The sequence below is a fragment of the Pituophis catenifer genome, unplaced genomic scaffold (assembly GCF_029215685.1).
Source record: "Pituophis catenifer annectens isolate HBS135680 unplaced genomic scaffold, rPitCat1.0.hap2 SCAF_1, whole genome shotgun sequence".
NCBI lineage: Eukaryota > Metazoa > Chordata > Lepidosauria > Squamata > Colubridae > Pituophis > Pituophis catenifer.
This window is the reverse complement of record NW_027256881.1, coordinates 199,357,342-199,501,520: the sequence shown is the minus strand read 5'-3', so window position 1 is coordinate 199,501,520 and position 144,179 is coordinate 199,357,342. Positions and strand designations below refer to the sequence as shown.

Genomic DNA, 144,179 nt, shown 5'->3' with positions numbered 1-144,179 from the left:
ATGATAACCATACATTAATCTTTGCAAAGCAATTGAGAAGGACAAAGCCAGGAAATCTTGGTTCTCCCAATCTGTGTAATATGGCTCTGCCCACTTTTTAAATAATTCTGCCCACTGCAGTCTCTGAAATGTTAACACACCAGATGAGAATTGCAGCCCTTGCTCACAAAAGGTTCTTCATTCTTGCCCTAAGGACAGATCTCTTCTATACTGTATTTGTGTAGTAGTTTATTCTAGTGGTGAAATCCAATTTTTTTTACTACCGGTTCTGTGGGCGTGGCTTGGTGGGTGTGGCATGGCTTGGTGGGCATGGCTTGGTGGGTGTGGCAGGGAGAGGATACTGCAAAATCTCCATTCCCTCTCCACTCCAGGGGAAGGATACTGCAAAATCCCCATTCCCTCCCCACTCCTGGGGGAAGGATATTGCAAACTCTCCATTCCCACCCCACCCTGGGGCCAGCCAGAGGTGGCATTTGCCAGTTCTCCAAACTATTCAAAATTTCCACTACCGGTTCTCCAGAACCTGTCAGAACCTGCTGGATTTCACCCCTGGTTTATTCCTATGTAGGAATTAAAGACTTTTATTACATTGTAACTGAATTAAAAGGAAGAATATAATGGCAGCAAAATATACAATTTGCAATCACCCAATCTTATGTCTAATACTACAGCACTCTGAGAGCAGTGGCTGGATATTGATGTATTTATCTTTACAAGATTCATGTTGGGATTTCAGGGTGGAATAAATAATGCTCCTTCCCCTTCTTTTCCCACAACACCCAACTGTGAGTTGGGTTGGGCATAGAAAGAGTGGCCTAAACTTCCACAATGAGCTTCCATAGCTGAAAATGAACTAGAACTCATAGTCTCCCAGCTTCTAGGTCAGTGCCTTAATCTCACAGCTACATAAGCAAACCTTATGTGGCCTCTGTTGATTTGGACATTTTGGGGGCAGGTGGGGCAACAATCTCTGTTGATGCAGGAAACCAAGTTTTTGAAAACACCGACTGTTTTTCCCTGGATTGCATTAATGGAAACATTCCATTTTTGGCAGAAAGCAGAATTGGCAGAAGCCCAAGCTGTGTTAATTTTACTTTCCGCACAAACTATTTTGTACTTTAATTTTCATGTTCTCTTGTGGCACCTTTTGAAGAATTCTGGCAATAAGCTTGATTGCATTATGGAGATTCACCGGTTCAAAGTTGTTTTCTATTTTTAATCTGCCCTGGGAGTTTTATTCCCGTTCGTCACTCCTTATGAGCGGTACAATGACAATTACTTGAAATGTCCTTGATGGATGTTTTTACACGTTGCTTAGAGAGGACCAGCAGAATGTGCAACACATATGATGCAAAGCGCTGTCAAAACTTACAAACATGTAGAGTTATTTTCAATAATTTAGCTCAACCGCAGGTCAGAGTCATGTGGTACGAGATTCATAGGATTTATTTCTAAATAAAACCTGTTTACGATGGAGGAGACAGAGAATTTAGTTACAGCGGGATATCATGGTGCGTAAGATCTTGACTACTGAACACGGTGGCAATAATTATAATATCAAGTTGCCAGAGTTATTTATTGCCAGAGGTTTGGATTTGAATGTAGCAAGAACCACTGGGACCATCAGGTTGAGACGTTTTGGAAAATTAGCAGGTTAAGATGATCTTATGGGACTTCAGAATTCAAACTGACAGGCACCTTGTTCATAGTATACCTGATATAAGAGTTATTGAAAAGAAGAAAGTTTGGTTCATTGATATTAGCATACAGCAGAGGTGGGTTTCACATAATTTTACCACCAGTTTGCCGTGCAACAAAAATCTGCATGTGCTTTGCTCGGGCGTGGGGCTTGCACACAGGTGCGCAGCTTAGAAAACATGCCTAAATAGGACAGCATAGTGCCAGGGCGGGTGGGCACCTACCTGCAGGTTGCTACTACCGGTTCCCCCGAACCAGCCTGATCCGGCTGATTACCACCACTGACATACTGGGTGATGCTAGGATTGAGGAAAACCAATCAGTAAAAAAAATATGAAATACAGGGACTTGCAGATTGAAGTTGAATGCTTATGGAAAAAGAAATCCACTATTCTACCACTCATGATTGGAGTCCTTGGGGCAAAATCTAAAGGGTTTCTTGATATTTAGAAATGTTGAATTTAGTGGACCTGAAAATCATAATATATACTGTATATGTATATAATATATATATGTATATAGATAGATAGATGATAGATAGATAGATAGATAGATAGATAGATAGATAGATAGATAGATAATAGATAGATGTAAGTAGGTAGATAGGTAGGTAGGTAGAGAGAGAGATAGGTAGGTAGAGATAGATAGATAGATAGATAGATAGATATAGATAGATAGATAGATAGATAGATAGATAGATAGATGATAAAGATAGATAGATAGATAGATAGATAGAAATAGAGATAGAGATAGAGATATAGAGATATAGAGATATAGAGATATAGAGATATAGAGATATATACAGTAGCAGGGGTGAAATGCTCCCGGTTTGGACCAGATGGCCTGATCCGGTAGCGATGGCGGCAGGTGGTTCGGAGAACTGGTAGCAAAAATCCCTGCACCCCTCTCCCACCATGCCCAGCTGGGCTGCACGATCATCAGAGGCTTTTTTTTTCTTTACTTTTAAAAGCATTTTTTCTACAACCTCTTCCGACAAAAAAATGCTTTTAAAAGTTAAAAAAAAAAAGCCTCTGATGATCACGCGGCTCAGCTGGGATTGTCAGAGGCTTTTCAAAGCATTTTTTTCTGCAACCTCTTGGCTGAAGAGGTGGTTAAAAAAAATGCTTTGAAAAGTCTCTGACGATCCCAGCTGAGTTGCCTGATCGGCAGAGGCTATTCAAAGCATTAGAAAAAATGCTTCGAAAAGTTTTTTTTAAAAAAAGTTGGCCACGCCCACCCAGTCACATTACCCCCCCCACCAAGCCACGCCCACAGAACCGGTAGTAACAAATTTTATATTTCACCCCTGATATATAGACATACACATCAGTGGTGGGTTCCTCCCGGTTCAGTCCGGTTCGGCCGAGCCAGTAGCGGTGATGATATGACGTCACCGAACCGGTTCTCCCCCCAACCCTCCCACGTTATTCTTACCTTTTATTTGGGCCCACCCCCAATCTATTGCTGCCTCCTGAGTCCCAGCTGATGACTAGAGGGAAAAAAACTGTTTAAACTCTTGCCGCGGGGCTTCAAAGGGCCGTCCTACAGCTGATCAGTGTTAAAAGCAAACAAATGAGTCGGGTCGTAAGTGCGAGAACTGGTCATAAGTGCGAGGACCTTCCAGAAATGACTCTGACCAGTTAGCCACGCCCACCTAGTCACATGACCTCCAAGCCACACCCACAAAATAAGCCACGCCCACAGAACCCACCCCTGATACACATACACACACACACACACACACACACACTACAGTATTGACCTAGGACAGCCATGGAAAGATACCTGCTCAGCATTACAAGCCGAGCTAGAAAGACCTGCACATGGATTAGAGAACAAACATCTCTCTTGATATCATCAAGAGAGTAAAAGAATTGAAATGGAAATGGGCTGGTCCCATAGCAAAAAAAAACTGATGGCAGGTGGACTAAGGCAGTCATAGAATGAATCCCACTTGCCAGTTTATTTCTGGGTGCAATTCAAGATGTTGGTAATCACCTATAAAATCCCTCATGGTCCAGATTACTTTAGGAACTGTCTCACCTGGGTGGGACTGACCTGCCCCATCCATGCTGGCAGAGAGGGCATTCTGTGGATCCTGGCAGTCAAGGAATTTCAACTGGCAGGATTTTAATATCTTTAATGCTTATTATGTTGCAAGCCACCCAGAGTCATTTGAAATGAAAGGAATGGCAAATAAATCTAATAAATTAATATATAAATAAAATATAGATTTCTCTGAATTTGGGGAAAGTAACTTTTTTTTTTTAGATTAAAATCCAGGAAACTCCTTCCTAATATTTTTCTTCTAGTGAACATGTTCATCAAAGATAATTTATTCATCTATTGTTATTGCTAGAGAGTGGAGGGTTATTGTTTTTTTAATTGTTTTTATATTGAGTTTTTATCTTTGTAAGAGTCCCTGAGAGGGAGTTGGGCAGCCATATAAATGTTCTTTCAATAAAATAAATAATAAACAAATAAATTCAGGATGGGAAAAAACAACCTAAAACCCCTTTGCATTACTGTATGAGTTACACTGTCATGAAAATATCAGTGTCTTTCATTTTTACCTGCAAATAGTGAGAGACTGACAGAGACTTGTGACAAATACAAGGGCTTTTTCACCTTGAGATGAATTATACATTAATTCAAGTTGAGTGACATATTCAAAGAAGAACGGTGGATTTTAATTCTTGTCACTGGACCTTTTGCCTCTACAATGCTGCATTAGTTGCTTATAGGGCAGAACACTTTAAGTGAGGTAGTTAAGGAGACAGGTGGATTTGAATCCCCGTCCCATCACTTTCTCAAAAATGCTCCCCCTTCTCTCTTTCATGACATATTGTGCAGAGAGAAGAAGATTTAATATCTACTAGGTGTTTTTTTTTTCTTCCTCATTGGCACTTTACCCACATAAGTGAGAGAAGAACAGATGGATGAGAAGAATGGAGTTTAATGATTTTCCCTGGGTTCTCCACCCTATTTGAATTGCAGTCTCCAATCACAAATTTTAAAGAGCACAATTGTGCTGTGGAGGAAGGGATGAAACCGTCCATGTGTGTTCATCTCCATTCCAGTCTCCCCCCCCCCCACCCCCTGGCTAGTATACATGTTGAAAACTCTGATTTAGGTGAGGAGAAAAGCATGCCGAGAAACTTTATTTGGGGGTAGGGCGTTCAAGTCAGCACTGACTTCTGGCAACTACCTTTGCAGCTTTCTTTTGGAAATAGTGTGCCATTGCCTGCTTCCTAGCACTGAGAAAGAAGGGCTGATCCAAGGTCATCCGGTTGTTTGTGCCTCACACCAAGATTAGCTTGCCAATGTCCCCTACAATTGGACTTTTTTTCCAGCCTATGTATAATATATATATGATATGCTGGTGAGGGGAATTCTCAGGGGTGAAATGCTCCCAGTTGGGAGCGATGGAGGTGGGTGGTTTGGAGAACCGGTAGCAAAAATCCCTGCCCCCCCCATGCCCAGCTGAGCCACGCGATCATCAGAGGCTTCTTTTTTTATTTTTAAAAGCATTTTTTCTACAACCTCTTTGGCCGAAAAAATGCTTTTAAAAGTACAAAAAAAAAAAAGAGCCTCTGATGATCATGCGGCTCAACTGGGATCATCAGAGGCTTTTAAAAGCATTTTTTAACAACCTCTTCAGCCAAAGAGGTTGTAGAAAAAATGTTTTTAAAAGAAAAAAAGCCTCTGACAATCAGGCAACTCAGCTGGGATCGTCAGAGGCTTTTAAAAACATTTTTTTACAACCTCTTCAGCCGAAGAGGTTGTAGAAAAAATGGTTTTAAAAGTAAAAAAAAAAAAAGTTGGCCACACCCACCCAGTCACATTACCCCCCCAAGCCACGCCCACAGAACCGGTAGTAACAAATTTTAGATTTCACCACTGGGAATTCTCATGCAACTTCATTGTTCTCCTGTAGCCAGCTAATCAGCTAAATGATAGAATTGCACAGGTAAATTAGAAACTTGGATACCTGTAGCAGGTTGTAGTAAGGGCTTCAAGGAAGTGCATGTGACCTGGGGCCGAGAGACCATAGATCAAATGCTCTGAAAAGAGTCAATAAGTAGACTATTTCTCATCCATACAATTTGTGATGAGATTATGGTAAGTACTGTATATCTTTGCTTTTCTCTCTGTCTTGTGACCCTAAATGAAACAATTAAAATGATACCTGGAAATTTTAATAATCAGTACTGTGTCAGCACTTCAACCTGCATTTACTCTAGTGCTGACATAAGAAGGAGAAGAGGGGGCAGCTGGCAAGAGGACGCTTGACATTTCACCTACTTATTTTCCTTGAAGATAATATCCCCTAGGAGATGAGATGGGAGGGGGGACATTCCTGGGAGCTTAAGTAGTAGATATGGGGAGAGTGATTTGGAAGAAGGCCAATGAGGCACAGAGAATTGGGGAACGGAAAGGGAAGGTTTGGGGTCAAGAAGTCAGAGTTGGCTACGCCACAATCGGGGCCAGATTGTCATGCTTAATAAAATGAAAGATTTCTTCAAAGACTATCTGTTTGGAAATGCAATTTATTTTATTTGAGATGACATCGAAACCTGACATACTGTTCAATCATGAACAATATCCTTACAGCGTGCCCTTCTCGTTCAACTGGTTTAATCTCAGATGATGAACCAGACAGCCTGGTCAATATATTTAGTCTATTTAAGAGCCGTGGTGCAGGGATGGTATTCACTTACCTTCACTACCAGTTCACAAATGTGAGCGTGCGCTCTGCTTGCATGTGCCACCTCCGTGCATGTGCAGGGCCTTCCACACATGCACAGAGCATCAAAACATCAATAAATAGGATGTGATGATGTTGGGGTGGGTGGGCAGAGCCTCCCGCAGCCGCCGCTACCGGTTCTCTCAAACCGGATAGAACCGGCTGAATACCACCACTGCCATGGTGACACAGTGGTTAGAATGGGAATGGGACAATTTGCCACGGCCAACTTGCTGCGGACAACTCACTATAGTCACTCACCACAGCCAGCTCACTGCAGCCAACTCACTGCAGACCAGCTCTCCACGACCAACTCAATGCGGGACAACCCAATTGTCGTGGGACAATTTAACAATTCTATTTAATTATTTAAAATAAATAAAAAGTATTTTAATTTTTGCCATTCACATTTCATTCTGTCCCTCCCTTTGCATCCTTTCTTTAATGATTCTATCCTCCCATTTCTTTGAAATTAGCGTGACTCTTGTCCCACAGTGAGTTGTCCTTTGGTGAGATGGCCGTGGCAACTTATCCTGCAGCGAGTTGGCTGTGGCAAGTTGGCTGTGGCAACTTAGCCACAGTGAGTTGGCCATGACAAGTTGGCCATGGCGAATTGGTCATAGCGAATTGTCATAGGCCCGGTTAGAATGCAGGCTGACTCTGCTCACTGCTAGGAGTTCGATCCTGACCAGCTCAAGGTTGACTCAGCCTTCCATCCTTCTGAGACTGGTAAAATGAGGACCCAGTTTGTTGGGAAAATATGCTGACTTGCTTAGAGAGTGTTGTGAAGCACTAGGAAAGAGTATATCAGTCAAAGTGTTATTATTATTGTGACTGTTCTATGCATTAACTTGAAATCGTCTTCAATATTAAGAAAATGTTGTAATTCAGGGACCTAGTTTCAAAGTGAGCCAAGCAGAATTTCAAAATTGGACAGGGGTTTAAAAGAAACAAAGACATTTCATCCAAAGAAAACACATGTGGCCCCTTGTTTCCTTCACCCTCCTTTCTTCCATATGCATTAAACTATATTTCTAGGTGCACATACTGTGCAGGATGAATAACCCATGAAATTGAATATTTCTGCATATGCAATTTGAGTGCCACTGCTTCTTTTAAACCAGTTGTTCTTTTGTCAGATTCTGTTACTTCTCCAGGTTTAAATTATGAAGGAGGGAGGGGGAGGGAGGGAGGGAGAAGGAGAGAGGGAGAGAGGGAGAGAGGGAGAGAGAGAGAGAGAGAGAGAGAGAGAGAGAGAAAGAGAGAGAGAGAGAAGTAATGTGATTACAGGGTTTAAAATAGGAGATTATTAAGGCAGGAGAGACTTCTATTGCCTTGGCGAACCTTTGTTATGGGTTGGGACATCATCTCTTTTTGGAATTTAGAGCTGCGTAATTCCAATATCTTTAATATAGGACTGAGAGACGGCATAGGTTTACTAGGGGGAAAGAAAACAGGATAATTTCATATTTTGGGTTTATCTATTACATCCAGTTTTCACGGGCTGCATTTATAATAACAATCACCCCTCATTAAGCTGAGGATGGTTATTGTTCTTATGAAGCATAGAAATCAAATGCTTGAAAAACATAAGCACAATTTACATATTAAAAATGAATTGCTGCATATTTATTAGTAGGATACTGTGGGTTTTTAGTTATTTAAATATTTTCCCAAGGTTATTCCACTGCTTCCGTTCAATGTGCTGTTTTCAGCAACACACGAAATCATACCTTTATTTAAAATAAAAATTCTATGCAATTGTTTAGAATATGCTATACACTCGGATAAATACGTACGTCACAGCATTTGCATTTGCATCCAAATATTTTTCAAATTCAGCAGCCCATTGAATGAAGCTCAATATCCTTTCCAGAGCAGGTCACCTAGAGGGATGCAGATGTACAGCTGGGTTGTTACATAATATTAAATACATGCACAGATGGTCTAAACGCCCAGCGAGACCCAAGATACTTTTCAGAAAGAGCATCTAGGATTATGACAAGAGTTCAGGTACGTCTCCCCAATCCCCTACTCCAAACCAGGCAGAATGATGTCGCAACAGTAGAGTTCAAAGGCAGTTCACTTATTAAAGAGGGTATAGATTCAATGGTAATATAAAAGCAGGTGAGTGATGTTGCTTCCAGCATATAAAATCTGGAGCTGAAATAAGCACTGGGGATTTAGCAAAACTGCCCATGGCCAAGTCTAGAACTTAGCAATTATTCATGAGGAATATTGTTTCTTAAATAGACCTCTGAGATTCTGTACCTCTGAGATTGTAAATGCAGATTAGTGGATATTTCCATTGGGAATTCAGCTTTCTGGACCCTCTATTTCACAGGGAAATGATTGCATTATATCTAGTATTTAAACTCCCAGCTTTAGTGTCTGGAAAAGGCTGGAGATTAGGCTGAAGTTCAACTTCCTTCTCCAAAGATACACAACCATATAATATGCAGAAATTATTAAAAAATGGAAATGTGGATTGAACAGAGAGAGTGGATTATATTCCACTTCATGTCAGACCTGGAAGCCATCTTTTACCTTAGATCTGCCTGCCACATATTCTTCTGTGGGAAAATGAGAGGGGGGATTGCATATAGTATGGGTGATATGTAGTATGTAGTCAAAATAACATTCCTTTCTCAGAGAGAAAGCCCTGGCACCTGGAGTCGGATGACTGGGAGGTGTCTCAAGTTTGGACAATGAATGATTGGGCCATGTGATGGACATGAGGGTGCTGGGCAGGGACTTGAACTTTCACTTGGGTGGGGAACAGCTGGAAACTTTCAGATTCGGGTTTTCCCAGATGTGCCAAAATGACATCTTCAATAAAAAGGAACTTTGAGGAACCTAAAGCCTTGGAGTTTTCTTTTTGTTAGGAGGTGTTACTTGGAACCCTGACACTTCAGTGTGCCATTTTCTGTGTGTGCCTCCAATCTGCTGTACAGATTTGTGGATCCTCTAGAACAGATTGGAGTGGAATTCAGTATGGAAAGTGGAATCCCGATTTGGCTAAGCATATATCAAATCCTTTTCACACACACACACACACACACACACACACACACACACACACACACACACATTCTGGCATGGCAGGTATATATATATTTGTTTTCATAGATTTTCACGGGTAGAGGTATGCAAGTTTTGGTATATTCAGATCTTTTCCCATGTAAGATTGAGAGTATCTTGGCGACGTTTCGACAAGGTCCCACTCGTCATCTTCAGGCTGGTGTTTTTGGCTTCGTGCTTGTGCGAGGAAAGCTTTCTTGTGCCGAAGACACCAGCCTGAAGATGATGAGTGGGACCTCGTCGAAACGTCGCCAAGATACTCTCAATCTTATACGGGAAAAGACCCGAATACACCAAAACTTGTGTGTGTGTGTGTGTGTGTACACACACACACACACACACACACACACATTTTTGTATTACTTTTTTCATAGTACATACATTTTTTTCTTGAGAACAACAGCATAATAATTTGGGAGGTATGACATCTTCTCCCTCTATATTCTCAACTTCAAGCTAATTTAAAGAAGGCAGAATCTTCTTGAACACATTGGTAGAGCTTGTGCTCAATGTTTGATGTCCATTGTTGTTGACATACTGTATTTATCAGCCTGAATGTGTGGAAGTATAGAAGCCAGCCCTCGCTTCTTACCTCAGTTGTGTACCTCAGTTTTGCCTGTTCAGCTCCCCACTGAAGGGACCACTAAGCATATTTAGTTGTAGTAAGCAATGCCCATGCAACATGGGAAACCCCCCCCCCACACACACACTTCATTTATGCTACCTAATGTTGTGAGATTGTACCTCTGAAATTTAGAGAGAAGATGCCCAAATTCTGAAACCCTGTGCTTTCATTGCCACCTGTGATCCTCTCCAAGAAGCCAACATATGGACTAAAAAAACACAATTTGGGAGAGATGCGGGATGGTACACCTAGCTTTTGTTATATGTGTATGACTGCATTTGGTTTTACTGGTTTCCTATTTTTTCTCATTTGATTTTGATTGCTTTTTTAATTTTTCATGAGCTAAATGTACTAAAGTCAAGTGTGGATGGAATGGGGTTTTATATGTAAAGATGTTGGACAAGCCCTCTCCTGTCACCTGGACACACATTTGCATTCTCTCACATATTCAGGACAGTGGAGGTCTGGATAGGTCTAATGTTCCACTGAAATCTCTCTGTGACCATCTCTTAGCTGAAAGCCCTCTTGGAATAGTGCTCCAAAGCTTTGTGTGTCCTAAAAGAATTGATCAACAACAGAATGTTGACTATGCAAACCCTGTGAAGGGAATGAAAGGTCAATTTGGTTAAAAGAACAACAACAACAATACATAGAAAATGAAGAAGTTAAATTGCTCTGGGACTTCCAAATTCAGACAGACAGGCACCCCGGACTTAACAGCTCTCGATAAGAAAGACAAAAAAGTCTGGATAGTGAATGTGGCAGTACCTGGAGGCAGCAGAATAGAAGAGAAAGAACTGAAGATAACAAAATACAAAGACCTACAAATAGAAATAGACAACTATGGCAAAGGCAAGCAAGTCTAATACCAATAGTAATAGGCGCCTTGGGTGCAATCCCAAAACAACTGGAGCACCATTTGAACACCATTGGCATTGACAAATTTTCCATCAGTCAATTGCAGAAGGCAGTTTTACTTGGAACTGCTTCCATCCTGCAACAATATCTATAATACCACCAAACGTCTAGATTTGCCTATCCCAGGTCCTTGGTGAGGACTCGATAGGTAGACAAAAATGCCAAACCCAGTCTGAACATCTGGCTGATTGTGTGAAGATGATGATTAACAACAACAACAACAAGTCAGGACCTAGGCTGAGTGGCAAAACAAGGCAAATTAGCTAGATTATAACTTGCCTAATTATTATTTTATGTTTCACCTCCAGAAAGTCCACAAGAAAATTGTAAGATTTGAGGCCTAACACATGCAGTATAAAAGATATGATTAGAAATCTATTTCATTTAAATAGAAACCAGGTGCAAAAAGGAGAAATAGTTCCCATCCATGCTGCGTATTTTAAGTGTGGCAAGAAGTTGTATAAAATTTCTCCACCTAGAAATCTCTGTACAAATGCATATTGTTTTTTACATAAAAACACACACACCATCCCCATCCCACCCCAGTTGTGCTTGTGAGACTTTTTTTTAACTGAGATTGAGAAACAAAAGTTTAAACCAAAACCACTCTTCCTACATTTTGTTCTGCCACTAACTCTTTTCCACTTCCTGATATTAATGCAAGGAGATAAACCTTTTCTGACTGGCGATACAAAATAATTAAAATATAAAACATACAGCAATTAAACATGCAAGATCAACAAAGAGAACAACATTCTCACTCAAAATCTTATGCAATCGTGAGGTTCTAACCTAAAATTTTACAGGATTTGGTTCAAATATGAGTTTTCTGACATTTAATTTTTGAAATTAATTTTTACCCAATTATGGCATTCTGCAGACACTATCAGGAGATGTTGCAGGTGCCATTTACATTAATATTTTAAAATGATGAGATTGATGATGGCATTATTATTATTTATAGTTATACCCTCAATCACAGCTATTTTTTAAAATGTAGATTGTTGTGATGTTATAGTAAGGGGGAAAATAATAGAAGGATATTTTTAGTCCAAATACTGAAAATATCACAAACTATAATGAATCAAGTTCACCAAATTCTTTCCTGACTCTTGAAGCTTAATAAAAACAAGGAATGGAGTGATAAAGATAGAGGACATAAGATATTGGATACTAGTGAAGATGAATTCCTTGAAGTATGGTATAGATTTAAGTAAGTTTAATTGTGCTAGATGACACAGAAACATGATGATTAGGTTTGCTTTGAAATTATGTAAATCAGAAAGTATTTGGAACTGCCTCCAAATAAATGCCATAGCTCTAGATGTATGTAATTATATTTTTTTAAACATTAGAAGAAAAGCAATGCAATTTTCTTTGGCTATTCCCTCTTTCTCATCCCTCTTTTTGCATAAAGTTTTAATTCCCTTTTCCATGCTCCTTTCCATCTTCTGTAAGAAGATTGATGCTGAAGATTTAGAATGTAAATTTTCTGAGTTAATTGAATCTTTTTTTGTGCAATAATACAGTAAGCAGAAAATCTTAAGTATTAGCTTGAGGAATACACATACGCAATTTCTCACTGCTACCAGTTTATACTAATAGATAATTCTAATATCAGTAATGGGCAGACATCAGATAGGAGTGAGAGTAGGGAAAAGGAATCACAAAAGACCTGTGTTTGTTGTTTATTTTCAGCATAGCTGCCTCTTCTTTCTGTCTCTGGAATTCTTCACTGGATTAAGCAGCTTTTGTCAGTAGAGGTTGACAAAACCCAGTTGAGGTTTATAGGATTCAATCAACATCTGCATTCCTTGAACAGTGTATTCAGCTGGAAAATTTAAAGTTGTTTTTGTCCTCAGAAGGATATACAGATATTACTTTGCTATATCCTTTGGGGGAAGTAGCTAGGTTCTGTTGCTGAATAAGGAATATTCCAGTAAATACAGATTGCAGGTTGAACTATTTCCCACTTCTGGAGGAAACATTCTTCTTACAGGAACTGAATATTAACTGAATAAAAGTTTCCATGTACTGTCAAAACTTTTTATCTATGCTTTCCAAGAGGTGATTGCAGTGGTGGGGTTCAAATTTTTTTACTACCGGTTCTGTGGGCGTGGCTTGGTGGACATGGTTTGGTGGGCGTGGCAGGGGAAGGATACTGTAAAATGTCCATTTCCTCCCCATTCCAGGGGAAGGTTACTGCAAAATCCCCATTTCCTCTCAATCAGCTGGGACTTGGGAGGGAGAGAATAGATGGGGGCAGTCAGAGGTGGTATTTACCAGTTCTCCGAACTACTCAAAATTTCCGCTACTAGTTGTCCAGAACTGGTCAGTACCTGCTGAATACCACCTCTGGGTGATTGGTGAATTTTCATGAGAGTGAACTTCAGGAGGTTGATAATCTTTGTTGGTTATCAACAAAGAGATTATAAATATACTAAGGGGTGTTCACAATTTATTTTCCTTATTTCCATCATAACCAAGAGTCCAGATCTTTATGATAACACTTTTAAGATATCTTATGAATTAAAGATGTTTCCTTGGGTATATCGGGGAGATAGGGAAAATGGAAAGAAGAGATTGCTCAGTGCTGTATGTGAATACCTCTAAGTCTAAGATGCTAGAGTTACATAGATTGATTTTGTGCATGTTCTTTGCATGTCTAACTCACAGAATATTATCTGCAGAGAGTCTGCCTCAGTATTCTCAGTCATTTGGTCAGATGCAAGAAACAGTGTGTTGGCTTGTAAAATAGTCTCCAGATTAGAGATAATAGTTTCTAGGATGGAGTTCATAGCTAGAATAGAATAGTATTAGCAAGTTTGTGGTAAAAGTGAGGTTTGCTTACATCTGTGGTATACAACCATATGGCACAAATATGACTTTGTAACCTAGTCTACCTTTTTTATATTAGAGAAAAAATCTCATGTGAAGGCCTTGTTGCCTATGCTATGATGGCAATAGCTTAGTGATAGTTATATTTAGTGATAGCAATAGCTCCCGGGCATGGTGATAATAGAAGAACCAATATGTCTTTGGGGAAAATTGACTAATATTCTGAATGATTGTTTTTTTCATGTGATGAAAAGTAGGAACAGGATGAAATAGAACTGAAAATGTCATTGGACTGTTCAGTCCCAAGAATGAATGAGAACAGTGTCTGTTGATTACATATGACTAGAGAAAGATTTGGTTCAGATGCATACTTTAAGCATAAGCCTGTTCTTAAGTTTTCATGGAAAAGGAATGTATAAAGAAGTATGGTTGTTTATGAAAGAATAAATGTGAAAAATACAAGGCTGATCTTGAGGTGTGTTGGATAGTTAGCTTTGGTAAAGTCAAGAGTGGATCCTCAGAAAACAGGACCTGAAAGAAAACAAAGAAACAAAAGTGAAAGTAGAATTATAAGAACAGAAAACAAAGGTCTATACTTCATGAAGTGTTAGGTGATAAATTAATCTCTCAATTAACAAATAATAGAGTTGGGACCTTGGAGGTCATCTAATCCAACACCCAAAGCAGGAGACCTTATATTATTCCAGACAAGTGGCTATCCGGTCTCTTCTTAAAAACTTCCAGTGATGGAACATCCAAAACTTCTGAAGGCAAGCCATTCCACGGTTTAGACAATTTGTTCCGCTTGCCTAAAGAAGGGTATAGAAAATTGTCTTCCAAGATTGAATTATACAGTTTGCTAGAAGGTTCAAGTAAAAGTGGCTTTGAATAAGAAAGTGTAAATTTATAAGAATTATTGCTGCAAAAATCACAATATACAAGAAAAATATATTGTATAATGTGTCTAAAGAGGAAAAGATAGTTTGCAAGAAATATAGTCAAAGTGAACAAACACCAGATAAGATAAAAGAAAAAGATCAAATTTAGAGCAATTATCATCCCACAGACAAGACTGTACCACTTTCTCAAGCTCACAAGAAATTCAAGAATTTCCAACGAATAATAGTAAAGTTACTTACTGGGCCCCACTTTTGAGTAGGCTGGACGGTTTCCATCTGTCCTTTATTTTGCAACTGTCAGATTTGCTATCATGTTTCTTACCAAATGTGTGAGAACTAATTTTCAACAATTGTGATGGAAATAAAACTTGTTTTGGAAGTGGATAAAAGGCAGTAAACAAGCCTTTAACAGAGCGAATGGAAATAAAAATTTAAAAAATGATTAAGGAATTGGGATGAAAGTGAAGTAAGGGAATACTTGGAAGCAGTATTTTAGGGATGTATAAGAGTAAAATAAGAAAAAGTAAGTGCAAAACTACCAGGAAATAAGTTTCTAAATGTGTTTGGAAAGATATTTGGCAAATTTCTGATTGAAATTGTATTAGAGAGGACAGTAAACAAAATTTGAGAAGTATATTATAGCTTGTATGCTAGGCGGGGGTTAGAGTTAAGAAATATATAAATATGAAAATGTTTGTAAAGGTAAAGGTTTTCCCATGTCCAGTTGATTCCAACTCTAGGGGGCAGTACTCATGTTCGTTTCTTAGGTGAGGGAGCCAGTGTTGTCTGAAGGCATTTCCATGGCCATGTGGCCAACATGATTATATGCCGAAGTGCACAGAATGCTGTTATCTTTCAACTGAAGTAGTACCAATATATCTATTTGCATTTGCATGCTTTCGAATTGAGAGGTAGGCAGGAGCTGGGGCAAGTAACTCGGGCTCATTCGGGTCTCGAACTCAGACTGTCAGCTTTCCAGCTGACAAACACAGAATCTTTAACTGCTGAGCCATTGTGCTTCCTTTGAGAAAGTTTGTAGTTTGTACATTTGTTGATTTAGAGGAAAGATGAGATAAAATGCGTAGGTGTAAATTAAGGAATGCTTTGCATGATTATTGAATTGATTACTGTTTGCTGAATGTGATAAGACTGGGGTGGTATGGAAGTAAAGCATAGGTGAGAATAAATAGAATATAATTGCAAATGGTTGAACATTGAACAGAGAGTAAGACAAGCATGTTGATGTCCTTGATTCCTTAATGGATGAATGCATAAGGAGTGTTCATTTGAGATGTGTATTAGGCAGTTGTGCTAGTCAGGGACATGAATATATCCAATGTCATGTTGTTAGTTGACAACCAGAATGATATGCTGGAAATAGTATGACAGAATGAAGAGTATTATCTGACAATAACATATAAAAATCAAAGTAGCTGCGTTTGTCAGAGAAAACAGAGTGAATGATTGCAATTTACTCATAATTTGTCAAAAAATAGAGCAAACAGTTCAATTTTTGTTTCTTGCTGGAATGATTACCAGATATAATGACATGGAGTGTTTAAGATACAAATAGTAGTAGAATGATAGTATGTAGTTTGGAGCAAAAATGTATGTACGCATGTTAAAGGAATGAAAATGGTTATACTTAAGAACATGCATCTAATTCATTTCTAATGTGAATTGTTGTGTCAATACAAATACTGCATAAAATATGTTGAATACAACAGGAATGGAGTCCTTAAGAACTGTGTGAAGTGTAACAAGAAGATTTGATTTAGGGTCATGATGAGTGGGTGCTTAATTAAATTGAATGGAATATACAGAAAAAGAACCATCACAAACAAGTACATTGAGATAGTTTAATCATATAGTATATGTGAGATGTAAATGCCTTATTCCCTAATGTGTAAATAATGTATATATGGGACATCGGGGGTTAACTTATTCTTTGGTTCCTAATGTATTCATAATTCACCACTCCCATTCTTGGCTCCACCCCTTGTATATATAAGGAGCCACCTTCACCATTTTCCTTGCTTCTATCTGTGAATATTCAGTGAATATAGAATGCCTGTTATAATTAAAGAGAAATATATTTAAACCTCTAACTCTTATTATCATTATTGAGTCTGATCCTGAAAATATCGCAACAAGCTGGTAGCAGAGGATGGTTAATTGACTCAATAAATACTTAAAGATGTCTAAGAAAGATAGGCCCAACACCAGGGCCTACAGCAAAGAAATAGAAACTGAACAAGAAATAATCAACGAATCCACAAACGCGATTTCGAGAGAATCCGAAGAATACACCACTGAAGAAGAAGAACTAATAAATGAAAATAATGACCAGGAGGAAATCGAAATAGAAAATAACGAACTCAGGTCAGAGATATTAAAACTATTAAAAAGCCAGAAGAATGATGAAAGCCTCATCGCGAATCTCCAAGAAATGCTGAAAAACAGCGGAGCAGCGAGAGAGAAAAACATTGCTAAAGAGAAACCCAAAGACCAAAAAACTGTGAGTGATATGACTACAGAGAAAGTCGTTATGAAAAAGAAAAGATGTGATCCCGCGCGAAATTTTGAATGGCAGCCATCTTGGTTCCAACAAGCCTCCAAAGTGAGCGAAGCAGAGCCAATCAAAATGCTCAGTTCAAAATTTCTGGCGCGAAAAACGTTATCAGACAACGAAAGCGAAAAGGAAGATTCAAACTCTTCAGAAGAACCAGAATCAGAAAGCGAAGACGACTTAACGAAATCCCAAGTAAAGTCAGCAATGAAGACGCTTTTTGCTGCATTTGGGCCAAAATTAAAAATTTCCAAAGCGACAACGAAGAAGCTAGAGAACAAGCCGATACCTCAAGACCTGCACGCTCCCATCCTGACTTCGAGAGCGACGACGCCCGAGCCCAGAGAGCCATGTCGATTCCGCCCTACACCGCAGACCGGATCAAGTACCAACGCACACAAAAGAAAGAAAAGAGCAGTCGCCGCCATCAAAACTCCTAAAACCGAGCCAGAAACCGACTCGTCTGAAGAGGAGCGGAGCAAGCGAGCTGCAATGGAGAGAACCTTCCACGACGACGCCAAAGAAGAAATGAGCAACGCGCATGTGCGAAACTACGTAGACGGTCCGGAAAGACTTGAACTGGCCAGAGAACCGCGCAGACTCGTTGCGAGCATCCCCATGCCGTTTTGCAATTTCCTGCACTTGCAAGACCACGGACTACCTCAGGTTGTAAGTAATGGACAAAATAATGTGGGAAACTTACCCAGTGACTTCCCAAAACTTAGAGTTGATGGCATTAATTTGCAAGAATGGTATCAACAGCTTCAGGTTGTCTTTATGAAAGAAAATTTACTATTCTTTATCACTAGTCCTCCAAGAAGACCTTGGACTTTAAAAATAGATTGTTTACATCATAGAGCATTTTTCTTAATAATATCTAGCGTGTCTCCTGCAATGTATCATAGCATCAAACCAAACCTAACTGTTGCAGAAATAATTCAATGCATGTTTAATCTGTTTCACAGCGATAGTGTAGCTACCACTACAAGAATGTCTAAAGATTTCTTTTCTTCCAGAGTAAAACCAGGGGTTTCCATAAGTGAGCATTTGATATCTCTAAACAAAATAAGAGCTGAGCTGCATTTGAGGGGGGAAGTGATTTCAGATCAAACAATGAAAAGTGTTATTATCAATTCACTTGATTCATCATGGGATAGTTTTATGTCACACTTAGACACCATCAATCTAGGATATTTATCCATAGAAAGTCTATCTAACAAATTGATAGCAGAAGACAATTCAAGAAAAAATCGTTCCAGCAATCACACAGAACACAAATCTTTTAGGAAGGTAGCTTTCCAGGAAAAATACAATGAAGCTTTTAAATGCCATAATTGTGGGTCCAGGGAACACAATAGAAGAGACTGTCCCAAAATCTCAAAGGAGAGACATAGGTCAGAGTATAGGAGCAAATACAATTATAGACAGTCTTCCACAGATAGACATAAATATAGAAGCCCACCAAATTACAGAGATAGTAGAGGGGGTAGAGAAAATTCAAAAGAGAGAAAATCTGGTTCACTGAATGGACTAAATAAACAAGACAGCACTAAAACACAACAAAATGAGAACAATAATTGGCTTATTGATTCTGGGGCAACCAACCACACCACTAATAACAAAAATATATTGTCTTCATTTACAGAAGATAAATTTGTAATAAAGGTAGCTAATCAAGAAAAGGTTCAAGTATTAGGCAGAGGAAATGTGACCTTGCCTGGCCTAGGAAAAATAGAGGGGGTATTGTTAATTCCAGAAATACCTCATAACATACTAAGTGCCATAAAACTAAGCAGAGATTCTGACATCAATATAGTTTTCTCAAAGGGGAAAGCAACTTTAGAGAAGGACAAAACAAATGTAGGCACTGTGATGATTAAAGGAGGCCTACCCTATCTAATAACAAAAGAAAGATGGTTACATAACATTGATTCAAATATGGAAGATTGTATTGAGGCAGATGATGAAAATGTTAGTAACAGTGACAATGATGAATGTAAAATATCTCATGATCACGCAAATACACACAATGAGAAGAAACCAAGAATAGGTAAACCAATTCATGATGAGTGTGCTCACATCTTGCATAGGAAGTTAGGACATGCAAGTTTTCCTGTAGTACAAAAAATGACTGAACACGCAGAAGGTGTCAAAATAAAAAATTGTGAAAATTATTTGGAATGCTCAGTATGTAAATCCACTAAACTAAAAACTAGTCCCAGACCAAAAAAATCCAACAGATCAACTAACAAAATTTTTGACTTAGTACATATGGACCTAGTTGGTCCATTAACTCCATCAATCACTTATAGAAAACGTTACTTCCTAACAATAGTAGACGATTACAGTCGCTATGGTTTTGTTTACACATTAAAACACAAGGATGAAACCTTTCAGAAATTTAAGGAATTCTACAAACGCATAGAAACACAACATAATATCAGAATAAAACAAATTATGACAGATAGGGGATGTGAATTCATGTCTAAAGAATTCTCCCAATGGTTAAAGGATAGAGGAATGCTACATTTCACGTCTAGTCCATTTTCTGCGTTCCAAAATGGGATTGCAGAGAGAAAGAATTCCACACTACAAACCATGATTAGGTGCACATTAGAGGATGCTGGTTTAGGCAAACAATTTTGGTCAGAGGCCTTACATTATTCAAATTACACTCAAAATAGAACCTGGTCCAGTATTGTGAATAAAACACCATATGAGGTGATGTATAATAGGAAACCCAAATTAGCACACATGCACATATTTGGAGTCACTGCAGACGTACACATACCTAAGCAGTTGAGAAGAAAGGGAGAAAACGTATCCAGAAGATTAAGATTTATGGGATATGAAACTGGCACCAAAGGGTACAGATTCATTGATAATAATAACAAATTTATAGTCTCCAGAACAGCTGTGTTCCATGAACAGGCCAATTGGTCTAAATTACATCTTAATGAAATATTTCCAAATAAATGCAAAGATACAAAATCTTGTGAGGAAGGGACAATAGAAAATCAAAATATCAACAAAAATAAAAACAAAACCAAAACTTGGACAAATAGTCAGCACAAAATAAAGACAGACACATTAACAAAAAAGGAAGCAAGATATTTGCATGATAACCATAGCAAACCCGAAAGAGCTATTAGAAACAATAGAAATCAAGTACCAAATAAATACAGAGATTACATAATGCATATGGATGGTGAACAAATGACACCTAATACATATGAGGAAGTATTAAAACTCCCTCGTGAAGAAAAGGAAAAATGGGAACTAGCTATGAAAAAAGAGATGGAAAGTTTGCAAGGATTAAATGTGTTTACACCTGCGATTGCACCTAAAGATAAAACGATTATAGGTACCAGGTGGATTTATAAAATTAAGAATCTAGAAGGAGGCAATACTCTATACAAAGCTAGATTGGTTGCACAAGGTTATGCACAAAAATATCCGGAGGACTACACTGACACATACTCCCCCACAGTGAGAACAGAGAGTGTTAAAACAGCTCTAGTAGTGGCATCTGCACTCAATCTTGATGTATTTCAATATGACATACAGACTGCGTATTTACACGCAAAACTAGATAAGGAAATATATGTAAGAGCACCACACAGTCAATACACTAATAAGAATGAAATTTGGCTATTGAACAAGAGTCTATACGGATTAAAGCAATCTGGCAAAAGATGGTACGATTGCTTGGTAAAAGTACTTAAGACCATGGATTTCAACGCTACCACTGCTGATAACTGTTTCTTTGTAAAAAAGAGTGATGATCATATTGAATTTGTATTAATTTATGTAGATGATATTTTATATATAGGAAAACACAAGGAGAGAAGAGAAACCTTTGTAAATAAGCTAAACGAACATTTCTCGTTGAAATCTCTAGGTAAGGTAAACAAATACCTTGGTGTACAAATTAACAAAACTAGAAGGGGATTCAAACTTACTCAGAAAGATAAAATCATTGAACTTCTGAACAAATGCAATTTAAACAATGCCAAACCCTGTGACACTCCTATGCAAACTGATTTCCTTAGAAACACTGATGAATCTTCCCCTGAATTCAAGGATAATACATTTTATAGATCAGTCATAGGTTCACTTCTTTATATATCTAATTGGACCAGGCCAGATATTGCATTACCACTCAACTTATTGTCAAGATATGTTAGCAAACCAACAATGTATCATTGGGAAGCAGTCAAAAGAATTCTAAGATATCTGAAAAGTACATTAGACTTTTGCTTAGTATTAGAACCTAGTAATGGTAAAGAACCAAAACTTACATGTTACGCAGATGCGGATTGGGCTGGAGATATATCATGCAGAAAGAGCACTTCTGGTTATATTTTTCTATTAAATGACTGTCCAGTTTACTGGTACACTGGTAAACAAGAACTGGTAGCCACTTCGACCACAGAAGCGGAATATGTTTGTTTGTCCAAAGCTGCAAATAACCTTGTATGGTTTAATGATTTGATTTCAGATGTTTGGAAAAAACCTGCTTTGCCTTTTGTTATGCATGAAGATAATAAAGCAGCCATTGAAATATCCAGATCCGATGCCATTGGACAAAGGTCTAGGCATATAGATATAAAATTTAAGCATGTGAGACAATTGTCTCAAGATGGATTTATCAAAGCAGTGCATTGTGATACCTCTGAACAATTAGCTGACATATTGACGAAGCCTTTACCTTCTAAACAGCACAAATATTTAACATCAAAATTATATGTCTTATATTGTCCTGAATCTGAATGTAATTGGTGTTGTATAGCGAACCGGCATTTAGAGGGGGATTTGTGAGATGTAAATGCCTTATTCCCTAATGTGTAAATAATGTATATATGGGACATCGGGGGTTAACTTATTCTTTGGTTCCTAATGTATTCATAATTCACCACTCCCATTCTTGGCTCCACCCCTTGTATATATAAGGAGCCACCTTCACCATTTTCCTTGCTTCTATCTGTGAATATTCAGTGAATATAGAATGCCTGTTATAATTAAAGAGAAATATATTTAAACCTCTAACTCTTATTATCATTATTGAGTCTGATCCTGAAAATATCGCAACAGTATATAGCAGGGGTTTCAAACTCAAGGCCCACAGGCCGGATCTGGCCCACAGGGTGCTTAGATCTGGCCCACAGGGCCCGTCTGGAAACAGCATAGGACCGGCCTGCAGGGCCTCTGCCAGCATAAATGGAGCACTCTGTTTTCGCTGGCAGAAGGCTGCAGGAGGCCATCTAGGCCAAAAACGGGGCGGGCTGCGCATGCCCCCCTTGAGCTCTGTTTTCACTGGTAGGGGACTGTCAAAAAAGACTAAAACCAAAACAAAAGGAGAAATATTTCCCCTTTTGCTTTGAGGATGCAAGAAGGGGAGGAAAGGAGAAAGGAAAAGACAAAGAAAAAGAAGGGAAGGGAGAGCAAGGGAGGAAAAATAAGGAAAGAGGGGAAGGAAGAAGAAAGAAGGAAGAGGGAAGGAAAAAGAGGAAAGAAGGAAGGGAGGGAGGAAATTATAATGAGAGTGAAAGAGAGTCTCAGGGAAGTCCTGCCTTAGCATTTGGCCACCACAGGTGTCCCCGACATGAGTCCCATGTCACGCCCAACATGGCCATGCTCCCTGCCCATGGCCACGCCCCCAACCACGCCCTCTGAGGTCAAACACAACCCTGATGCGGCCCTCAATGAAATCGAGTCTGACACCCTTGGTCTATAGTCTATAATCATAGAGAATGAATGAGCATCGAATTTCAAAACTAATACAGGTAGTCCTCAACTTACAACCACATCTGAGCCCAAAATTTATGTTTCTAAATGAATCATTTGTTAAGTGAGTTTTGGCCTAATTTTACGACTTGTCTTGCCACGACTTGTCAGAAGGTCGCAAGAGGTGATCACATGACCCTGGGACACTGCAAGCCTCATAAATATGAACCAGTTGCCAAGCATCCGAAATTTTGATCATGTGACCGTGGAGATTCTGCAATAGCCGTTAGTGTGAAAAATTGTCATAAGTCACTTTGTTCAGTGCTATTGTAACATTGAACAGTCATTAAAGGAACTGTTGTAAGTCGAGGACTACCTGTATATGAAGGAAAGAAGAAAAAGTCAAGAGGAAGGGGAAACCAAAAAGACATGGTTAGAAGTTGATGAGATGGTCAAAAAGAGAGAAGTGAGAAATTTAAAGAAGAAATGGCAAAGTACGAATCCATTTCTGAGTGTAGATGCAAGATGCCATGCAAAGTTAGAAGGCTAAGGGAAAGTATTGTGAATGGTTTGATGTAAGTCAGCCTGGCTTAGCCAGGTTTAGCTAGATTTTCTTGGTTTTTTTTTCCTCATTCACGTCTTTAAATCCTCTGGCTTATTGTTTCTTATTCCTTTCCTTGCTCTGCATAATGTTGATTACCTTGGGAAAAAAATGATTAGGGTGTGTGTGTGTGTTTGAATGTATTTATATATACTGTACATATACGTCAAAAGATAAAATTGAGCAGAGTTCTACTTTATTTATTCTGCATCCCACAAAACTATCTGAATATGTATTTTTACCGAAACACTAAAGAGGAATAGGAGAACGATCACAAAGTGAGACCTGATCAAAAAAATATACATTCCATCCTCTAGTTTTCTTCAATTTTGACTAAATCTTGTTTTTTTCCCTCCTTGATCTTTTAAATATATAGAGTTTAAGAAGAACGTCACAAAAGATAAAAAGCACAGGACAATAATTTGTGCACAGGTATTTAGCACACTGGAAGTTCTCTGGTTGGAAAGCATTATCTTTTCAAATAATGTTTAAATTATCTTTAGATGTAATATGAAAGAAATGATAGAAGTATGCAGACAGATCACTCATTCTCATCATAATTATAACATTGCCAAATGGAAATAGCTGTATGTGTATTATTTTACGGGCTATTAGAACAGCTTATTTTCCAGATAGCTATTGGAGACACTCCACCTAGTGGTGTGTTCAGACTATGGCTACTCTTTTTTTTTTTTTTTTTAAGCTATTTTGATATAGTGCAACTCTCAAGATCTTTGCTTATTCAGGAGTCTTTTGAGCTACCGATAGCAAATGTTAACACTCTCTGTTCTTTCAAAAGGACCTGATACAACTCTTTCTCCAATCATAGATCAAATTGGATTGGAAGAGAGGAATTAAGTTTAAAATACAAAGCGAAAGAATGAATAGATACATATCTGAAACGAACAAAATCCTTCTTTAGCTTTTTTTCAAGTTTTATCGGAATGGCAAATACCAACAAAACTGGTATTAAAGCAGCATCTATGCTGTGTTACACTGGTAATGGTGGTAAAATTTCAGAGATGGATTTGTTATGATATTCAGTTTTTCACAGAAGCATCTTGCAGAAACTTTTGTGAAGAGGGGGTTATTAATTTGAACTGGGATTTAAATCCATATGAGGTAACTAAGGAGTAAGATCTTATGTTGGAAGTTAAAGAAATGAAATAGAGAGAAAGTCCTCTTCAATTATTTTTAAAAACACGCAGGCAATATAGATAAGGAGTATATATGAAAATGGACATGCATGGAAGGACACTAATATAATTTCTATAGCATAGGTAAGCAATATTTAGGGACCATTGGACACATTTTGATTTTTTTTTTCAAAAAGAGCCAGGTGGACACCCCAACAAGTGTCTACAGAAAAAATACTCTTGGATATGACCTATCCACATTCTAATTGAACCATGAATATGGATTTCTATCAATCGTGACTTCTACTATTAGTGAAACTACCTGTAGTGTGTATGTGTATGATGCTCACATGTCACCTCTTGGCATCAAGCACAATTAGAGCATGGAAGGTTTAATGAATAAATTTTTGAGTGGAGACTTCTCCAAGTACTTAACTCTGCATAATTAGGGCTCCAGGATTTGGAGAAGCCTCTATTTATTGAAGTCAAGGCTTCCTTTCTAACATAATAGCAGAGGTTAGAGGAACTGTGTGGCACTGGGGTGGATTCTAGAGATATGACCTACAACTGTTGCCTCTTACAATAAGTACCCATAGGAACCTTAAGAAGCTGATGTCACAAAGCAATAGGTATGGTCATGAGACTAAATTAGAGTTTTGATTTGAATTACCCTGCTAACTCTTGAGCTTCTGACTCCACAAGAAATTTTTTCAGGAGTTTAAAATACGTGCACATGAAATTATTGAACTGAAGAATTGACAGAGACTGTTTCATCAAGCCTAAGCTCCATACATTTCCAACTGAAGGATGACCAGTCTCTGCTCAAACCTATCCAGCAGAGTCTCAACCCTGAAGCCATTTTGGAGCATCTTCAGGGCTGCCACAGCAATGCTGTGGAAATGGGAGGGGGGAGTAGAGATAGCTGGGGACTTGTAGCCAAAATAAAATTCTTTCTCCTGGGAACCAAGGACGTTCTCACCGAGTGTGGGGAGGTGTGGACTGAAACCAACTGGAATTGGGACTGTGACCTGATTGGACCATGTGATGGATATGTGGACTGGGGGAAAGAACTTTAATATTTAATTTGGGTGGAAAAAAGCTCGGGACCTTCAGAGGAGACCATTTCTTTTGGCCGTTGGTTCCACTGTCGAAGTCTTTGTTACCGCTAGAAAATTTTTCCTGATGTTCAGTCAGGCCCAATTTGGAAGGTGCTGAGGAGCTATACAATATATAATTATATAAAAAGAATCTTGTAACAAATATTATAGTAGGTACTATGCAGTGACCATTCAGATTTGGAAGTGTATGTATGTAAGTATGTATGAGCTGGAGTAAGAACTGTTTTCATGTATTACTTGTTAGAATATTTTTTATTCATCAGTGTAATATAGAATTGCTAGATATTTTCATATAGAGAGAAACGATGAGACAAATCTACAGTTCACCTTCCCACGGATGAATACATCAAAAGAATGTTTAAGGAAATACACTGTGTGCATTTTGTTTATGTTCTGTTCACATAAAATGATCCCAAGAGACAGCTTATACAAATTGTTCTGTTCCACTTATTGAATTGTTCCTAGATTTACTGTACAAAATCTATACTGGCTGTGGTTGATGAACCACAGGGGTGGAATCCATACAACCTCTTTCTCTAAGAAAAAGAATGCCCTGATCAAAAAATAAATGACACCCATCATGCCACATTTAAAAATCAAGTTCCCTTACTGTGTATGAGATATATAGCCTTCTGTCTTTTGGATATGACATTTCCTGTATTCTCTGTTGAAGTGAGGTTGATGGAGCTTACACGCTATGTGACTGCTTACCCAAGTAAAATTAGCACATTATTCTTTGTTTCCTGAGAAATCTCGGAGACCTGTCCATAAGCTCAGTGTTTCCTCTCTTATTTTAACATCTACATTCATTTGTGTACCATGCTCACTTGTCAAAAAATATATTTCAGCCACTGGTCAAATTAAGCTCACAGCCTTAACAAAAGCTCCTCTTTCAGGTACAGTAGTGGCCAAAATTGTGGAAACCTTTTAGGAAAAATGTATTTTTGAGGTTTGATGGCTAATAACAACACTTTTTTTTTGGAGTTTCAAGATAATCATATTCCAGTGTTGGAATGGCCTGGGAATAGCCCAGACCTTAACCTAATTGAAAATCTATGGAGCCGACTGAAGAAACTTGTTAGTCAGAAGCGACCCAGCAATAAAACGCAGTTAATAGAAGCAACCATTCAATCTTGGTTTCACATTATAACAGCTGCAGAACTAAAAGACTTGGTTCACTTCATGGGAAGATGTTATAAGGCTGTAATTCATGCTAAAGGTTACCCAATTAAGTATTAACTGACATGGTGATAATTTTTGTATATCTCATTTTTTCTACGTGTTTCACTTTTCTTCTTTATACTGTAACTGCTATTCTAATAGCAAATCCTTCATAAAAGTAGCTTCTTTACATTCTTGATTAAATTATCTTTCCATTGATATATAATTTTATGGTACTACTACAAAAAAAAGTAGTGTTATTAGCTAGTGTTAGAAAATACATTTTTCCCAAAAGGTTTCCACAGTTTTGGCCACTACTATATGTATGTAAAAAAGCACTCACATTCTAATTATTTATAGAAATAGTTTATATCAAGCCAATTTTTGATTTAGTAGCAGATAAACTGTATCTTGATGCTGATCTATGTAAAAAGGGGACTAGAAAAAAAAAAGAAAAGAATCCAGCCACTATATGAATTAGCATGAAATGAAAAAAAAATATTACAAAGTAATATTTGATACATTTATGCTAAATTTTCATAGTGGGTAGTTAGTAGCAGTGATGTTATGAAATTGTGATCAGATTTATTACTGGATATGTGGTACTATCAGCAAGAGCAGACTACATAGGTAATGGTAACCAAAGTGTTTCTTCAAATGTGGTCCTGGACCCTGCCCCTCCCCCACCAAGACCTTCTCCAGGGTCCTTGAATTCAAAACTATTGGTCATATATTGAAGATATTTGCAAAAATTTAAAACAATGACACCCTTCTCGTTATTTTTTGCTTGTTAAAAATATAGGGTTTTTTTCATGAAAAATGTTTTATTTATGTTGTTCTCTACTTGGTTTAATATTGTTATTTTTACATGATTCCATAAATAAATATTCTACGGATGCCTCCATTTTAATTTTTAATGCAGTCAGTATTGATCAATATTACCCTTAGACACAAAAGCTCTTTTGGGGGGTCCTCCATAACTTTTAAAGGTGGGAAGGGATCCCGAGAGCAAAATGTTTAAGAAACATTGACTTAGAGGATTCATTGGCAGACTGCAGGATACATAATGCTCTTCCCCTCTAACACTTTCCTGTCGTTCCTGCCCCAAATCATTTTTCCATCTGAGACAGCTTCCTTGGTCTAATACGGGTCAACCCAACCAGTTGATAATCAAACAAGCTGTGAAGAAAGCAGAAGCCACGCGGAGAGTGGAGAATGATATACACTGCTATATCAGGGTCCCTCAGGTTTTTCCAGCTTTTCAATCTATGTTTAATATGACCCAAATCAGACCTTTCCATGCTCATTAGTTTCAGTCATACTACATTGTGAAATTCCATGTTTGGTATGCCAAACTGACAGCTGCAAAGACCTTGTCAGAAGGCAGCCTTCTGTCAGAGAATTCGGGGGTGCTGGGTTCACCTCACATCTGGTGGGTGCCAGGTTCAAGAAATCTACTCATAACAGCAGCCTCAGCATTTGATTCTGAAAATGGTGGTTATCTTGAACTGGAAGATTTCTCTAGATATTGCAAGTTTGTGTTTTACGGAGAAGGTTTTGGTTCATAACTCCTGAAAGTCAGAGTTAAGTGAAATTGAAAATTACTCAGGCCTCTAGTAATCTCATGAATGTTATAAGCCATGGAGAACTAAAAATAATTTCTAAGCAGCCCATTCCCAGCTGTGATAAAAGCAGTTTGAGGATGGAAGGAACAACATTCAAGACAAAAGAACTTAGAGCAAATGAGCGTTGGGCACAAATCATCATGGCGTTTCAATATAGTAAGCCTTAAAGAAATGAATGGGTACTGTATGAAAAGAGGATTTATTTTTCGTAGCACAATTGGAATTCCAAACTAAGCCTGATTCTAAACTTGGGTTTTTTTTACTTTGTGATTCTTGTGACATATATTTTAATCCGAAGAAAAGACCATGTTAATGAACATAGAAAAACATCAGTCATATAAATTATCTAATGTACAGATGTTGATTGTTCAGATCACTTTTGCGGGAAAGGTTATATCTTAGCACAGCTGAGAAGTTAATAAAAGATTTAAGAAGTTCATTAAACTGTCAATAAAAAAATATCATGACAGAAAAATGACAGAAGTTGTTTTATTAATTGCTAGGCTAAAGAAAATGGCCAACTTGGTTGTAAAGTTAACAGAGAAAATAATGTACATTTTACATTTTTAAAAGCCATTTTTTTATGGTGTTAAATAACAAGCTCTGGCCTCTGGAGGATTCAGTTCTTGCAGGATGACTTCATCTTTCAATTTTTCAAATTAGGTCAAAATAACCAATTATTGTAAAGCTTCCATTATGGTGGGGCAAAGACAAATGTTGGTGGTAAGCAAATGAAATCTGAAAAGTTCCCAGCATACCTCAAAACAGTTTGGTGTGGCTGAATGGGAGATAGATGTACGACAATGTTTCCATTTTCTTCTTAATAAGTATTTACCATAGAGTGCCAATTTGAGATGACTCTCAATCTACCCTTTTTTTCGAGTAGTAGAAATTTAACTGTGTCATGTATCATGTAGCCATTCCTTTGGCACCGTGGTGCCAATAGAAAAAAGAAGAAAAAAGTGTTCAACTTATTTTTGCGCACTGTAAAAATTCAAGAAGAGCAACCTTATATGATAACTCTTTTCTCCAACAAGACCTGAGAATAAGAAGCTATGGAGAAAGATGTGAGGCAAAAACCTTTTAAAAATTATGGGATAGTTTTAAATTATTTAGAAATAAATGCCCAGTAACAACCCTGTTTCCCCAAAAATAAGACATCCCCTGATAATAAGCCCAATCGGGCTTTTGAGTGCATGCGCTAAAATAAGCCTCCCCCTGAAAATATTTAAACACAGAACTAGTAATCAGGTAAGACAGCAAGAGGAGCCCCATCTTACTTCACGTGCCCCAAAATAATAAGATCTCCCCAAAAATAAGGCCAAGCGCTTATTTAGGGGTTAAAAAAATAAGACAGGGTCTTATTTTCGGGGAAACATGGTATAACAAGCTGCTGGAAAAAGAGAAACACAACCTGACAACTGGCTACTTGTTGGCTGACTTGAATATTGATGGATTCTGAATGTAACCCTCTGTTCTAGGTGGTGATTTTGTGGTGCATGTGTGCACATATAAAAATATAATCAGTCACTTGCGATGGTCCATGGTACTATTTTTGTGTTTCTTTTTAAATTTTCCACTCAAAGGACTTGTACATGCATTTAATAGCAATCATACTTCATTACGCAATGTTGCTTGAATGGCCTCTAGAAAAAAAATAGAAAATATTTGATGTCTATCTGTAAAATAAGCAATTGTCATACGTGTTCATCCTAGAAAATTTTGACTGTGTTCTATTGTTGTTTTAAGGTGCTACGGGCGGTAAAAAGTCTGCTGGAGGGCTTTCAGGAGGCATTAAAGAAAGTGACCACGGGCCTCTGGAGATCCAGGAGGCCATCTCCTTAAAAGAAAGAATGGCTTTGTACCAGGCCGCTGCATCTAAAGTAGAGATCAGCAACTCCTCTGCTAATGTAAGAAACACATTTTTTTGCCTAACAGATTCACATCATCCATTCAGACAGAATGGATTCTATTCTTTTATAGAATAAGGTCAATTGTATTTCAGTTTGTCTTTCATTTCTGAGTCCTGCATCAAGAGAGGTGGCTTAGTTTTGGTTTGCACTAATGGTTAATTACCGAGTTCTTTTGTGTACATTCTTTCTGGCAAACTCCTCTTTTTAATAGTTCACACTGAAATTTTTGATTACAATCCTAAAAGCAAGGGCAAAATAATACTCAAGGTGAAAAAGAGAGATAGAAAGAAGAAAAGGTGCGAAAAAAAGGGAAAGGGAAAAATAAGGAAAAAAATATTTTTAAAAGTGACTTCTGATCTTCGTCACAAGCGTAAGCAAACGTATTTTCACCTTCATCTTTTTCTGGCACATTCTTAAACAGCACCTAAAGAAAACTTGCTCTGTTCGATTAGCAATTTGGACGATTGGCTGAGGACAAAATTGACAGATTGCCCACTCTTCTGTTTAGTGTTAAAGCGAAACCTGTTTACACATAGTTTGTGAGAGGTTTTAATATAACTTAATGTAAACAGTTTTTCAAAAAAGAATACCCAAATATCATAATCTACCATCTGTCATACCCCAAGTCTGTCATTCCCAAAAATTGTATCCTTATTTTTTACCCTGTTGTGGTATCTTTGAATAAAGGTCAATTTTAAATAATAGTAGATACATTTTCAAGATGGCCATTAATTAAATTCAGAATTTTGTTCTGACACTTTAGCCAAAGCAAAGTTTCCTAAATAGCATACCCAGAATGAAAGGCAAATTCTTAGGAGTAAATGGACACGGTGGAGCTATTTGTAGCAGTAAGAATTGATTGCCCAGCTGGGTGGCAGTGCCTAGCTGACCTTGGTTAATCTCAAAATGTTAAGGAGGGTCAGATAATTCAATTATTTACTGTTGCCAAGAAAATTGTATGAACATATGCATTAAATCACCGTGAATCAAAATTGAACCAAAGGAGACTTTACTCTTAAGAACTGAAGGTGTACCAAGAATTGATAAGAAATATTAATGTGAGATGTAAATGCCTTATTCCCTAATGTGTAAATAATGTATATATGGGACATCGGGGGTTAACTTATTCTTTGGTTCCTAATGTATTCATAATTCACCACTCCCATTCTTGGCTCCACCCCTTGTATATATAAGGAGCCACCTTCACCATTTTCCTTGCTTCTATCTGTGAATATTCAGTGAATATAGAATGCCTGTTATAATTAAAGAGAAATATATTTAAACCTCTAACTCTTATTATCATTATTGAGTCTGATCCTGAAAATATTGCAACAAGCTGGTAGCAGAGGATGGTTAATTGACTCAATAAATACTTAAAGATGTCTAAGAAAGATAGGCCCAACACCAGGGCCTACAGCAAAGAAATAGAAACTGAACAAGAAATAATCAACGAATCCACAAACGCGATTTCGAGAGAATCCGAAGAATACACCACTGAAGAAGAAGAACCAATAAATGAAAATAATGACCAGGAGGAAATCGAAATAGAAAATAACGAACTCAGGTCAGAGATATTAAAACTATTAAAAAGCCAGAAGAATGATGAAAGCCTCATCGCGAATCTCCGAGAAATGCTGAAAAACAGCGGAGCAGCGAGAGAGAAAAACATTGCTAAAGAGAAACCCAAAGACCAAAAAACTGTGAGTGATATGACTACAGAGAAAGTCGTTATGAAAAAGAAAAGATGTGATCCCGCGCGAAATTTTGAATGGCAGCCATCTTGGTTCCAACAAGCCTCCAAAGTGAGCGAAGCAGAGCCAATCAAAATGCTCAGTTCAAAATTTCTGGCGCGAAAAACGTTATCAGACAACGAAAGCGAAAAGGAAGATTCAAACTCTTCAGAAGAACCAGAATCAGAAAGCGAAGACGACTTAACGAAATCCCAAGTAAAGTCAGCAATGAAGACGCTTTTTGCTGCATTTGGGCCAAAATTAAAAATTTCCAAAGCGACAACGAAGAAGCTAGAGAACAAGCCGATACCTCAAGACCTGCACGCTCCCATCCTGACTTCGAGAGCGACGACGCCCGAGCCCAGAGAGCCATGTCGATTCCGCCCTACACCGCAGACCGGATCAAGTACCAACGCACACAAAAGAAAGAAAAGAGCAGTCGCCGCCATCAAAACTCCTAAAACCGAGCCAGAAACCGACTCGTCTGAAGAGGAGCGGAGCGAGCGAGCTGCAATGGAGAGAACCTTCCACGACGACGCCAAAGAAGAAATGAGCAACGCGCATGTGCGAAACTACGTAGGCGGTCCGGAAAGACTTGAACTGGCCAGAGAACCGCGCAGACTCGTTGCGAGCATCCCCATGCCGTTTTGCAATTTCCTGCACTTGCGAGACCACGGACTACCTCAGGTTGTAAGTAATGAACAAAATAATGTGGGAAACTTACCCAGTGACTTCCCAAAACTTAGAGTTGATGGCATTAATTTGCAAGAATGGTATCAACAGCTCCAGGTTGTCTTTATGAAAGAAAATTTGCTATTCTTTATCACTAGTCCTCCAAGAAGACCTTGGACTTTAAAAATAGATTGTTTACATCATAGAGCATTTTTCTTAATAATATCTAGCGTGTCTCCTACAATGTATCATAGCATCAAACCAAACCTAACTGTTTCAGAAATAATTCAATGCATGTTTAATCTGTTTCACAGCGATAGTGTAGCTACCACTACAAGAATGTCTAAGGATTTCTTTTCTTCCAGAGTAAAACCAGGGGTTTCCATAAGTGAGCATTTGATATCTCTAAACAAAATAAGAGCTGAGCTGCATTTGAGGGGGGAAGTGATTTCAGATCAAACAATGAAAAGTGTTATTATCAATTCACTTGATTCATCATGGGATAGTTTTATGTCACACTTAGACACCATCAATCTAGGATATTTGTCCATAGAAAGTCTATCTAACAAATTGATAGCAGAAGACAATTCAAGAAAAAATCGTTCCAGCAATCACACAGAACACAAATCTTTTAGGAAGGTAGCTTTCCAGGAAAAATACAATGAAGCTTTTAAATGCCATAATTGTGGGTCCAGGGAACACAATAGAAGAGACTGTCCCAAAATCTCAAAGGAGAGACATAGGTCAGAGTATAGGAGCAAATACAATTATAGACAGTCTTCCACAGATAGACATAAATATAGAAGCCCACCAAATTACAGAGATAGTAGAGGGGGTAGAGAAAATTCAAAAGAGAGAAAATCTGGTTCACTGAATGGACTAAATAAACAAGACAGCACTAAAACACAACAAAATGAGAACAATAATTGGCTTATTGATTCTGGGGCAACCAACCACACCACTAATAACAAAAATATATTGTCTTCATTTACAGAAGATAAATTTGTAATAAAGGTAGCTAATCAAGAAAAGGTTCAAGTATTAGGCAGAGGAAATGTGACCTTGCCTGGCCTAGGAAAAATAGAGGGGGTATTGTTAATTCCAGAAATACCTCATAACATACTAAGTGCCATAAAACTAAGCAGAGATTCTGACATCAATATAGTTTTCTCAAAGGGGAAAGCAACTTTAGAGAAGGACAAAACAAATGTAGGCACTGTGATGATTAAAGGAGGCCTACCCTATCTAATAACAAAAGAAAGATGGTTACATAACATTGATTCAAATATGGAAGATTGTATTGAGGCAGATGATGAAAATGTTAGTAACAGTGACAATGATGAATGTAAAATATCTCATGATCACGCAAATACACACAATGAGAAGAAACCAAGAATAGGTAAACCAATTCATGATGAGTGTGCTCACATCTTGCATAGGAAGTTAGGACATGCAAGTTTTCCTGTAGTACAAAAAATGACTGAACACGCAGAAGGTGTCAAAATAAAAAATTGTGAAAATTATTTGGAATGCTCAGTATGTAAATCCACTAAACTAAAAACTAGTCCCAGACCAAAAAAATCCAACAGATCAACTAACAAAATTTTTGACTTAGTACATATGGACCTAGTTGGTCCATTAACTCCATCAATCACTTATAGAAAACGTTACTTCCTAACAATAGTAGACGATTACAGTCGCTATGGTTTTGTTTACACATTAAAACACAAGGATGAAACCTTTCAGAAATTTAAGGAATTCTACAAACGCATAGAAACACAACATAATATCAGAATAAAACAAATTATGACAGATAGGGGATGTGAATTCATGTCTAAAGAATTCTCCCAATGGTTAAAGGATAGAGGAATGCTACATTTCACGTCTAGTCCATTTTCTGCGTTCCAAAACGGGATTGCAGAGAGAAAGAATTCCACACTACAAACCATGATTAGGTGCACATTAGAGGATGCTGGTTTAGGCAAACAATTTTGGTCAGAGGCCTTACATTATTCAAATTACACTCAAAATAGAACCTGGTCCAGTATTGTGAATAAAACACCATATGAGGTGATGTATAATAGGAAACCCAAATTAGCACACATGCACATATTTGGAGTCACTGCAGACGTACACATACCTAAGCAGTTGAGAAGAAAGGGAGAAAACGTATCCAGAAGATTAAGATTTATGGGATATGAAACTGGCACCAAAGGGTACAGATTCATTGATAATAATAACAAATTTATAGTCTCCAGAACAGCTGTGTTCCATGAACAGGCCAATTGGTCTAAATTACATCTTAATGAAATATTTCCAAATAAATGCAAAGATACAAAATCTTGTGAGGAAGGGACAATAGAAAATCAAAATATCAACAAAAATAAAAACAAAACCAAAACTTGGACAAATAGTCAGTACAAAATAAAGACAGACACATTAACAAAAAAGGAAGCAAGATATTTGCATGATAACCATAGCAAACCCGAAAGAGCTATTAGAAACAATAGAAATCAAGTACCAAATAAATACAGAGATTACATAATGCATATGGATGGTGAACAAATGACACCTAATACATATGAGGAAGTATTAAAACTCCCTCGTGAAGAAAAGGAAAAATGGGAACTAGCTATGAAAAAAGAGATGGAAAGTTTGCAAGGATTAAATGTGTTTACACCTGCGATTGCACCTAAAGATAAAACGATTATAGGTACCAGGTGGATTTATAAAATTAAGAATCTAGAAGGAGGCAATACTCTATACAAAGCTAGATTGGTTGCACAAGGTTATGCACAAAAATATCCGGAGGACTACACTGACACATACTCCCCCACAGTGAGAACAGAGAGTGTTAAAACAGCTCTAGTAGTGGCATCTGCACTCAATCTTGATGTATTTCAATATGACATACAGACTGCGTATTTACACGCAAAACTAGATAAGGAAATATATGTAAGAGCACCACACAGTCAATACACTAATAAGAATGAAATTTGGCTATTGAACAAGAGTCTATACGGATTAAAGCAATCTGGCAAAAGATGGTACGATTGCTTGGTAAAAGTACTTAAGACCATGGATTTCAACGCTACCACTGCTGATAACTGTTTCTTTGTAAAAAAGAATGATGATCGTATTGAATTTGTATTAATTTATGTAGATGATATTTTATATATAGGAAAACACAAGGAGAGAAGAGAAACCTTTGTAAATAAGCTAAACGAACATTTCTCGTTGAAATCTCTAGGTAAAGTAAACAAATACCTTGGTGTACAAATTAACAAAACTAGAAGGGGATTCAAACTTACTCAGAAAGATAAAATCATTGAACTTCTGAACAAATGCAATTTAAACAATGCCAAACCCTGTGACACTCCTATGCAAACTGATTTCCTTAGAAACACTGATGAATCTTCCCCTGAATTCAAGGATAATACATTTTATAGATCAGTCATAGGTTCACTTCTTTATATATCTAATTGGACCAGGCCAGATATTGCATTACCACTCAACTTATTGTCAAGATATGTTAGCAAACCAACAATGTATCATTGGGAAGCAGTCAAAAGAATTCTAAGATATTTGAAAAGTACATTAGACTTTTGCTTAGTATTAGAACCTAGTAATGATAAAGAACCAAAACTTACATGTTACGCAGATGCGGATTGGGCTGGAGATATATCATGCAGAAAGAGCACTTCTGGTTATATTTTTCTATTAAATGACTGTCCAGTTTACTGGTACACTGGTAAACAAGAACTGGTAGCTACTTCGACCACAGAAGCGGAATATGTTTGTTTGTCCAAAGCTGCAAATAACCTTGTATGGTTTAATGATTTGATTTCAGATGTTTGGAAAAAACCTGCTTTGCCTTTTGTTATGCATGAAGATAATAAAGCAGCCATTGAAATATCCAGATCCGATGCCATTGGACAAAGGTCCAGGCATATAGATATAAAATTTAAGCATGTGAGACAATTGTCTCAAGATGGATTTATCAAAGCAGTGCATTGTGATACCTCTGAACAATTAGCTGACATATTGACGAAGCCTTTACCTTCTAAACAGCACAAATATTTAACATCAAAATTATATGTCTTATATTGTCCTGAATCTGAATGTAATTGGTGTTGTATAGCGAACCGGCATTTAGAGGGGGATTTGTGAGATGTAAATGCCTTATTCCCTAATGTGTAAATAATGTATATATGGGACATCGGGGGTTAACTTATTCTTTGGTTCCTAATGTATTCATAATTCACCACTCCCATTCTTGGCTCCACCCCTTGTATATATAAGGAGCCACCTTCACCATTTTCCTTGCTTCTATCTGTGAATATTCAGTGAATATAGAATGCCTGTTATAATTAAAGAGAAATATATTTAAACCTCTAACTCTTATTATCATTATTGAGTCTGATCCTGAAAATATTGCAACAATTAAGAAAAACTTACGGTAGTCCATTTGCTGCTAAGGGATAACAAACATGATTAGGTGGTAGACTCTTGGGGCTTGCTCTGAAGGTATAAGTAATTCCAGGAGAGTTCAGGAAAATAAATTGCTCTCCGCAAAGATAATAATGTGGGTCAGAGGTTCACTGTTGTGCACCCATTCGGTGTTTATTTTCTGCTCAAAAATGCTGATGTCCATTCCATCAGAGAAAATGTTCTCTCAGATTAAACTTTAGTTGCATATGCGCCTCCATGTCGAAGACACATAAAACAATGTTTGGAATCATTTTACTTTGAAACATATTGGGAAAGACAAAGAAAACAAAGCATGCAAACATTGTCACTCCAGAAATGTTTAAGCAATTCATTTCGTAACTCAAAAAGAGTCTTCAGCAAGTCAAATCAAGGATAGATAAAATATGTTTTATCCATACAATGCATTTGTTATCTCTGTATGACAAATAAAACCTATCCATCAAGCTTAATATTACATAACTTAGCCCTGTTCTAATGGGAACATGGAAATGTTCCCACCTAGGCTATTTTTCAATCTGAAAGGTACTCTCCATACAATCACAGTGACCCTTTCCCTAATTATAGAATGAAAACCAGGTTGGATGATGTTTTAAGTCAAAGTAATAACTTTGCATACATATTGGGGATTTCAAAAAAATCCTCAGTATTTACACTTGAATACCTATAAATGAAACTATTATAAGAACATAAACTAAGAAGATGTAATCTAATTGATGGTAACACCTAAAAATTTTAACAGGAGACTATTAACTGCTACCAAAATAATAGCTGCTTCCAAGCAATATAGAAATCAAATCAATCAATCAATCAATCATTTTACAAATTCCATAGCATATGGAAGCATAGCATAGCACAGGCTATGACTGATAATAAGATGTATCATAAATCATACTGCCAGCCTTTGGAAGGGATTATTTCAGTTCAATATATCCAATTACTTTTCTTCCTGATGCTATAGGCACAAAATCTATGAGAAGTAACTTAGTCAACAAAGAAATCAGAACTGTTTATGATGTTGCTGTTGGAGACAGATTTTAAATAATTAGTAATCAGAACATTAATGCTAGTGATGATAAAATTGTTATTTATGGAATTGTTTAAGGAATTTGAAATATCAGTTACAACTGTATTTTCTAAAAGAACAATAGAAATTTTGACGCCTGAATCAAATTATGATCACTGGTATAATTAGCCATTTATTTATTTATACATCTTTTTAAATGCCTGATTACCAGTGAGTTAGACACTTTTTCCTTAAAAAAGCTAAAATAATAAAATGAATGAACAAGAGCTAAGCATCCGGAAAAAGAAAAACTATACAAAACAAAACCAATGTTATAGAGGCTTAGCATCTTTCTATTCCAAAGTCTGGGAAAATAATCGGGTTTTCAATGCCTTCCAGAACTTCATCAGTGGTTCATTTCACAGTCAGCCAGATGTTCAGACTGGATTTGTCATTTTATCTATCAATCGAGTCCTTCCCAAGGACCTGATATAGGCATATGTTGATGTTTCATAGTATTAAAGGTATCATCCCAGAATGTAAGCGGTTCCAAGTAAAGCTGCCCTTTACAATTGACTCATGATGAATTTATCAATGCCGATGGTGTTTAATTGGTGTTTCAGTTGTTTTGGGATTGCACCCGAGCTATTACTATTAATACCAACTTTGCTTTCTTTTGTCACAGTCATTCTATTTGTATTTGTATTTTGTTATCTTCTCCAGTTCTTTCTCTTCTTTTCAGATGTCTCCAAGTCATGGCTGTTATCCATATTTATTTATTTTTGTCTTTCTTATCGATAATTGTTAGGTTTTGGGTGTTATGTGGCAGATGCCTATTGGTTTGAATTCTAAAGTCCCAGAGCACTTTAATTTCCTCATTTTCTATGACTTGTTCTATGTTATGGTCCCACCAGTTCTTGCTTGCAGGCAAATGGTATTTCTTGCAGATCTTCAAATGCACCATTGTTGCTACTTTGTCATGTCGTCGTTTGTAGTCAGTCTATGCGATCTTCTTATAGCAGCTAACCAGGTGATACACTGTTTCTTCAGCTTCTTTGCAGAGGCGGCACTTGCTTTCAGTTGCTGTCTTCTCATTTCTGGCTTTGTACGCATTTTCCTGTAGGCCAGTTTGGTCTCTCCAATAGTCAGTAAGCCTTCCTGATATACTAGCTTTCATGAATCTTCTTTATTGTTCTTCAGATATTCTTCCAATGCCTTTTTTTCCCAACTGTCTGATGTACTTGCAATATTCCACACCCACCTATTTTCCTTGGTAAATAAAATCTGTCAATATCACTGCAAAGATGAAAGGCATGATTTATTGCCATTATTTTTCTGGTCTTCCTATTTAGAGCCCTTAGTTTTGCTTGAGTCCAGTCCACTATTACAGCTGTGTATCTCATGACTGAAATTACCCAGATATTAATTGCCTTGATGGTATTTCCTCTACTGGGTTTGGACTTTTAAGATCTTCTTCACTCTTTTGTCCAACAGTGGTATCATCATCATCATCATCATTATCATCATTCACTCAATTTCTATGGTTGTCCATTCATCTGTGACTCTGGGTAGTTTACAGAGGATTAAATAACCAAAAGAGATCAGCAATAATATAGATATGATGAAGAGAGAAAGAAAACAATGTCAAATGTTTATTATTAACATTTAAATATCAAATATAGCCCTTCCCATTGTAACAATAATACATGCCTACAGGGGTGGGTTCTACTTACCTTTGCTACCGGTTCACAACGGGGCCGCGTGCACACTGTTCTGTGCATGCGCAGAAGCGTTCTGATGAGGTCGTGGTCAGTGGGCGGAGCCTCCCGCCGGTTTTACTAACAGTTCTATAGAACCGTTGTGAACTGGGGGCAACCCACCACTGCATGGCTACTATATTTCATGCCCACAGCTTGTGGTAAGAGCCAGGGCTTGTGTGTTTTTCCTGAAAGACAGCATGGTTTTAGATGCATGGACCTCTGGATCCACACGGCAGTTGTGACAATAGAGATATGCAATTCAGGAAAATACAGAAGAAGCAAGTTCCTTAATGCATTTTGCAGTGTCTATTTATACAGACAGTCTCATGGAGATCCATTTATAATATCGTCCACATAATGGTGGCCATTTTTTATTCCCATAAAACTGATGCGATTCTGAAGACATATGATTATTCAGAAAAGGCAATTCTGCTGACAGGATTTAGGACAAGCTACATATAATTCAGGTTGTAGATTAACATTTTAGGAGGTTTTTTAAATTTTCTATCTCATACAATCACAATTTGTAAAGGGGTGGCAAAGAGTTTATTTAATTCTTCTGTCTTTTGCCATTCTGCCATTATCCAACTCAAATCCTATAGAAAGCTTCAGGCTCTTTTATTTTTTTTTTAACCAAACAAAGAAAAACAAATATAAAAATGTTCATGGTGGGAAAAAGTTCCAAATGAAATTTAAAAAGCTGGTTTGAAGCTATGAAGCTCTTTTTGGTTTGGCTTTGGTTTACGTTGTTCCTCTTGAATTGGAATATCCACACTGATCTTGCTGGAAGATCAGTGCAGCTGTTTTTCAGGAAGAGTGTGTGTGTGTGTGTGTGAATTTGAAGACATTGTTCTTCCCCAATGGGGCTAGCCTTCCAGAGTGGCCTGTCATAGGAGGTTTCATTGGCTCCAGGGTTACAGTATTTGCCTTCCAGAAACAACTAACACAGCTATTGTTTTGAGCTCTGTAGACACTATATTTTTTTTTTAATTTTTCATGATTATGTTATTGTCTTGTTTATGAGCCACTGAGAATCCATTTACAATTACAGCGGGAGATCAGTTTGATTAATAAATAAATAGTGAGTAAGATTTTAAAGATTTAAGCATTTTGTCTTCACCCGGCAGTCTTCTTGTGATTCCAGCACCCAGCAGTAGTTTTATTTACAAAGAAAAAACAACAACCCCAAAAAAGAACAACCCAAAATTCATTCCATTTCAAGATAAGCAGCCTGATTTTGGCCTAGTGACAATAACGGTGTATTATTACTGGATAACAACCGGTGTGCAAGAACTGAGTCCAGAAGAATAGAAAGCACTCACAAAATTTCCCCACTTTTTTTTTTTTTTTTTTAATTTCAGCATTGCACTGCTCCCAAGTTGTTGGGGTTTTTTGCTTGGTTTAGATCTGTAGCTACTGTAAATAGAGTTTATGATATTGGAATTCTTTCTAGAAGAAAAGCTACAGCATGCCATACAGACTGCATAAAAAGCACTTTCTATACCGTGTTTATAAAATAAAAAAAATGACACACATCTCAGTTTTTCATTAGATCAATATGAGAAATTTGACTTATTTGAATTCTCCCAGCCCTGTTTAAAAATAGTGAACCTTATGACGGACAACAAAAGGAAGAATGCAATGAAAAGTACATATTTCTTTTGACTCTGTTTCTGGATATGAAAAGAGGTCTAAAAGAGGCTACCTTTAAATTATCACTTATTTAATATTTTCCATATTCTCTTGTGTTTTAAAGGTTTATTCAAGTATTCTTTGATCCACGAGAAATTGAAGATAAAAATGTAAGCAAAATTATTGCACAATAGAAACTACACAAAAGAAAAAATAAGAAGTGTAACTTAATGCACATACAAACACATTTAGTATACTTTTAAACTAAGTATAAATACATTTGGAATCTTATGGAAGATACATTTTAACGATCCATGCTTAGTGTAGCTCAACTAAAAAACAGAGGTATAAAAAGAGGAATCATGTTGTTGCCATAATCAGAAATGGAGACCAAAGGTGAATAAAACAATCTTTAGCTGAAGGAGTCTTCAGGAATCTTTACTGCAGAGTTCATTTTTCAGCCAATTCCATTTCCCACACCATTGATCCAAAGAAAGATATACTCTGTTTTTCTGTAATAAATCTGACTCTTAAGAATAATAATTGAATTCGTTTCTTACCCTTTGCTAATTCTTGTGTCACACCATCTTAAATGTCCTGGCAAATCTAGACAATAAATCTATACTCACAGTCGTAATTAAGAATTGTGTAATCTGTCTAATTTATTCAAAAACTTTTAGTCAAAACAAGCGAGTAAATGCCCATTTCCAGCAGAAATAGCAATGCATTCCAATTGGATGACAACCCAACCCCATCGAGAAACCCCATTGAGTAATACAATGCCATTTTAAGGTCCATGGTATTGTTTCTGAAGTGTTGGTGTCTTTCCAAAAACAGTTTTAGGAGAAATGTTAAGTAATAATGTTTTTCAAATGGACTTAGGTTCAGATCACAAGCCCTTTCCCTGTTTTGTTAAAAACTCTGAAGAGAGCCAACTGTCATTGTCTTATCTAGCATTTTCTCGCAGGTGCAGCTGGGTCCCTTTTTTGGATCAATGAACACCATTTCACATGATCAAACACAGCAACTGGGTCCAACTGAACAATTTTTGATGTCTGCATTAATGGTGTCCTGCCACCTGAAAGCCACTTGTGCTTGTTGTAAAACACTACATATAACATGAAGAGATTCCTTTACATTAACTACAGTAATACATACGGACATATTTTTCAGTTTGTTAATATTTGATTAACAAGCTATCATGAGCTTAAGAAAAATATGCTATATCTCCTTCTTTTCAAATCAAGCTAGAAACTTGTAATCAGCTTTATTTTCATTTGTTTCACTGTCCTCTATCAACAGAATGAACAGAAAATAACATTTTAGGAAGAACAATAATCTGAATAACAATATGTATAAATGACAGGGGAAAAAGGTTATTGCTGAAAAAGCAATAAGGTGTTGCCAGGTGCTTCAATGAGCAGAGACACCCCCCCATACACAAAGATTAGGAAGTAGCTCTTGGATAGTGTCATACAGAATACAGAATAACAGAGTTGGAAGGGACCTTGGAGGTCTTCTAGTCCATCCCCCTGGTCAGGCAAGAAAATTTATTTATTTAATTATTTATTTATTAAATTTTTATACCGCCCTTCTCCTGAAGGACTCGGTGGTGCACAGCCAAAGATAAAAACAAATACATATATAAAATTTAAAAACCATTTAAAACATATTAAATACTTTGGCCCCAACCATTAAAACAAAAACAACCCATTAAAATTAATATTTAGGCCAACCCAGCTTGTTGGAACAATAACGTTCCACGGCGAAAGGTGTGCAGGTCAGGGATCATCCGTATCTCTGGGGGCATTTCATTCCAGAGGGCAAGTGCCCCCACAGAGAAGGCTCTCCCCCTGGGTGTCGCCAGTGGACATTGTTTGACCAACGGTACCCTAAGGAGTCCCTCTCTGTGGGAGCGCATTGGCCGGTGGGAGGCTATCGGTAGCAGAAGGTGATCTCGTAAGTATCCAGGTCCTAAGCCATGGAGCCCTTTAAGGATGGTAACCAACACCTTGAATCACTCCCGGAAGACCACCGGGAGCCAGTGCAGCTCACACAGGAGTGGGGTTACATGGGAGCACCGTGTCGCTCCCATAATCACCCACGCGGCCGCATTCTGGACCAGTTGGAGCCTCCGGGTGCTCTTCAAGGGGAGCCCCATGTAGAGAGCATTACAGTAGTCCAGACGAGAGGTGACGAAGGCATGAGTGACCGTGCGTAAGGAGTCCCGATCCAGAAAGGGACGCAACTGGCAAATCAGGTGAACCTGATAAAAAGCCCCCCTGGCCACAGCCGTCACATGATCTTCAAGAGACTGTATCGTTGCAGACAAATGGTTGTCTATCCATCTCTTCTTAAAAACTTCCAGTGTTGGAGCACTCACAACTTCTGGAGGCAAGTTGTTCCACTGATTAATTGTTCTAACTGTCCAGAAATGTCTTCTTAGTTCTACGTTGGTTCCCTCCTTCATTCGTTTCCATCCATTACTTCTTGTCCTGCCTTCAGCTGGTTTGGAGAATAGGTTGCCTCCCACTTCTTTGTGGCAGCCCCTTGGATATTGGAACATGACTATCATGTCATCCCTAGTCCTTCTTTTCATTAAACTTCAATCCAAGGGCTGTAACAAGCACACCAGCCTGGTTGACAAAAGTGCTTGCAACACTTTGGCCATAGCTTGTGCCTCTAATGACAAAGAAGAATCTAAAACCATTCCCAAGCCACCAACTCCATCTTTTGGGGACATATATAACCCTATGCAGAACAGCCTGATAAATATGGCAAATGTACTTTACATCCTTCCATGGGTGAAATTTATTCAGTTCTAATTAGAATTGAGTTAGCTCTGCTGGTGTTTTGTAAAATCTCTAGTTATACGATGCCATTCTTATATTAAATTTCCCCTAATATTTTGTGCTAGTATTTTTGTAGAGTACCCTGTATCTGCTCCAACACAAAGATGACTGATTATAGCTCTAAATTGTATCCAAACTGCTCCCAATAATAATTTAATATTTGCATGCAGAAATAGCAAATTTAGAAGCACATTTTTGATCAAATGTATTGTATTTCTATTATGTGTTGTATTCCTTATCCAGAAGGATTTTAGAATCAAAAAGAAAACAAAATTAAAATTAACAGTTTCTTTTACTCATAGTTAGCCACCAATTTAAAATTTGCTCCATCTTCCCTGTAAAATTCAGGAAAAGTTTAAATAAACAGAACACAACTTCTACAATGTTATTCTTAAAGAAGGACTAAAATTGTATTTGGGAATCCACAAACCATTTCACATTGAGCTCAGTGCCAGGTGATTGCGTGAACATACTGTATCCATATGGAGATCATTTTCTGCTGGGTTTTTTTTTTTTTTAGAATTTATTTTTACTTTCCAGGCTTGCCTGCACCTCTCAAATTCCCCAGCACAGAATGCCATCCACATACTAAATAGCCTGCTCTTGTTTAGCTTCTAGGCTCAGGCAAATTGGCCAGGTGCTTCCACCTACTCAAACAAGTGATAACTTATAACTTGTGCTTGTTAAAATCTCTGACAGTCACCCACATTCCAATTTTCATAAAATGTAAACAACAAAATCAGTTTGTTGCTTACAAATCCAATTCTTGAAAATTGCATGCACTTCCATAGCAACAATGGTAGCAGCCCCCAAACGGATCCATGAAGCTTTAAAATTGCTGAGAATCCCACAGGAGCCAATGTGACTGACAAAATATTAGAGGGTGAAAAGGAAGAAAAAGTATCAACATGGGCCATCCTACCTCCCATGTATATCTTACATGCAGTGCTGAATTCCAATTTTTTTTACTACTGGTTCTGTGGGCGTGGCTTGGTGGGCATGGTGTGGCTTGGTGGGCGTGGCTTGGTGGGTGTGGCAGGGGAAGAATACTGCAAAATCTCCATTCCCACCCCACTCCAGGGGAAGGATACTGCAAAATCCCCATTCCCTCCCCACTCCTCGGGGAAGTATATTGCAAAATCTCCATTCCCACCCCACTCTGGGGCCAGCCAGAGGAGGTATTTGCCGGTTCTCCGAACTACTCAAAATTTCCACTACCGGTTCTCCAGAACCTGTCAGAACCTGATGGATTTCATCCCTGCTTACATGGATGTATACCTTATACGTGCAGTCATATGTTGGTGCTTAAAAAAAAATATTTTCAATATCCTATTAGCAAGGGCTGCCAAAGTGATCTCCCCCCAATCAATTAAAACCTATGGTGATGCTAGCTTGAGTCACAAAGGCAGAATTTCTTTCCAGGAGGAGAAGAGTGATATTTCCACCAATGGGAAACCAAGTGATCCCCAAGCTCTTCAGAGCTCAAGTGTTTCATCTATAAAGCTATTGAACTGTAGCTAAGATAGAAATAAATTGGTTCAACAAAGATGACAGGATGAGATCACAGGGCACAGAGCTGATCATTAGTGATGTGAATGCAGACTTCAGTTTTGCTTGATGGTCCTCTTTAATGGGGCCAGAATGCGATTTACCGCTACTTACGTTTAATAGATTTGCATTTGGAGTTTTGAAAGAACGTGGATAATTTTTAAAATGTCAGATGAACTTCTTAATATCATTCAGCTAGTAGGATGGATACTGGGGGCCCAAACTCTATAGTATTGCACTAGATGGTAGATTTCCCTGCCAAGAGCTATTCCAATGTGTTGAATTGCAATGCTTGCAGGTTTTAGAAGGTGCCATTCCAGGGGTGAAATGCTCCCGGTTCGGACCAGATCACCCGAACCGGTAGCGATGGCAGGTGGTGGTTCGGAGAACCGGTAGCAAAAATCCCTGCCCCCCCATCATGCCCAGCTGAGCCGCACGATCATCAGAGGCTTTTTTTTTTACCTTTAAAAGCATTTTTTCTACAACCTCTTCCGATGAAAAAATGCTTTTAAAAGTTAAAAAAAAAGCCTCTGATGATCGCGCAACTCTGCTGGGATTGTCAGGGGCTTTTCAAAGCATTTTTTTCTGCAACCTCTTGGCCGAAGAGGTGGTAAAAAAATGCTTTGAAAAGTCTCTGACGATCCCAGCTGAGTTGCCTGATCGGCAGAGAGGCATTTTTTAAAAAACCTCTCTGACGATCCCAGCTGAGTCGCCTGATCGGCAGAGGCTTTTCAAAATGCTTTGAAAAGTTAAAAAAAAAAAAGTTGGCCACGCCCACCCAGTCACATTAACCCCACCACCAAGCCACACCCACAGAACCAGTAGTAACAAATTTTACATTTCACCCCTGTGCCATTCCAATGTGTGTATATATAAGGTGACAGATTGGAAAAGTCTGAGTTACGGTAGTTTAATGGGTAATAGATTCTGCATGTATAATAGAAGAGATTCTGAATATTGACCTGAGAAGATACGAATGACCAAAAGAAAGGCACTAAAGCAAAGCTTACTTGATACAAAATATTACTGGGCATTTACCAGTTACATGGTGCTGCTTCCAAGGACTTCAGCTGGGATGGAAACTGAGAGTTCTAATGGCTTGGGGAGATGGGACATGAGCACAAGGCTCTAGAATAGAATAGATTACAGAACCTCCTGCTTGACCAGTGGGCTGGACTAAAGACTTCTAAGGTCTCTTCCGGCTCATTCATTCTATTTTATTCCAGTCCTGCTAGAAACTGCCATCCTTCCCCTGCAGCTAATAGAGTGGGAAGGGACCTTTGAAGTCTTCTAGACTTCAATTTTGGCTTAAGCAGGAGACCTTGCATCATTTCAGACAAGTGGCTGTCCAGTCTCTTCTTGAAAGCTTCCAGTCTGTTACTGGACCCACAGAAGCACCCACAGCTTCTGGAGGCAAGTCATTCCACTGATTAATTGTTCCCAGCGTTAGAAAATTTCTCCTTAGTTCTAGGTTGCTTCTCTCCTTGATTATTTTCCATCCACTCTTTCTTGTCGTGCCTTCTGGTGCTTTGGAAAATAGGTTGAAATATCAACCCACATCCATATGCACATCTCTATTGGTGCCACTGTATCCTAAAGGACAAGATTTGTATAGATGTTGTTGGATCAGGCGCAGGGAAAGAAGACATGACCAGCTCGATACATTTAGTACCTTTATTGCAACAGTAACAGACTGGTGCTGCACTGCCGGAGCTCTCCTTATATTCGCTCCGGCAGACGCACCGCCCCTAAGACAGCTATTCAAAATCCCCACCGGAGGATGCCAACCAATCCGGATGGATGTCCTTATAAGGACATAACAGATGTGGAGACCAAATATATTACCATTTTTGGTTCTCTGAAAGGCTTCACATTTTGCCACATTCTCAAGAGCTTTCTGTCTTTAATTTGTTCTTGCATTGAATTGTTCTCGAATACATGAATAAATCATTATATCATCAACCATCAGGCAAGAGATGGCCTATCTATCATATACAATTAGTATCTAACGTATTGTATTAGTAGCGATTGGCATTTCATTTTTGGTCAGTCCTACACAATAATGTTTCTAATTGTGTGTTACATTCTCTGATTGCAAGAGAATACTTGCTTGTTCCCATCTTTTTGGAGAACGCTCCTCTCTAATTCACATAGAGAGACTTGTATGGACAAACCATACTAAAAAAAAGTCTAGTCAACTATAATTAGTTAATTATAAATCAAAGCAAATTAAATGTTTTCTGCTCAAGAAAGTTTTAAGGTGTTCAGAGCTTATGCTTATTTGAGCTTTCCCCTGGCATTTCCTTCTTTTTGATTCTTACTTTTTCTGTGCTGTTTTGTGTGCATTAAACCCGGTGACCAAATAAATGAAAACATGGAGAAACGCAAAATGTTGAAATAATTCTTGATATTGTGTTTTGGTTAATACTTCTACTGCTTTGAATGGAAAGTGTCCGCTTTGCTGTTCATTTCAAACATTGACCCATATTTTGGCTGGGCCCTTTCCATGTATGGGATCAGGACAAATGCTTTCATTGTCTTCTCTGATAAAAGCTTCCATTTATGCCATTTAAGCCATCAAAACTTAACTGGATCTCACAGTGACATTAATTTACTTTTGCTTGAACAGGATATCAGAAAGGACAGTGACTATTTTCTAGGAGCCCATTATATAAGTCACATCCAGCAAAGAGTTTAAAGAGTGTCAGATAAAAATGGCCCACTACAAATCATTGTGATTGCACTGGCTTGTGCTAGGCATGCATGAAATGGTTGCTTGATAATATAACTGGCTGTTCACACTTGCTGTGCCAAAACATAGATCTTCAGACATAGCTTTCATGTCTTTGGATCCTTCGAAAAATAAGACTATTTTGCTAGGCTATGCTTTGTTGCCCCTCAGATATATGCACTGGAATCTCAAAATGACTTGGATGTTTCAAGAAAATTTCATTCCCTGCTAGTTTCTGAATTTAAAAAAAAGAAATATATCAGCTCCTAATGGGGATAGGGAAGGAAGGAAGGAAGGAAGGAAGGAAGGAAGGAAGGAAGGAAGGAAGGAAGGAAAGGAAAGGAAAGGAAAGGAAAGGAAAGGAAAGGAAAGGAAAGGAAAGGAAAGGAAAGGAAAGGAAAGGAAAGGAAAGGAAAGGAAAGGAAATAGAATATCACTGTAACTCTCCAGATAAATATATGTACTCAAAGTCAACAGTCCCATTATTACTAGGGAAATTTTCTTTTTGTGTATTATTTATGGAGGTGTTAAAATCAAATTTGATTCAATTTGCAGTGGTACTAATAGAAAGATCTGGGAACAGTAGTTGAGTGTATTCTGAATAAGCACCACGCTGCTTACTTTAGCAACTTTAGAGAAATGCAACTTTAAATTACTTCAACGAAATTGTACTTGTAAATCATGAGAAGTAATTGTTCTGTTTATTGTTCATTGATCAGATCCCAAGCCAGGTACTATGTTATGTGGTGGATATTTGTCTATAAGAAGGGTTTAAAGAAACTGCCGTAGGTTCAGAGAAGGGCAAGGAACTAGAATCATAGTCCTTTGAAGACAGACTGAAAGGGCATATTTATCCCTGAAGAAAGGTGACTGAAGGGGTTATGCTACCACTTTTCAAATGAGTGAAAGGGTATCATATAGAAAGTCAAGAAGTATTCTAGGGTGCAGGACATGGAATAAGAGATGCCAGTTGAAAGAAGACATAAATTGAATGTTTTAAAAAAGTTAAAATTGAATGTTAAAAAAAGTTTTCTAACAAAGCTCTTGGAAGTGGAACAAATCACAAAGAATAGATGAACTTGGTTTCCTGAGAAGTCTTAAAATGGAGGGTAGAAGGCTACCTATTGGGGGTACGTATATATGTATGTATGTATGCATGCATCATGCATATAATGAACCTTGGATTCAAAAATATGAAAAATATTTACATTGTTTTATATTATATCATTATATTTTGTTTTGCTTTTAATGCTAAAATTATATACCTGCACATTTAGGTCTTTTTAATGTAATACATCCTTATATACTTTAAACAAAGGCCGCTTATATAATTTATGTAGTTATGTATAAAGTATATCTTACTAGCATAGCTTACTTTACGGTCTCATCTCGAAACTATTAAAAATAAAGATCATGAAGGCTGACTAATAGATTCAGACAGTGCATAAAGCATATTCAGTTAAACAAAGGGGATGGGGCAGAAGAAAGAAAAGAACAAAACCATCCGTACATAGTTTCTTACTGTTGTACGGAAGAACTGAGTGATCTTCAATAGGCACTTAATGAGGTAGCTGAAAGTATCGTGTGAATTTCAGCAGTATGAGCATTTCAAAAACCAGCCTGCAAATGTCTGAAATGTATTGTTCTGTCATTCAGTCGTGGTATAAACAGCATAAATCTAGTATGTAATAGGAAAATTTTTAACAATGCACCAAATCACTCAGGTATTCTGTTTCCAAATTGTAAGGCTGTAACGATAAGATTATCAAAATACGGGCTGTTATAACTAGCCTGTTCCTGTCCAGTTGTTAGAGCAGGGGTGTCAAACTCAATTTCATCGAGGGCTGCATCAGGGCTGTGGTTGACCTCGCAGGGGCTGGAAGGTGTGGCTGATGGATGGGTGTGGCCAACTGGGTGGGCATGGTCAGCTTGACACCACTCCCCAAACTGCTGGCATGTTTCCTCTTTACATTGGGTAGACTTTTGCATTGGGCCGAAGCCATGGTAGCCTGATGTTTCCTCTTCACATTGGGTAGACCGGGCAGAAACGATTCGGGCCAGCCTGTTTTTTTTTTTGTTCTAACCTAAACCTCAACCCAGAACCAGACTCGGGATTGAGATAATCATTGTTCTCCATTAATGTCTGCAGTTCCATCTTCTCAGGCACTAGCTAAAGAAGACAATGGAAAGATATTCATTCCTAGGTATTCGTGAGTTTCTGTAGGAGAACGAATGACAGAACCTGGGGGCAGAGTCAAAATAGGAATCAATTTACAGTCTCTACATAGCCACAAAAGGACTAAGCCCAACCCCTCTTGAATTTTTTTGGTCCTTATCTAGCACCAAAATAGTGCTAGAATTCTGGGAGTTGAAGTCCACCAGGCTTAAAGTGGCCAAGATCTAGAGAGTTTCATTGGAAGTAGGTGAACTCATGTCTTCTTTAAAGCCAATAGGTTCCATTATCTGAGGATACCTCTCATAAATTCTCAGATTCATCTAATCAATCCACTAAGGCTATTCTGAACAGACCACATTGTGCTTGTTGAATATGAAGTAAGCTGGTCAATTATAAAGGTCTTTTCCATGGTCTCAAAAGATAAAAAGGATGCTTTATTTTTACATGAGATAGTCCACTAAGTTCAATGGACTACCTCATCTAAAATCCGAAAAGGCAAAATTCCAAAGTGATAAGAAGGTGAATGAGTTTAATCCTCAAAGCAATTCCAAAGTGCAAAGCAAAATACCTGGGCTACCGCCCCTCCATATGCTAAACTAAAAACTAAACAAGGGCATGCTTTATCTTATGCATAGGCCCATATACATAGGGAGATCTGTTGTAAAAGTGTAAATTGCTGACTTTTCCACTAGGAGAGCCTCAACATTAATTTTGAGTTCTCCAACAACACATTTGAGAGTACATTGGTCAAATGTTATGCTATGTCCAAACTGTACCTAAAGGCTCCAGCTAACCCAGCAGAAATGCAGCCTGTAATGAAGTCATATTTCTGTGAACCTCGGCCCACCTCTCAATTTGAGCTAATGCTATCCTGAAGAACTTGGTGGACAGAGATGAGGCACCACAACATCAGCCCGTTCACCTGTTTGGATCACCGCAACACAGATCAGATCTGTTTCTTATCTTGAAATCTAATCACTGGATTTTTGAGGGGAAAAGAGTTGTGGGAAAGCATGTTTCTATTTTGTTTTCTGGAACTTGTTTTCCCAATTTATTTTTGATGCTATTTTGTGAGATAATTTACCAAATCCAGAGCTCCAAAGTCCCTATGTGAACTCATACTTGCCCAAAACATATTTCACAAAATCCTGCAGATATATTCCCTTGGATTTTTTTTTTCCAGAAGCTAACAAACACAGTAGAAGATTTGCAATATGTGTGTGTTTATCTGTTTTTCACAGCTTTACGATACAAGAATGCTAGCAGCAAATTTACAGGTCTTTCATGCTGGCATCGGAGGAGTGAAACACACATTCACCCACCATACATGAACAGTGGTGTATGTGAAACAAAAGAAATGTATATATTTACATGCAAACTCTATTTACGTGCCATGCGGTTTAGGAGGAGCTGTTTCAGTTGGAGAAGCAGATGGTGGGGGTTATTTTTCTACTCCAATTCTCCCAATTTCGATTGTTGTATCAATGTTTGGAGAAGAAAATTGCTCAGCGGGGAAAGCATTTTCTCATCACTTGCTTTTCTTCAGAAATAGCATTCCTTTGTGTGGAGTGTATCCCAAGCTGAGCATGCATGCCCAATAACACAATTCCAGACAAAATGTTGAATTCAATGTAACTGAACATAAATCAGTTGTGAAATGGCAAACTTACTTATGTGAAGTTAAAAATATAACTGTACGATCTCTGCATCTTTCTGCATAATCTCACACTTACGTTTTCTAGCTAAACCATCCGATCTTCATGATCTCTTGGCGTGCTGTTTTTTTCCTTGCACCTTTTTCTGTCTTAACCAGAGGTGGTATTCAGCCGGTTCGGACCAGTTCGGGCGAACCGGTAGCAGCAACTGCAGGTGGGCCGGGCCACCCGCCCCGGCGTAATGCTGTCCTATTTAGCCATGTTTTCGAAGCCGGGCACATGTGCAGAAGGTGTACTCGAGGGTGCGCGCAAGGGGCGAACCGGTGGTACGAGTATGTGAAACCCACTGCTGGTCTTAACTCAGATGATTCCTTCTGATGGGAAAGGTAGTAATAGTTGACCATCCCTTGTCACAACCAGCCAACCGTTTCCTGGAACCTTCCAACTTAAAAACAGATGGTTACTCCATAGAGGGACTCTCCTTAAAGAGGGCTGCATGGTTTTTTCCCCTTCTAAAAATGGCAGAGAACAATTCCATCTTTCTACCCTAAGCAGCTGCTGCATTTAGAGCAGGGCCACTTTAGACTGATGAAGAATGGCTCCTTTTGCAATTACAGCTGTGACATTTTAAAATAGCAGAGTTACAGCAAAGAAGTTTCTACTTCTATTACATTTATTTATGTTATTTTAAAAGACTTATGAGCCACTTCAAAGGGAGCCAGATCTGAGTGGCATATTATTCTCATTCTTCAAAATTTAAATTAAAACAATTTGTGTGTGTGTGTGTGTGTGTGTGTGTGTGTGTGTGTGTGTGTGGCTTCAAGTCTTGGACAAGTCCCTGCAGTATTCTTGGCAAGATTTCCAAAGTGATTTGCCCTTGCCTCCTTCCTAGGGCTGAGAGAGAGCGACTGGCTCAAGATCACCCAGCTGATTTAAACCCTAAAAGGCAGGACTAGAACTCACCACCTCCCTCTTTGTAGCCTGCTGCCTTAATCACTACACCGCATTGGCTCTTAATTAACAAAACAAACACTAACACTCCAGCAAATCCATAGGAAAGGAAAAAGGGGAGAATATTTATTCAATCTAGGCCAAAATCCGAACACCATTCCTTACCCTCATAACATTCCAATGCCTAATGGGCTTTCTAAAGGACCAGCCTGATACAAACTATAGCACCCACAGGAAGGAGTGCTATAACTGAAAACCCCACAGATTTTTGTGGTGTCTGAGAGCAGGTACTTGGAACAAATGCACCTGTTTTAATCTTACTAAACAGACAGGTGTAATTTAGGAAAGGTGGCTCTGGAGCTATCTAGATCTTGAGAACTAGCACTTTGAATTGTAACTGGGAAGGTAGCTTATTGGTAGTCAGTGCAGCTCGCTAAAGCAGAGCAGATACATGGGTGTAGTGAGTAAGGCATGCCCTAATTTCTCAAACCACTGCATACTGGAGCAGCTGTAGATTTCCTAGAACTGAAACCGTACGGTCTCACCAAATTTGCCATCAAATATTTAATCTTCAGAAGGGGGAAATAAATACATATATTTATATATAAATAAATATAATAAATAATATATTTATATTAATTAAACTGGTGGTATTGAATTCTTAAATTAAGTTAAAACCGTAACAGCCAAATATTGTTTGGAAGTGGTTGGAAATGTTAAGAACTGGACTTGCCCAAACATTTTTCTGAAGTGAAAAAGCTTAATCCTTACACGGTTCCAGGAATCCATTTTGTCCCTTACAAACCATCTAACCATCTAACTCCTCCAAACAAATATCCTGAAGAGACATTTCCTCCAGGAGTGCTTTGCAGCCGCAGAAGCAAAACTGAAGGGTTGCCTTTTGCCTGTGGGCTTCCCCCTCCCCATTCCTGCTGTGCCCTTGAGGACAACAGTCCCCTCTCTTGCAGTCCAAAGGCAATAAGAGGAAAGAGAGCAGTGAGATTTTACTCAAACATGACTACATAGAGCAGCGGTCCCCAACCCCCAGGCTGGGGCCCACTACCAGGCCACGGCCTGTTTGGAACTGAGCCATGCAAGTGGGCAAGTGCGCACATGCAGCTCCATTTGCACAAGTGGCAAGCACTCCTGCTCACTCACAGCTCCACTTGTGAGAGTGGCAGGCATACACACGAGCACCCACCGTTCACACGGGGCCATCCCCTCCCCCCCCCACAAGCAGGCTGCCAAGCTGGAAAGGTTGGGGACCACTGAGAGGCAAAACAGAACTAGAGGCAAATGTAGAAAAGCAGGGACTTGGGGCTAATTATTACTGTGGTAGAACCTTAGAGCCAGTTTGTAGTAGTGGTTAGGACATTAGAATCATGGAGATGGTGAGTTTTAGTCCTGCCTTTGGCACAAAGCCAGCTGGATGACTTAGGCCAGTCCCTCTTTCCCAGCCCCAGACAGAAGGAAATGGCAAACGTTTTGGAACAATCATGCCAAGAAATCATGCCAAGGAAGCAGTCCAGGCAGTCCAGGCAGTCCAGGCAGCTACTAGCAGTCTGATTTGAAGGTACACAAATAATAAATAAATAAATAAAATCTGGTGGCTCAGTCTTTTACCCCCTCCTCTTAAAACTCTGAAAAATAACAGCCATCCATTGAAGTCGAAAGAAGCAAAGTAAGATGAATAAGCAACAGGAAAGGTCTAGAAGACTATGATTAGTCACAGTGTGGTTGTTAGAAGCAAATAGCATTGTGGACCAGGTAGACAAGATCCAGAGGGAGGCTTTAAATGTTCTTGCCTAATTCCTAGTCTCTAATTTGTTATCAAACCTAGGCTTTTAAATCTCACGTGGTTCACAATGTCAGATTATGAATTGAATCTGACACAAAACACAAAAGTGAAGTCCATATTGTTGCACTAATCTTCAACATTATAAAAGAGGCTCCTGAGACGGCCTGTGTTGGTTTTGAAAAGAGAGATTAATTCACAGTTGTATAACAGTAGAATCTCTTCCTAGTCTCTGAGTCCCTGATGGTATAAAGCAGTTAATGGTCCTGAAGAAATGCTGGATTAGAAGATACTGAGGGCTACTGATTGTTAGTGCTTCTTTAATCTTTTAAATCAATGCGGTAATAATAATATCCCCGTAAGCTTCTGCTTAAATCTGGGTAATGCATTAGGCATTCATATTTTAGGTATTTTGATGACATTCTTTTCATGAGTTTGCCTTAGAAGGTTGGCATAACTTATTAAGACCCGCACATAGCTGGATTGGAATGGAGTGGAATGAACCAATAGCAAAATATACTTTATATGTGAAGCAAAACAAATTTAAACAATTCACAGCATTGCGCACTGGATATTTTGCATTTTCCTTTTCAGATACTTTTAATATTTAGTGTGTTTCTGTAGCTTCTTGGAACAGAATATATATATTTTAAAAACACAAACTTTAAAACCAAACACCACAATTTGTAAGAACAGGCAGAAATAAAATTTATAATTAAGTAATGCCTAATCGTGTACAGGTAGGCTTTGGTTAACAATGGTAATTAGGACCAGAATTTATGGCTTAGGCCCGGGGTACTTGTAGGACCATCTCCAGCCGTTCTCCCATCGTCCTGTGCACTCTCACAGAGTCGGCCTCCTCAGGGTGCCGTCGGCCAAACAATGTCGGCTGACGACCCCCAGGGGGAGGGCGTTCTCTGTGGGAGCCCCGACCCTCTAGAATGGATTGCCCACTGAGCTCAGGACAGCCCCCGACCTTCTTTCCTTCCGTCGCGAGCTGAAGACGTGGCTCTTTCGCCAATTAAACTGATCCGTTTGGGGGTACACTGGTATAATTTTAAATCGTTTTTAATTGGGTTACTGATTTTAATTTTGTATTGTATTGTGATTTGTATTGAAGTTGTCATTTTGTAAGCCGCCTTGAGTCCCTAGGGAGAAAGGTGGCATATAAATCGCAATAAATAAATAAATAAATAAATAAATAAATAAATAAATAAATAAATTTACATCACTAAGCAGTGCAGTTGTAAAACGTGATATAATGTGACTTAGCAGTGGCAATTCCAGCTGTTCCTGTTTACCGTTGTTAAGTGAGGACTGTATGGCTCATTCAGCAAGAGCCTCCCATGGTGGTCTCCCATGATGATGACTTCTGACTTACACTGCTGGTTTCCCCATTGACCCCATTGAAGCTGGCTGGGAAGGATACAAATTGTGATCACATGACCAAGGGACAAATCTGATGGTTGGAAATCCAGGCCAGTGGCCATGCATTCAACTGCATTCAGATTACAGTTACTGTATGTAACCACAGAGCAATGCACCGGTCAGAATTTTAAAGATCAGTTGTAACTACCACTCATCATAAATTGAAATGTTCAGTGTATGAGTGATCATTAAACAAGGACCACCTATATCCACTTTCTCTGAGAGTAAAGCAAGTTGAACTCAGAAGTGCTATCGAATATCACAACAGCTTAAATCCGCTTGGAACTGGGCACACCATCTCTCGCCACTGTTCTGTGGAAGTGTGCTATTGGCTACTGGCTGACTCTGTGGGTCAGACTTCCAAACTACTATTTAGGCCAGTGCTTATGGTGGGACGACTTCCACAGTCCTTGGGCCTGCAATATTCATACCAAACTTATGAAGATAGGTATTCCCCCTATTGAAGCCCTTATGCTTGGCCCAGATGCAGCCAAATCGCTGATATTTCAGCGATTGGATAATATTGAAAGACAACAGAATCTGGCACTTGGTGCGGGAGTTTGTTTTCTGTTTTCTCTCGGTATTACTCCCCGAATGCACACACACCCAAATATCTCTCTATGCTATCCTTTGTTAAATACAGGTTGGCCTTTCTAAAGGCACGTTTTAATGTGATCCCCTCGAATGTCCTAGATAGCAGGTGCTCGGGGTGTGTGAAACCCACCCACTGTTCATGTGATGGTCGATCTCCGGAATCGTTGGCTCACATCGTATTTACATGCCCCCATTATCGGGAGGTAAGGTCAGAACTTATCTCTCCCATTTGCCAAAGATTTCCTGGATTATCTGAAAATCTTAGTCTTCGCTTCTTACTCCAAGATACTGATTCTAAGATTACATTAAAGGTAGCAAATTTTTTTGCTGCTGTCTTGGGATGTAAGAGCCGAGGGAAGGGATGGGCTGGACCCATTGACTGAGGTTAGCTTCATTGATCGCCAGCGGTTGAGTTAGCTGGTGGTTGTATAAAGTGCCGATGTGTGGATTTTATGCAAATTGCAATATAGTATTTTCTACCTATGTACAATTTTAATCGACTATAGTCCATATAGATTGGAGCTAAAAATTTAAAATACATGAACTGTGAGTTTGATGGAGTGGTTTCCACCATTGATCTTGTTGCCGTTCTCCACTTCAGTCTGGTCGTGTGCCAGCTGTGAGCCTTGGATGTTTTGGTTTTTTGGTCTATGACCGCAATAAAGTATGCTGCTCTGCACAACAGCTTACTGAACAGCCAATTTGGTGTAGTGGTTAAGGCACCAGGTTAGAAACCAGGAGACTATGAGTTCCAGTCCTTCCTTAGACACAAAACCAGCTGGATGAGTTTGGGCCAGTTAATCTCTTCAATCCTAGAAAGGAGGCAATGACAATCCACTTCTGAATTCCTGCCAAGGAAAGTGCAGGGACTTGCCCTGGCATTCACCAGCCATCAACACTGATTTCAAAGATAGAACAAAACCAAAAACACCCGAAGTAGCCTTTTGCTGTTTTTAAGGGCTTATTTTTTTATCTCTTTACTTTGTTCTTTCCCCACCAGGCTCTGGAGGAATCAGAGGCATGCAGAATACCTGGAGGCTTGGCAAGTGTAAAGAACCAGTTTGAAAAAGGAGAAGCTCAGTACCAGTATCGGCAAAAATCTGTACAGGTAAAATGAAGGAATCCTAATAGTTGTTGACTTGTTGAGCCGTAATGGGGACATCACAGTCCTGATCTTCTGGAACGCATCTTACAACGCAAAGCTCTTGCTATATACAATATGTGTCCCATTTTCACTTAGAAGTGATGATTATTTCACTTTTTTTTTTATGAATACACTTTTCCTTTATCATCAGACACACATCTCATGTGAGAATTATGGTGCCCACATAAAATTTTACAAAGGTTGCAAAGGCTTTGTTGTAAGAGCAGCCACTTGGCTGTGAAAAAAAAATATGATGTTTTTCTCTGGTAAACCATTTCCTGAAACGTGCACAAATACTGGAAATGTTCTGTTTTGAAAGGCTATTGTACCCTAAGGTCTAACAACTACTCAAATACCAGCCAAAACTCCTACCTTATAACAGTGAGGCAAACACACTGATTATATAGTCCAAAATATATGAAAAGATACATCCTGTCTTTGGGATATAATGCATCAGACATAATTTATCAATAATAGTCATTACAGTGAATCTGCAAGAGACATAAATGCATCCGAAATGCTTTTCGGTTAAGCTATTTTCTTTTCTTTTTTTTAAAGTCAAGTTTTTTATTTATATATAAATATTGTGAAGACAGTGTATTGTCCAGGCATTTCATTTTACAAAAGAAGGAAAAAAATAACATATATACTGATAGTAATAATAATACACGTAATAATTACAACCATATTTATAGTTATATTGGCTTATTTATGATCATATTAATTGTACTAGCATGCTTATAGTTATAAACAACATTCATATTTTACTTACATATAACAATAATCTTTCTTCATCTAATTTCTACCTCTTATCTCTAATCATTGATAAAACCTATTCCACGTTGAATAGTACTCTGTATTTCAATGCTAAGCTATTTTCTTACATACGTATGAATATTAGATTATGCCTATTGCAAGGAAATTACAGCCTTAAATAAATAATCACCATCTAAGCACCTGTCAAATGTCTCACTGTAGAACAATGATTAAGACATAGAATTGATTTACCTTCCCCCAAATGTGAACATCTAAACCACAACTTTGGGGTTATAATTCATTGCAAACGCTCTGTGGTTTGCATTTATTTCTCTTGAAGCCGTGCAAAGCTTTTTCTGTTTGCTTTTTTCTGTGAGATGAACAAGAAAAATGCAAACGCTACCTATAGATAGCTGGCAAATGTTGGTTGAGAAAAAAAATGATTTATGGTACTTTATTATTTAATTATCGGAGAAAAAGAAGAAAAAGACGTGATACAGTCAAAGATCACTGCTTCGCTCACTGAATTATTTTAGTTTGAAAGTGTAGCACCAGTGAAGCAACCTCTGTGCTTTCAAGGTCACCATGGACAAGGTCACTTCCAGTATTGCCATTCAGCTATTAAAATCCACAGCTAGATGCTTCGCTGCCTTTGGGTATCGACGTGAGCAGGTTTTATTTACATAAAAATAGAACTATGAATCCAAAGGCGATTCTTCTCCACCTCTAGGGGTACAGAGTAGATAAATGATTAAAAGCAGCACCAGGGAGTGTTTTAAGTTTGATGCTGGAGATATGTATCGATGGAATAATGGATTTTACCCCACTGAGAAATGGGATTAAATTTCAGGCACTCCGCAATGGCAATACTTTAGAAATGCCATATCACCTTCCAAAAGGATGGATGGAAGAGATTGAGGAGGAAGGGAAGCAGGAGGGAGGGCAAAGCTGTGACATATCTCTCAGGTCTTGGATAGAATCAAGAACAGCTTTTTAGAATATGTGAAATACCTTGAAATGCCTCACATTTTATAGGAGTAGGACTGAATCCTGACAAGGATCACGGGAGTGAATATATCGTGATGTTCTGTATGTGTGTGGATGTATTCTGTAAATATTGTTTTTTTAAAAAAAGTTTTAGTTTTGAAGATGGTAGAAACCATATTTCCTACGAGCAAATCCTCACACATAGGATATTCGCTGGAGGAATTAAAGGATTTTAACTGATCCTTCCTTGACTTCTGCAATCTCCAGTGGCCCCTGAGGAGTTGTTCCAGATTATATTCAGTTGTTTTCATGTGCACATATGAAACCTGAAATCATATATTCAAAACAAATGGTCTTTTTTTCCCTGAAGAAATGATCACCAGACAGTCACTACTTGTATTCATTCTTGGGCCTTTGAATGGCCTTGTTACTTTTTTGGACTCTCATCTTGTTCTAACAAATCCAATCATGTTACCACAGAACATAAATTTTTCCTTGGATCTCATTCATTCAGAATATTCCCTAAATTCTCTCTGGTTCTTCCCTTATCACCATTCATTGGTGCATAACATACACCATTCATCATATGTATGACATACAATTTTCATACCTATGAATTGTTACATCATAACTATCTAGATTACATTATTTTATCGAATTCTTTCAGCCATAACATTTTAGTCTTTCCTTTATCATTAAACCTACCTTTTCACTTCCCTGCATGGCTTCATCACTCCATTCTACAAAAAATGATCACCTTTGTTCAGATCTATTTTCCCCTCTTTTAGTTCATAGACAGATAGCTCATCTATTTTTTCCGTTTCATTCATTAATTTGTGCATTTTACTATATTATTCTGTGAGTTTTGAAACGAACCATTTAAAATATCTTGTGTTGCTTTTTAAATGATCCAGCATGGGACTAAACATTATGCATACCACAGGGACCCCACTGAAAATTGTATCACCAAATCAAGTGTTACCCTCTGTTTTATTACAGGTAACTTAATTTATTTTTTGTTTCTGTTGGAGCAATCTGTGACAGAGAGTATACAATTGAGAACATGCAGAGTACAGTGATGGATGATACTAAAAATGTAAACTTGTGGCTTTAAAGAAGAGAACTTCTAGCAGGATAACCTTGTCAATGGGAATATTACTGGAAAGAACAGGAGTTGCTGCTAATCCCAAAGGCATAAAGACCAACAATTTTAAAACATTTTCAGAGTAGATTACTATCTCTAGCATCTTGGGATGTATGCATGGCTTCTGTTTGCTGAGGTAAAAAGTGAGTTTTCCGTAGCCTTGCTCTGAGGGCAAACGCTATTAAGTAGTCTTTCTGTGCAAGGCATAACAATGAGATTGTAGAAGGAGAGCTGTATTAGTGTGTGATAACCAAAACCAGAAGGACATCTTTTCCCATTAATAAATTTTATTAAAAGGTATAAGCTTTCATGAGCTCCTGGTATCTTCATAGAGATGTTCATATAGGGTTTTTCGGTAATGATATGGAAACAATTTGCCACTGCTTTCTTATAGGGTTTCTTATAGGCTCTGCTTTCTTATAGACTCTACTACCTTAAAAAGGATTATTTTTTTAAATAGAATGGAAGGCTGTCAAAGGAGGGGGAACAGGTGAACATTTTACGTCCGTAAGTCTACTAAATATGAACATTCTGAATGGAAGTCTTCTCAAGAATGTTCCCATTAGTGGAATAAGAAGACCAGATCCAAACCTTGAAATATGAAAAACAGAGCTAAAGAATCTAATATGGAATTTAAAGTAGTCACAGAGTCAACCAAAACAAAAATAACCCAAATCGGGCGACCATAGTTCAAGAATAATGTTTAAAAAGCAGTCATTTTCTTTTGAGTGAAGGAGACGTTCTCACCTTGGCTGAAGAATTCACAGCATACATGTTGGGTGAGGCTTGGCAGACTGAGACCTTAGATTGGAAAGGCCCTCCTTTAAATAGCCACCTGTCACATCTTCCTGGCAGGCACTGTGGATGGATTACAGCAGAGGTGGAGGTATTATTTTTCAAGTGAAACACATGACAGAAATAGGTAGCTACATACTACAAAGTAGATTCTGTCCTAAAAAGGAAATTCAGATGGAAACCCAAATGGAGAAATGTAACGTTTCATGTCAGAATGCTTCTAAATTATGGGTATGGTGCACAGAAGAAGGTTTTTGAAGTAGCTGTCTTCGCGTTAGACTACTTCTTTCCAATTTAGAGAGAGAAAATATTTTTAGCTGCAATAACTCAGTGAAACATTTTGGTGGCCCTGTAGATTTAATGCCCAGTTTCACCGATAAGAATTGGACGTGCTTCAGCAGAGAAACCAGGACTAGGAGTTAAAGAGATCATCCCAAATAAGTCTCAACTAAATCTTTACACTACGCTTTCATTAAATATATTTTATTGATGCTAGGCTTCAAATAATTTCCTGAGCTCACCAAACTTAGCAGAAATAGTTGCAACTTTCAATATGTTGAAGAGTATTTCTCGAGGGGTGGGGGGCAGTGGTGGGTTTCAAAAATTTTTACTACTGGTTCTGTGGGTGTGGCTTGGTGGGCATGGCAGGGGAAGGATACTGTAAAATCCCCATTTTCTCCCAATCAGCTGCGACTTGGGAGGCAGAGAATAGATGGGGGTGGGGCCAGTCAGAATTTTTACTACTGGTTCTTGGAACTACTCAAAATTTCCGCTACCGGTTCTTCAGAACTGGTCAGAACCTGCTGAAACCCACCTCTGGTGAGTGGGGGGCATTTTGCCTGAGCAGCCAGAGAATGGATGCAGCCTGGGGATGTATTGGTACTGGGGTGAGGGTTCCTGCTGCTGATCACTGTCAGGACAAGTCTTGTGCAGATGATCAGTGTGGCAGGGCCATAGCACCATGATAGTGTGTGTTGGTATGGGGAATAAATTTAGTGTCCACCCTGTTTTTGGCAAGGGATTTTTTTTTCCAACCGTAGTTTGTGATTCAAACAAACAACAAAACATTCTTAAACTGCATACTGTAAATAGTCTTGTTCTCTCATTTTTTTTACTTACGAGGAAAATCAACCTAGTTGATATTTAAAAATCATTTAAAAGTAATGTCCCCATAAACATAGACTCAGAGCTGATAGGGATTTTTAATCATAGCCTTAGAGAATGTTTTGAAGTCATTGTTTGCCCCTATTTGCCCTTTCTTGATGCGTGCATTAAAAGTTGTCTCTTACATCGGTAGTCTAACGTAGGCTATCTGACTTTGCTGCTGTGGGGTAGTGAAATATTTCCCTCTCTGCCTCCTTTTTTAAGTGTAGTTCTCCCCTATCCAGAATCAAAGCACCAAGTGCCCACAACAATTAGTTGTGCTAGCAATGCTGACAAAATTCTGAAACTGACTAATTTGTGCTTTGAGTCTCATTGCCTATGAGTCTTCTCTCAATAACCTATATTAGTGGCCAAAATTGTGGAAACCTTTTGGGGAAAGTGTATTTTTGAAGTTTGATGCTAATAACACCACTTTTTTTTTTTTTTTTGAGTTTCAAGATAATCATATTCCACTGCTGGAATGGCCTAGGAATAGCCCAGACCTTAACCCAATTGAAAATCTATGGAGCCGACTAAAGAAACTTGTTAGTCAGAAGCGACCCAGCAATAAAACCCAGTTAATAGAAGCAATCCTTCAATCTTGGTTTCACATTATAACAGCTGCAGAACTAAAAGACTCGGTTCATTCCATGGGAAGACGTTTAAAGGCCGAAATTCATGCTAAAGGTTACCAACTAAGTATTAACTGACATGGTGATAATTTTTGTATGTCTCATTTTTTCTTTTGCTTCTTTTTAAAAATAATATTTATTAAATTTCCAAAGATTAAAATACACAGTACAAAAAGAAGCATAATACACAAAAAAAGCAAGAAAACACACACACACAAAATATAAACAACCAAAAACAAACATATCAAAATTTCAATACTAATAACAACTTTTCTGCATCGGCATCTCTAGCCTATTTAACCTCTTTACACAAATTCTACTTCTAAATATCTGTATCACAGGGCAGAAGATAGAAAGAAAGCTGGAATTGTTTCTCCTGGGTATTCTGGAAGGGAAAATGCAGAAAAGTATACAATATTATATTGTATATTATTATACATACTAACAGCAAGTAGAATTTTGATAGCACAAAATTGGAAACAATCAGACACCCCTCCAGATCAAAACATAATATAAAAATATACGAATGTGCAGAGATGGACAGATTATCCATGGAAATGAAGGAGAGGGAGGACACCAAGTACTATTTAATATGGAATAAATGGTATTCCTGGTTGGAGAGTAAACATAAAACTTAAGGGATGTTTTTGTTACGAGATCGAATTGTAAATAGAAGTCGTTTTTTCTATGGTGATCATTTTTGTATATCTCATTTTTTTCTACGTGTTTCACTTTTCTTCTTTATACTGTAACTGCTATTCTAATAGCAAATCCTTCATAAAAGTTATTGCATTACATTCTTGATTAAATTATCTTTCCATTGATATATAATACTCCAAAAAGAGTGGTGTTATTAGCTAGTTTTAGAAAATACACTTTTCCCAAAAGGTTTCCAAAATTTTGGCCACTACTGTATATGGACAAATTCATACAGTTTTTAGCACTTTATACTAAAGTGCATTATTCATATATTTATAAATGTACATTCTACCAATCCTAATGGCTCAAGGCAGCTTACAAAAGTACATATATGACATATATAAAATTCTAAAATTAAATATTAAAAGCTCTAAAAGCTCAACCACATTAAAACTCTAAAAGGTTTGGGTAAAAGAACATATTTTAACCAACACTATAATATGAAAAAAGTTTACCTCAACTCCAAGAGCAATTGAATCCTGCTATGAAAAAACCAAATGTATTGTAGCTGCTGCACTTATCTATGATGGGACAACAGAAAGTTTTGAGGTAGATTATACAAGAGTAGGTTTGTATAATTAGCACGGGAGCCATACAAGGTTGTTGGGTTTTTTTACACAAAGAATAGAATAGAATAGAATAGAATAGAATAGAATAGAATAGAATAGAATAGAATAGAATAGAATAGAATAACAGAGTTGGAAGGGACCTTGGAGGTCTTCTAGTCCAACCCCCTGCCCAGGCAGGAAACCCTACACCACTTCAGACAAATGGTTATCCAACATCTTCTTAAAAATTTCCAGTGTTGGGGCATTCACAACTTCTGCAGGCAAGTTGTTCCACTTATTAATTGTTCTGTCAGGAAAGTTCTCCTTAGTTCTAAATTGCTTCTCTCCTTGATTAGTTTCCACCCATTGCTTCTTGTTCTACCCTCAGGTGCTTTGAAGAATAGTTTGGCTCCCTCTTCTTTGTGGCAACTCCTGAGATATTGGAACACTGCTATCATGTCTCCCTTAGTCCTTCTCTTCATTGAACTAGACATACCCAGTCCCTGCAACCGTTCTTCATATGTTTTAGCCTCCAGTCCCCTAATCATCTTTGTTGCTATTCTCTGCTCTCTTTCTAGAGTCTCAACATCTTTTTTACATCATGGCGACTAAAACTGAATGCAATATTCCAAGTGTGGCCTTACCAAGGCATTATAAAGTGGTATTAACACTTCACGTCATCTTGATTCTATCCCTCTGTTTATGCAGCCCACAACAGCTTTTTTGAAAGCTGCTGCACACTGCTGGCTCATATCTAAATGGTTGTCCACTAGGACTCCAAGATCCCTCTCACAGTTACTACTATTGAGCAAGGTACCACATATACGGTACCTGTGCATTTTGTTTTTCTTCCCTAAATGTAGAACCTTGCTTTTTTCACTGTTGAATTTCATTTTGTTAGATAGCGCCCAATGTTCAAGTCTGTCAAGATCCTTCTGTATCTTGAGTCTATCTTCTGGAGTGTTGGCTATTCCTGCCAGCTTGGTGTCATCTGCAAATGTGATGAGTTCCCCATTTATCCCCTCGTCCAAGTCATTGATGAAGATGTTGAAGAGCACTGGGCCTAAAACAGAGCCCTGGGGTTCTCCACTGCATAGTTCCTTCCATGTAGATGCAGTTCCATTGAGAACTACACGTTGAGTGTGGTTGGTCAGCCAGTTACAAATCCATCTGGTGGTGATGCTGTCTAACCCACATTTTTCTACTTTATCTAGTAGTAGGTTATAGTCTACTTTATCAAATGCTTTACTGAAGTCCAAGTAAATTATATCGACAGCATTCCTCTGGTCCACTAATTTTGTCACTTTGTCAAAGAATGCAATAAGATTAGTCTGGCATGATCTGTTTTTGACAAACCCATGTTGGCTTTTGGTTATTACTTAGTTTGCTTCTAGGTGTTCAGTGATTCATTGTTTGATTATCTTTTCCAGAATCTTCCCTGGTATTGAGGTCAGGCTGATAGGTCTGTAGTTTCCTGGATCTATTTTTTTCCTTTTTTGAAGATGGGAACTACATCAGCTCTTTTCCAATCCTCTGGCAGTTCCCGTGCTCCAAGATCTTTGAAAAATATAGTTCAGTGGTTCTGAGATCTCGTCTGCCAGTTCCTTCAGAACCTTGGGGTGTAATCAATCTGGTCCTGGTGATTTGAACTCGTCTAGGTTAGACAGGTGTTCACTTACCATTTTCTTCCCTATTTTAACTTGTGTAATCTGTTTTTTGTGGTGCTGTTTTTGATAGGTTGGACTGTTTTTTCCTTTTGTGTAAAGACAGATGCAAAAAATGAGTTAAGTAGTTCTGCTTTCTCCCTGTTGCTTGTCACCTTCTTGCCACTTTCTCCCAGCAATGGGCCAGTTGTTTCCTTGACTTTTTTCTTGTTTTTAATATGTTGTTGTTTTTAATAAGTGAGTGGTTTCTGAATGGGACTCAGAAAGCCACTGGTTTTTCATGGAGATAGAACACTTATTTAAAGGGCCATGAGTAACTGCAATTTCAGTGGCCACCCTACTAAAAGCCACTACAGTAATCCATGATCAAGGTTAAGAGGACACGTGTCACAATGAGGGTGTGATTAACATTCCATTATTGCTATATGGTTGTCCATTATTAATCCCAATTTATGGAGGACCCGTAGTCTGCAAACTTCTTCGGTGGTGGGGGGACTGAATCCTCATCCAAAGTAGGAATATTCATTGAATCCTGGAATCCAATCCAGATCTAACTCCAATCATAGTCTAGAATCAGCAACAACTCTGCATTGTCCATAAGGATGTTTAACTTGTTCTCTTCATCCTCTCCTCTGTTGGGGCACATGTGGAGAATCCAATCCTGAATCCATAGAAAGTGAGAAGTACATCTGAATATCATCTTCTATGCAGATACAATTTGCTCAAAATATATGGATGATCCTACAGAGGCTTGATGTAGACTTTAAATAACATAAGAGACAAAACAGAGCTGCCTCTTAAGGAGCTGAGCAAAATTATTACATTCTGATCATGCAGATAAGAATGAAACTACTACAAAGTATACTTTCCCACCTTAAAGAGATACTGTGGTTAACAAGATCAAAAGTTGCTGATAATTCTAGAATTAAAAACAGAATCGTATTCTCCTAGTATTTTTTTTCTGGTATGGATCATCCATCAAAGTGACCCAAGGCAATCTCTGTGCCAAGTCTATGTATGACTTCAAATTGAAAAACATCTAGATAGTCAGCTAACTCCAAGACCTCCTGAAGCTGCAACACCACTGCCTTCTCCATCAGCTTGGCTAAATGTGAAATACTGGATATTGGCCAAAAGTTGTTCCAGTTGGCTGGTCCCACAGAAGCTCTGCCTGCTCCAGCAAAGTATTAATTAGATACAAAGTCTTTAGAGGTCCTTGTAAGTCAAACCATGGCAGGGTCTAACAAGCAAATAGGGGCATGAAGCAAACGAAGGACCTTATCTCTACTTTCTTGAGAGGCAAGCAATCTGTTATGATTATTGCAAGATTTTTCTAGGGCCCTCCAGTGCTACTATTGTTTCTTTTTGTATGAACTATTGTTTCATTTTTATGTTATGGATTGCAATTGTTTTGGTGGATAAATAGAGTAGACAAGTAGAAATATAAATTCATTAAATAACTGGCTCAGAGATTAATAGATAGTACATTTGAAAACCTTAATACTATTCAAAATGGCATCAAACACAGCGCAAATCCACTCCATTTTATTGGCAAAGAATCATAGAACTTGTTTCTAGTGGAGCTCAGGTGGACAAAAGCACTGGTCAAGGTCTCCCAGTGCCTGGTCATCTCTCTAATAGTTCTAATGAATTCCACTGGCCAATTATCCACTGACCCAGGTGGAAGACTTCAAGTTTATTTTATTTTCTGATTGCAGTAATAGAAACTTTATGATGCCTAACCCCCATACTGACTGAGTCATTCTTTAGTCTTGTACTACAATAACCTAGACCATCTGTTCTCACACCTTGTCTTCTGCAATTACTCCACATTCTATGGTGTGCTACAGGCTTGACATCTAGAAAATACCCTATTCTTTTCTGAACCAAAAGCTTTTTGGACCCAGATAATTATTCCACATTTTAACCAAATCATTGATAGGGTGGTTGGTCAGGTTCAACAACATCTCCCAAAGCAACAGGAATCCAGTCCAATCAGGTCCATTGGTCTTGTGGGGTAGTGGATCAAAGTAATCTGATCCTGACCTTCGCAGAGTGAAATTTGCTGTAATACCTTAACCTTCACCAAGAAATTCTCCATCCTGGCTGTCAGTCTTTGAGGTAAGTCAGATCAGGTAACAGACACCACAAAAACCACTGAGAGTACACTTTATTGTTGTAGAGTATATTAACAGAAACTTGAAAGCTTTCCAGCATTTCCCTCTGGCAATTCTTATATCATATAGAATCAAGGTTGGATTATTTTGAGTCACTTTCTTGAGTTTCCATCTTTCTCCAAGCTGAGATGGCATTTATTTCCTCTTTTATTTGCTAACAATTTTTGTGTTCATTGCCAATTTTATATTTGCCTTTCTCCATCTCAGCAAAGGTATCAGCTTTGAGAGTAAAACCTAGGTCTGCTGTCACTTTTCCAGATGCAATTTTTATTTTTCCAATCCAGTCTGCAACTCTGGTGGCCTCCCATCTAAGTACTGATAACTGTTAGATGGTGGCCTCCCATCTAAGTACTGATAACTATTATCAGTTAACTATCTCTAATTCCTGATTTTGATCCACCAGAAATTAAAACATGTTGACAAATTTTTGCACTGCTATTTCATAAATGTAATTTCAAATTCATTGTGTGTTGGGTTTTGTTTTCCATTGCTCAAAAGTCCATATGGTTGACATGATTATGAAATGTAATCTCCTGGTTTTTAATTAAATTGGGATTATAATGGATAAGATCAAACTCAAGGTGTCTATTGATAAAAAGGCATTATTTTTACTTATTTGTCAGCTGCCTTGTCCTCTTATGGTTCCATGCCATTTTAGTTGGTCAGCAGAGAAGAAGGTATGTCAGTTCATGACTTGGGGTTACATAAGGGTTCAAAAAGAAGGACATGTTAATCTGCCATTTTCTCTCATTATGTTTTGTTAAAGTATTTGTTGCTAACAATTGGTCATATTTTAATTACCAGAGAGCAACAAGCTTTCTTCCAACTTTTATGAGGTTAAGGTTAGAGTTAGGATTGTAACTTCAAACAGTCATGCAGAGGTTGATCATAAATTGAAGACTACCTATAAGTCTAATATGTAAAATACATACCTACATACATATGCACATACTGTACAGTTTCAAGCTGCATGTTTTATTTATGGTTCCTTCTATATTGTTTTGTTCTATTAACACTGCAAAGATAAGTCTTGTTTTCTGTATGAATGCTTTCTTTTGTGTCTGGAGTCCTGTTTCAGACCTAATGACTAAGATACAGCTGTGGCTTTTAGCCAATAGAACTCATTATTATTATTAAAAGTGTTTATTTATATGAGACCAACACAGATTTCTGTTAAGATTAATTTCTTTTTGTGTTTTGGCAACTTGTTGTAGGGAAACTAATTGCTACTTTGTGGTTTATTTGAAAATCCAATTAAATGGCATAATTCATGGGAAGCTGTCCATTGGATAAAGGGCTTTTTAGCTTACCTTTTAAAGACAAGCTTTTAAAAATGGGACATTAGAAGGAGCTAGAAGGAAATAAAGATTATAAGAAAAGAAGAACAGTCAGACTCAATTTACAGAATGAAGCCAAATGTTTTAACATTGGACATATGGAAGGATATTTTTTAACATTGGAACCAGAGGATAATTCTAAGTGTGTCTGCCTCTATAGATAGATTGTGTTTGAATGAGGGGGGGAAAAAGCTACCTTACATGATTGAGACAGATCTGAAAGTAGATTTTAAAATGACAGTTACAAAAATTACATGGAAAAAGTTGCTACATTGGACATATAGAAGTAACTGATTGATGTCTTAACAATTGAAATCTTAACAATTAAAAATCAAGTTGTTAAACATTATTTTAAGTGTCTAAAGATCAAGACTTGGAATCAAAAGAAGTAATGTAAAGTTGGTTTATTTGATCAAGGTTAAAAAAGATATGTTGCTACCATATCTCTGGTAACTTTAATGGATTTTGCTGACCTCAGGACTGAAATAATGAAGCTTCAAGGATTAGTTTATAGATAAGAGACTGGATATGGGAAAAAGAGAGTATTTGTTGCATTTTAAGAGGAGGTGATAAATTACTAAAATCATTTCTACTTCTGATGAAGGAAAAAGTCATTTATATATTGTGTTTCTTTTCTTTTTTATTATATTTTCTTTTTTTCTTTTCTATTTTTTCTTTTCTGCATCTTTTTATTTCTTTTTATCCTTTTTAGTTTCTATTAGCTTTTATTCTTTAAATTACAAACTTTAATAATCATATGTATGTGTGAGTGTGTGTGTTTAATATTTGTAAGATGTAAGTGTTTTTAATAAACACTTACATCCAGGAATTCAAAAAAATGTAATCTTGAGAATCAAGTTGCAGTCCACATGTTTGCATGTCGAAAGTATATTCACATTATTTCATTTACTGGCTTTGCTTTAGTTTTAGTAACCGGCACAGTAGTCTGTTCTAATGGAAAAGTGGCAGCTATTTTGGGAAAATTATTGGACTGCTTAGCTCTCATCTGCCTTATTATCAGAGGACCAGAGACTACTCTGGTGGATTGAAACTCTGGATGCTGAGTGAATGAACTCTGGCATAACTTTAATAAGTTTCATGCTGACAGCAACTTTAGGAAAGCCACTACCATTTAATTTCTTCATTTCAAGTAAGTCACCCCCCTCCCAAAAAAAAAGAAAAAAGAATTTCCTATCCAGCAAGATTAAAACTGATGGCATACATGTAGTTACTCCAGATGGTTTTCCATATAAACATTTAAAATATTATTTGCAGCATACCTGAAATAATTAAGAAACTGATAAATGGGATTAAGGAGAGATTCAAATCCCTGCTCATTCACAAATGGTTAGCATGAAGTGGGCATTCCTGTCTCTACTTGATTTATCTCCAGCTTGTTGTAAATATGAAATGGATAGAGAATAATAATCCATGCTTACTGTAGCAATTTGTAGATAAATTAATAATATCCAAAATACTTTTTTAAACGGCAGAATGCCATTGGGATAATAAGGGCAAATTCAGGTGGAAAAAAAATATAACTGTAGAAAAATAAAAAACAAAAGGCTCTGCAACATTCATCCTGCCTATTCCCCTTGCTCCGCACTTTGCTGGCCAAAATGGAGGGCCCTCCAACCAGTGGTGGGTTCCTCCGGGATTGGCCCAGTACGCGCGAGCCGGTAGCGGTGATGCTATTACGTCATCGAACTGGTTCTCTTTCTTCGGGAGCTGGGCCCTCCCGCCTGCCCCTGCGTTATTCTGACCTTATATTTCTGCTGTTTTCGCCCAGCTGAGAGGTGCGGCAGAGCGGATTGCCACACCTCAGCTGGGCAGATTTGCAATGCGCTTGCGCAAAGCACTCATTTGGTGTGCCTGTGTGCGAACCGAGCATGCGTGCGGCGATCGCGCGCAAAGCATACACACAAAGAGAACTGGTAGTAAAGCCGGTTAGAAGCCACCCCTGCATCCAACGCTCTGTTTTAGCTGGCAAAATGTTGGGCAAGGCCTGTGCAGGCCAAAACGGAACTTCCACAGCTCCATTTTCATCTGCAAAGTGCAGGACAAGGCCTGCACACATGAAAATGCAGCTGTGGAGTGGCGCACAAGGCTCAGAGGCTGGAGAGGAGACAGCTCGCTAGAACTTTGCACAGTAAGTAACCTGGCATGGCAGGTTGGAGGGAGAGCAATTTTTGGGACCCCAGGGGAGGGAGAATGGGTATCTCAGTGGGTTGGGGATGCCTTGGGTGGTCTTAGACAGGTGGTCTGTTCCATCAGTAGGTGCCCCATGAACTTCCCCACCCTGAGATACCTCATGTGCACTTACCGAGCTGCACATTTGATTAGCAAATGCATGGGCGAAAGGAGGGAGTGATCCCATTCAAGGTACAAGATTCACTCCCACGAATCCTCAGGTTACAAATGGAATGGGCAGGCTCCATTGCATTCGTAACTTGAGGACTACCTGTACAGAGTTTGCATTACTGAGCTTCTCATTAGTAAACCTGATCTTCAGATTTGAATATAATTGCTTCAGAGAGACTTGATATTGAGGGATTCAATGGACTTTCTGCTTTTGCAGAGCCTTGAAAATCATGCTGAAAGCACTTATCTCCAGCACATGCATCTTCAATTTTTTTAAAAAAAGGCAAGGTAGACACATATGTACAAACAAACAATCAAATACACCTAGAATGGTTTTGTGTTATTTTCATCTGTTGATACTTCCATTCTGTTAAATGTAGAATCATGAATAAAACACATAGATAGAAAAATAAATAAATAAATAGGTGTTCACTGTCTTATTTAACACTAGTTGGAAGTAAGTTTTCCAACTATAGTTTTCCTCCGTAGAATCTCAACGGGTTCATGTCCCTCATGCATTTGATTCACTGAGTGTAGACCTGAGGCTAAAACTAAGTGTGCATTGAAATACATGTGGTAGCTGCTATTACTTGACACAGATGTGACACAAGCCTGAAAAGTAGCTTCTGGCAAAATTCTCAAGTAATTGAGTTATGCATTACCCCATCTCACACGCTCTCACACACACTTCTGAAATTGCATGAACTAAAGCTATCAGACTGCTCTTCGGGGAGCTGTCACAAGAAATTATTTTATTTCTTTTAATCAATGTAGTACTTTCCTATTTTCGAAAGCTTACTTGACTTTGGAATCTGGAGCCTATATTCAGTGCAGTATTTCCTGTAATATTCAACATAAAATGAGGCTTCGGAAAGTCACTTGCTGTCATGTCAGAAGTACGGAGGCTCTTCCAGGTTGAAGGGTTAGCCAGTGCCATCACCATTGTCTAAGGCACGCCTGGTTGGGGATTCCTTTCATATCCCTGTTAGGTTGTCCATCCAAGTGGTACCCATCTATCTTCTCGTGGTCACCTGCTTTCAAACTGCTGGGTTGGTAGGAGCTGGAGCAAACGACAGGAGCTCGCCCTGTCACACCGGAGCACTCAGGTCTCGAATGCAGGCTTGATGATTGTCAACCCAGAGTCCTAAGCACCTGAGCCACTGCGTTCCTTCTGCAGTTACACATTGCATTTAAAACAGTGGTGGGTTTCAAAATTTTTTACTACCAGTTCTGTGGGTGTGGCTTGGTGGGTGTGGCGTGGCGGGCATGGCAGGGGAAGGATACTGTAAAATCTCCATTCCCACCCCACTCCAAGGGAAGGTTACTGCAAAATCCCCATTTCCTCCCAATCAGCTGGGACTTGGGAGGCAGAGAATAGATGGGGGTGGGGCTAGTCAGAATTTTTACTACCAGTTCTCGGAACTACTCAAAATTTCCACTACCGGTTCTCCAGAACTGGTCAGAACCTGCTGAAACCCATCTCTGATTTAAAGTACTGTGGAGTCCTTGGTACCCTCTGAGCTTTGTTGTTTTCTTACAAATGTTTCATTACCTGGTGGTTAGGTAACATCTTCAAATTTAGATCTAGATTTAAAGTATGTGCTCACTGATATGAGGAACAATACAGAGGACTGTGTATAATATTACTTTAGGGGAAAATGTGACAAATTGCTGTCATGATTGATCATCTCTTGCTCAGTGATGCTTGGCATGCAGGTTTTCATGTGTGACCCTGGATTTTCTTTCATAGCACACTTTCAACTCAATAGTCATTTTGCCCCTTTCCACTGAATTACTGATACGATATTCTGTGTACTACAGTACTGGGGTTTAAAAGGTCTTTGATTCCACTATAAAGCTAATTTTAGACTTGATTGTCTTTGTGCCTTCTAAAAGAGGTGAAAGGGAAGAACGGATAGCCTATTTGACTCATATCACTAGTGACATTGCTTATGCCATCCTTGCTATTTTGTTACTCTGGTTTATTAGCACAAGCCTTGCCCTAGAGACCCCCAAAAGCTAAACAGGCAGTCCTCAATTTATAACCATTTGTTTAACGACTGTTCAAAGTTACAAAAGCCTTGGAAAAAATTATTTATGACCTGTACTTGCATTTATGACTATTGCATCACCCCCATTGTCATGTGATCACAATATTGTTCTGACCCAGCTCCCCAAACATGACCAACATTCTGTACTTAATCACCAATTCCTTTATTAGGAGCGCCAGCAGCCCCAGCAAAAAAATCTCTCTCTCACAGCAGGCTAACAAGTCTGTCCATCTAGGAGATGAATAGTTGTCTGCCACATCTATTCATCTCAGTCCCCTGCCTTTGATCCCGAGACCTAGGGTGGGACTTCGCTAGCAGTGGTGGCTCTTCTGTCCCAAGGATCAGCCCACATATTTCCACTGCTCTCCTCTCCTCTGCATTCTGCACATCCGCACATCAGGCACTGGACACAGCTGCTCATCCTCTTCCTCATCAGCCACCTCCAGACCTGGGGGCTGTTGATTCTCCATCTGCGGGCTGACGGACAGCCCAGGCTCCACCTCTGTCTCTCTCTCTCTGACAGCTCCATTCCCTCTTCCCCCTTGGAGCTCTCAGATTGCCTTGATGCTGACCCTGACTCCCAGCCTCCTCTTCATCTGATTCAGTTGCTGGATGGGCCAGTGGCTGACAGACCACAACAAATATAATCACTTGGCAACCAGGTCACATTTTGACCAGTTGCAATGATCCACAGTCATATGATAGCAATTTGTAGCGTGTTTTTTCTTTCTTTCTGAAAAACGCTCTTTGGGGAAACTGTCATAAAAGTCTCATAAAATCAGTTTCCACTTGACTTACAATGCAATTACTTTCTATGGAAATTCTGATCCCAATGGTGATCTTAAGTCAAGGATTACACTTTTTAAAAAAACCTATTGGAGAAATTTCTCCTGAGAATTCACTAGCAGTGAGGATCTGACTCTTCCGTTGAAGAAAAACTATTTCCTATGGTACCAGAGGCAGCAGAGATTAACCTGAAGAATAGGTATGGATGCAATCCTGTTATATAGACTGTGAGGATTTTTTAAAAAAGACTCTTTTGGCTTTTAAATTAGTTTTGACTCCTGGTGACTATATGGACAAGTCTATTTAATTTTCTTGGCTGTGTTTTCAGAATTGGTTTGCCACTAAGGCTGAGAGAGAAAATAAACTGGCCCAAAGTAATCAAATTTGCTTACTAAAGCAGAAGCAAATTCATGGCCTTGTGGTTTCTAACCTAGTGCTTTCAACCACTATAATTAAGCTAGTTCTCATATAGCCACATGATCATTAAAACTATGCATGTTAATGCAGCAGAATAATTGATTAGCTATAGCAACTATCAGATTGATGTGATAAGAACTATATGAAGTAATGAACGGTGGTATGGTGCAATGCAGTTGGATTTCCAGGAGGGAGGGGCTGCATTCCAGAGGCAAAAAACAGAGAAGTTTAGATGGTTTGGTTAGGAGAAAGAGAGTTAAGAGGCTCCTCCCTAACAATTCTCAGAGTATACCTACAGTTGTGCAAATAGTTGCTTTAGTTTGGCAAGATTCTATCTATAGGTGAAGAACAATAAAAGAAACTGAAGTAATTCTATGTGTCTTTCTTGATTCTTGGGATCTGAAGGGTGGAGATACAAAAAGAATATCTTGTTGAATTAGAAAGGCAGGTTGTTTGAATAAGAGTTACTACTGATATTGAAAAGAGCTGCTACTTTGATAAGAGTTACTGTACCGTCCAGTGTCCTTGTTCCCTGGTGCTTTTCCTGTCTCCTGCTGCTTTAAACAACCTTCTTGGTGTCTACATATTTATAGCTAAGATGACATTTTATTTTCCCTTTGGAAAATAAATTTGTGAAGGAGTAATTTATTCTACTTACCTAACAGCATTTTTTTCCTCCTACTATTCTTTGAATATATGTACTTTTTCAGTCCTGGATGCACAACATTCAAAAAGAGGCTATATACCATGGAAAAGGAGTTGCTATTCAGAGTTAGAAATAAGAAATAAAAGAATATTGGTCAATATAGAAAAGTCTGCTTTTTTCTCGCTACCAGGCATATGATACATTACATAAAAATGAAACTCGCATCCACAATTATATACAATATGAACAGTATCTTCCATTTAAGAAGAACAGCACTTAAATTATAAATTTGAGGATATGGTGGTCTGAATACAATACTCTTTCAGAAGTCTTCTAACTCTGTTAAGGCTTTGTTAGACACTAGTTAGAATCACACCTACCTCTTTGTTGCCATCTAATGGTCATTTAGATCTGGTAGTCCTAAACGTTGTGGTTCTTAACTTTTGCCATAGAGCAGGGGTGTCAAACGCGTGGCGTCATGTTGTCACCATGTGACTTATCATGACTTTTTCCCCCTTTGCTAAACCAGGCATTGGTGTGGCCAGCATGTGACGCATCTGGCCCACAGGCCACAAGTTTGACACCCTGCTATAGAGACTTTTAAAAATCAATGTCTCAAGACTGTAGTTTATCAATAACCCATAGTATTCAGGTGAGGGATCTAAATTGACCCACCAAGACATAGAGTAATGGGTAATGATTATTAATAATTCATCCTTTGTGGAATCTTGTGAATTAGGAGGCTTGCAAATCATTGTAATAGACAGTAAATAGATAAGTTATAAATAAACAAACAAACAAACAAACAGAAAAGAGCAGGACTGCATGTATGCGGGATTCAAAAGTAAATTTGGAGATTGTTAGAAATGGAAAGAAAACTAGATTTCCTCTTCAGGAGATTCAGTCTTTGAAATAAAACATGTTTCCCTGTTATAAAGACTCCATTTGTATTTACCATATGTACTAGGATTGTTGTGTTAAATATGTGTTTGTGTGTGTCAATGTGTGTATAGGTGTGCTATCTAACATAATGGTAGATATTTTACTTCATTACATTGGTGGTTCATTGTTTATTGATTTATTTAATATCCTGTCTTTATTATTGTTTATAAATAGCTCAAGGTGTTGAAAATATGTAATATTCTTTCCTCCTCCTATTTTCTCCACAACAGCAGCCCTGTGAGTTAGTTGGGCTGAGAGAGAATGACTGGCCCAAAGCCATCCAGTGTGTTTCATGCCTAAAGAAGGGCCAGAACTCACAGTCTCCTGGTTTTTAGCTTGGTGTCATAATAACTAGACCAAACTGGCTATCTATTTTTGTTGTTCCAATTGAATATAAATGTTGTATATTTCCTATTTTTGTTTTTTGTTTTAATTTACATCTCACCTTTATTATTTTTACAAATAACTGAAGTCTCTCTCTCTCTCTCTCTCTCTCTCTCTCTCTCCCTCCCTCCCTCCCTCTCCCTCCCTCTCTCTCTCTCTCTCTCTCTCTCTCTCTCTCTCTCTCACACACACACACACACACACACACACCAGTGGTGGGATTCAAAATTTTTTACTACAGGTTCTGTGGGTGTGGCTTGGTGGGCATGGCAGGGGAAGGATACTGTAAAATCTCCATTCCCTCCCCACTCCAGGGAAAGGTTACTGCAAAATCCCCATTTCCTCCCGATCAGCTGGGACTCTGGAGGCAGAGAATAGATGGGGGCGAGGCCAGTCAGAGGTGATATTTACCGGTTCTCTGAACTACTCAAAATTTCTGCTACCGGTTCTCCAGAACTGGTCAGAACCTGCTGAATACCACCTCTGACACACACCTATGTATTCTATCTATCTATCTATCTATCTATCTATCTATCTATCTATCTATCTATCTATCTACTTACCTACCTACTACCTACCTATCATCTATCTAATCTCCTAAAATGGATTTCACGGTAATAATTTTATAAGAATGGAAACAGTCCTTAATCTTTTGCATGAGGTGGTTCCTACTACAGAATTAGTGTTAGGTAGTGTTACACTAGTGCATGAGAAATCTCACATAGCAGTTGAGCAAATGAATTTATATAATTTTAAATGTCATTTTTTTTCTTATTATAGTAAACTGCCTAAACAAGATGGTAGGGTATAAAACAAATAGAAAAATATATATCATACAAGATAAAAATATAGATTATTAAAAGGCAAGCTGACAAATCCAGGAAAGGGCCCCAAAAGGTAAACCTTGTCGAAGAAATATTTTAGAACAAACAAGATTTATAGTGCATTTCTATGCTAGATTTATTCCTAGTAAATTCAGTAGGTTTATGCCCTGCTAAGGAATCAATCAAATATATTTTGTTAGGTAAAGAGTTAAGGGGGAGAAAAACAGGCAGGCAGGCAGGTAAGCAGATAACCAAAGAACTAGAAAAATGAAAAGATATTGGAAGAGGAAAAAAAAAGAAAAATCTGAGATGACAGATAAGCAAAGACTGGAGAGTGAAGGTCAGAAGCAGAGGTGTAAATGGAATGTGAAAAGAAAACTGTATGCAGTGAAGGGAAATAAAAGGCAGAGAAACAAGATCATACCCAGTGAGAAGCAGTAAGGTAAGTGGCAGATGTAAAAAGAGAAACCAAAGGGGTTGTGGCAGGAATGGGAAAGGTATTGTAGTATTCCAAGTATGATAAAATAAGTGAATGAATTTGAAGAGAAGGGTGTCTTTAGCTATAATTGAGTAACTGCTAACAACCTTTAAAAATTGAAAATATTAGAGTTTAACTGATAATAAAATATGAGAAAAAACGTAAGTAATACAAAACAGGAAGGAAGGAAGGAAGGAAAGAAAGAAGAAAAGAGGGAGGGAGGGAATAGAGTCTGTGGATAAATAGGTTAGTTTTTATTGTTATCTTCATCTGAAGAAGTGTCATTAAAAAAGTAGAAACAAGACAAGAAGAAAGTTCAACAAAAGAAAAAGAGCATGTTTTGAAAAAAGAAAAGTAAAATTAAATATTGTTAACAATGAGGCAACCCAAGTACTGAGATAAAAATAATAAACAAAAAACCTAGGTTGGAATTTGTAGGAATATGATCAATAAAGAAACTATGAAGAAAGTGAAGCAGAAGCTCAAAAACTGGAATTATGGAAAGGAGGAAAAGGTAAATGTTAACCATACCGAAAGGGGAGCATAAAATCAAAGAAGAGATTAACAGAATTCTAATGCTCAAATGAATTACATACTGTAAAGAAAATAATTTATCTTCTGTAGTAAGCATGGAAACCAGATTGCTAAGGGTCAAAATGAATATTAGATCAAGGAAAAATCTAAACCTTGCAACAGAACAAATTAATCTAGTAACTAAGAAATTAAAGGAGCAAATCAATATGCTGGCACACACACACACACACACACACACACACACAAAGAATTTAAGCACCATTGCACTGCTTTGTTTTAAAAACGATGACATTAAATCAAAAGTTTAGTCCTATGAAAACTAATCAAAAGCAAGCAAGCAATTAAAAATAGCACAAATAAGCATATTAAAATAATCTCTTTAGGAAAGATATGGGGAAAACAAATATCTATAATAGTAAATGCTAAAAGCCAGCTCAAATAAACATTTGTGAATATGAAAAACAGGTAGGAAAAACACACATGCTGGTTGAGTCTAAGAGGCTTCTTCTTTTTATTTGCATAAATGTTGCTCCATCTTACTCATTATTATCTACATTGGCATTTTTGAGGTCCTCCATAAGGAACTTGAAGGATTTCTATTGAGCTATTCCCAAAAAACAGGATTAGTTTCTTGTGAGTTTGGGGCCCTCTTTTTTTTTTTTTTTAATTTGATTTATATGCCGCCCTTCTCCGGAGACTCAGGGCGGCTTACAATGCATTAAGCAATAGCCTTCATTCTTTTGTATATTTTATACAAAGTCAGCTTATTGCCCCCACAAACTGGGTCCTCATTTCACCTACCTTAGAAAGGATGGAAGGCTGAGTCAACCTTGAGCCTTGGAGAGATTCGAACCAGCAGAAATTGCAGGCAGCTGTGTTAATAACAGGGTGCATTAAACCACTGTACTATCAAGGCTCCTCTTAATCTGGTCAGCCAAATAACCAGTTCATCAGTGAATGAAGACAAGATATGTGTGGCATATCTCTCTATAGAGGTGCCACTGAAACAATAGGAGGTGGGGACTTCTCAGTCTAAGAAGTTTAATGAAAGTTTTCAAAGAATATGAGCTTTTAATTGAGGAGGCATTGAACCTGTTGGAGGTGTGAATTCAGTAGGATCCCTTGTTAGAGGATAGGCTCCCGAAGGAAGGTGCTGAAGGAATGCTGAGTCATTAAACAGCAGCACTTCCCATTAAAAAAAAAAAAAAAGAATAAACAGCTTTTTTTGAGTTTCCTTGGATGCAAAGTATGAGCTTAGCTCTTCGTAAATATTAACAGACATTTGTTATATTTCAAGTATTAGGGAATAGATGAAGATAGAAAAGCCGAACTTTTACCTAAGCTACAGTATATATCGAAGAGAGGGATATTTCATATTTATTTATCTAGTTAAAACTATGTCCAGTATATGACCATCCATCTCTCAGTTCTGGATGGTTATCAATAAATTAAAAAAAACCAATATTAGTAAAGAATAAAAATAAATAAACAATGGCCATTGAAAATGATGCCTCCAAACAGTCAACATCTCAACAGGCCAACTAACCCCCTGACCCTGGAGAACATCCATTACTTTATGAACGGGTCAGAGCCTATCTGATATATCCCAGGCCTAGTGGGACAGATAGACACAACCAAGGAGAGGCAATCTCACAAATCACCCAGCCCCATATCATATGGGGCTGGGTGCCAGCACCCCAAATTCCACCCAACTGGGTGAGATCCAGTTCCAGTTCACAGAGCAGAGGAGAAACATGGGCGTACTGAAGTGTCCCCATAATTGTCTGCATCTTTATTTATTTTATTTATTGATATTTAAATTTATATACCGCCCTTCTCCCTGGACTCAGGGTGGTGAAGAGCCAAAGGTAAAAAACATAGAATACAGAAATTTAAAAACAATTTAAAATATATTAAACAATTTGGCCTAACAATTAAAATACCCCATTTAAAATTAAAATTAAAATTAAAATTAAACAATTAGAGAAGTTAGGCCAGCCCGGCTTGTTGAAATAAAAAAGTCTTGAGGGCCCAGCGGAAAGTACGTAAATCCAGAATCGTCCGTATCTCCGGGGGGAGCTCGTTCCAGAGGGCAGGTGCTCCCACAGAGAAAGCTCTCCCCCTGGGGGCCGCCAGTCGACATTGTTTGACCGATGGCACCCCGAGGAGCCCCTCTCTGTGGGAGCGTACTGGCTGGTGGGAGGCTCTCGGTGGCAGAAGGCCGTCTCGTAGATATCCAGGTCCTAAGCCATGGAGCGCTCTAAAGGTGGTCACCAACACCTTGAATCGCACCCGGAGGACCACCGGAAGCCAGTGCAGCTCACGCAGGAGAAGTGTTACATGGGATCGCCATGACGCTCCCATAATCACCTGCGCGGCCACATTCTGGACCAATTGGAGCCTCCGGGTGCTCTTCAAGGGGAGCCCCATGTAGAGTACATTGCAGAATAACACTATGGGGGGGGAACCTACTCTACATCAGTGAAATGATATTGATACATCAGTGAAATGATATTGATATTCTGGCTCAGCTCCAGCTTTCAGATAGTCTTCCAGGGCAGCCCCACATAGAGCACATTGCAGAATAACACTATGGGGGGAACCTACTCTACATCAGTGAAATAACATTGAAATCCTAATGGATGGAGTTTCCATGCATGAATAGATGATCCAGTTGCTGAATTTTATTTGTGCTGCTGAGAACTGACGCAGAATTCCTATTATTGGACTAAAATCATGCTTACGCAGGTAGTCCTCAAATTACGGCCACAAGTGAGCCCAACATTTCTGTTGCTAAGCGAGACAGTTGTTAAGTGAGTTTTGCCCCATTTTACAACCTTTTTTTACCACAGCTGTTAAATGAATCACCGCAGTTGTTAAGTTAGTAACATGGTTGTAAAGCAAATCTGGCTTCCCCATTGATTTTTCTTGTCAGAAGTTTGCGAAAGGTAATCGCATGATCCCGGAACACTGAAGCTGTCATAAATATGAGCCAGTAGCCAAGCATCTGAATTTTAATCACATGACTTTGGGGAGGCCACAGCGGTCGTAAGTGTGAAAAACAGTCATAAGTCATTTTTTTTCAATACCGTTGTAACTTCAAATGGTCACTAAATGAACGGTTGTAAATCGAGGGCTACGTTTAATACAAAACACAGATTTGTGCCTGTTAGGTTTGGCAATAGTGTTCATCTCTTGGAAGAAGGTTGGGGACCAAATCTAAGGCATCCATTTGAATCTTTACCTCCTGATACTTTTATACAGCTATGACAAAAATGTGTCGTTCTTTGAATCCAGGACCAGCATGATTTCTAAGCATTACTGTTTCATTGCTTGAATCTGGAAATATCTTCTTGGCAGAGAGAGAAAAAAATATTTCAGAGAGAAATTGAAAATTAATTCTGAAGAGCGAGAAGGCCAGACAGTCAATATTGCATAAACCTAGCTGACAGCTACAAAGTGTTTTGGACAAGCGTATTCAAGCTTTCTTCACAGGAAGAGACCAAAAAAAAAAAAAAAAAAAAGAATTCTGATAGACTGGAAAGCAACATCAACTGCTATGAAGTTTGTCTCATTATAAAAACGCAAGAGCGCCCAGGAAAATGGATTACTGCTAGTAAAACCAGGGAAACGCGCTTGGGTCATTGCTGAAGAATATGATCAACGTTCTCTTCAGAGACCTCTGGCTGTACATCTCTCTGAAAGATGCGATTACAAATATTGGCCCACACGAGTATGTCGTGCTCATCCATTATATTTAGTGGTTTGCTGGAAAAGGTTATCAGCTTGTTTGCAGTGCCATATAATGGCAAACAAAGGCAGACAGGTGGATGGAGAGACCCTGTGATACAGCCTGCAGAATAGCAGTCTTGTTATTAATACGTTTCATAGATGAGGGGCTACAGACAGTTTTTTTTTTATTCTAATATTTTATGGGGGTTGGCTTTACTCACACCAAATTAGCATCTGTACAGTGAAGATTCTACATATACACTGATATGCAAGCTTTATTTTTTAAAAAATTAGTCCTGTTGAGTTAATCTGTATCTGTTGCTAAGTGAGACAGTTGTTAAGTGAATTTTGCCCCATTTTACGACCTTTCTTGCCCCAGTTGTTAAGTGAATCACCACAGCTGTTAAGTTAGTCACATGGTTATAAAGTGAACCTGGTTTCCCCCTTGACTTTGCTCATCAGAAGGTTGCAAAAGGGGATCACATGACCCTGGGCCACTGTAATTGTCATAAATATGAGTCAATTGCCAAGGGAGTCTGGATTTTGTCCATGGCAATGCTGCAATGGTCATATGTGTGAAAAACGGTCATAAATCACTTTATTCAGTAACGTAATTTCAAAAAGTCACTAAATGAACCTTGTAAATCAAGGACTACCTGTAGTAATTTTCTATTTATTAAACATAGGATTGTTTCAAGGAAGGATTTTAATCTTGAAGTAATTCCTGCAGATCTGCTGCTTTATCGTTTTAAGAAGACAGTTCTTTGTTATCATCCTGTTGCCATCAGGTATGTTAGACTAAAATTCTTATCATCCCTGCTGACCATTGATTGGATTATTAGCGGCTAAAATCAAACATCCCTAGAAGGCAACAGGATTGGGAAAGTTATTCAATATAAAATGAAAAAAAATGGTGAGATTAATTCTGAAACCTGAGAATTTCAGGCTGTTTACTCACTGATGTAATTAGGACGATGAGTTATGATCCAATGCGGACTTACTTGTGAGTGAGCTTTGTGAGATGAATTTCTGAGTGAACAAGCATAGCTCTGAGTTATGACGTTTCAAAGTTCTTTTTCCTCACTATTTTTAAGAAAGATAACACAGATTCACCCTAGAATCATAGTATTAAGTATAGCTAAAGGTATTATTGATCTTTTGTGGCACATTCTTAAAGAGATGGGGGTACCAGACCATCTAATTTGTCTCTTGAGAAACCTATATGCGGGTCAAGAAGCAACAGTGAGAACTGGACACAGAACCACTGATTGGTTCAAAATTGGGAAAGGAGTTCAGCAAGGGTGTATACTGTCACCCTGCCTATTTAACTTATATGCAGAGCACATCATGAGAAAGGTGGGGCTAGATGAATCACAAGTTGGAATTAAGATTTCTGGAAGAAATATCAACAACCTCAGATATGCAGAAGATACCACTCTAATGGCAGAAAGTGAAGAGGAACTAAAGAGCCTCTTGATGTAGGTAAAGGAAGAGAGTGCAAAAGTTGGCTTGAAACTCAATATTTAAGAAAACTAAGATCATGGCATCCGGCCCTCTCAATTCCTGGCAAATAGAGGGGGAAGAAATAGAGGTAGTGACAGATTTTATTTTCCTGGGCTCCAAAATCACCGCAGATGGGGACAACAGCCAAGAAATTAAAAGACACTTGCTCCTGGGGATGAAAGCTATGGCAAATCTAGACAGCATACTAAAAAGCAGAGACATCACTCTGCCAACAAAAGTGCATCAAGGCTATGGTTTTCCCAGTTGCAATGTATGGCTGTGAAAGTTGGACCATAAGGAAGGCAGAGCACCAAAGAATTGAGGCCTTTGAACTCTGGTGCTGGAGAAGACTCCTGAGAGTCCCTTGGATTGCAAGGTGATCAAACCGGTCAGTCCTAGAGGAGATCAACTCTGACTGCTCTTTAGAAGGCCAGATCCTGAAGATGAAACTCAAATACTTTGGCCACCTAATGAGAAGGAAGGACTCACTGGAGAAGAGACTAATGCTGGGAACGATTGAGGGCAAAAGAAGCAGGGGATGAGAGAATGAGGTGGTTGGATGGAGTCACTAAAGCAGTCGGCGGGAGATTAAATGGACTCTGGGGGATGGTAAAGGACAGGAAGGCCTGGAGAAATGTTGTCCATGGGATCACAACAACAAAAGGTATTATTATGTTCAACAGGAGGTAAAAAATATATTGAAAAATATAGTTTTCAAGGACTATAAATTCAGAGGATTTAGAGATATAATCTTGGGACTGATTAAATTTTATTGACAACTGGTTTTATTGGTATTTATAGAAAGTTGAGATATTGAAAATGTGGTGGAACATTTTCCACCATGTTGGGAACATATTAGTGTAATATCGATCGATAAATAAAAGAATATATTATCATTATAATGAGCACATTAAGGCTAGATGTTGGAAGATAAAAATTCTGTATATGTAATTGTATTATTACTGTGAGCACTGTGTGAAAAATATGTCAACCCAGTCATTACACTGTCCACAAAAAAAAGTTGGTTGTTAAAAGAAAAACTGTAAATAAAACATATACCAAAAAAAAAAAAAAAAGAATCACAGTATTTAATTCAATATAGCAGGCTACGTTTAAATGTTGGCCAAAGATATAAAGATTGAAGGTTTAGCTAAAAATATATCAAATGTATGTGTCCAGGAGTGTTTTTCTCCCAGGTTATTAATATGCACCTTTTTGTCTTGAATATTATTTGCTATCAATGTATTATCTGCTTTACCTCATGGTGTTATTTATAGTTATAACGTAACAATGGAGATTATTTTGTTCACAATAAAATAAGATCATGTATAACATTACTGCAGCTCTGCAAAACATATGGCCTATGGTAGCAGCTACAGCTAAAGGAGTAGAAGTAGAAGCAGCTGTAGCTCATCTAGTTTACATACTGTGCCATCATTTCCTTCCAGTTCATAGTAAGCTACAACGTGGTTTGCAGTAAGATGCAATGTGATTTGTTTTGGCTTGCACTCAGTGCAAAGAAAAGAAAATTGTGAACCATTTGCATCTAACCACCTAAAGCAGAGAAACCATTGTTAGCTGCCACTCTATAGCAAACTAATTCCTACATACTGAAATTATAATTAGGAAAACCTCTAATTTGATACAATTTATAATTTTAACAAATGACAGCCAGAAATTCACAACACGATTTCTGATTTCCTCCTTTTCAGAGATGAATCTGCTTCAGTCAATTCTAAATATAGAGAATCAATCTTGAACAGTTCTTAACATCTTTTCTTACCTGTGGGACATGCTTTGGTTTTCTGCATTCGCTTTCTGCTGGGTGCTGTTTTTGTGTGAAAATTCCTTTACAATAGCAGTTTCACAATTACATTTATGAAAGAAGGGCCGTCTAAATAATTTCACTCACCCTTCCTCCTGCTGCTATCCGTTTTATATGAATTTGATAGGTTCTGTTTGTAGCCGCTCTGATTGCTCTCTCAATGTACATTATTGCCATAACCCTAGTATGTGAAGTTATTTTTTTTTAAAAGTGCACACACTGAAAGGAGTTATTATATTTAATACATGCCTCTGTGTATGCATCTGTGTTTATGTATGTGTATATGTGTACACACACACACACACACACACAAACAAACACACACACACACACACTGCCATGCCACTTAGGATACTGCCAGTCCAGTCCAGTGGTGGGTTGCCCCCCGGTTTGAACTGGTTCACAAGAACCGGAAGTAAAACCGGCGGTGGGCTCCGCCCACTGACCCTGATGTCATCAGGAAGCTTCTGCGCATGCGCAGAAGCATGCACATGCGAGGGAAGCAAACGCACATGCGCAGCCTCGTTTCAAACCGGTAGTAAAGGAAAGTAGAAACCACCCCTGGTCCAGTCCAGACGTCAAGAGGTTTGTAGAGGATTCAGAAGGGGCAAGATGTTTAGACACAGTCTACTTCTTCAAAGTAGCCTACACTATGGGAATATGTTAATAGCTCCCCCCAAAAAAATTTGGTTGATTGGTTGGTTCTGTTTCATTAAATCAGTGTTGATTGTTAGCAATCATATACAGTAGATAGTATTTCTTGACTGCCTGTCCCTTTACTGTTAATGGTGCATCCTAAAAGGCAGAAAATACCCATCACTTCAGTATCTTCATTGTTAATCCCAAGGCCAGTTCTTATACTTGTCATGAGTTTGCTCTTCTTTGTATTTAGTATTTAATTTTAGTTCCATTTTTTTCCCCACTGTGCTCCTTGACTTTTATTGCTAGAGCTTACCAGTCTTTTGCATTTCCCTTTGCATTTTCGGCTAACCCTAAACGTATGGTTGATTCCAACTCTCCTTTTGGTTAGGAAGACCTGAAAACTGCTTTATTTAAACAAGGTTGTCCCATAATGAAGTTGTATGGACACTTTTTAATATTTATTAATGGGTGTTATGTTTTTCTTTGGCTTTTGTATTTTGCTGGATTCCATCCAAAGTCTTAGGATAAAAGCAGTATATAAAACATTCTAAAACTAATATTTTAGCCTCTTTATTTATTTATTTTATTGGTTCGATTTATATGCCACCCTTCTCCGGAGACTCAGGGCAGCTTACAATGCATTAAGCAATAGCTTTCATACTTTTGTATTTACCTGCTTAATAGGGCTTTCAGCCCCCTTAAGCGGTGTTCTTTTTTATACAAAGTCAGCTTATTGCCCCCACAATCCGGGTCCTCATTTTACCTACCTCGAAAGGATGGAAGGCTGAGTCAACCTTGAGCCTGGTGAGATTTGAACTTGCAATAATTGCAGGCAACTGGTGCTATTTAACAGCACTTTAATCTGCTGCCTCCAGTACACATTCTGTCTTTTAAATGCTAAAAGAAAACATTCAATTGACCAAGATATTAGCAAGCATGCTTGCCACTGAGGGAACTGTTGTTCCCTAAGATGAAATCAAAACATATACTCAAAAAAAGTACATGAGATCTAAACATACACACATCTAGAGTTTGGACTATTTTTAATAGACTTATGCATCTTCTTTAACCTAATCCTAACATAGTAAATAATTTTAGGAGGAAAAGTGCAAATGAACCGACTGCTTAGTTGTTACTTGTTGTTATAATATTGGATGGTGACCAGCAAGTGTCTCTCTGCCAATAAAAAAAAAATCATCCATCTGTGAAATGGGGAGGAAAGTGATATTTGGTAGTTTCCCCTTTCCATCATAACATCCCCTTCTCAAAATCTGTTGCAAAGAGTCTGCCAAGTTTCTAGAGCAGGTTTGGAGGACTTCACGGGGGTCTGCTGTGAAGAGGAAGAGTGGCTGAAAAATTAATTCTCTTACCATTTTGACAAGGAAATAAACTGTTCTTAGCTTGAATGGGTTTTTTTACATGCATCATCATTGTCATCCTTCAGTCTCAAGACTATGGTATCGTGCTCCGGAAAGAAGTCCTAAAACAGCATCTAGTGTGACTAAAAAGGCCAATTCGAGAGTGGCAATCCCTTCCACACTGAGGGCAGATGCATTCTGTTCCCTGCCTGCCCCCCAGATTTTGCTGGTTCCGGGACTGCCTCTTTGCCTCAGCCTGTCGAACAAGTGTCTCTTCGAATTGGAGAAGGCCATGCTGCGTCTTTAGCCTCCAAGCTGAACGATCGGAGGTCAAGGTTTCCCAGTTGTTAATGTCCATTCCCAGGGCCTTTAGGTCCCTCTTGCAGATCTCCTTATATCGCAGCTGTGGTCTCCCTCTGAGGCGCTTTCCCTGCGCTAATTCTCCATACAGGAGATCTTTCGGAATCCAACCATCAGCCATTCTCACGACATGCCCCAGCCAGCGTAGACGTCATTGTTTCAATAGTGTATACATGCTAGAAATTCCAGCACGTTCCAAGGCTGCGCTATTTGGAACTTTGTCCTGCCAGGTGATGCCAAGAATTCATCGGAAACAGCGCATATGAAAGGTGTTCAACTTTCTCTCCTGCGTACATAAAGGGTCCAAGACTTACTGCAGTACTTACAAGTATGCACTTACATGCATACTTGTAAGTAAATGTGCCCAACTGCTTCATAGCACTGCAAAATCCTTCTCTGTGCAACTCAAGGAAGGCCTATCTAGGCAAATCCCAGCAGGACCTTAGAGCAGTGCCCCCCCCCCCAACCTTTTCGGCACCAGGGACCAGTAGTGGGTTTCTACCGGTTTGCCCTGGTTCAAACGAACCAGTAGTGGTGGAAGGCTCCACCCACCCGCCCAGACGTCATCACAGAAGCTCTGCACATGTGCAGAAGCACCGCGAATGAGCGAAGCAAGAGCGCACACACACACTCCAAACCGGTAGCAAAGGTAAGTGGAACCCACTACCGCCAGGGACCAATTCTGTGGAGAGAGGTTTTTCCACGGACCGGAGGTGTTGTGATTTCGTGTGCTGCCTGCATCCCATGGATGTTTGTGCAGCCTGGTTTCTGGCATGCCATGGCCCAGTGTCGGTCCACAGACCTGGGGTTGGGGAACCCTGCCTTAGAGGGAGAGACTCTTGTTATATCCTCCAAGAATCATACAGCTGGAAAAGACAAGGAGGTGATCAAACCTAACATTTTGCTGGGTGCAGAAAGGAAAGAATGCCACCCAGTATTACTGACAGATAGCCATCCAGCTGCCGCTAAATTTGCACCAGTGCCACTTTTCTGAATGCATTCTGTCATGGCATATATTTAAACCATGAATAGGGCAGGCAAGTTTATTTTGATTGTCAGAGGGCACATAAGGTGAGACATTGAAGCTACGTGTTAGAAGTATATGCAGAGCAATGGTTATTTGCAATTTGGGGAAGAACAATATAGCTTTTGTGCAGTGGTGGGACCCACATTTTTCTCACAGAAAATTCTGGGTTTATCTCTATACAGTAGTCCTCAACTTACAACAGTTCATTTAGTGACCGTTCGAAGTTACAACAGCACTGAAAAAAGTTACGTATGATCCTTTTTCACACCCATGACCATTGCAGCATCCCCATGGTCATGTGATCAAAATTCAGACACTTGGCTCGTATTTATGATGATTGTAGTGTGCTGAGATCATGTGATGACTATTTGTAAGCTTCAGATAAGCAAAGTCAATGGGGAAGCCAGATTCACTTAACAACCGTGTTATTATCTTATTAACTGCAGTGATTCACTTAACAACTATGGCATGAAAAGTCATAAAATGGGTCAAAACTCACTTAACAAATGCCTCAGAGCAACAGAAATGTTGGGCTCAATTCTGGTCATAAGTTGAGGACTACCTGTAGAGGACCAGGAAAGGATCTAAACTCCATAAAAACTCTTGCTCCTCCAGTTATAGAAAATTTTGATTTAGAAGGAGTTTTTTGTATGTTATATTAGAGGCAGTGGTGGGATTCAACCAGTTCGCACCACTTTGGCTGAACCGGTTGTTAAATTGCTGGCTAGCCCCACCCCTCCCTGCCCCGCCCCTTCCAGGAGTCCCCACGTGCCCTGTTTTTGCTCCCAGGGGCTGCACAGAGGCCTACTAGGGGCACGGGGTGTGTGTGCAGGGTGGGCCCCCGCAGCTGATTTTTGCTCCCAGGGGGGTGCAGGAGGCCGAGTGCTGCCTATCACACCCCTTGGCCACGCCCACACAGCCAGTCATTAGGGCAGAGAACCGGTTGTTAAATTATTTGAATCCCACCATTGATTAGAGGGCTCCACAGAACATTCTTTCCTAGCCCAGCACTCTACAGACTTGGTGGAATGAAGATAAAAGAAGCAGCAGCTAGTAGTCAGAAGCCCATTTGAGCCTAATTAAAAATAGGCTAAAATACAACCCAGCCTACTCTTGGAATATTTGCTGCAGAGAAGCTTAATCACTTCAGTGCAGTTGCAAAAACAACGAAGGGGCAGGTGAAACCAAGTGACAGGCAGCTGGCAGAACTGCTGAATTGGTAGTTACACCAGGCAATGTGCCCTGGTTTGATGGGAGTGAAGAGAGCAGTGCTATTTGCTCAGTCCCAGAAAGAAATCGGACTCAGGAGGACTGGGCTAAATTCTGACCGTGGAATGACTACAGTTTTTCCTTCCTTCTTTGCAAACAGCCTTTTTCGCTAACTGCTCTGTTGTCTTCCCTTCCTCCTTGCACAGACTGTATATTTCCCAAATCTTGCTTCTAACCAAACTGATGATGCCACCTGCAATGCAGGCTGTTCAAAATAGGTCTGTACACTGTTTAAAGGCTCGGATTCGTAGTTTTAGGGAGCACCTGGAGCCAGGAGTGAAAGGAATTTTTGTAATGCATTAAAAACCCTGCAGAATTCAGGGAGCCGTAACGCTCAATTTGTATCAATGGCAAAGCTTTGCATACTGCTGCGATTCATATTATGAATCAAGCAACTATAAAATTGTGTTGTATCATTGGAAATGGGCCTGGCATTGCCCCTTCTGGCAACACTACTTCATAGGACTTACAGACTAAAACTGTGCAGATAATCCACACACTTTGTTCACACATTGGCTGTGCTTTCCGGATATACAAGCTCATAATTAACTCAGCTCTCGTTTGCCGGTTGTCTCATTTTGCACAGTGTAGCAAATCACAAACTAACTCAGTTGGGCACAAATTATTGCTTTATCCTAGTATGTTATGCAAACCTACTGACAGTTTGCAAACCACACAAAAGCCTAGAGCAGTGTGTTGAACCCAGCCACTTGCAAATGTAATCAACAGATCGTACACAGAACTTTTGACTCACCCTAAACATCAGAAAGTTTATATTTTTCTAAGTATTCTGTTTACATCTTGGCCAGGAGATAGGAGTCTAGCAATTAAATCAATAATGCATTAAAACCCAGGTCACTATTTGCAATGTTCCCTGGTATATATCATACACTACACTAATAATAAAAGAAAAATTTCAGGTGCTCTGTAATAATGACACTACCATCTTTATCATCTCCTAGCTTCTGCCCCCATACGTATTTTACCCTTTCAATCATATGGTTAATTACAACCTAGTAGCTTGTGTATTTGCTGTATTTTCTGGCTGTATATATGCCTCTGAAGAATCATTTCCAAGGAAAATAAAATAAGATGATTTAAGATTTTATTAAAATTTACTACCTTCCAGTTGAAAAATGGGAAATTATTTTTGTTTGTTTGCAGAAGACGACAAGTCAGAGTCAAACCATGATGTCTAGCAGTAGGACAGAAACCAGCATAAACGAAGCAACCTCAAAAGGAGTGCAACTGGAAGCGTTTCAGTCAGAAAAGGTAACTTTAGCATTTAATAAATCTTATGTCATTTGGCCGAACGCGCAATTTATGCCATGATGTTCTTGCTTGTACATAGATCAGCCCTTCTGGCTTGACAGCAAACCACTTTAACTCTTTTCTGCATTTTTAAACTGTTCTTTTTCTGTTTGATTGAAAATAATTTGTGTTTCTTTTTTCTTTTTTTTTTTCACCGAAAGAAAAAAAAAATGGGTGAAATTGTATACAGAGGGGAAGGGTTCTCCCAGTTCCTTTCAGGAGGAGTAGAAGTGACTGTCCTGCAATTCACTGTACAATCGTTTCTCAAAGAGTTTAGAGAAGCTGTCTTCACAGTTTCAATAAAGCCTAAGGAAGACACCATGAGAAAACCTCTCCCATAGAGTTTGTAGAGGAATGTCTGTGGAGATTCTCAGTCATCCAGGTCATGGTTGTCCCAAAGATGCTTTTTTCAAGAGGAAAACTGGGCTTTCTGGGGTTTTTTTCTTTTGAAGATGTTTCGTTTCTCATTCAAGAAGCTTCTTTTGACTGGAATTGAAGGATTTATGTTCCTTGCAGACAGCTGGTCATTTGCATCCTTTTAGAGGGTTGTTGAGGCGACTTGGAGGTTTATCTGTGTCCTCAGGGTCACCTGAGTAGTGAAAAAGGGGGTGGAGCCTTCTTGGCTGCAGGATTATTATTTTTTTTCATAGAGGAGCATAAAGGAAAGAAAGGAAGGGAAGGGAAGGGGAAGGAAGGAAGGAAGGAAGGAAGGAAGGAAGGAAGGAAGGAATCATCTATTGCCATTGCACAACAACAAAGTAGAGTCAAAAATACCATGAAAGAAATTTTAATACCCCATGGCAATATTATAAGAAAACATAGGGGTTATTTTTGTTAGAAAACAGCACTTTTCAGAAATGCAGGAACAATTAAACAATAATGTTCAACAACTCTTCTTTTTCCCCTTTCCCCTCTCCCCTTTCTAACAATACTTGTTTTCTTCATTGACCTGAATTCTTTTTTGCCCATCCCCTTAGGCTCTCACCCTTATAAACTGAAATCAACCTTATAAATATAAAATGGCAGCTGTAGTGATAATCCCTTTATTACAGTACCAGTGAACAAAAACAACAACAACAACAACAACAAAAAACCCAAACCACTGGTCCAGAATCTGGACCCAAATGTAAATGAAAGTATCCTTCTAGTAGAAGCTTGCCGTTTACAATAAATTATACTATAGTAGTAGTAGTATTAATGGCAGCTGCTGCTGCAGCAGTACATTTGCAGTATTGCATTTATGAGCTGCCCAAGACAAGCAATCCAAGTGGAGCTCAGTGACTGATCCTGCAATCACAATCACACTAGTTAAGGAGTCACAAGTCCACATAGGGCACACTGAGATTTATTCTAAGGAAACAAGTGCTGTACAGAACCTTTTAACAATCTCACACTGACCGCTCTTCTTGAAGCATTATTTTGTGCTTTGTGCAATTTCCGACATGGCTTCTATATGCTTTCATAAACAATTATTCAAATTCTTGCTTCTGTTCACAATAGAAAGCTATAAATCTATTTTTGTTGCACTGTGCTGAGTTCTCCGAAATGAATTTCTCTCCCCCCCGCCATTTTCCAGGCATTTTCTTTCTCTCTCATTTCCACCTACTCAAACCCCCTTTCTGAACCTTCCCTCATTTTCCATGGAGACATAAAATGATCAAAGGCACAAACACATTCTGAATTTCAGGTTTTAACAGATCTTCTTTCTTTTTTCATCTCTAGAGGATAGCGAGTGCTGCCTCTAAAAATCAAGGCAAAAATCAAGGTTTTATTGTATTTGACTGGACCTAGGCGTTCACTTAAAAAGCAGTAGATTGCTGGAAAGACAATAGATCGTTCTTCCTAATTCAAAGGGGCATAATTAAATTTGAGGCAGGGGGTGAAAAATTAAAAGTGCAAATTTTCTTAATAGGGATCAAAGGAACATATATGAGAATTGATGGCTAGCCTGGGAGACAGGAGTGGAAATCTAAGGATACCGGCTTTTGCTATAACCTCAGAGGTTTTTAATATAGGTGTTTTGTTGCATTGTTTTAATTCTGTCTTTAAATATTGTTAGCCACCCAGGGTCATGTGACTGAGATGGCTGGCCATATAAATGTCATATATAAATATTATAATTATTATTATTTTTTGCTTTTTTGTTTGCGGAAATTGAGAGTATTCCCAGTTTTGATATGCAACATTAACAATGGTCTACATCTCAGGACTGCTACCGTGTTTCCCCGAAAATAAGACCTTGTCTTATATTTTTTTGGAACCCTGAAATAAGCGTTTGGCCTTATTGCCATGTAGTCAAAAGCCCAATTGGGCTTATTATCAGGGGATGTCTTATTTTGGGGGAAAAAGAGTATAATCTCACAGCAGAGCTCAGTCCAACTCAATCCAACTCACCTCACAGGGTTGTTGTAGTGGGGAAAATAGGAGGAGGAAGTTATTGGACGTGTTTGCTGCTTTGAGTTATTTGTAAATAGGTAGGTAGGTTAGGTAGGTAGGTAGGTAGGTAGGTAGGTAGGTAGGTAGGTAGATAGATAGATAGATAGATAGATAGATAGATAGATAGATAACTACAGGAAGGGAGTTAAAGGGGCCAAGATGGTGATTACAATCATGTAGACAAAACATTCATGTGACCCTATTTTTAAAAAGTCAGGGTGTTGATTACATAGCTGTGGTTGTCACCTCAACTTTTTTGGAGTCCCTTGCGGTACAAAATTGTCCTTTGGCTCGATTCGTTTAAAACAGAATTCTTCCTACTCACAGCCCCTGAAGCCTGAAGTGTAACCCTTTCAAAGGTTTTCACTTGGCATTTTTAACAGAAGGGGGAAACATTAATTACACACAAAGTAATTAAGTACAGCTACTACAAAGTTCTGTATATATGTAAATGTCAGTGAAAACAAAGCCAATGGAGTCTTTATCCTGGCTTTTTAAATTTCTTTACCCTACTTTATCAGCACTTTGGAACAAAATCTTTAGTATACTGCTCAAAGGCCAGGTGAAGACATCTGAATGAAAATGTTGGGTCTCTCTGTTACTGGCATGCCAGTCAGATTAATGTTAATGTTAATTCTCTCAGTGCAGCTATGAAATTGTCTGGTATAATTGGATCACCAAGGTAGCAAGAACTCATGCTCAAAATATGAAGGAAGTTTTGTGGAGAGGTGCTTAATGCCTCCACAAATCCTAGTTCTGGCCCTCATTATTGAGGGCCAGAACTTTATTGAAGGATGAGGCTGCTGCCGGGGCTCTTGACCGGGTCATTCCTTTGTGGCCTCTGACACATTGCAGATCCCGGGTGGCGCCTTGGTTTACCGAGGAGCTCCGGGGCATGAAGCGACGTAGGCGAGGCCTAGAGAGCCATTGGAGACCCAGTCGTTCCGAATCTGACTGGTCCCGGTTAAGGGCGGCCACACGGGCCTACCTGGTGGAGTTGGCGACGGCAAAGCGTCGCTACTTTGCCAATGTCATCGCGTCCGCAGAGAATCGCCCGGCTGCCCTGTTCAGGGTGTCCCGCTCCCTCCTGACTCAGAGGGTGAGGGAAGACCCTCTGCGGGGGCGAGCCGAGGAGGTTAGCCAGCACCTGTTGGACAAGGTCGCTCAGATTCGGGACGGCTTGGGCTCTGACTGGACAGAATCAGATGGTGAGGAGGCAGCAGGTCCTGTGCTTTGGGAAGAGTTCGATTCTGTTACCCCAGAATCGGGGTACCCCACTCGGAGGCTTCAGCTGGTGCAAAATGCGGCCGCATGGGTTGTGATGGGAGAATCCCGATACTCCCATGTAACACCTCTCCTGCGCAACCTGTATTAGTTACCAGTTGCGGTATCCGGGTGAGATTCAAGGTGCTGCTGATGACCTATAAAGCCCTTCATGGTTTAGGCCCAGGATATTTGGTGGACCACCTGCAGCCAGCAGCAACATCCCATCACCCGGTTCGCACCCATAGGGAGGCCTGCTCAGGGTGCCATCAGCAAGACAATGTCAGCTGGCGGCCCCCAGGGGTAGAGCCTTCTCTGTGGGCGCGCCCACCCTCTGGAATCAACTTCCCTTGGGGCTTCGGCTGGCCCCTGACCATCGCACCTTTCACCGCGAATTAAAAACTTGGTTATTCGAGTCCCCCGGCCTGGACTGATGGGGATTTTTACGGGCTTTTAATTGTATCAGATTTAATTAGGCATTTTAACTTGCATTATGGATTGTGGTTTTATTGTTGTGAGCCGCCCTAAGTCCATTGGAGATAGGCGGCATACAAGCCTAATAAAATTTTAAAAAATAAATAAATAAAATTATTATTATTATTATTATTATAACTTTATTGTCATTGTATGTGTATACGCAGTATACCCATACAACGAAATTCATTTAACACCCAAAGACCAGGTCCAACACACCTTGTAGTATCCTAACCCCAGGAAGAAGAGGGGGAAAAATAGTTCACCGGGCCAATCCATTGAGCATTACTGAATCCATCTGTGTCAAGAGGGTTTGGGTGGTGGTGGGTTTTTTAAAAAAAACAATTATGGAATGTATTTTCAAAATAGGTATACGCATTTAAATTGAAAGGATTAGGATTTATGAATTTATGGCAGCGCTGACATTTGACCTACTCATGTCTGACTGTAGAAAACTCTTGATGGGAGATGAGATCTTATTATCCACATCATAAAGCATCCATATACTTGTACAACCCCGAGTCACACAAAATGAGGAAGACAAAGCGTTCATTTTTCTTGACCCTGGTATATTTCTTTGGCCCAGGTTTCCCATCATGGACAAGCTTCCATGGAGGCCAAGAAAATGTCTACCATCACTCAAAATATTGATAGAACAGGTAAGATCTAAGTGATATTGGATACAAATATTGTTGATGATTAAAAGAATCTGTAAACAGCTCCCCTAACAAACATTCTATTCATATTATGCTGGTTAGAAAATAGACCCAAAGTTACACACTGGAAATTTCATTAAATCACATCCTCTGAAGTCAGGACAGGTCATGCCATGAAGATTGAATAAATGACATTTATATTTATGTTCGTCCATTTATTAGCCTTGTTCTGTTCGACAATGCATATATCCTACTGATGTGAAAAGCAATATGTGTAAAGTTACCAATTATAAGTTAAGTGTGTTATGCATACCTGCTGTCTGCTTTGCAATAATATGGTTTTCAGCAATTTCCATAAGGGATACAGGAAATTAAATGGAGGTGGAAGTAAAACACTAAACAGGGAGTTAAGACACAGCTTGAGATTAAGATAGCCGTTAGGCGAATAAAGACATCAGTATAATTCACCTTGGCTCAGAACAAAATTCTAAGCCAGGATTTTATTGTTTGTTAGACAAGGACTGTGAACCGATTTCCACAGAATGCTAAGCCATAATGGGTCAGTTCACACTTCATTGCTAAGCTCAAAAACAAGCAAAGCACATGACTTACCATTCTGTGTGAATCCGTTTTAAGCATATTGTTTTGCTAGACAATCTTCAAAGGAAACACAATAACTTTCACCGGTTGAAGCAAATCCTTTTTTTGTTTTGCTTTGCTTTCACTGTAGCCATTTTTGTATCAGATATGTGCACTGAAGAACCGAGCAGCATTTAAAGATAACCGATACTGTTATCACAATGTTAAACGGAAGTTCTATAATATGCAGGTGCCATGGCATCACTCAGAAATCCCAAATTCCCCTTGCATGTAGATAAATATTACGGCAGAAAATGCTGGAGGTTGGTCCACAACATCTGAAGGAAGTCTTCCCTGCCTATTATATTACATACAAATGTTAAGAATGACAAGACTACACTTTATCTTAAAGGCCCACCAAACTCACTCCACATCCTTATAGGAAGACAATTCCTTCAACCGTGCTTTTGTAGATTAATGTACATGATCATTAGAGCCAAGATTTGAGCTTCCTTTGCAGGAAGTTTGGTATTAGTCTAAGACCTTTAGTTATGTTTTGGTATTGCAGTGTATTGAATAAATATATTTCAATCGAGCACATTGCAGAATGTGCATTGTAGTCTTTAAAGCATATATATATATATATCTCCTTCTCTCTCTTCTCTCTCTTCTCTCTCTTCTCTCTCTTCTCTCTCTTCTTCTTCTCCTCCTCCTCCTTCTCTCCTTCTCTCTCTCTCTCTCTCTCTCTCTCTCTCTCTCTCTCTCTCTCTCTCTCAAGATGGAGACTTTTGAGCTGTTCTTTTTTTTCATACTGCATGATGAATTACTTTTTAAACAGTAGCATATTGATCTATCATAGAACACAAGTAGAGGCCTGAGAACCCAAAAGATAGGATGGAAAGCCTAACTTCAGAAGGACACAAGGTATCCTCAAAGTGACTAAACCTAATTCAATTGACTACTTTAAAACCCTCTTGATTTTCTTGTCATGTCCTAGGAGTCGATGTTTCTGTGAAAGAGGAGATTCCAAAGATCTCCACACAATGTTTGAAACAGCACTTTGAGAAAACAACCCAAGGAAAGACATTTCATTCTGGACGAGAAAATGGAACAGCTCCAAAGCAGATCAAGGTCAGAGATAAGTGTGTGTGTGTGTGTGTGTGTGTGTGTGTGTGTGTGTATTGCAGATGTATATTTATGTATGTATATAGCATGTGTATATGTCTATAAAGGGACATGGTGGCTCAGTGGCTAAGACGCTGAGCTTGTCAATCGAAAGGTCAGTAGTTCAGCTGTTCGAATCCCTAGTGCCGCATAACGGGGTGAGCTCCCGTTAGTTGTCCCACCTTCTGCCAACCTAGCAGCTCAAAAGCACATAAAAAATGCAAATGCGCCTTTGGGGTTTAGTCATGCCCACGGGAGCGCTGGCTTTTCGGCTTTGAAACAGAGATGAGCATCGCCCCCTAGAGTCGGGAACGACTAGCACATATGTGCCAAGGGAATCTTTACCTTTACCTTATATGTCTGTTATGTATGTGTTGGGTAGATATACACTTTCTCTTGAGAGCAGGAACAGAATTTCATTTTTAATTTGGGACAGTGTACTCACAAAAAAAAAAAGACAATAAAAATGTTACCTTATATGGGGCAAGAGGTATTTAGCAGATAATGAATTGTTGCCACTCTGATCCTGAAGCAAAACTGTATTTTTGAGTAGGAGTAGTGGTAAATTTAGGATAAAATATATTTATATAATAGTTAGAATGCAGGTTTTGGCAAACAAATGAATCTTGTCTAACGAAGAGCACCCTGAGTCAAATAACGCTATTATTTAATTTCTTGCAAGCCAGACAGAGGCTGGCAACTATTTTTCTTGCCAAGACTTTACTTTAAAAGTGGACCTTCCACAATGTTGCCTGAACTTTCAGAATCTCTCACCAACAGCTATGTTTCTTGGGGTTGTAGGAAGTTGAAGTTTGACAATTCAGGTAGCCTTCAACTTATAACTACAATTGGGGCCATTGCTAACCAAGATGGTTGTTAAGTGATCGTGCCCAATTTTACAATCTTTTTTGCCATGGTTGTTAACCAAATCAGTGTAGTTGTTAAGTTAATTACAAAATCATTGAGTGACTCTTGACTCTCTCCATCAACTTTGCTTGTTGGAAGCCATTTGGGAAGGTTGCAAATGGCGATCACATGACCTCAGGATGATACAATCATTGTTAATACATGCCAGTTGCCAAGTGCCTGAATTTTTAGTCCTTGAACCTGGGGATATCATGACAGTTTAAGTGTGAAGACCAAACATAAGCCAATTTTTCCAGGGCTGTTGTAATTTTGAATGGCCACAAAACAGATGATTGTAAGTTGAAGATTACCTGTGTCTGAAATATTACATGTTGACTGTTCTTGTCTCAGTACAACATAGTAGTGAGACCTGATGTAAGCTTACTTTTGATTTCTGAGATTCCAAGAATGCTTGGAGTTTAGACAAACCATGACAGAGTTTGAACTGTTCCATGACAACCTTTGAATTGTTCATCCACTCTTACGTCATTATGAGCCATGGTGGCACAGTGATTAGAGTGCAGTACTGCAGGCTGCTTCTGCTGACTGCCGACTGCCTGCAATTTGCATTCAAATCTCACCAGACTCAAGGCTGACTCAGCCTTCCATCCTTCCGAGGTGGGTAAAATGAGTACCCAGATTGTTGGGGGCAATATGCTGACTCTGTAAACCACTTAGAGAGGGCTGTAAGGCACTGTGAAGTGGTATATAAGTCTTAAGTGCTATTGCTATTGCTATTATGCCAATACTGGGGTCCTTGAGCACAATCTTTGGATCCAATGGGCTAGTACATTCTCTCACTGTCTTAAGCATAGACTTCGATCAACTGCAATCTATAAGTAGACTATAGCTGTTTAAAATAATTTTTCTGTTTGCTAAAATCTTTTCCTTGCTAGTTTACTTTGTATCCTGTTACTTTCCAGTTCTTATAAAAAAAAAAAGGGTAAGACCATGACTGCTGCATTTCTTACTATGAGATAAAAGCAGAGAATAATACTATCTAAAACTGGTATCTGCTCATTCCAGTATAGATTTCTCAAACTGCTATAGTTTCACGTGAGTCAGATCATGCATGGACCACAGAGTATGTGAAATCAACTTGATGCCCCATATTGAAGGGTATTTTGCAAAAGCTGTCTCTGAATTCTTGTTGATTAGCTCTTTAAAGCATTGGGTCAACTGTATAGTAGAAATCTAAAAGTATTCCTCTGAAAATAAATTTAAAGGTATATTATTTTCTCTTCTAAAGATTGAAAATGGGTATCAAGAACTGGTGTGGCCTTCTGCAAATTGTCATTCTTCTGCTGAAGCTACTTCTACGAGTAGAGGACAGGGAACATTTATGGCAAGGAAAACAGAGCACACATCTGCTGCCTCAACCCCAACAACCTATAACAAGTTTCCAAAGAATGGGAGTACAGAGGAATTTCCTCCTCCACCATCAACAGATTTACTACAGGTTCCCTCTGAAATGACAGAGTTTTCCCAGTCCCTTGAACCCCCTCTCTCTCCATCCAAGCAAGTTCTTCCCAAGGATTTATATTCCAGGCAAAGAAATCTTTATGAATTAAATCGTTTATACAAACACATTCACCCTGAATTAAGGAAGAATTTAGAAAAAGATTACTTCAAGGATATTTCTGACATAGTCTGTGGCAGCAACACTGAAATGGATAGCTCAGTAGGAGGAGATGTCCTTCAGGCTAAACAAGTCTTTGAAAACTCAGAAAGCAGCCCTGAGAAAAGCATGAGCCCAGAAAGAGAATATTTAGAATGGGATGAGATCCTAAAGGGAGAGGTCCAATCCATGAAGTGGATTTTTGAAAATCAGCCCCTGGATTCAATAAAGGACGAGTCGCCCGACCAAGACAATGCTAAAAGCATTGCAGGTCAAGAAATAATTGCTGGAGGAGATGTTAAGTATACTACTTGGATGTTTGAAACACAACCCATAGATGCACTGAGTGCAAATTTTTCAGACGATGCAGGAGCTGCAGATCGAATTCCAGATTTAGCTCGAGGAGATGTCCGCACAGCCACATGGATGTTTGAAACTCAGTCACTGGATTCAATGAATAAAATTCACCATGAACAGGAAGAAGAGTCAAATGAAAATTCAGTCGAGGAAATCACTGGTGGAGATGTCAAAACAGTGAAATATATGTTTGAAACACAGAACTTGGATAGTCTTGGGCAGCTTTATTCGGTGGACGAAGCTAAGCTCCTGCAACTGAGATCAGAACTAAAGGAGATTAAAGGCGATGTAAAGAGAAGTATAAGGCATTTTGAAACGCTGCCAATGTATGTTATTCAAAACAATTTAGGTCAAATGCTGGAAATTAAAACAGTCCACAGAGAAGATCTGGAGAAGGGAGATGTCAAAACAGTTCATTGGATGTTTGAAACTCAGCCTCTGGATGTTATCAATAAAGACTCCATGGAAATCAAAGTTGTCCGTGGAATTTCCATGGAAGAAAACGTTAAAGGGGAAGTGAGCAGGGCAAAATGGTTATTTGAAACCCAGCCTTTAGATACTATTAAAGAGTCTGAGGAACCTGCTGCAGAAAAAGAAATCATACTGGGGACCGACGTCTGCAAAAAATGTTGGCTGTTTGAGACTCAGCCTCTTGATACCTTAAAAGAAAATGAAGACCCAAATGTTTTGCCCACCGTAGAAATCATCGGAGGAGATGTAAACACTACTAAACACCTATTTGAAACATTGCCGATGGATCTGTTAAAAGACAGCCCAGATGTTGAAAAACTTCAAAAAATGGCTGCCACTGAGGAAGAGAAAGGCGATGTGAAGCATCAGAAATTGATTTTTGAGACGAAACCTCTTGAACAGATTAGGGAAGAAAGGAAAGAATTCATAAGAACTGTGAAACTGGAGGAAATTGACAAGGGAGATGTGAGCAGCTGTAAGCATGCATTTGAAACGTGCTGGTTCAGCAAACATAATGACTCACACAAAATCCATGTTGAAGGCGTAACAAGAGGCGCCGTAAAATTGAATAAAGATATTTTTGAAACTATTCCATTATACGCAATCCAGGATAATCTTGGGAAATACCATAAAGTTAAAACAATTCGTCAAGAAGAGGTGATCCGAGGAGATGTCAGGAACTGCAGGTGGCTTTTTGAAACAAGGCCTATTGACCAGTTTGATGAGAGCATTGAGAAAATCGAGATCATCAAAGGGATAACCTCCAAAGAAGTACAGTCGGGTGATGTGAAGACAGCAAAATGGCTGTTTGAAACTCAGCCTCTTGACTCCATTAAATATTTTAGCAACGTAGAAGACGAAGAAAGCAAGCAACAGACAGAGGCTACGGAAGTGGTCAAAGGGGATGTCGGGATGTGCAAGTGGTTGTTTGAAACTCAGCCAATGGAATCTCTGTATGAGAAAGAGACAACGGTAACAACCACTGACGAAATACAGAGAGGAGATGTGAAAACATGCACCTTGCTATTTGAAACACAGTCTCTTGACGCGATCGGGGTGGAATCAGAAACAGCTAAGCTGCACACGGTTGAGCAGGAGGACATTCAAGGCAGCGATGTCCGCACGGCATGTTTCCTTTTTGAGACAGAAAAGCTAGAGAACATACAAGGAGAAGAAGACGACAAAGAACTCACGCGAATTGTGGAAATTGATATCCAGCCTGGAGATGTCTCTACCATGAAATATAAATTTGAGACCCAACCATTAGACTCGCTCAGTATCGACTCAGAGGAAGTCCTGAACAAAATTAAAACCATACAAAGTGAAGATATACAAAAAGGAGACGTTTTGCGTTGCTGTTGGCTTTTCGAAAACCGGTCCCTTGGTGAAATATCAGAGGACAAAGAAGAAAGGACTTCTTTGGCCCAAACCGTTACAGATGTACAAGATGGGCATGTGAAAAATGGCTGCTTCATCTTTGAGACGTTTTCTCTGGACCAGATTAAAGATGAAGATGCCGTGGAGGAAAATACGAAGAAAACCATCAGCCATGAAGAAATAACAAAGGGGGATGTGAAAAGCTACAAAATGCTTTTTGAGACCCAGCCACTTTATGCAATTCAGGACAAAGAAGGATATTATCATGAGGTGACTACGGTGAAGAAGGAGGAAGTTATCCATGGAGATGTACGTGGCACCCGGTGGCTGTTTGAAACTAAGCCTCTAGGCTCAATAAATGAGTCTGAAAACGTGTATGTTATAAAATCAGTCACCCAGGAAGATATCCAGAAAGGAAATGTTAGCTCCGTTAGATACCGATTTGAAACACAGTCATTGGACACGATTTCAGATGAGGAGAAGTTCGTTGTCCCCACAGTGAATAGTGTCCAGGGTGGTGATGTGAAAGCCAACAAGAAATTATTTGAATCTGAAGAAACCCAGAGAGACAAGTATGTAAGAACAGTGAATGTCAGCGAAATACAACAAGGCAATGTTAAAACATGTACTTGGTTATTTGAAACACGGACCATTGATGAAATTAGAGGGGAAGATTCGGAATACAAAGACATCCAGACAGTAACGAGGGAAGAAGTCCAGGAGGGGGATGTTCAGCATGCAGTATGGCTCTTTGAAAACCAGCCTCTAGATTCCATTAAAGAAAATGATGAGACAGATACAGAAATAGATAAAGAGGAAATTCCACAGGCCGATGTAAAAACCACCACATGGCTTTTTGAAACCACGCCTTTCCATGAATTTAATGAAAGTAGAATTGAAAAGGAAGAAATTGTTGGGAAAAGTGTGAAAGAGACTTTAAAGGAACTTTATTCGCAGAAAGTTGTAGAGACTCATGGGATCATCTTGGAGGCAGATGAAATTGGAGATGTCCGAATGGCAAAATATAGGTTGATGAATCAGGAAACTCCTGAAATACAAAAGGAAGAGATTATTAAAGGAGATTTAGCCAACATCATGATAAACCTCCTGTCCAAACCAAGTACTATGGAAAGGGAAAGTAAAGTAAATGAAGATGAAAAGGGCAATGTAGATTTCACCAAAAAGCAACTGATGAATACCTCAACATCGGTGCTTGTTGAAAAAGAAGAGGTAGTGAGAGGTGATATACAACGAGCCATTAAAAAACTGTTTAATCAGGATCGTTCTGTAAAACGTGGGATTTTAATTCAGGAAAGTGAAAGGGGTGATGTTAATATGACCATCTATTCTCTCTTCCACAAAAAAGAAAACAATAAAGTTGAACAAGATGAAGTTATAGGCGGTGATGTAAAGCGTACAATTCACAGTCTTCTCTCTTCTGTAATGAATCATGAAATATCAGAAAGACCTAAAATAGATGATTCAGAAAGGGGCAACGTTCAGTTTTTTACAACTTGCATAGAAGCTGGAGCTTTGGACTATTTGAAATTACTCCAATCAGAGACAAATGAAGCATATGCTAGAAAAAATCAAGATGAGGAAGGAGAAATAGTTGGTGGAGATGTTGAAGGCACTAAACTATTACTAAAGAAAAAGAAGTCTCAAATACAGCGAACGGTTAACGAAGCTGACATAATTCCTGGCGATGTCTGTAATGCCCTTAAAATCTTTACGACTGAGCCACAAGTTACATCTTGTCATGTAGACAAAGAAGAAATTATAAAAGGTGATTTGAAGACAACTTTAAATTCCCTAAGTCAGGCTATAAATCAGACCACTGTTACGGAGAAAGAAGAAATTGCAAAAGCTGACATCCATGCAATTTTGAAGTCTCTTCAAGAATCAGTTTATCAACCAAGAGAGACAGAAAAACCAGAGGTTGTTCCTGGTGATATTAAACAGACCATTGAATCTCTGGAGAAAGCAATACAAACAAAAAATGAAGTCTTGAGAGAAGAGGTTGTCCAACATGACCTTGAATCCACACTAAAACCTTTAAAAACAGTTCAGCAATCTTTCAAGGAAACAGACAAAGAAGTATTCAGAGGCAATACTCAAACTGCTATAGAGAGCTTGCTGGACACCTCTGAAGAAACAAAATTAAGGCAATACCAAAGATTCACAGAAGCACAGGTAAAACAAAGTAAGGAAATGTTGCTGAAGCCATCTCAACAATTAGCCCAGAACAAAGTCAATCCAATTGAACACTTGAAAAACAATAATACATTTCTTCAGAAGGAAATGATGACCCAAAAGAAGAGTTTTCTCACAGAAGATGTCAAAGCAATCCATTTGGATCCGAGATGGAACACCAAGAGTCATGAGATGGAGAAGAAAAATATGAAGGCCTTACCTAAATCTCAGTACAAAGTCACTGAAAAAGCAGATGAATCTTCTGTGGATAAAGTCACAGCAAAGAGACATAGAGATCAATATGTGATTGACCAAACTAGTTTTTGCAATAATGTTGAGAAGAATGAAAGTTCAAAGGAGTCAGAGGCAAGCAGAATATTGATGAAGGGCCATTCAACCAATGAGATGCAGAGTGCAAAACAAATGACAGGAAAGAAACAAAGCATCTTTCATGAATATAAAGATGAAAAATATGTTGATGTGAGAAGTCAGGGTGAGACGAAAGCAAAATCGGCCCAGCCAACATGTGATCGCCAGAGCTCCAATTACAGAGGGACGGAACAACTGATCAATCGGTCAACTGGCCTGATTTCCAAAGCGGCTGGTCATCTTGAAACAAAAGAGGTGCAACAAGACAGAAAGCGATCACAGCATTCAAAGGAGGTTTGCAGAGGGAAGAAAAACAATGTCGTGGCAAGCCAAGCTCAGGTTTCCATGGCATCGGAGCAGAATGTAAAATCCAATCAAAAAGTCAGAGTCACACAGGAAATGCACAGGCAATTCAAAGAAGCTGAAAGGAAGCAAAAATGCAGTGAGAAATCCATTTTGAAGTACTCAGGAAAATGTAACATTGAAGGTGCTGATGAAGATTTGAGGGTTCAAGTGAAAAATCCTGTGAATCCATTCAAGTATCCTAAAGGCTTAGATAGGTCAGAAATCGATTCTCCCTCTCCCCCTCCTCCACCCCCACCTCCTCCACCTCCACTTCCACTGGCTTCATCTGAAGTTGACTTTCCTTTGCCGCCGCCACCTCCTCATTTATTGATGCCTTGTGATAGACAGAAGTTTCCTTCTCCACCATCACTACCAAATGAAGAGGTTAAGTCAGAGCAGGAGAGTTTTCCCCCTCCACCACCCACTGCAGAAGAGAAATGTGACACTGAATTGACATCTCATCTGCCTCCCCCACCACTCCCTCAGGCAAAAGAAAGTTTCTTCAAAAGCCTAGACAAAACAGTTCAATCTCAGAGCAGGACCCCATACAACACAAAACATCTTCAGGCAGAACTTATGAAAGAATTAGAAGCGAGCCGGTGCAAAACATCGAGAAAAATGCAGCCGAGGATTATTCAGATGCACAAAGAGATTGATAAGACAAATACAGTGGAAGAAAGGGCAGAAAGTTCAATGTTGAGGAACACTGTTAGTCATGAAAGAAAAGAGAAGAAAGTCTGCACCAAAAATGAGGATGTTAAAAGGGCCGCATCAGTTATGGATACTATCAGTCTGGAAGTATCACCGTCGAATAAGACATTTCCACATTTTAGGTCTCCTTCTCTTCCAGCAGAGGCAACGCTAGCACCACCTAAGCCTTATGTACGGAAGTTTAAAACTCCTTTAATGATCGCAGAAGAAAAATACAAACTGCAAAAGGAAGAGATGGAACAAAAACAAACTAAGGATGTTTGTCAACTTCAGGTGAGAATGAACAGTGAAAGCTGGGGAAGATTAGCTCAGGCAGAGTCAGAAGGTGGCCTGCCCATGCCAAAATCATATAAACAGGATGAAATCACTCCGCAAGGGTCATTGCCCTCTGAAGTTCCAGCTACACCGGCTGAGCCTGAATGCCAGAGGAAGCCTCAAGTCACCAATTCAGAAGCTGATGACCTACAGCCCTTACCAAAACAATTCATGGCTGAACAGTCTCAAAATGTTTCAAAGCGCTCGGCAGAAGAACACATCAGGAAAAAAGCAGTCCATGAATCACAACATCTTACAAAACAGAGTGTATCTTCTGAAAAAGTACAGACCCACAAAGAACATGCAATGAGCCAGAAAGAGCAGCACCAAAATGAGGAACAGTTGCATGCGTCAAATAATAAAACAGCGTACCCCTCTTTCAAAGTTAGAACCATCCAGGTTTCCGCCTGTGATCATACCTTACCTAAAGGCCACAGGGATTCCATGATTTATAAAAAGCAAGAGGGGTCAAGTGTCCATGGTATTGTGAAGCAACAGGTTCAAGAAAAACAGAAAGAAAACATAAGCAAGAAAAGTGCTGCAGGGAATTGCATGAAAGTGGATGGGAAAATCCACACGGAAAATACACTTTTTAAGTATGCTGAAGGTAGGCAAGACATCGGGGATAAAGAATCTAGTGAAACGAAACAGAGATTAGTTCAAAGAAAGGAAACGGAGAAAGACAAAATGAAACAAGAAAAAAAATCTTTAGCTATGGAAGGAAAGGAAAGCCAGGCAATTGCTCACCTCAAAGAAGAGAAAGGAATAATTCAAAGAAAAGAACAAGTGGCTAGCAGTAAATCAGAAAAAATGGTTAAGCAAAAAATAATCGATATACATAAAGAATTTCAGACTGTGCATTCCAAACCAGAATCAACTTTTGTTTTGGAGACAAACGTTCAGAATAAAAACCTGTCTCAGGAAAAGAATAATCTACAAGGACAGGGAGAATATACCTGGGAAATTACCTCAGAACAGAAAAAAAGCCCTCATAAGACACCAGAGCCAAAAAAAGAGCCTGTGCAAGAAAAAATGCTACCATCTAGTTCACCAAGAGGATCCCTACAGAAAAGTGAGAAAAACTCAGTAGACATATTAGAGTTGTTGAGGAAACGGGAGGAGATACAACAGCTGTTGTCCAGAATGAAAGAATTTGAGATGGAGCCAAGTAAAAATGGAATGAAAACATTTCAGGTGTTCTTAAGTGTTATTCCAGAATGGCTGGTAGAACAAGAAAAGAAGCAAGACTTAAGTTACATTGCACGGGAAGACAGTGTTGAAAAGATGAGGGAAGAATTGTTGGTTATTAAAGATCAAGCTTCCCAAATACTTCACTCATGTGAAGAGGCGATCCAAGCAGCCATGATTTCAACAAATTCCCTGAAGTGTAAAAAAAATGTTCACAGCGCTAGAGGATCATCGCAGAAAATAGCTAAAGTCACTGTTGGATCCAGCAGAAAAGATTCACAGATATCCAAGAAAGAAATGTCCAAAGACATCATGGCACACCAAGAAGTAAAGCAGAAACTCAGTGCAAACAGATTTTCAGAAATCACAACTTCTTCACCATCTCTAAGAATGCGAGCGCCTTCACCCACTTATATCACAATTGAATCTAGATGTGTTGAATCTCCTTTCAGGGATTTATTGTCTCCAGTCCAAAGAGAAAGCACTCCGGTTCCACCATCACCCCCACCAAAATCTACTACACCAACATCTAAGATACATCAGTCATCCATCCGTTCTGAGCAACTTGCAAAACTTAAAGACACTACAGTAAAACTAGCTCAAGGGGCAATCCCAAATAGATCATTTACTCCAATTCCTATTGTGGAGAAAAGGTCGGAGATTATAAAATCTCCTGCAACCCTCCGTCGGCAAATCAAGATTGATACACGTCAACCTGACATTTGCAAAGCACCATTTCCAAAAGACACCCATGTAACTGCAGAGGCAGTGGCAAAAGTCAAAGAGACACATGAAGAATCCCAAGTAAATCAAATGTACGTCTCTCAAAAAGGTGGGAGCATTCCGGTAGAGCCCCATGGACAAAGTGTAGGCTCTATTTCCATTTCACATAGCTTTGAGGTTCCTAAGTCTGGTCCTAAAGGGTTTAGGCATAGGTATGAAGCATCTGACCAGGTGATTCACATAAGGAAGGAGCCAGAGCTACCTGAAGCGTTTGGCAGTGACTATGAATATAAAACGGATGCAATGTTACAGGCTTTCAATGATCAGACATTAAGTGAGGGAAAATTCAAGAACAAATATGTTGAAAATGGTATCATGAGTGACAAGTCAAAGGAAGTCAGGTGTAGATCAAGAAAGGACAGACTTAGCCAAACTTCCCAAGAGCAAGACAACAGAAAAGATAGCTTCCAAAAATGTCCTGGAAAGCATCAAAGAGAATCAAAGGAAACTAACTCTAAGAAGCAAAACCAACGTGTCATTAAAGAGCATTCCTGTGAGCCCAGGGTCTGCTTTGAGGCAAAGTCCCCCATAGGACACTCCTATGGCATGGAGTCTTTTGAGAACACGGTCATTGAATCTAGAACCGCGGCCTCCACCGCACAGAGCACCGATGGAACTCAGTCAGGATTTGGCTTCAAACGGGCCCCTCCGACCTATGAAGATGTCATCTCAGGGCACATCTTAGATATTGCTGCTCCCGGTTCACCAGAAAATCTTCTAAGGAACTTTCAGAAGACTTGGCAGGAAAGCGAGAGAGTGTTTCAAAGCCTTGGCTACACCATGTCAGAAGCTACTGAAGCAGAAGTGAGAAGTAGTTTCCACGAGGAAGCAGAGTTTATCAGTGGTAAATAAGCATGCGATGTGTGAAGGAAGCTTTTAGCGTGTGCAGCCACGGCAATAAAACACTCTGTAGAATTAAAATGCAGTTGGAAGGAGAAAGTAACACAACTCCAGCTAACACTTCTTTGCTTCCCCTTCTCTCTTTCCTCTCTCCCAGAAATCTCTATTCCCTTTCTAAAAGCATGAATTTACTATATGCGCTGAGCATGTTGGCTAACCAATACTGAGGGTGTGAAGTGTGGTCTCTCCCAAGGTAAAAGCTATATTCCAATTTTGCTGATAAAATAATTTCCCTGAATTTTAATTAAAAAAACTAATATCTCACAAAATATGTTTTATAGCGATTGTGTTGCTTTGCTCAAGTTAAAAACATATATACTACGGGTTGTTGTTGTTGTTGCTGTTGTAGAACTGCATGAAGCCCTTAGGGTAAATGCCGCATACTTTGACAAAGTGCCATTTTATGTAACATATGTTCATTTTCATAGGACAGAATCACTTCTTTTAGAACAGGGCCTTTTAAACTGGGATGGTGTGTGTGTGTGTGTGTGTGTGACACCTGAAACAATTGTTCCAGGTTCTGCACACGGGGTGGAGTGCAATCCAAAGTGCTATTTACCATTTGGAATATATTGTATTTATTGGGTGGGTACAATATTTTATTTGCAGGCCGAAGTCCCAAGGACAATCAGAAATTGTTCTGGGGGTATTGAAAATAATTAAATTATAGAGGTAACAGAAGTTATATTTGTAGGAATATTTTAATTTCTGGACACTACGGTCAAATCTAATCATGTACAGGTAGCCTTGCTTAGCAACCATAATTGGAACCAGTAACTTGGTTGTTAAACGATGTAGTTGCTAAACGAAGTCATGTGACCGTGACAGGCAAATGACCTTTTTTCCCATAGACATGGTCACTAAACAAAAAATAACAATTTATGCAATTTATGACTTTACTTCTGCTTCTGTATTAACTCTGTCACAAACTGGTTGCGAAGCAGATAAATTAGAAGAATTAGAATTAGAATAAAAAGTTATTGTCATTTTAAATGCATACTAATCAACATACATTAAACTTAAATTTCATTGCATTCAACTCTCAAATGGTGAGCACATGACTGCAAGGTGTCTAGTTTAATGAAAACAAGGACTAGGGGTGACCTGGTAGCAGGCCCAATATCCAAGGGGCTGCCAGAAAGAAGAGGGAGTAAATCTATTCTCCCAAACACCTGAAGGCAGGACAAGAAACAGCTGATGGAAACTAATCAAGGAGAGAACCAACCTAGAACCAAGGAAACATTTCCTGACAGCGAGAACATCAGTGGAACGACTTGCCTCCAGAAGTTGTGGGTGCTCCATCACTGGAGGTTTTTAAGAAGTGATTGGACAACCATTTGTCTGAAATGGTATAGGGTTTCCTCCTTGATAGGAAGTTGGACTAGAAGGCCTCAAACGTACCTTCTAACTCTGTTATTCTGTTATGTTGTAATGGTCAGAAATGCAAGGATTGGTCGCAAAGTTATTTTGTAGTGCCATTGTAAATTTGAACAGTTACACCTGTAAAAAACAAACAAACAAAAATCAGATGACTTCTCAAGAATTGCAAATGGAACAAAATAAGATTCCACCCCCTTCCTCCTTCCCTCTCCTGCCCATTAGGTCTGCAGGGCACAGAATCTTCTGAAAATTGTGAATTGGCCCAAGGGAAGCAGGTTTGAAGAGAATTTTGCCAGAATTAAAAAAAAATGTATATCTGAAACGCTACAGTATGTCCTAAACACGCTTGGGGAAAAAAATTCTTTGAGAATTGGAGATAATTTCTCCTGGGTTTTCTTTGCTTCCTCCAGAGGTTGTTTTCAGCAGGTTCTGACCAGTTCTGGAGAACCGGTAGTGGAAATTTTGAGTAGTTTGGAGAACCGGTAGTAAAAAGTCTGACTGGCCCCACCCCCATCTATTATCTGCCTCCCAAGTCCCAGCTGTTTGGGAGGAAATGGGGATTTTGCAGTATCCTTCCCCTGCCACACCCACCAAGCCATGCCCATGAAGCTATGCCATGCCCATCAAGCCACACCTCCACAGAACCGGTAGTAAAAAAAATTGAAACCCACCATTGGCTTCCTCACACCCCACACCCCACCCCCAGATTTTAGTGAAGATGGCTCTTGGTTTTAATCTCCCACAGTGTCCATGATATAACGTTAATCTGAAACACTGTGGGAAAGTGGAATAGCCAGTTTGATTTAGTGGCTAAGGTACCAAGCTAGCAACCAGGAGACTAGAAATTCTAGTCTAATCCAGTCTAGACTGTGAGAGCTAGAAAATAAAAATAAAATGTGGTTGTGGCTCAGGGCTCTTCCTGGAAGAGTACGCACAAACAATAGCAGTGAGCACTCTGAAAAGTAGAATGGTGCTGGATTATGTTGAAAAACCTTCATCTTCATCATCTCCAATTATGTTCAAAATCCACCATCTGCAGCTTCAGCCATAGAGAGTAGAAGAATAAAACTCTTGGTCAGTGCAAAAGGAACCTATTTCCTTAAAGATATTTTTTTTTTTAAATCCAAATTGCAGATTCATTTATAAACAGGGTAGAAATCGCATTACCCACACAAAAGATCAAAAGCGCTGTTTTCATGAGCACAGTCTCATTCCCCAAAGTGAATTGCATTTTAGGAAAACTGTATTATTGATCAACACTGTAGATTCAATCCTTTAAAAATTGCTTTGGGTTCTTCCTGTACATAATCAACCTTGCCACGAAATAGAAGCATTTCCACTGTGAATAGGAGAGGATGTGTTTCCAATGGGAAAGTGTCACAAGTCATGGATGCAGAATTTTGCAACCAATGCAGAAGCACCTGTTTTCCTTCACTGCAATGGAAATGGAAATGGAAATGGAAATGGAAATGGAAATGGAAATGGAAGGAAGGAAGGAAGGAAGGAAGGAAGGAAGGAAGGAAGGAAGGAAGTCATTCATGTACCCTCTTTTACCTTTCGCTTTATTGAAACTATTAAAGCGTCTTCAAATAAATATAAAAAGTTTGGCATTAGTCGAAACAAAGAATTTATATCATCTGACTCCCAGAAAGCTTAAGGGTTAATTATTTGGGAGTGAAGGTTCTCAGGTTTCCTAATGATATTGCAATTTTTTTGTGCATAGCCTGAAGAAAAAAAATATAATAGTACATAGCACTGACATCATCTCATTTATTTCTAGAAAGTGCAACTTCAGGGAAAGGAAACATGCCTACTTTGTCAAAAGAGAGTTTATCCAATGGAGTGCCTAGCTGCCGACAAGCAGATTTTCCATAAATCATGTTTTCGGTGCCACCATTGCAGTAGTAAATTAAGGTAAGATGAAGCGAGCAATTAAAACATTTAAGATTCATATATTATCAAAGCTTGATTTGATGTTCAGATGAATGAATGAATGAATGAATGAATGAATGAATGAATGAATGAATGAATGAATGATACTTCAAATATTGAAAATAAATCAACATATTTAGTGCTGCCACTGAACTCTTTATCACCAGAATGATGGTGTTGGATCACTTAACTTCTGCTTTGTCTGGGCATCTCTCTATTTAAAGGGGGAAATGGTTCTTCATATTACAAAGTAAATGAAAACCATTATATAAATTGGAACAACAAGAATCTAAGTGGAAAGAATTATTGAAACGATTTCTCCCTTGAAAATGACTTAACGCTGTTTACAGATTCAGAAGAAGTAGGTGCCAAATATGCCCTGCTTTTTAAAAATACTGAGGTTAAACAGTGAAAGAAGTTCTAGACAAGGCTTACAGAAAATATTGTATTAGAAAAATAGAAAAGAGAGAAATGAACTTAGAACTTAGAATAACTTTATTGTCACTTTGAATGTACACTAATTGCCATACATTAAAATGAAATTTCATTGCATACAGCTCTCAAAGGGTCACCATCTCCAATATATACTACATAAACATGACAAAAATACAAACAAACAAACAAATAAATAAAGTATGCATATATCAATATATCAGTTGGAGGAAAGGGGTAGAAAATTTTTTGTAGTGTTCTCTGATAGACACCTCCTTCAATTACTGCCTTGCTAATGTAACCTATATACATAATATTAGTATCCACAATCAAGGGAGTATATACTGCTGTTTATATCGCTTCATTTCATAATTGCTGATAGGCAGCATGTATACAATTGTAAATACACAACAATGGGTATTTGGAAGAGAATAATATTTGAACAATGCTGATGAAGACTAGGGTTTATAGGGGCTAGGGCTAATCTGATGAATGCTCCCCCCACCTTTTTTTTCTTTCTAAGTGTATGAAAGGGATTTGTGTTATTAGTGAGCATTAGTGAGCATTACAAGTGTCTAACTGGGAAAGTACAATTCTGAATACATTGGGAGAGAATCTACACCTCATGCCTAGCCACAATTTGGTTTAGTTTTATCTTGGTCTGATGCGTAGATTCAACCACTGCAGTTGGTTGCTAAGCTATGAGTTTTGGCCTAACATTCAGTAAGACATAGATTACTATAGCTGAAACAATATATTATCTCAGCCAACTCACATATCATTTCAAACCTGGATATTTTAGAACAGGGTGTCAAACTCACGTCGTCACATTGTCATCACGTGACGTATCATAACTTTTTTCCCCTTTGCTAAAAGGGGGGTGGGCGTGGCCAGGGCGAGACATATCCAGCCCGTGGGCTGTGAGTTTGACACCCCTGTTTTGGAACATTGTTAACTGGAAAAAAATGGCTTTCTTTTTTTCACAGTAAGCCACTGTAAGCAAAAACAAATGAACCACATTAATCTCATTTGTGAACTAGGTAAAAGTTTTAAAATATGCTTAACTTTATACTAAAGCGCTTTTAAAAGTTGGACAATATTGTACCACAATGATCTTAGTAACATTTTTTTTTTAAAAAAAAAATGGTTAAAATGTGTTTTTGCTGTAATTAACATCCAGTATTTTTTTAAAAAACAAAAGATTAAATAACATTAGCTTATAATGGCGGAAAGCAGGAAACTGTGTGCCTGTTGATGGCTGATTTGTCTGAGTGCCAGGCTCCAGGAATTCTGTGGTATTTTTGAGCTTGACTTGGTCTAGAATGCTCAGTTTCCCACTTGTCACTATGGTTGATTCTGTCCATGTGAAATTAAGGAGTTTTTATTGTGTCTTCTGACTGAAGATTATTGCAGATAATTGTCTCAAAAGATGAGCAGAGATTAACACTACGATTAACACTAGACCAACATTTAAGAAGTAAACAATACCCACTCAAGGAGCTACAAACACAGGCAAATAAGTTAATAGTAAGCAGCCTAACCAAGGAACTCCTCCTATGACTGGCAGGGCAAGCCCTACTATTAAAAATAAGAACAAACCCCACACTGGTTTGTTCACAACCCACTGTTGTTACCTAATTGAGTAATGAAACATCTGCAAAAAAGCCACCAAGCTCACAGAGCACCAAACACCCCACAGTTCAGCCCTCAACTACAAATATTCTCTTCTGTTGGAACTTCTTTTTAATTCTAGCAATGAATGGAAAATGTTGAGGATGTAGCAATTCTGTTAAAATCAGGGGGCTACACAGAACTGATCCTCAAACACTGTCAAACGTTTAACAAACTTTCAAAATATTTTGCTTTAAAATACACTAAGAAAAAGACTTCTTTGATCTATTCTGTGCTACTTATTTCCCAAAGAGTGAAATTAAGCATTTAAAGCCCAATCTTAAAAGTGAACAATTTGGAATTAGATTAAATCATATTCTGAGCAATCCCATAAATATTAATTATGGCTTAAATCCAATGTATGACTAAGTATTGATCCAACTTAATACTATTTAATTTATTGGCATATTGAGAGAGAGAGAGAGAGAGAGAGAGAGGGAGGGAGGGAGGGAGGGAGGGAGAGTGTGTGTGTGTGTGTGTGTGTGTGTGTGTGTTAGTTATATTTATGGATAGTAAAATTACAATTAATTACAGCTAAAACATTCTTGGACTGTTTACGATTGAAAAATACTATAAAACATTTTTCTTTGATTTGACAGCTTAGGAAATTATGCTTCTCTCCATGGTAAAATATATTGCAAACCACATTTTAAGCAACTTTTCAAATCCAAAGGAAATTACGATGAAGGCTTTGGACACAAGCAACATAAAGAATTATGGATTTCCAAAAATCAGAAAGGCCCTAATAGTTGTGCTCCTGCTAAAGAAGTTCATAAATCCATATCAAAAGTGAATAAAACAACTGTTCCTATGTTGTGTCCTGGCAATCCACAAGTCCATTGTGAAACTATGAATGATAATTTAAAACAGAATACAGAGAGGGGCAAATTAAACATTATGTGGCCTCCTTCTACAGAAACTCCCAAAAATTCACTCTCAATTGATGTGGTTACAGTAAATAAACTAAAATGGCCCCCTGAAATTTCTGAATATGAGACTGACAGAATTAATACGACTCTTTCTGTGGGTGATACAAACCAACCACAGCTCACAAATGGTAATAGTCATCTTTGGGAGACAAACAGACAAAAGAAAAATGAAAATATTGACTTACATTCAGACAACCATTCCTCTCCCATTCCTGTGCCTAGGGAAGATGAACCTACTAATATTATTACAGCAAAGACATGCAATGATGAGAATGGAATCGTACAAAGGAGAGCAGATGTGGCTGATGATTCAGAAAAGGAAAAAGCAAGTGAAAGGAATGTAAAGGAATACGATAAGGTGGTTGTGCAAATTGCTAACAAGGGGAAAGATGGAAAAAATAACGAAGCTAATGTCACAGAAGTTATACCAGTTACAAACACTGACGATGATAATGACGCTGAATGGCAGAGTAATCAAAACAGTACTCTGAACAATAATAACAACAATAACAATGATAATAAAGGCTTTCAAACTACTTTTCCGCATCACAAACTCTGTAGTCAGGTAACATGGTTGGAGGATGGTCCATTTACAGAAGTGGGTCAGGGAAACGATCCTCCTGCCTCCAAATCTACATTTGAAAGTCTCGAAAGATGTGATGTAAATTCAAAGGTGCTCTGCCTAACTGACTCTGAAGTAAGCTATTCCACAGAGGTTTTCAGTTTCACAGATGTTGAAGGAAGCATCAAAGGAGAGAATTTCATTACCTCAGATAGTCTTATTCGGCAGAAAAATAAAGATGTCCATTGTGAAAAACAATGCATTAAGAACAAAGTCATTTTAAAGGAAGTGAATGTTGCAGAATTTCCTTTTGAAGGCAAATTACCAGGCAGTAAGCAATCAATGAAATATGTCAAAACATTAGGTGCTGTTTCAGGTGATCAAGCGGCAACAGAGTTTTTACCGGGAAATGACAGAATTGGTCTGTTTGGCTCTACAGCACCAACTGAAAATGTTGATGGTCCATGTTCTGAAGACTTCATGGATTACCATATTACAATTTGTCAGGATGAAGGCAAGGAAACCTTGCCGAAAGATGAAAGCAGATATTTAGATTTGCTGAGCTGAAACAACTGAGTAGTTTTGTCATCTCAAAAAGAACAAATCAGGATAGACCACCCCAAGTCAACGTGAGCAGATTAGGAAAAGCTGTCAGCATGACGATCATTAATTTGTACACTTGAACTGACCAAAGCAAATCTGTAATTTTCTTTGACGAATTGGTTAAAAACTTATGTATCTCTAATTTGTGGAATATGTATTTTTAAAAATCCTGTTACCTATCAGAATTTTGAAAGAAATAATTATCTACATTTGTACTAGAAAACATGGGTGAACTTAACTTGCTTAAAATCTATGTATATCTAGACTCGTTCCACAACTTTGGAAGTTACATACCTGTACTTTTATTTTTCTTTATACTTATTAAGGATTACCTCCTATGCGAGTCACCGTTGAGGAAGTAAAATGAAAAGTAACATTTTAAGATGACGTAGTGTAAATGAAATCTGTACTTACATTTCCACTGATATATGGAAGTCGTCACTTAGAACTGCAACCAACTGATGAACACTTACCTACTCTTTGAAAACACGCTGTAAGATTCTCTTCCTACTGCACTATTTCAGTGTTATGCTTTAACCACTGTAATGAATTTAGAGATTATGCACCTGGAGTGCTCTAAGAATAAGACAAATATTTCTAAAATTATTTTTTCACCTATTGTTTTACTGTAACAAAGTTGTTCTATGATATAGTAAGTATATTTGAGGTTTTCTAGCTTTTAAGCATTACACTCTTTCCCGCTAAGAAATATTGAAATGCAAGTACTCAATTGAACTAAATGATCAAAATGCACTATAGTTCCCTCACCATTTGTGAGTTATTCTCTTTATTTTTTGTTTTCCTAGAGTACATTTGCCTTGAAAGTTTTCAGGCCACGTAACATGCACATTTTGTTTCTTGAAAACCAACAAGAAAGAGCAGAATCCAACCAAAACATGCATTTGCTGAATACAATCGGAAAAAAGGGTGCATGGGATTACACATTAACAGTTCAATTCTCTTCATGTCTACTGAGAAATGTCCCATTAAGTTTAATGGACTTTGCTCCCAGAAATATAGGATATTAACTCTCTTTGCCTTTAATGAAAGAATATTAAGCTTATTATCTTCCACTGAATCCAGTAAGAAATGAACTCAGTTAAATTTCACTGGACTTTGTTCAGCAATAAAGTCAAAAGGCAGAAGGGAGAACAACATGGAAAATATTAACAGAAATGGTGAGCTGAGGAACTAATGTTAATTTACCAAATTATTCCAACTTGTTTGGAAAGCAAACCAAGCTCAGTTTTAGAATCTGTGTGTACTTAGTCACATTAGCAATGTTGATGCTTGTCCTTATGTACTGAATAAAAAGGTTTTCCTAGGTTAGCCGAGCTTGCATGAGAATACTTCATTAAGCAATTGACAAAACTGAATAAAAAGCACTTTACAAAATGCTGTTTCTGAATTTATTTTTAAACCCATTGCACTTGAAAATTGCTTGCTGTATAGCAAATTATTTGCATCCTTTTAGAATACAAGAATTACTCGGCAGTAAATATTTCAAAAACGAATACTGACCGCACAGTGAAATCTGATTTTCAAAATTATTCTTTTCTTATTGTTACATTATTTTGGTTCAAAAAATAAACTGTTCAACATCTTGTTTGCAATGTTGCCAACAGGAAGTCATAAGGAGGACTTAAGGACATGTGATGTTGAAGAATGATACTGTAATAATTGGTATTAAGTGGCCCAGTACCTCCCTTACATAGCCAAGATACAGACACAATGATGAGCTATTTCCCACAGTATTACTTTCTAAGCTCCACTTTTAAATCTAGTATTCACTGGAAGATTACCTTGGTGCACAGAGATTCCAGTTACTTATATTCTTAAGTGTTCCCAATAAATAATCATTATCATCTTTCATGAAAATGTTGAAATTTGCTAACTTTTCAAGCTGCATAAAGCAGTGACCCTCATTAATGTGAAAATTAAACATCATATCTTAACCCTAAATAATGTGAAATGGCATTTCTTTTCACAGGCCTTTAGGGTTAATAATGAGAAAATAACATTGTGAAAATTGCTGTTTATTCATTCATTTTCACTGAGTAACCTCCAAGTTCTAGCACCTAGGAGCCGCAATGGCGCATTGGTTAGAATGCAGTACTGCAGGCTACTTCTGCTGACTGCCGGATGCCTGCAATTTGGCAGATCGAATCTCACCAGGCTCAAGGTTGACTTAGCCTTCCATCCATCCGAAGTTGGTAAAATGAGGAGCCAGATTTTGGGGGCAATATGCTGACTCTGTAAACCACTTAGAGAGGGCTGTAAGGCACTGTGAAGCGGTATATAAGTCTTAAGTGCTATTGCTATCTAGCATCACACCCTGCTTATGGGGAAGACATAAAAATGTAAGAACTTTGATTACATTTATGGCCAAGAATTGGGCTGCACTTATGCATTTAGTAAGACAGAGATCATGCTGACTAGATGTTAGAGAGGTTGAAGAATTTTATTCTCCTTCCCCTCTCTCCAAACGCAAATGTTCTAACTGAAACATATAGCATATGTGGCTATTCATTGATTACTTTATTTGGACTTTCATGCTGCTTCAGTCCATAGAATCTAAGCAGCTGCATTTGCCAGATCAATCCAGGAACCACAAGTAAAACAGAGCTCAGTTGCAAGCATGAAGAGCACCAGAAGTATCCCTCTTAGACCTCTGTCCTACTTGGAGCAGATGTAGGAAGAACAGATATATTTGAATCATGACTTTCTATTACTCAAATAAATTGTTGTGAAGCAGAATACTAGGTCATTTGCCATATTTATTTTAGTAGTAAACTCCAGAACCATGAGTTATTAGCTCAGGCTGCAGTAATGTGACCTTTGGTGAGATGGATGGCAATATAAATTTGATAAATAAATAAATAGACATAAATAAAATAATGTAATAGCCATTTTTTACTTTGTCCTCTAAGCTTAGAAAAAGATAGAGAGCAAGAGGGAAGGTAAAATCTGAACACAGAAGGGTTTTTAAATTGTTTACAGACAATGCCACCATCTTTCTAAATTCCTGATTTATCTTTATTAGAATGATTTATTACATTCAATTTTTCTTGATGTCAGGTGCAAATAACAAGGAACATTTGTTGAGTTCAGAGTACAGAAGAGGTTATTATTGCTACCTCTAATACAAAAATCTAGTCAACTAACAGTGGAAGCTAAATTAGCAGTAGATAAGGGCCAACAGAATTCATGGGGGACTGGACTGGATTTAGGTCTTTTCTGACAATGCAATAACTCTAAATTGACACCTTTAACCCTGCCTTCCAGATCAGCCTCTTCTTTTCATACAATATTGTGTCCTTCAAGAGAAGTTGTTCCTTATGCCAAGCACTCTCTGCTATAGAAACTTACATACTACACCTGATATCCAGTCCACGGATGCTCAGCTGCTAATGGTCTTTGTTATTTCACAATTCATTTCATAGATGCTAATTCTTTTTTATAGATTTCCAATTTACTTTGTTCAATGCAGATTAGAAAATAAACATGTGCCTGTTCATTTATCCAATTGAATGAGGTTTCCTCTGACTTCAGAGGCATCAGGTGAGAGCAGGAAAAACTACAGAGTAAGCAGCAACCTATTTGGGGCTATATGCTCATGATATAAAAGAAATGAACCAGCACATGGGGGGGTTTGCACACAAATTTAAAGCTTGAATAATCAGAATAATAAATTAGAGACCTCTCTGTTTAAATGGAAACAGATAAGAGTTGAGAGAGTTATTTTATATAATGATGAAATTATAACATTAGTTGATTATGTACAGTCAAGTTGGTGTTGACTTTTAGTGACCACATAAAAAAGTGCCCTTGATGATCTGTCTCTAATCTGGTGTTCTGATGATGTACCCATAGCTACCGGACATAAATCAATCCACCTTGTGACTGGTCATCGGAGAGCTATGTTTTCACATCACTATCTCCTTTTAATGACCCCATAATCCCTTGCGGGGTGGAGTCTGGGCAACTGAATGGAGCTGAGTGTTTACTGGTCAGATGCCCTTCCTGTCACCAATGTGGAGTTATATTCAACAGAGAAATATCTATCCCTACCTAGGATTGAACTCACAGCCTCCTGATTGTGAGGCGACAGCTCCACTTCTAGGCCACCGCACCACTCAGAACTATGCCTTCACATAATGTGTCCAAATTCATAAAATTGAAAACAGCCATTTCAACCCCTTATACTGATAGGGATCCAAATTAAGGTGTCACTGAGAGATGACCAGCTATTCAAAGACATTGAATGTAGAGGAGTCTATCAATTCTCCAGGCAATTGTTTCCATTGTAAAAACGTTATGGCTTTTCTTTCTGTTATTTAATCAGATTCTGAGTTTAGTAAGTCAAATCCATCATTCTGTATCCTGCTCTTTGGAACAATGAGGAACAGGGTTTTTTTTCAACCTTCCATTATATAACTTTTATTCTGTACTTCAGTTGAAGAGTGCTACCATATTTCTCCTCTCTGTATTCTCAAGGCTAAACATCTCATCTCCTTAAATCTCAGCTCATAGGACTTAGCTTCAAAAACCTCTATTCCACATCCTCATTGCTTTTCTTTGAACTTGTTCGGGTCTGCATTCTTAAAATGTGGCGTCCTTGATATAAGCACTTGACCAATGCAGAATAAAATAGCAATGTTACTCCACTGATGTGATCATTATAGATTTCTTGATTCAGCATAGAAATGCATTTACCATTTTTTAACAGGCACAGTATGCAGTATAGACAGTATACCAATACATGTATCCCTCTTCCTATAGCCATGCGTTTGATTTTTATTAGTGAAGTATTTCACAATTTGCTGTTAAATTTCATTTTGTTATTTTCAATCTGTTAATCTAGCAAGATGGTTTTTAATTTTATTTCTATCATCTAAAGTTTCAGGTATCCCACCCTTGTTTCACCCTGAACCAGTAGTGGGTTTCAATTATCTTTGCTACCAGTTTGCTATTGGGAGTGCACGGGTGCGCTCGCTCGCTTTGTGAGCATGTGGCACTTCTGCACATGCGCAGAGCATTTTTGATGATGTCCAGGCAGGTGGGTGGAGCCTCCTGCCACCGCCGCTACCAGTTCACCCAAACTGGTAGCAACCCACCATTGCCCTGAACATTTATATAAAAGAATCTTATTTATTTATTATCTACTTGATTTCTATAGCTGACTATCTCAACAAATGACTTATACCACATCATCTACTGAATATTGAAAAGTAAAGGACCCAGAGTTATACTAAGAATTATCTCAATCCATCTTCTTCCCCCTTGATTTTCAAGTCAGGCATCAGCTTAAATATCAGGCTATCCAGCCCACGTTTAACTAACTTGCAAATTAGAATGTTGTGGGATACTTTGACAAATACTTGGTTGAAAGAATATTTACCGCATTCTCATAATTTACTAAGGAAGTTAAAATGCCAGAGAGAAAGAAGGATTCAGAGGGTTAATCTGTCAAAATATGTTCTTGACAAATCCCTGATGATTTCTTGTAATTGTTTTCAGGATGCTTACAGATCAATCTCTTTATTATCTGTTCTAGAATCTTCCCAGATATACCCAGCTGTTGGCTGTTGTGTCGTCCTTTTCTTCTTTCTAGAAAATTGAGTTAATATTTGTACTCCTGTAATCATAAGTCACTTCTCCAGTCCTCTGGAATGTTTTGTTTTTTTTAAAGAGAACACTTAAATGTTCAGTCCACCATCAGCTAATTATATAAAAATAAGGCTTTCTCTGACCATGTTTCTACAATGGCTCAAGGATCTATTTTCTTTCCAGGTCTTATATATGCCCTTTCTTATTCCAAACACAAAAACAAAATTCAATTCCTACTCTTTCATTCTACTTTTCACAATGTTCTAGTAGTATTTCTTGGGGGAACCTATATACTCTTAAGGGATAAGTCTGAACCAAAAAAGAAATTGAGTTGCCCTGCCTTTTCTTTCTTATCTGTTAGCATTTTGAGTCTTTACCGATCTGATGGTATATTGATTTTTTTCCACTGTTTTTGTTTTGAACAGAAATAAAAAAGAACCCTTTTTGTTAGCTTCCTCTGCCAACCTCATTTAATTCTAAACTTTAGCTTTTCTGACATAATCTGTATAGTTCTGCACTATTCTTATCTATGCTACCTCAAGGATCTATTCTCTTTCCAGATCTTATATATGTCCTTTCTTAATTCAAAGGCAAAGACAAAATTCAAAGTGGGAGGAGACTGCAAATGATAGGTAGTATGTTAATAATAATAATAATAATAATAATAATAATAATAATAATAATAATAATTTATATACCGCCCTTCTCCCGAAGGACTCGGGGTGGTGTACAGCCAGAATTAAAACATAAATATACAATATCATAGTTACCATAGTGTTGTGGAATACATTTGACTACATTAGATAGGATGTGAGTATGAAATCTGATTCTCCTATCATCCCTAAATATTACTTATTAGGCTGGGGTTGTTGGAAGTTATGTGTCCGAAAAGCCTTCTATTCTCTACTCTTGGGTTAAGATGTAAAACAGGTGTTGGCCAAAATGATGGTAAAGAAAGTTCTCCGCAATAGCAATGCAAATGAACACCACAGAAATAGCCTCATTCATATGTCTCCTTAAAAGGTAAAGTTGGAGAAACTCCCAAATCATCCATAAAATATTGCAAATGTGATATGTCTCAGAAATAGGATTTGACTTGTTCAGGGTTTGTAACAATTCATTTTTGATGCTCTTGAAAATTGTTCAAATAACATGTCCGCATATAGCCTATTTGTAGGGAAATACCAGATGGATCATATTTTCTGAGAACAGTCATAAGAAGTTGCATTTCATTTAAAGTATCAAATCTGTTTCTGAATACAGTATATACAAGAAGTCTCTTTCTCTTTGTTTTTGTTTAAAGGGATAAATTGTGTGTGTACTGGACTTTCTTCCCACTGCATTTTTCTATTAACCTATTCTTTCTTTGGAAATGGTTAACAAGGGGCTCTCTAAATAGGTACACAGTATTCTATTCTAAATTTTAATCCTGCCTAAGTGGCTGGCATTTCATTCAGATTTAACTAACAATACATCAATCAGAATGATATATCTATATATCATATCGTTGTGTTCTAAATATCTTGTGATCTTTTTCTGCGTCTGCTAGTGATGGCCTTGAGTCTGGCAAGATTGATGTCAGACCTGGCAGAAGAGTGACAAAGTCCAGTTCTTTATTTGCTTACCTCCAATAGACAGAATCTTGCCAGACCAAATCTTTACTACTCTCGCTCCAATTGATATTCTCTGGGAAATTCTACGGAGTTGACTAATCTGACTTTTTTTTTAAAAATTTTTTAATTTTTGATTTATATGCCGCCCTTCTCCGAAGACTCAGGGCAGCTTACAATGTGCTCAGCAATAGCCTTCATCCTTTTGTATATTTATACAAAGTCAGCTTATTGCCCCCACAAACTGGGTCCTCATTTCACCTACCTTAGAAAGGATGGAAGGCTGAGTCAACCTTGAGCCTTGGTGAGATTTGAACCCTGCAGTAATTGCAGGCAGCTGGTCTTAATAAGCTTAATAACAGGGTGCCTTAAACCCCTGTGCTACCAAGGCTCTTTCTCCCTCTGTCTCCTATCCAGCTCCAGGCTGGGCTTCCTCTTGTCTCACCCCCGCTCCTTGGAATGCACTTCCTCCTTTTTGGGAAACTGCCACTTCACTATAGTCCATCACACCACCTCCTCCTCCTTAGGTACCATGCTTCATAATCCCAGAGCTTCAAAAATCTATTCCTGCTACTTACCTGTAGGAATTATTTAAAATTATTTAAAATATTAAAATTATTTATATCTTCCATCCCCCTACAGTATCTCTAGGTCTTGCAGAAATATGCAATCGGAATTAAACTTATTGCAGAAAATGCCTGGTTACAGAAATGTCAACATACCATCCTTTCACGCTCCCATCTTCAAGAAGCTTTTTAATGCAACAGTAGAATGGAGTCTTGGCAACTAGGTTGCCTTCGTAGCAATCAATCGGATATTCATTTTTTGCCAATGTCCCACACAATGAACATATGGAAGGGAGCCTTAACAGTTTGTATTTATTTGCTTGCATTATGCAGTTTCTTTATTACAAAGTGGCAGTGAAAGATTTTTTGTTTTATTTTTTGTTGCTCCAGGATCTCTGGTAGCTCAGGGACAGGCTACTTATAAAATGATGCAGTCTTTGTCTGGTCCGTTGGTGCATTCCCAGTGATTATCCATCTTTTGAGACCCAAAGTGAGATACTTACAAGTTGTCTTCTCATTGTTTTGTGCAATGAGGTGAGGTGCAGAATTAGTATACATGTAGTCTTGAAGTTATTGACTACTAGTGACTTTCTACAGGAACAGCATAGACAGCAGATGCATATTATTTAAATATGACAAATATCATATTTTTGGAGTATAAGACGCATCTTTTTCCCCCCAAAAGAGGCTGAAAATTTGGGTGTGTCTATACTCCGAATGTAGCTTTTTTTCAGCCCTAACGAGGCGCTAATGAGGCACTAGCGAGCGATCTTCCCAGCTTTGCCTGCTCCCTTGACTCTCCGCTGTGCTTTAACGAGGAGCTAGAGAGTGAAGCGATCTCCATGCTTTGCTCCGACTCTCAGCTGTTCTTTAGAAGCTTTTTTCAGCCCTAACTAGGCGCTAGCCAAATGAAGGGATCTTTCCCGCCGCCCTCCGTGCTTTGCCTGTTTTTCTCATTGCTGCTTCCTCTCAGCTGTGCCTTAGAAGCTGTTTTTTTATCCCCAAGCAGGGGATAAAAAACCAGCAAACTAATGTGCTGAAGTTGACCAGACTAAGGACACTAGCCAAATGAATATGTGGTAGGCAGATTCCCCCCCCCCATTTTCCTCCCCAAAAACTAAGCTGCATCTTATACTCTGGTGCATCTCATACTCCGAAAAATACGGTATATGTTCTTTGGCTACACCGGCCATTGAGTATGTTGACTGTGGATTATGAGAGTTGGTCCAGGAGATCTATTAAGCATCAGCATGAAGAAAGCTAGTCTACTTATTACAATCACTACGCCTAGGAATCTGATTCTTCAATAAACTGTGTGAAAAAGTACATTTCTAAAGATTTGCTTTTTCTCCACTTGAAAGCACTTATCCCTGAACACATAATTTCTAAAGTACTGAATGTTTCTTCAGCAGTTCAGCTATATGAATATTTTAAATATATAAATAATAAATAATCCTTATCACCAATATGATTGATGACGATTGTTTATATGTCCCTCATTTTTATAGTGGGGAAGAGTTGCATCTTTTACCTCAGAATTATTGCATACAGCATTATTCTATCTTGCAGCACAATGATTGGCAAGAACTGTGACTTTCAGACATAAAATCTGTGGCACACATGATTACAAGTGCAAAGAATTCATAGAAAAGCCTTTTCCGTATACATATTTTTTCCTGTTACACAATAATCTAAAACTTTAAGCTGTACTGTAAATCTCTCCTGAAGGACATAAAAATGAGGTAGCTCATCCATACCCGAAATGAAACACATGGATCACTTGCCTAAATCCCCATCAATTTCAGTGAAGACGAGTGACTGAGAGAAAATGAATGCTAAAATAAAATAGAACCAGCAAGGGCTATGCAGAGTTGTTAGCATAAAAATTTGCAGCCCAAGAGATTGAGGAAGAATCATTCGTCCTATAATGACCTTGGAAATATTCAATAGCAGGCTGAGAGAAAAAAAAAGATTGTCACTTCTCTTTCTTGCAAAGTTTTGGATAAAGTGAGAATCGGATATAATTGAGAATATGCTGGGATATGCTAAAACAACTCCTGAGGAGATGTGGAAGTCAGACTAAAGCAATATATTGAAAAAATATGTTAGGAATGGGGCAGTGATGCAGTGGTGGGTTTCAAAATTTTTTACTACCGGTTCTGTGGGTGTGGCATGGTGGGCGTGGCATGGCTTGGTGGGCGTGGCTTGATGGGCATGGCAGGGGAAGAATACTGTAAAATCTCCATTCCCTCCCCAATCCAGGGGAAGGTTACTGCGAAATCCCCATTTCCTCCTGATCAGCTGGGACTTGGGAGGCAGAGAATAGATGGGGACAGGGCCGGTCAGAATTTTTACTACCAGTTCTCCAAACTACTCAAAGTTTCTGGTACCGGTTCTCCAGAACTGGTCAGAACCTGCTGAAACCCACCTCTGCAGTGCTGGTATTCAGCCGGTTCTACCCGGCTCAGGCAAACTGGTAGGGGCGGCTGCAGGAGGCTCCGCCCACCCGCCCGGATGTTATCACGTCTTGTTTTTGACGATCTGCACATGTGCAGAAGGCCCTGCTCACTGCACACTCACATTTGCAAACTAGTAGCGAAGGTAAGTGAATACCACCCCTGGAATGGGAGAATCTGTAGGGCGTGAGGTGGGTCTCCTGGATCCACTGGGATTTTAAGAATTCTAGCTAGGAATTCTGCAGGTAACATGTGGAAAACACCCAATTTGGAAAACCTGCACTATGGATTAGGTGAGTGCGATAGGTTTTCAAATATGGGTCTGGATTTTGAGATCACAGTAAATCATGATTTATTTAATGAAGTTTGGCTAAATCATCATTAGCTGGGTTCACTCCAGGGGTGAAATCCAGCAGGTTCTGACAGGTAGTGGAAATTTTGAGCAGTTCAGAGAACCGGTAGCAAAAATTTTGAATAGTTCGGAGAACCGGCAAATGCCACCTCTGGCTGGCCCCAGAGTGAGGTGGGAATGGAGATTTTGCAGTATCCTTCCCCTGCCACGCCCACCAAGCCACACCATGTCCACCAAACTACTCTCACAGAACTGGTAGTAAAAAATTTGGATTTTACCACTGCTTCACTCAACATGCTAAATCTTAAGCCATGGATTACAAACATAATAATTCATTTCACGCAGTTTGCTAAACCAAAGCAAAACCTTTTCAGTTAGTCGGGGGGTTGAATGAGTCCTTTAATTAATCCCTACATCAATCTAGGAATATACATAACTCCTCCAAGAAATTTCTTTGAGATCTCTTGAAAATCTGTTCATTTCCTTAGATGTACTCATGAGGGTCCATCACATCACACCACAAAATCTATTTTGAAATTTATTGCAATGGTAATGCTACCCTGTTTCCCCGAAAATAAGACCCAATTGGAAAATAAATCCTAGCATGATTTTTTAGGATGCTTGTAATATAAGCCCTACCCCCAAAATAAGCCCCAGTTAAGATTGTCAGCCAGATGGATGCATTTAGTACCGTATTTTCCCCAAACTAAGACCTAACCAGAAAAGCTCCAATGTGTCTTTTGGAGCAAAAAATTAATATAAGACCCGGTCTTATTTTCGGGGAAACATGGTAGTTCTTATTTTATAGAAAGCTACTGCACTGAAAAAAAGAGGCTGCTAGGACAGCTTGCGAAGTGGAATTTGAGCATAAATCTACACACACACACACACACCTATAACAATTCCCCCTCTGAATGCCAGAGCTGTCTGTGAACCAAGACATTCAGCTGCAACTACCACTTTACACTGTTGCCAAAAAACTGTGACTAAAAGTGACATTAAATGTTTCATCATTTGCTCTGGCTTGAAAGAAAGTATTTCTCTTCAGAAGAAAAATCAGTAGAAGAGAGGTAATAATCTAAAACTTCTGTGTAGAAATACTATTACGGGGACGTTTCATGGAGGTCTTTGTCAGAGCCACATTTAATTCAATACGAACCTCTGCTACAGAAGAAGTCGTCTGCCACACATACTTTTGATCAGCTCAAAAGTAAATCAGCATTTCTTCCATGGAAACACCTTTGCCATTGATTAAACCAGATAAGCCAATGACAAAGTAGTACTTAGGCAGCCATCTTAATAGAGGTTCCCTAGCACTTGCCTATCTATTATATGGATTTCCTAGAGCCAGAGATAAAACATTCAAAAGCAATACAAAATAATTGTATCTCTTTACTGCCATCTAGTGGTCATCTGGATATTTTTCATTTCAAATATGGCATGGCTATCCAGCCTATTGATTTGATAATCCACTGGCTGCCATTCTGAAACCCTCACATACATTCTTTTATCATTCCTTTGACAATCGTAGAATGAAGACTTAGAAGGACACCTTGAGATCATCAAGTTCAAACCTCAGGCAATACAGGAATCCGGTACTATAGCATCCCCCAACAGATGATTGCCCTGCTTCTGTTTAAACAAGTCCAGCCAGGAGAATCCACCATCTCCCACAGCACTCTACTCCACAATTTAACAGTTCCTACTATTAGTATATGTTTACTGATGCCCAACTAAAATCTACAACTTTGTAATTTAACCTGTTGTTCATTTTTCTAACTTCTGAAACAATCTTGAATAAGGTGACCAGATTTTAACATTGGTAAAGAGGGACACCATTGTGGGCGTGGCTTATTTTGTGGGCGTGGCTAGCTGGTCATGTGACTGGGTGGGCGTGGCTAGCTGGTCATGTGACCGGGTGGCCATGGCTATGTGTATAGGGTAAGGTGAACAGATTTTAACATTGGTAAGAGGGACACCATTGTGGGCGTGGCTTATTGTGTGGGCGTGGCTTGGAGGCCATGTGACTGGGTGGGCGTGGCTAGCTGGTCATGTGACCGGGTGGCCATGGCTATGTGTATAGGGACTACTCAGAGGGCTGGAAAGTCATTTCTGACAGGTCCTCACACTTTTGACTGGTCCTCACACTTATGACCATCCTCACATTTATGCCTGTGCAGCATTCTTAACAACCATGTCACTCATTTCACAACCGCTTCTCTTCACCATGGTGACAAGATAGGGCAAAAAACATAAAATGTGAGGACAGTCGTAAGTTCGAGGACTGGTCAAAAGTGCGAGGACCAGTCAAAAATAACTTTTTCAGCCCTCTGAGTAGTCCATATGCACAAAAGGACTAACCAGAGGGCTGAAAAAAGTCATTTCTGACAGGTCCTCGCACTTTTGACTGGTCCTCACACTTATGACCATCCTCACATTTATGCCCGTGCAGTATTCTTAACAACCATGTCACTCATTTCACAACTGCTTCTCTTCACCATGGTGACAAGATAGGGCAAAAAACGTAAAATGTGAGGACAGTCGTAAGTTCGAGGACTGGTCAAAAGTGCGAGGACCAGTCAAAAATAACTTTTTCAGCCCTCTGAGTAGTCCATATGCACAAAAGGACTAACCAGAGGGCTGAAAAAAGTCGTTTCTGACAGGTCCTCGCACTTTTGACTGGTCCTCACACTTATGACCATCCTCACATTTATGCCCGTGCAGCATTCTTAACAACCACATCACTCATTTCACAACTGCTTCTCTTCACCATGATGACAAGATAGGGCAAAAATGTAAAATGTGAGGACAGTCGTAAGTTCGAGGACTGGTCAAAAGTGCGAGGACCAGTCAAAAATAACTTTTTCAGCCCTCTGAGTAGTCCATATGCATAAAAGGATACAGTAATTGAGAGGGATGAAGGAAGGGAAGGGAAATTAGAGTAGGAGTGACGGTTAAGAGAGGGAGGAAGAGAGGAGGAGAAGGAGAAAGGAAGAGGAAGTAGGGAGGAGAAGAAGAGGGGGGGAAGAGAAAGTAAGAAGGAAAGAAAAGAGAGGTGGTAGGTTTGAGGAGAAAGATTGCTGTACAATAAAAAAGATGAAAGGGAAGAAAGCCAACCCCAAACAAATATAAAGATATTAAGATAAAGAATGAATTGTTAAACTTTAAAGAATAAAAGAGAACAAATATGAATAAATAGCAATAATTAGAAACACACATACATACAATGTATTTTCTTTGAACAGAATATTTGGCTGGTTCACAAATTTAAACAGTGTTTAGTCATTTCAATTACATTTACAATTTCTATATTTCTTTTTTGCCATATTTATTCCTCATCTATTTTTTTAAAAAAACAATATTACCCTTCATCCTCATCTCTAATCTTAATCAAATTCAATTTTTCCCTTCTATTCTATTTTATACCCCTTCCCATTGTCATCTATTTTTATATCCATCCTCACATTGGTTAATTATGTAATTATGTAATACAGTTGTTTAATACAAATTCAACATTTTAATATAAATCAATTAGTTATATAACTATCTTTTTTGTATATTAATCAATATGAACATGAATATTCCAATTATTTCCATGCAATCCAAATTCTTACAAATCAATTAATTATACTTACCAATAATAATAAACCAAATAATTTCCCCCATATATTCCTCCAAACCACAACTTAACCATTTCTGCTTTCAACACAGTATACAATTAATAATATCTCAATTATTACAATTCCCTAGTTAAAAAGAGCTTTTTTTTCTTTTGTGTTTTAAAATCTTGAACTCTCCTCTTTTGCCCTAAATAATTTTCCATTGTTTGCACTTACCTTTTTTGGTGAGGAAAAGGAAAATAAATCTGCTGCCTAATTTTCCAACGTTGCAAGCAAACCGCAAAGCCAACAGCCTGTTTTACTTTCATTTTCGTTTTGAGCTTGGTTTGCACAAAGAGGAAAAAAAACTGCTGAGCAATTTAGCAAGAGCAGAGCCCTGTGCAAATCAGCTGAGAGGGGGAAGTCGAGCTAATTAACGTAGGGCGGCCCTTTGAAGCCCCGCGGCAAGAGTTTAAACAGGTTTTTTCCCTCTAGCCATCAGCGGGGATTCAGGAGGCAGCCGGGAACCAGGAGGCAGAATGAAAAATCGGGACTTTTTTAAAACGCCGCGGGACGCGGGACAAATTGCTCAAAAGCGGGACTGTCCCGCCAAAAGCGGGACGTCTGGTCACCTTAATCTTGAACAATTCTGCTCCAGCTTCTTAATGACAACCCTTTAGATACTTGAAGAGAGCTGTCACATCTCCCTGCAGTCATCCTTCAATTCACCATCCTAAATTACAGACCCTTTACCATCTTGCTTATTCCCCTCTAGCCATTCTCTCTAATTTGTCAATGTACTTTCTAAAATGTAGATTGTAGTCAGGGGTGGGTTCTAAAATTTTTTCCTACCGGTTCTGTGGGCGTGGCTTATTTTGTGGGCATGGCTTGCTGGTCATGTGACAATTATTTAGGATTTAGCAGAGGTACTGGTCTACCAGGCTTTTAACTGCTTGCAGAGCTGTACTGGTCTACCCATTTATTTTTGCAGGCACCGGTCTACTCCTTTGTTTTTGCAGGCACTCTTCTACCCATTTATTTTTGCAGGCACCGGTCTACTCATTTATTTTTGCAGGCACTGGTCTACCCATTTATTTTTGCAGGCACCGGTCTACTCATTTGTTTTCTTTTAACATTGATCAGCTGTAGGGCGGCCCTTTGAAGCTCCGCAGCAAGAGTTTAAACAGTTTTTTCCCCTCTAGCCGATCAGCTGGGACTCAGGAGGCAGCAATAGATTGGGGCCAAATAAAAGGTAAGAATAATGCAGGGGGCGGGGGGCAGAACTGATTCGGTGACGTCATATCATCACCGCTACTGGCTCGGCGAAACCGGGAGGAACCGGGAGGAACCCACCACTGATTGTAGTGCTTAGAACTGGTCATGCTTTAGGTCATGTTTTCAAACAATTATTCCCTACAGGTTAAGCTTCGCTCTAGGAAAGCCAATCCTCTTCTCTCTCTTTTAGCCTTCTGAACAAATACATGAATGGCCATTCTTGGTAAGGAATATTATTAGATCCAACAACATTCAGGAGAGACCATCCAGATGTGGCAAGGTGAAAATGCTCCTGTGAAACAGGACTAAGAAATTACACAGGTGTGAGGGAATTGTAAACGTGGAAGACCAGAGCCTACTGAAATTGAGACCGTAGTGCGCTTGTTTCTGAAATTTTCATTCTACCACTTTGGGAGGGAAGAGTTAACCTCCCCTCTAATTACAAACTATTCAGACTGCTGCCATATGGCAATCATGCAACACTTACTAAACAATTAAGATCAGAAAAAAATTCAAGAACTGTAGTCAAATGTACCATCATAAGACAATTAGACATTTTGTGACCCGATAACTTTCCCGGGTTATCTAGTGTAGACATGAATAGGCTTTTATTGGATGCCTATCCAATATAGTTGAGTAACCTGTTTTTAACTTATGTGCATTTGGTCAATGATCACATAGTTCAATAAACTCCCTCAGCCTTTCTGAGAAATGAAACAGTCATCAAGACCATGGAGAAATTTTGGGAACTTTGCAGTCTTGACCAAATTGATTTTCCAACAGATGTCCAGATAGTCAAAGTCTCCCAAGATTACAATAACTCTCCATCCTGTAGTCTGGTCCAGGAGATCATTAGCCAGGTTTTCTGCCTGACTTGGAGATCTATAACATAGCTTGCAAGAATATATTTACTGTTTCTGCAGCTTTGTATTTTTTGCTGAAATGCTCTTGCCTAGCATCCAGGTTCTTGATCTCAGTACATGCATGCAATTTTTTCACATGTTTTTCCTCCCTTTTCCTGGCCTCGTCCTTCTGAATAATTGATATCTTCCCATACTTTCATTCTATGCCTACATTTTGTTCCAGTAAATTTTAGTAATGCCCACTAAATCATATTCATCTTCCTACATTAAGATTTCTAGTCCATCCTCTTTTGCCCTGTTTTCTATGGATTTGTATAGAAAGGAAATGTCGTCTTTGGATCACATAATTAGCCCCGTTCCTTCTTTTATTTCCATCCTCTTTATTGGGTGCCTCCACATCTTGCATAGCCCTCCCTGTCCAATTTCCAGCATAGAAAAAATAGTTAAATCCTTCCCTTTTTAAAATAGAAAGCTCTGACTCTACCAGGACATATTTTATACAGAGAAAGAGTGTGTGAAAAGTTAATGTAAAGTGACATTTTCTTGTCTCTACTCTGGATTCAGGTAAGGTTGAGAAATTGAATCTATTTTTGCTGATGACTTTCACTAAGGCCACTTTCCAAAAAAAATGTTTCATGGAAGTGTAATGGGCGAATTTAGGTATAGACATATATCTGCAGTTCTGAATCAATCTGCATGCAATGTTATTAACATATAGTTCTCACACATGCAACTTCCTTCCTCTCCTCCTCTTGTTTTCCATTCTTTCTCCCCACTCTTACCCCCATTTCCCTCCCACAGCTCACTTGTAATCATAACAGTTGGGAAAGGTTCACAAACACTGTTATGCCCCATTGAAAGTATAGAACAGCGATGGCTAATCTTTTTGGCACCGAGTGCCCAAAGCACATGTGCGTGCACAAATGCGCTCACACATGTGCGTGAACACACGCATAATGCAATGTGCATGTGACCTCTCCCCGGCATGCCACACCCCATATGCATGGGCACACAACCTCCTGCATGCACCTCGCCCCCATGCGTGCACACGCGACCCCCCCCCCACATGTGCCCCACCCCCACTCATGCATGCATGACCCCCCCACATGCGCCCCGCCCACATATATGCGTGGAAGAGATCCAAAAACCATCTGGCCGGTAAGAGGCATGCGTGCATGCACAGCGGAGCTAAGCTGGGGCAATGACTCGCGTGCCCACATAGAGGGCTCTGTGTGCCACCTGTGGTACGTGTGCCATAGGTTCGCCATCACACGTATAGAATATAGAATGATATAGAATGCAGGCAAGGAGATTTTCAGTGCATTTGTTGAGATCTATCTATTTATCTATAGATAGATAGATGATAGATCTATCTCCGCTTTTACTGCTTTGGCTGCCATAAGAAATGGGAGGGGGGAGAGCTAGGGGGCCTGGGGGGGAGGAAGCGTGCTGGAGGAAGAACGAAACTTTGGAAGAAACAAAATTGAATCTTTGAAGTTGCTATCGGGTCAACCGTCGTGGCATTCCTGATTGATGACGCTGCCAGACGTGCTTCCACCTGACCCTGGGAGACCTTTGGATTGGATGATTTACGATGGACAGTGGGAGGGGATGCTTTCTATATGCACTTTTCGTGCTTATTGCCTTTAATTTCAGCTTATCCTTGGTTGCGTTCACTTCATTTCTAGTAAAAGTACCTTTCTCTATAAAACATGGAGTTTGGGTCATTCTTTCTTGGACTTTGAAGGAAGCACGCCTGACATTGCCTATAGTTCTCTATCTATCTCTCATCTCTTTATCTCTCTATATATTATATGCATTAACAGAGGGATACAGTCAAGATCAAGTGAGGTACTTGATACCACTCTATAAAGCCTTAGTAAGACCACACCTAGAGTACTGCATCTAGTTTTGGTCACCACACTATAAAAAAGATGTTGAGATTCTAGAAAAAAATGCAGAAATGAGCAACCATTATGATTAGGGGACTGGAGACTAAAACATAGGAAGAATGGCATGGCTAGTCTAGTGAAGAGAAGGACCAGGGGAGACATGATAGCAGTGTTCCAATATTTGAGGGGCTTCCACAGAAAGGAGGGGGTCAAGCTACTTTCCAAAGCACCTGAAAGCCAGAAAAGGAATAATGGATGGAAACTGAACAAGGAGAGATTGAACCTGGAAATAAGGAGAAATTTTCTGACAGTTAGAACAAACAACCAGTGGAACAGAAGTTGCCTTCAGAAGTTATGGGAGCTTCATCACTGGAGACTTTCAAGAAGAGATTGGACTGCCATTTGTCAAAAATGGTATAGGGTCTCCTGCTTGGGCGGGGGGTTGGACTAGATGACCTATAACCGTGATGGCGAACCTATGGCACATGTGCCACAGGTGGCACATAGAGCCCTCTATGCGGGCATGTGAGCCATTGCCCCAGCTTAGCTCTGCCGTGCATGCACACATGACTTTCACCGGCCAGCTGGTTTTCAGGTCTCTTCCACACATATATGGGGGCGGGGCATATGTGGGGGGTTGTGCGTGCATGCATGGGGGCAGGGCGCACGTGGGGGGGTCGCATGCGCACACATGTGGACGAGGCACATGCAGGAGGTGCCCATGCATGGGGTGTGTGTGGCATGTGGGGGGGTCACATGCACATTGCATTATGGGTGTGTTCACACACACGTGCGAGTGCATTTGTGCACGCACATGTGCTTTGGGCACTCGGTGCCAAAAAGGTTAGCCATCACTGACTTATAAGGTCCCTGCCAATTCTGTTAATCTGTTAATCTGTTATATCTACGTATTTCTCTCTATCTCCCTAGCTCTCTATCCCTATCTCTCCATCTTAATCTAATCTAATCTAATCTAATCTAATCTAATCTAATCTAATCTAATCTAATCTAATTACATTGGTAGAACTTGTTAATCATGATGGATTTCAATGGGTCTTTTTTACCTGTAGCTTTCTCTAATTCCAGCTCAGTGCTGCAGTAATTACTTATAGCTCATTTTTTAATAACCGCATTGATGATTGCAGTATGCCACATGCTAGTTTATTTGTATTCAGTTTGAGTTCAGATAATTGAAGTCCAAGCTTCAATTTCAACATAGAAAATAATTATAATTACTTGTGCAAAATTCGGAATTCTGAATGACTTCAGCTACAAACTGTAGTATGTTAGCTTTTTTTAAATGAACCCCTAATGAGTGAGTATTAACTTTTGATTAGTAAACTGATTTTGAAGAAGACAAGTATATTAAAGATTTAAAGGCAGCAGTACTAAACGTGAAAATCAATTTAAACATGATCATTTGCTTAAGAGACAAAAATGAACTAAAAACTCTTGAATCAGTTCATAGGACTAACTCATGAACTACTTTCATGAAGGTTACAACTTAAACATGATGAAGCTGAACATTCAGGGCCAACTTATTTTGGGGGATTAAAAGGCATAAAGATAAGAGATGACAACAGGGGGAAAAACACCTCAGAAATTCCTGATCAGTTGGTGATGACTTTTGGGGGTAGGTAATTTATTTTAAGTAACTTTTTCCTTTTCCTTTTGTTTTGTTTTTTTAAATATTTTTATTGTTGTCTTCTGCTATCAACAATTCATTTCTATTAGGACATTTTGTCAGAACTGCCACCTCACGTCTGCATATTGCTATCACTCAGTACCTGTCTGACATGGAGCCTGGGGGGAGGGTGGAAGGAAGGGAGGGAGAATGCTTGGGGGAAAGTGAAAATAATGGAAGTAAATGTACCACTCTGAGATGGCACTTCAAGGTCGCTCCGCTGTGAGAAGAATGCAGCTGCAAGCCAGGTCACACCCAGAATGACCGTTTCAAAAATATCTTCTTTGAAATTGATTGGACAATGGAGGGGCAGCAATGGGAAGCACCAAAGAAGAGGAAAATTACACTTGAAAATTTGGTGCTAATTTCAGTTCTGGCTTTGCTCTGTCTACCGTATTTCGTTTGACCTTTAGTAAACTATACCTTTCTTATCAAATGGAGTCAAGAACCATTAAAGATTCAAGTTGAGGTAGATCTGACATTTTCTTTGCCTCCCCCACCCCTATTTAGAAAGAAAAGAAAGAAAGAAAGAAAGAAAGAAAGAAAGAAAGAAAGAAAGAAAGAAAGAAAGAAAGAAAGAAAGAAAGAAAGAAAGATGTGGCTTTGGAAAAGAAAAATTGCTACCGTACTGGGAAAACGGGAGAAAAAACTATTTCTAAAACAATTTTTTTTTAAAAAAAAACAAGATTGAAAGTAAACAAAAATAAGTTAAATCTTTCACTGTGTCTTCTATGCCTGGCACTATTTTCATAACACTGTGGTTTACCCTTAATCCAATTATTTAGGTTTGCACGACATAACAAAATAAAAATAACATGGGTGGGATTTGTATAATAGGCTAGGACAAGGTCATGAGCAACTTCAGAGGTGGTAGGTCATAAGGGAGAAATCACAATTGTAAGCATATTTCAGTATGTGGTATATTTATTTCTGGCCTCCCCCAAATCCAATTAAATAGTATTGTTTCTGAGAAAGGAAGAGTTCTTTTTTTCTGTCTATCTTTTTTCAAATGATATGGTTGTCTAGGTCATGAATGCAACTCTATGTGACCCACAACACATTAAAAACAAGACAACACAACAATGATACCAATAGCAATGATATCCTGCAGTGGCTGCAGTTTTAGTTTTCATTAGAGGGCATTCTTTAATTGAGGGCACCCAGAGTGTGCCTCTCCTGTCAAACTTGGTATAAAGTGCAAACAACTGGAGAGATGCAGTCTTGCAAATAACTGATCCCACGCCAGAAAGGTCTTTATTGGTGACAACCAATACTATGAATTCCACTCAGAAATACACTGCGAGCCAATGCAACTCACAGACCAGAGGGATAACATGAATGAACCAAGATGCACCGATAATTACCCATGCCACTATATGCTGGTCTAGTTGCAACTTCTGGATAGCTCCAGGCAGATGTCATTGCAGTAATCCACTATGGAGATGACTAAGGTATGAGTAACTGTGAGCAATGCCTCCAAGTCCAAAAAAGGGTGCATCTGGTACACAAAATGAAGCAATGCAAAAACCCATCTGCTCGTGAAACAAGAATTGTGAGTCCAGGAGGACTTACATATTGTACACTGGTTCTGTTAGGGAGAATGAAACTCATCCAGATCCAAAGATGGATGATCATTGGATCCCGGGGGCCCTAAAACCCAAAACTATTCAATCTTTCTTGCCAGCGTTGAGCTGAAGCCAGTTTTCCTCCATCCAGACTCCTATAGCTTCCAAACACAAAGACAGAACGTCCACAGCATCACTCAGTAAATCCCAGGTAAAGAGGTAGAGTTGGGTATTATCAGCTAACCCTATGCTATCAAATGATCTCACCCAGCAGCTGTCAACCCTGAAGTGAACCTGGCTGAGGCCATTTTAGAAGCTTCAGGATTGCCACACAACAGTGGGAGGGGGGAAATAGTTAGATGGAGTTTTGTAGTCAAAACAATAAAGTTTTGCTATGGGAACCAAGGACGTTCTCACAGGTGGCTGGCCAGAGGAGGAGTGAAGTAACCAAGCAACCGGCCAGCAACTGGATTGGACAGCATGATCAGTGACTTGGGTGAAAGGGGAAACATTTACTTTTAATTAGGTGAAAGCCACAGGAACTTTTAGAGTCAGCTTTCACCAGTTGTGTCAATATGATGTATTCAATAAAACTGCTCTTTGAGGAATTTGCCTGCCTCGGAGTTCTGCTTTCTATGGGTGCATTATATGGAACGCTTACATCAGCCTCATATAGATATTAAATAGGAGTAGGGAAACCACTGAGCCCTGAGGGACTCCACAGAGAAGAGGTTATGGGCTGTATCTCTCTCTCTCTCCCTTCCATCATCAACACCAACTGCACCCAGAGAAAAGAGAAGAACCAGCGTCCTACTCCTAAAGTTCAAAGCCAGTCTACAAGGTTACTATTCTGACCTAGGCATTCCCAAACCGCAGCACAAACTCCTTGTGCTGACAAAAAACTCTTTTTATTAAGTTACTGTGAATTTCTAACATTCACATCCAACAAAGTCTTTCAAGAGAGCATTTACAGTCACAGACCTTATCTGGCTTGGAGAGCTGCCAGGCTGATATCTTCAAAACTTGGCAAGGATTCTGGAGACTTCCGGTTTGGCGTCCCAGCAATGCAGTCAGGGAAATAGCAGGCTCTGATGAGCCCCGCAAAAACCCTGACTGACGAGCCGCCACCAATAGGTCTTTGGACCGAACCTATCTTGTAGAGACAGGGGAAGGAGAGGGACGCCTCGGACTTCTAAGGGGAACAGGCAAGTTCCTCGGAGACTGGAGGGAACCTTCTGAGTCGGCAGTGGGAGGAGGCAACCATGGCAGCTGCTATAAAGCTGGGACAAACTGGGAAAGAATTGTGCAGGACAAAAGAAGAAAGAAAGAATGATGTGCTTTGAAGCCGGGTAAGTGACACCAACCAAGGCGAGAAACAACGTTAGACTATGGACTTTTACTAATAAGAACCCCAGCCTTAAACAGCGGCTGTAGATTTGCAGGGCTTGAAGATTTTGTAAAGTAGGGGATAATGACTCATTAAGGAATTTACTTTAGTACTGATTGTTTTGGATGAATTGGCTATTAACAAGTCAGAAAACTGAGTTTTCCTTCAAACTGGAACTGATTCGATCTTTGGAAAAAGAGAAAAGCGACAAATAAGGACTTAACACCTTTAAAAGTTAGATGAAGCAAGGCAAACGGATGGTTACATAATTGCTACAAAATGGAGATTGTTGTGACTAAGCGAAAGTCTTCTGCTTGAAAAAGAACTATTTTGACTGGCTATTTACCCTGGATTACTTAGAAAATAACTATGGATTTTTGGATTTTGGAGATTCCTATTCTGCCTATGGGTGGTTTTATAAAGAAAGAAGAAATATAATGGAACTAATAAAATCGAAACTAACTGGCGCAGGGACAAAAGAAGTGGTGCAGGAACAAAATAAGGAAACTGATGGATTCTACATGGAACAGACTTTACAATAGAATTAAAATGATATATAGAGTTTCAAACATGGATATACTGATTTTGAAGTGAAATACTTATGGACAGATAGGGAAATGAAGAAATAAAATAGATAAACTTAAAATGTAATGTTTAAATGTTTAAATGAGTTTTAAATATAAGCAGAAGGTGTCTATGGAGAAATAAAGATGGAAAATAAAAGAAGGTAACTAAAATAGAAATTTGATGTTAAGGTGGTTAAAAATGATATTTTTACAAAAGCATAAGAGTATATATTAATATGAGACAAACTTAAAAAATTTTATTAGACTAAGGAAGAATAAGTGGAGAATATGTCTGATGCAATATGTTGTAATTTTAAATTGTAAAATGTATTAGACTATGAGAGAACAAGTGGAGAATATGTTTGATGTAACATGTTTTAATTTTAAATGGTAAACAAAGTTGAGAATAGTAAATATGATTAAATGTGAATGATTAATGAACTATTGGATGATAAAATAAGAAACACAGACTTAAGTAACAAATTGCTATTGAATTTAATGTATGTTGGAAATGATCAACATTAAGAAATAGGTTGGGAAATATACCCTGGAAGAGTATATTTGGAAATAATTAAATAATAGATAAATATACTGAAAAGAAAACACTCAAAATAAGATATGCTGGGTATCAGCCAAACAAGAGGCGGAGATGTGGAGGAGAATATGCTGGAAATCAGCCAAAATAAAATACACTGGAAATCAGCTAAACAATAGTTGGAGGTATGGAGGAGAATATGCTGGAAATCAGCTAAAATAAAATATGCTGGAAATCAGCCAACCAATAGTTGGAGGTAGGGAGGAAAATATGCTGGAAATCAGCCAAAAAAAATGCTGGAAACCAGCCAAACAAAAGTTGGAGTTATGGAGGAGAATATGCTGAAATTCAGCTAAAATAAACATTGCTGGAAATCAGCCAAATAATAGTTGGAGATATAGAAGAGAATATATTGGAAAATAGTCAAATTAATATGGGGTGAAAAAGAATATGTTGGAAGACAATTAAAATGAAGTGAAATGATTTTGAGATTATTCTGTGTAAAATGAAATGTGTAATAGATGATAAGCTCAAGAAAATTAAGTGTAAATTGACAAAGTTTAAGATCTAAAGATTGGATGAAATGGGTCCAGACATTAAGAAATACAGATAGAATTTTGATTTATAAATTGAAATAAAAATAGAGTTGTATATATTGGAAATTAAGATTTGTGGTGATAAAATAGTAAGGTAAATACTTAGATCAAGAGGTTATAATATTTCTTAAATTTGTGTTTTGATTTTGATGTTAAAAGAAGTAATGGAGAAAATTTAGGAAAGAGTTAGAATGAACTTTGATTTATATTTGGATATAAAAATGAGTGGAGTTTATTTGGGAATTAAGATTTGTGGTGATATAATAGTATGGCCTAAATTAAGATGTTAGAATTTATGTTAAAAAAATTTGTTTTGATTTGTAATTTTAAAAGATGCAATGAGGAAATTTTGAATGGAGTTTGTTAAAAAATGTAAGCGATTGTACCTATTTATGACCGGATCAAGACTTCATTCTTAAAAGATATATTTTATGTTTATGTTTGAAAAAAAAATATTAAAAAAAAAAAGGCAAGGATTCTTGGAGAGTCACGAACCTATTAAGCAAACTAATTGTCTCCTGCAAACTCCTCCCCTCTCCTCTTTTATTCCCTATGGAAGGGGCCATTCATTGTCCACCTATGGCCTTACTCCCAAATCGACCCTTGTTCCTCAGCTGTTCCCTGCATTTGGCAACTCTGCACATACGCACACTGGGAACAGGCTCCAGCTGTTCATCTCCCTCACTGATGTCTGACTCCAAAGGCAACTGATAACTGTCAGACTGCCCTGGCCCCATCTCTGCTTCTGATGCAGAGCCTTCCCCAGACTCCAGGACTGGCCCATGTTCCTCCCCAACCTCCTCACTGTCCAAATCTGCTGCCAGCTCTGCTGGCCGCTGGCAGGCCACAATACTTGATA

At 38.7% G+C, this 144,179-nt stretch overlaps 1 protein-coding gene across 2 annotated transcripts; it reads left to right on the top strand.

Annotated features, from left to right (window-relative positions):
- Positions 1-30,511: 30,511 nt before the first annotated feature.
- XIRP2 (xin actin binding repeat containing 2) lies at positions 30,512-120,145 on the top strand. 2 transcript variants are annotated; one of them, XM_070938530.1, is made up of 8 exons: positions 30,512-30,653; positions 58,675-58,782; positions 93,004-93,111; positions 97,910-97,982; positions 99,556-99,689; positions 101,878-111,199; positions 114,416-114,549; positions 119,091-120,145. In XM_070938530.1, the coding sequence occupies exons 1-7, from the start codon at positions 30,597-30,599 to the stop codon at positions 114,508-114,510; spliced, it is 9,897 nt and encodes a 3,298-aa protein (XP_070794631.1). In that variant the 5' UTR covers positions 30,512-30,596; the 3' UTR covers positions 114,511-114,549; positions 119,091-120,145. The 2 variants fall into 2 exon arrangements, with proteins under 2 accessions (XP_070794631.1, XP_070794552.1); XM_070938451.1 differs by lacking the exon at positions 119,091-120,145 and adding an exon at positions 117,270-117,356.
- The last annotated feature ends 24,034 nt before the right edge of the window (positions 120,146-144,179 follow it).

Coding starts and splice junctions, on each gene's coding strand:
- XIRP2 (XM_070938530.1), top strand. CDS start 30,597: ATGGCTTTGTACCAGGCCGCTGCATCTAAAGTAGAGATCAGCAACTCC. Junction 30,654..58,674: donor TCAGCAACTCCTCTGCTAAT/GTAAGAAACACA, acceptor TTTCCCCACCAG/GCTCTGGAGGAATCAGAGGC. Junction 99,690..101,877: donor CAGCTCCAAAGCAGATCAAG/GTCAGAGATAAG, acceptor TCTCTTCTAAAG/ATTGAAAATGGGTATCAAGA.